Source organism: Salvelinus fontinalis, chromosome 21 (genome assembly GCF_029448725.1).
Source record: "Salvelinus fontinalis isolate EN_2023a chromosome 21, ASM2944872v1, whole genome shotgun sequence".
Taxonomy (NCBI): Eukaryota; Metazoa; Chordata; class Actinopteri; order Salmoniformes; family Salmonidae; genus Salvelinus; species Salvelinus fontinalis.
In genome coordinates, this window is record NC_074685.1 from 35,367,623 (window position 1) to 35,511,801 (window position 144,179).

At 43.5% G+C, this 144,179-nt stretch overlaps 6 protein-coding genes across 14 annotated transcripts in view; 4 read left to right on the forward strand and 2 right to left on the reverse strand.

Moving 5' to 3' along the window:
- Positions 1-3,681: 3,681 nt before the first annotated feature.
- On the forward strand, positions 3,682-14,572 carry LOC129818771 (heterogeneous nuclear ribonucleoprotein K-like). 5 transcript variants are annotated; one of them, XM_055875002.1, is made up of 16 exons: positions 3,682-3,963; positions 5,790-5,899; positions 6,208-6,305; positions 6,443-6,499; positions 9,174-9,217; positions 10,310-10,382; positions 10,510-10,617; positions 10,890-11,018; positions 11,264-11,574; positions 12,071-12,124; positions 12,585-12,627; positions 13,154-13,169; positions 13,369-13,401; positions 13,536-13,603; positions 13,834-14,080; positions 14,204-14,572. In XM_055875002.1, exons 2-15 carry the CDS (start codon positions 5,839-5,841, stop codon positions 14,035-14,037), a joined length of 1,299 nt encoding a protein of 432 aa, XP_055730977.1. In that variant the 5' UTR covers positions 3,682-3,963; positions 5,790-5,838; the 3' UTR covers positions 14,038-14,080; positions 14,204-14,572. The 5 variants fall into 5 exon arrangements, with proteins under 5 accessions (XP_055730977.1, XP_055730972.1, XP_055730976.1 ...); XM_055874997.1 differs by having other exon boundaries at positions 3,683-3,963; positions 10,504-10,617; XM_055875001.1 differs by having other exon boundaries at positions 3,683-3,963; positions 10,504-10,617; positions 12,588-12,627.
- Positions 14,573-15,008: 436 nt separating this feature from the next.
- Positions 15,009-23,726, forward strand: LOC129818770 (guanine nucleotide-binding protein G(q) subunit alpha-like). 4 transcript variants are annotated; one of them, XM_055874993.1, is made up of 9 exons: positions 15,009-16,589; positions 16,827-16,918; positions 17,094-17,276; positions 18,054-18,238; positions 19,448-19,599; positions 19,903-20,031; positions 20,301-20,430; positions 21,334-21,487; positions 22,038-23,726. In XM_055874993.1, the coding sequence occupies exons 1-9, from the start codon at positions 16,456-16,458 to the stop codon at positions 22,226-22,228; spliced, it is 1,350 nt and encodes a 449-aa protein (XP_055730968.1). In that variant the 5' UTR covers positions 15,009-16,455; the 3' UTR covers positions 22,229-23,726. The 4 variants fall into 4 exon arrangements, with proteins under 4 accessions (XP_055730968.1, XP_055730971.1, XP_055730969.1 ...); XM_055874996.1 differs by lacking the exon at positions 16,827-16,918 and having other exon boundaries at positions 15,009-16,800; XM_055874994.1 differs by lacking the exon at positions 16,827-16,918.
- A 640-nt stretch (positions 23,727-24,366) lies between these two features.
- On the forward strand, positions 24,367-40,603 carry LOC129818777 (guanine nucleotide-binding protein subunit alpha-14-like). Its single transcript, XM_055875011.1, has 7 exons — positions 24,367-24,735; positions 30,548-30,732; positions 30,873-31,027; positions 32,167-32,295; positions 32,543-32,672; positions 32,826-32,979; positions 37,769-40,603. The coding sequence occupies exons 1-7, from the start codon at positions 24,615-24,617 to the stop codon at positions 37,957-37,959; spliced, it is 1,065 nt and encodes a 354-aa protein (XP_055730986.1). The 5' UTR covers positions 24,367-24,614; the 3' UTR covers positions 37,960-40,603.
- Positions 40,604-44,418: 3,815 nt separating this feature from the next.
- Positions 44,419-56,075, forward strand: LOC129818778 (protein prune homolog 2-like). 2 transcript variants are annotated; one of them, XM_055875012.1, is made up of 11 exons: positions 44,419-44,593; positions 45,796-45,852; positions 48,031-48,240; positions 48,841-49,017; positions 49,346-49,448; positions 52,179-52,310; positions 52,523-52,609; positions 53,692-53,790; positions 53,956-53,994; positions 54,479-54,526; positions 54,766-56,075. In XM_055875012.1, the coding sequence occupies exons 2-11, from the start codon at positions 45,798-45,800 to the stop codon at positions 54,860-54,862; spliced, it is 1,047 nt and encodes a 348-aa protein (XP_055730987.1). In that variant the 5' UTR covers positions 44,419-44,593; positions 45,796-45,797; the 3' UTR covers positions 54,863-56,075. The 2 variants fall into 2 exon arrangements, with proteins under 2 accessions (XP_055730987.1, XP_055730988.1); XM_055875013.1 differs by having other exon boundaries at positions 44,420-44,593; positions 54,479-54,530; positions 54,766-54,856.
- A 207-nt stretch (positions 56,076-56,282) lies between these two features.
- On the reverse strand, positions 56,283-93,923 carry pcsk5a (proprotein convertase subtilisin/kexin type 5a). The gene is made up of 37 exons (XM_055874955.1): positions 93,222-93,923; positions 91,763-91,867; positions 91,313-91,486; positions 90,657-90,800; positions 90,259-90,335; positions 89,856-89,944; positions 88,952-89,124; positions 88,041-88,259; positions 87,583-87,683; positions 87,200-87,303; positions 86,755-86,872; positions 86,283-86,471; positions 84,392-84,528; positions 83,962-84,087; positions 83,552-83,654; positions 83,062-83,252; positions 78,645-78,729; positions 78,239-78,342; positions 77,825-77,966; positions 77,276-77,391; positions 75,624-75,726; positions 74,084-74,220; positions 73,636-73,836; positions 72,988-73,056; positions 72,825-72,867; positions 72,519-72,661; positions 71,906-72,106; positions 71,515-71,598; positions 71,100-71,298; positions 68,746-68,960; positions 64,798-65,040; positions 64,310-64,546; positions 63,393-63,570; positions 60,644-60,861; positions 58,356-58,456; positions 57,698-57,893; positions 56,283-57,404 (listed from the first exon to the last, which is right to left on the reverse strand). The coding sequence occupies exons 1-37, from the start codon at positions 93,402-93,404 to the stop codon at positions 56,971-56,973; spliced, it is 5,682 nt and encodes a 1,893-aa protein (XP_055730930.1). The 5' UTR covers positions 93,405-93,923; the 3' UTR covers positions 56,283-56,970.
- A 5,888-nt stretch (positions 93,924-99,811) lies between these two features.
- The window catches only part of LOC129818757 (proline-rich protein 36), a 45,802-nt gene continuing 1,434 nt past the window's right edge, over positions 99,812-144,179 (reverse strand). The window contains exons 2-4 of the mRNA XM_055874966.1: positions 133,940-138,013; positions 129,659-129,733; positions 99,812-100,861 (exon numbers count right to left, since the gene is read on the reverse strand). Of these exons, the coding sequence (XP_055730941.1) occupies positions 100,660-100,861; positions 129,659-129,733; positions 133,940-136,851 (3,189 nt within the window). The 5' untranslated portion in view covers positions 136,852-138,013 and the 3' untranslated portion in view covers positions 99,812-100,659. The remainder of the gene's footprint in view (positions 100,862-129,658; positions 129,734-133,939; positions 138,014-144,179) is intronic.

Here is a 144,179-nt window from a genome sequence, read left to right on the forward strand (position 1 = left end):
AGGAATGTAGTGAAGTAAAAGTTGTCAAAAACATTAAATAGTAAAGTAAAGATACCCCAAAAATCTAGTAGTACTTTCAAGCATTTTTACACCACTGATCATTGCAATGATGACCACCACATGGTGCTGTAGCTCCTGACCAATTCTGCTATTTTGTGTGTTTTTCAAGCTGATTTTAACTTTTTTTGTATATATTGTCTCAACCATAATTTCCTATGACCGAAAACAGCTTCTGGACATCAGAACAGCGGTCACCATCATCAATTTGGATGACCATTTCTACTTCAACGAGTCTACAGGTCTGGACATTCTGCAGACCATACTATTTACCAAGAATTTTAATCTATATTTTTCACAGCCGTCTATTTACCACCACAAACCGATGGTGGCACTAAGACCGCAGTCAGCAGGCTGTATAGGGCCATAAGCAAACAAGAGCATGCACATCCAGATGCTGCGTTTCTTGTGGCCGGGGATTTTAATGCAGGCAACTGAAATCCGTTTTAACTCATTTTTACCAGCATGTCACCTGTGCAACTAGTGACATTGAGGAGTTAACCACATCAGTCACCGCCTTCATTAATAAGTGCATCGATGACGTCGTCCCCTCAGTGACCGTACATGCCCCAACCAGAAGCCATGGATTACATGCAACATCTGCAATGAGCTATAAGCTAGAGCTGCTGCTTTCAAGGAGCAGGACACTAATCCGGACGCTCATAAGAAATCCTGCTCAGATCTCAGACGAGCCATCAAACAGGCAAAGTGTCAATACAGGACTAAGATCGAATCCTACTACGCCAGCTCTGATGCGCGACGAATATGGCAGGGCTTGCAAACTGTCAAGGATTACAAATGGAAACCCAGCCGTGCGAGCCTACCAGATGAGCTAAATGCCTTCTATGCATAGAGGCAAACACTGACCCATGCATGAGTGCACCAGCTGTTCCGGACGACTGTGTGATCTCACTCTCCATTGCCGATGTGAGTAACACCTTTAAACAGGTTAACATCCGCAAAGCCACGGTGGAATACCAAGACGGGTACTCAGAGCATGCGCTGACCAGCTGGCAAGTGTCTTCACTGACATTTTTAACCTATCCCTGACCCGGTCTGTAATACAAATTTGTTTCAAACAGACCACCATAGTCCCTGCCTAAATGACCTTCGACCCATAGCACTCACACTTATCTCCCTCACTAGCTTTAAGCACCAGCTGTCAGAGCAGCTCATAGATTACTGCACCTGTACATAGCCCATCTATAATTTAGCCCAAACAACTACCTCTTTACCTACTGTATTTATTTATTTTGCTCCTTTGCACCCCATTATTTCTATCTCTACTTTGCACCTTCTTCCACTGCAAACCAACCATTCCAGTGTTTTTTTACTTGCTATATTGTATTTACTTCACCACCATGGCCTTTTTATATTTTTATTTATTTATATATATATTTTGTTTGCCTTCGCCTCCCTTATCTCACCTCACTTGCTCATATTGTATATAGACTTATTTTTCACTGTATTATTGACTGTATGTTTGTTTTACTCCATGTGTAACTATGTGTTGTTGTATGTGCCGAACTGCTTTGCTTTATCTTGGCCAGGTCGCAATTGTAAATGAGAACGTGTTCTCAATTTGCCTACCTGGTTAAATAAAGGTGAAAAAAAAACAAAAAAAACCCATCTATAACCATAAAAAGACACCCCGGACCCACTGAAATTCACATCCCGTACCAACAGATGACGCAATCTTTATTGCACGCCACACTGCTCTCACCCACATGACAAAAGGAATACCCATGTAAGAATGCTGTTCATTGACTATAGCTCAGCATTCAACACCAAAGTCCCTACCAAACTCAGGGCCCTGGGACTGAACACCTCCCTCTGCAACTGGATCCTGGACTTCCTGACGGGCTGCCCCCCAGGCAGTGAGGGTAGGAAACACATCCACCACGCTGACCATTAACATGGGGTCCCCTCAGGGGTGTGTGCTTAGTCCTCTCCTGTACTCCCTGTTCACTCATGACAGCGTGGCCAAGAGCCTCAAGTTCCTGTGTCCACATCACTAAGGAATTAACGTGGTCCTCACACCCACACAGGTGTGAAGATGGCACAACAGTGCCTCTTCCCCCTCAGGGTTCTGTAAAGATTCAGCATGGGCCCTCAAATAGTTATACAGCTGCACCATTGAGAGCATCTTGGCTTGCAAGGCGCAACAGAGGGTGATGAGTACGGCCCAGTACATCACTGGGGCCGAGCTTCCCGGCCATCCAGGACCTCTATACCAGGCGGTGTCAGAGGAAGGCTCAAAATATTGTACCAGTGCATCAAGTCTGGAACCAACAGGAGCCTGAACAGCTTCTAACCCCCCATGCCATAAGACTGCTAAACAAGGCTGCTAAATAGCTAATCAAATGGCTACCCGGACTACCTGCATTAACCCTTTTTGCTCTTGCACTGACTATGCACACCACACACACACACACTTTACCCACACACACACTTACACTGACACCAACACAGACACTTTTTTTGCACTAACTGCGCACACTGGATTCTACCCACACACTCCAACATGACACCCCAACTTGGGCTCCCGAGTGGCGGAGCGGTCTAAGGCAGTGCCACTCAGTGCTAGAGGCGTCACTACAGACCCTAGTTCAATTCCAGGCTGTATCACAACTGGCCGTGATTGGGAGTCTCATAGGGCGGTCGCACAATTGGCCCAGCGTTGTTCGGGTTAGGCAGTCATTGTCAGTTAAGAACAATTTCTTATTTACTTGCCTAGTTAAATACATTTCTTTTTTAAATTGAACCTCTATTTAACTAGGCAAGTCAGTTAAGAACAAATTCTTATTTACAGTGACGGCCTACCCTGGCCAAACCCAGACGGCACTGGGCCAATTGTATGCCAACCTATGGGATTCCAAATCACGGCCAGATGTGATGCAGCCTAGATTCGAACCAGGTACTGCAGTGATGCCTCTTGTACTGCGATGCAGTGTCTTGGGACACACCCACACTTTACCCCTTCTATGTACATACTACCTCATACCCCTGCACATCAACTCGGTACAGTTACTCCCTGTACGTTTTTTTTCTTCTTCACACATTGTTATTTACTGTGGAGTTATTCCACGTGTCACTAGTTGCAGAAATCACTAAAGCTGGAGACTCTTATCTCCCTCACTAGCTTTAAGCACCAGCTGTGTACATATCCCATCTGTAAATAGCCCATCCAACACCCTCATCCCCATACTGTATTTATTTATCTTGCTCCTTTGCACCCCAATATCTCTACTTGCACATTCATCTTCTGCACATTCCAGTGTTTATTTGCTATATTGTAATTACTTCGCCACCATGGCCTATTTATTGCCTTACCTCCCTTATCCTACCTCATTTGCACATGTTGTATATAGAATTTTTCAACTGTATTATTGATTGTATGTTTGTTTATTCCATGTGTAACTCTGTGTTGTTGAATGTGTCGAACTGCTTTGCTTTATCTTGGCCAGGTCGCAGTTGCAAATGAGTACTTGTTCTCAACTAGCCTACCTGGTTAAATAAATAAAATAAATGACACATTTTTTCTGTTTAACTGCATTGTTGGAAAAGGACTCCTAAGTAAGCATTTAACTGTTAGTCTACGAAGCATGTGACCAATACAATTTGATTAGCCATAGCCTAGGCTACTAAAACATTTGAAAACGAGTGGAAAAAATTATCAGAATTAGGCTGCCTGTCTAACGCAGCCCACATTTCTCTGAAGACGTGTTGATTTTGAAAGACAGCTGATTTATCCAATCTCGGCACAATATTTTGTTATCTCGAATCTGCACTCTCCAATCAGTGAAAGAAGACAGACGCCCTATTTTGCGGCCCGACTGTAATGGGAAGATTGTTCAACCAATTTAAGGACAAAAATTGGCTGTGAAGAACACGATTTGGCTGCAGGTTTGTTTCATATTAGTTTAGCTAAAAAAAATCTAAATAGGTTAGTGGTTCGCGTTCAATTATTTGAGGCTGTTTGTTAGTTAACGTTATTTATTTTACATTTTAATCGGTCAATGGGGAATGAAATCAGTTTTGGGCTCATTTGGGGACACGCCTCGAACTGTATCGCTAATATTAGCTAGCTAGGAGTCGAGCCTAGTTAATTTAGTTCCCAAACGTTTGCGGTTACCTCCGTTGAGAAAATTGTAGCTAACGTTGTCAGTCATTCCTCAAGCTAACGTTTAGCTATGCAAAACGGCCTTAGTTTTATACTGTTGTTGGCTAACTAGTGTGAATGAGCTAGCTTGCTAACTCGCCTAGCTACATAAAGCGCATGTAACGTTACACATATGGATTTAGCCAATAATCATAACTACCTGGTTAACGTTGTCTGACACTGTATTAGCTGGTTAACAGAAACATAACAGCTGACTTCTTGACAAAAAATGCGTTATATAACGCGTTACTGTAAATATGTTTGTGCAGAAGTAGCTAACTAGCTACTATAGGCCTTCAGAGCTACCTAGTAATCGAGTTGGGTAACAAGCTAACGTTACTAGCGAGATTACTTCCAGTGTTGCCACGCATTAGGTCATTGACTGGCTAACGTTAACTAGCTCGATAAATAGCTTGTCCACATCAGTATTAAGCATACGTTAACTTGCTAATGTCATCCCTTTCTTACACATTACACCCACACAAGTAGTAACGTATCTAGCTAGTTACAATGAGGTGGCAAACTACCCCCTAAAAAAATTCGGCCGACTGTACTGTGTTAATTTAATGACCCGTTAATATTACATTTAGCTATGTCATCAAGCGGAAAACACTCGTATTAAGGGCGGTTATTTGGGATGCTTACGTTAAATTACAGTATAGTAAGTACACTTGTGTATCCTGTGGCACAGCATTAATAGGAATTAAAGTAGCCTAAAGACCGGAAGATGGCGATAGTAAGTTGTGCCATCTTACCGTCCAAATGCATTGTATGCAGCCGCCAATACATTCATATCCTCTGTGGATAAAATAAAAAACGGGGGAAAATGTGTACTTTCCTTTCCATTTCCACCACCATGCTACTGGATTGGCTAAAAGCCAATGCTGGATGTTTTCAATCACGTTCAGCCAATCGGGTTTAAACCCAGACCAGGGGTTCAGTTCATTTTAAGCAAGCCTGTTGAGTTGGCAGCGTCGCATTAGTGGAAACCAAGACTGTTCTCAAGGCAGAACTGGCTGTAACTAGATATGTTTGAGTCCGGGACAATTTTAGTTAACCCTTTTCCTAACCATAAGCTAATCGTACCAACCTGCCACTAATTCTCCTAACCTGCTCCATAAGTTTTCCCTCACCTGCTATGAAAAGTAACTTCTGCTAGTCCAAACCAGCAGACCCACCCAGAGAGTCTTGGTTTCCACTAATGATACAGCACTGCATTAGGTTAGGGGTGGAAAAAACTGACTGCTGCAACTTGATTGGCTGAACGTGATACAGAACATTCAGGATTATAATTTAGGTAGGAGGAAATCAAAGCCTATGCTGTCTGAATTGAGAATGTTGTAGGTAAGAACCGGTCCACGAGGGATACGAATGTATTGCCGGCTGCATACAATGCATTTGGACGGTAAGATGACACGACTATCGCCATCTGCCAGCCTTTGGGATATCATTTTAGTTGTAAGCAGGGGCAAGGCAACAGGTTTGATTAGTGACAGGATTGGTGAAGTCTTGTCTGACATCCTCAGTCCTCAAGAGGCATAGTCTTATTTCCATTGTTGCCTCACTACAGCAGATCCACAGAGAGGAGCCTGTTCACGTTTCACCGCTGGTGCAAGACAATGGAGACAGAAATCGAGCAGCAGGAAGAAGAGACCACGTTCAGCAACACTGACACTAACGGTAAGACATGAAGGCTATTCTGTCAGTGCATTATCAGACATATCAACTATTGGAAAAAAGCAGTGTTGTCAATCTTTACAGAAGGGACTACTGGTATAGCCGCATGCTGGCACCATGATTGCATGTCAGATGGCCATTTTTTTTTGCTGTCCAAGTCACTGCTGTTTTGGGAGCAGTTCTGCCCAGTGTTGATCCAGGAAGGGGAGTGGTAGGGGCTGAACACATGCTGGGTAGATGCTGTCGCCTGGCTGGAACATGTATAGGGCACAGTGTAGCATCAGGCTAACGCTCCAGGTTTCTCCCTCCAGGTAAACGCCCTGCCGAGGACATGGACGAGGAGCAGGCCTTTAAGCGCTCTCGCAACACAGACGAGATGGTTGAGCTGCGGGTACTGCTGCAGAGCAAAGTAAGCCTGTCAACAGAAATGGGATTTTTGACCTATTCCTTTTAAAATCAGAAATTCCTGATAGTCTGCTGAATGATAGACATGGAACAATCTGACCCATTATTCTGTCCCTAAGTAAAACCCTCGTTTCCCCTCAGAATGCTGGAGCCGTTATCGGAAAGGGTGGCAAGAATATAAAAGCCTTACGCACAGACGTGAGTATACAGAATTGGCATCATCAAATATTTTCCCCCTCGATCAGGGTATTTGCTGTAAGCTATAATTATTAGGACTGAGAATTGCTAGGGACCTCAGGATACGATATCACAATACTTGGGTGCCAATACACTATGTATTGCGATTCTCATGATTGTCACAATTCTGTGTATTGCGATTGGACATTCCAAATGTATTATTGTTCACCATGTCTGCTGCAGAGACAAGGGGGAGCATAAGGACGAGTTTTGATCACTCAGGGAAATAAAGTTGCTGGCTTACTACAAAAAGATGGAGAACAAGCTATTGGATGAAATACCAGAGTTTTGGCACAGCAGACTAGCGTGAGCTAATGCTACCTACAGTAGCAAATAAATATGTACAATGCATTCAGAAAGTATTCAGACCCCTTGACTTCCATTGTTAGATTGCAGCCTTATTCTAAAATGGATTAACCCCCCACCCCCTCAAAATAACAAAGCATTTTTTTATTTTTATTTTTTTAAATGTTGACAAATTTAAACTGAAATCACATTTATATAATTATTCAGACCCTTCAGATCAGTACTTTGTTGAAGCAACTTTAGCAGCAATTACAGCCTTACGTCTTCTTGGGTATGACACTACAAGCTTGGCACACCTGTATTGTTGTCTTGGCTGTGTGCTTAGGGTCATTGTCCTGTTGGAAGGTGAATGTTCACCCCAGTCGGAGGTGCTTAGCGCTCTGGAGCAGGTTTTCATCAAGGATCTGTCTCACAGTCCCTGCTGCTGAAAAACATCCCCACAGCATGATGCTGCCACCCCCATGCTTCACCGTAGGGATAGTGCCAGGTTTCTTCCAGGTGTGATGCCTTTCATTCAGGCCAAAGAGTTCAATATTGGTTTCATCAGACCAGAGTCTTGTTTCTCATGTTCTGAGAGTCCTTTAGGAGCCTTTTGGCAAAATCCAAGCGGGCTGCCATGTGCCTTTTACTGAGGAGTGGCTTCCGTTTGGCCACTCCACTGTAAAGGCCTGATTGGTGGAGTGCTGCAGAGATGGCTGTCCTTCTGGAAGGTTCTCCCATGTCTGGACTCTGTAGTCAGTGACCATCGGGTTTTGGGTCACCTCCCTGACCAAGGCCCTTCTCCCCCGATTGCTCAATTTGGCCGGGCGGCAAGCTCTAGGTAGAGTCTTCGTGGTTTCAAACTTCTTCCATTTAAGAATGATGGAGGCCACTGTTCTTGGGGACCTTCAATGCTGCAGAATGTTTTCGGTAGCCTTCCCCAGATCTGTGCCTCGACACAATCCTGTCTTGGCGCTCTACAGACCATTTCTTCGACCTCATGGCTTGTTTTTTTCTCTGACATGCACTGTCAACTGTGGAACATTATATAGACAGGTGTGAGCCTTTCCAAATCATGTCCAATCAATTGAATTTACCACAGGTGGACTCCAATCAAGTTGTAGAAACATCTCAAGGATGATCAATGGAAACAGGATGCACCTGAGCTCAATTCCGAGTTTCATAGCAAAGGTTCTGAATATTTATGTAAATAAGATTTCTGTTTTTTATTTTTAATACATTTGCAAAAATGTCTAAACCTGTTTTCGCTTTGTCATTATGGGTATTGTGTGTTGATTGATACATTTTAGAATAAGTGTGTAACGTAACAATGTGGAACAAGTCAAGGGTTTTGAATACTTTCTGGGTGTACTGTATATGTATAAATATCATATTGTCCAAAAATATTGCGATATGTAACTATTGATTATTTTTCTCCCATCACTAATAATTGACGTTGTATACCTAACATTTTCATAGACATTATGGTATCCAGCAACCCCATTTCTAATGACAACCCTAACGAGCCCTATTACACAAACGTGATCCCTGTATTAAATGGTTTTCCCCTGATAAAGGTAATCTCCCATCTATAGACTGACTGTCATTGTTTGACTTGATTGGTCAAATGGTGCATGTCTGAACACTTGGAGGGACAACTACAGCTTTATTTTATACAGTAGTCAGATTCTCGCTTTCCCAAATGGCACATCTATAGGTTGGCTCATGTGGACAGACATGGTTTGGCTTGATTGGACCAGATTTGGGGTCGAGGGTGGGTGGGGCATTCTCATGGTTCAGATAAAAGGAAACGATTCTCCCTACTGAACTCTGAATGTGATTTCTAATGCCCCTTACGGCCCTGAAACTATACCGGACTGTGGCGATGTCCCTACAACTGGTGTCTCAAAGCCTGAGCGGACCTATAGTCTGTTACAACCTCTATAGCCATGCAGTCCATTTAGCTAACAGTGTGTTTGTTAGAGCTCAGTCTAGTCGCCGTTGTTCTTTTTTTATTTTTTATTTTTTTTAAGCAGTATAGTGATGGAGTATAGCGTGTATTCAATTAAAATGTATTCCTTCTCCCCCTCTTCCCTCTCCTTTACTTTTTTATTTTTGGCCACCTTCCTCCGTTGCCCATGTACTGGATCGACATGCCCCTCCTGCGTTGCCCACCTTGACGTTGGCCCAACCTCCGCCCCTGAACGCCCGCCCGCCCACCTGACACCCCGGTTGGCCCCGCCCCGCCCCGCCGCCCGCCCACAAACGTGCCCCTCCTTAAACGGGCACCTTACTTGACATCATGTGATTGAATGCCCTTGCCCAATGCCAACCTCCACGGCCAATGCAGTACAATGCCAGTGTATCAGTCCCTGACAGCAGTGGCCCAGAGCGGTATGTCCCACCAGTTATTGCCTCACTGCCTGATTAGAACAGAGAAACATGTCTTTGATAACCTGCCTTCTGTTTCATTTTAACATTTTTTACATATAGAACCCCTCCCCTTCCCCTTTTATCAGGAGACGTGTATTGTTCCATTGAATCTTTCTGTCTTCTCCCCCCACATTTAGGTATTTCCATTTAATTTGGACCTTTTTTAGTCACTATAAATGAAGTCACTTGTCCCGTACAGAGGGAGATTTAAAAAATAATAATCCTCCACTTTCAGTAGTTCATATTGAACTGTTGGATGTTTCCTTGCTGTGATATTATTCGTCTTGAACTGTGGAAAGGAAAGCCAATGATATTTCTCGCTCTGTCCTTCTGGCCCATCTTGCTCCCCCCTACCCCCTGCGCCCCTCCCCCACCCCACTGTTCTCAACATCACTGTTCATGATCTGAGCGCTCAAGCTCCGCCCACTCTGTCACTCATCACTGTCGTCTCTTTTTTTTCCCCCCCTTGTGCTGCATCTCCCTGTTTGGTTTCTCTCAGGCCCCCCCATCGGTCCAGACTGCCTGCCAAACCTCTCATTCCCCCCCTCGCTCCTGTCCGCCACCTAGTGGTTACCACTCGCATCCCCCACCCCCTGCTTTCTTTATTTGTTTCTGTTCTACCCCAGACCCCCTGTCACTATGAGAAGGTGTGCCGGTGGCACGATTGTGATGGCGAGTTTATTCTATATTTTTTAAAATTGCTGCACATGATGATTTAAAAGAAGGCTTCTCTCTCCCCCCTGACTGTGGCCAGCCTTGTGCCTCACGTTGTAATCTAACGCCCTGCCAAACCTGCCCCATTCCAATCTTCCTGTCTTTCTTTGTTGAATGTGAGATAAGCGAGTGCATGTCAAGTTGCTCGTATTTCAGTCCAGTGTTGGGAAAGCCAAAAGATGTACCGTATACAGCAGTCCTCTTCTTCCTTTGCTTTTTGTTTTTTAACTCTTTGTGTGACCTTCACGTGAGTGTTAAAGTAAGTTTTATTTTACTTCTGTTTTTTATTTTCTTTCTGTTTTGCCTCATTACCTTTGGCCACATGCCATTCCCTACCAGGATCCTGAGTGTGAGTGCAGATATTGACACTATTGGAGAGATTCTGCTGAAGATCATCCCTACTCTGGAAGAGGTGAGTCCCCCGTGGCCTCCAAAGACATACAGTACATGTGTAGGTTTGTATTTTTCCTGCTCCTCAGTCGAGAGTTAAAGGCCGTATTTGACCTGACTGATCTGTACCTGTTTTTTCCTAGTACCAGCATTATAACGGGATTGATTTTGACTGCGAGCTGCGTTTGCTGATCCATCAGAGTTTGGCCGGGGGAATCATCGGGGTGAAAGGTGCCAAGATAAAGGAGTTAAGAGAGGTAAGATCCTGTTGTCTGTCGTGTGTACACCACTGGTTTCAAAATGCTGACTTGACTCAGTCTGAAATGTAGAGTGCATGTGCTTGATCAGTCCTTAATCATTGTCGTTGTTGCCCACTTGTCCTTAGATGGCTATGGGGAGTGTATTGGAAGATGAATATTATTTAATGTTCAAAGCTGAAGGGTCAAACCCATTTTGAACATTTGGCATTGTGCGGAGTCTTCCTGTGTTGCGGGTGTATTTCATGCTGAGCTTCCTCTGTCTCCACCAGAACACCCAGACCACCATCAAGCTGTTCCAGGAGTGCTGTCCTCAGTCCACTGACCGTGTGGTTCTGGTTGGAGGGAAGCCAGACCGTGTTGTTGAATGCATCAAAGTTATCCTGGACTTGGTATCTGAGGTGGGTGAGAGTTCTGAGCCGGTGACCACAACACACTTCCCCATCACCAGTGTCTAAACATGGAAACTCACTGAAAGTCAGTCACTTATACTAGAATTGTACCGATTTATCAGCAGACAATTTTTTTGTTTGTTTTACCAATTCCATTTACAACAGTTGTGGACATTGTAGTCATTTCAGAGCTACATTTCTTCACAGGGCTACATACATGTAGCATCTCAATAGTATTATCCATCTTTCTGTAGGCTCCTATCAAAGGGCGCGCCCAGCCCTATGACCCCAACTTCTACGACGAGACGTATGACTACGGCGGCTTCACCATGATTTACGAAGAGCGGGGCCGGCGGCCCATGGGGGGCTTCCCCATGCGGGGCAGGGGGGGCTTTGAACGCATGCCCCCCGTCCGCGGGGGCCGACCTATGCCCCCCACCAGACGGGACTATGACGACATGAGCCCTCGTCGGGGACCGCCCCCTCCCTTGCCAGGTAGAGGAGGGCGTGGAGGGAGCCGGGCTCGAAACCTGCCCCTCCCCCCACCACCACCCCCAAGAGGAGGGTAAGGAGCTTAGCTTCCTTTTTGTTCTTTCATTGGATTGTTTGTTTATGGCTACCTCTTTTTATCACATTCACTTACTCAGTAAAAAAATTCTAACCGTGTACCTTCCCCTGTGTGTAAGTGTCACAGCTTCCCCATTACTGTTAGTCATAGCCTAGTGGCGGCAGGGTAGCCTAGTGGTTAGAGCGTTGGACTAGTAACCGAAAGGTTACAAGTTCAAATCCCCGAGCTGACAAGGTACAAATCTGTCGTTCTGCCCCTGAACAGGCAGTTAACCCACTGTTCCTAGGCCGTCATTGAAAATAAGAATTTGTTCTTAACTGACTTGCCTAGTTAAATAAAGGTAAAATAAATAAAAAAATACATAATCTCAGGGATTTCTCCTATGTTAACGCGATCAAATGGACCCAAGTCATACTGTTAGACTAATCCTTAAAGTAATCTTTTATGACACAGTTCCACTGAGTCATGTTTCCCGTGTTGTGTTTGTTTGCAGAGGGGACCGGTTCTCCCACCAGAGTTATCACGGCAACATGGACGACAGACCAAAGTAAGTAATTTGTGTAAAAGGAAACAACTGCAGAGTGGTTAGGGTGAAACTTCTCCACTTCTCCAAATCCCCATAGTTTTTTGGAGAATGGAGCTCTCGGCTGTGGAGTTGAAAATGTTGGGTTTACTCTTCTGTTGATTTAATGGGCGTCAATATGGTTTTAACCATGGCACAGTAGCTATTCTGTCAACATGACCTCGTATCCTATAAGTGGATGACTATATGAACACCACGTCTGTATCGGTGTCCACTTATGGATACTGATTCCAAAACAAGTTGTTGTGGCTCTTCACACTCTCGGGTGGCTAAACGACAAGCCAAGAAGGACTTGTCACACTTGTGTTGTATAGACTTGTCAGCCCGTTGGTTTGGGGGACACTGTCTGTCCACTGAAGGTGGTAAACTGAACCCTCTCCATCTCATGCCATGTTAACCCTGATAACCTCCCATCTTATCTAAGCAGCGACAGGAGAGGAAGACCAGGAGACCGCTACAACAGCATGGTGAGTGACCTCAGCATTTATGTGTTTGGATAAGGGTTTAAGCATGGTAGAGCGAGTTAGTCTGTCAATTGCCTGGTGTTATAATAGTAGGCAAGTCGACACAGTTTGGATTGTCGTAGCTACTCTACTTATGGAAATGGATTGGTATTGTTTTCCTGTTCTAGTGAAAGCACTGTGGTTTGGACACTGTGGCGCTGCTCTTCAACGAGCGAGCGCACTGGTTAGGCCTCTTGTTGCCTGGCAACAGTTGTCTCCTTGGTTACCAAGGAGCAGCTGAGTACATAGTCTGGAGCTGCTAAACTAACAAATGAACTTGAGGTGAAACCAAAGCGATTTCCGGGCAGGGTTGGTAGGGTCGTACCAATAATGTACATAGTCGAAAATGAATAGGGCAGCTAAGATTCATATGCGCAAATTATGGAGCACAATCTTAAATGTAAACCAGTATTGACTTGATGTAGGTTTCAGTGTTGTAATAAGCTTCTCATTTTGTCTTTCTCTCTTCCCCATGTCCTGCTGAATACAGAGTGGTGGATATGGTGGTGAGTCTCCTCTCTTCCACATTTACTTTTGGTCACGGTAGTCTCTACCCTGTTTGAATGTCTCTTAGGTCGGGGTAAAGACCTTTCTGTCCAGTAAGCACCACCAGCTCTCCCCCTGTCCTTTGTCACCCTGTTGGTCTATGTAGTCTGTCAGCCACAATGTGACGTATTGTTATTCTTTTCCTCCATCTTTTCAAAGACAACAATTCCTCGTGGGAGCCCTTTCAGTCTGGTGAGTGCAAATGGATCACATTTGTATCATGTCTCATTTTGTTGCTTCTGTATTTTGTTGTTGTCGTTTTATAAAGGGATGACTTTCCCCACAACAGTGGATAAATTCTAAATGATATCTCTTGGTCTCTCCAGGTGGCCGAGGGTCATACAGTGACATCGGGGGTCCTGTCATCACAACACAAGTGACCATCCCCAAAGATGTGAGTAACAGATCAAATAGCAGTCCCCAAGCATAATCTTACCACCACACACACACACTTCCATAAAATATGTACTGGAGAAAAAAAGAGTTAAGATTATTTCCGATTGATCAGAAACTCCCCACATAAGCCTCTATTCATACATCTTTGAAATTGCCCCCTATACCCGGTTGTCATTGTGCCAATCACATTGTTGGGGAAAAGTAACCCTGGCTCCTCACTTGTCGTAGCTGGCCGGCTCCATCATCGGGAAGGGCGGCCAGCGGATCAAGCAGATCCGTCACGAGTCGGGAGCGTCCATCAAGATAGACGAGCCACTAGAGGGCTCAGAGGACCGCATCATCACCATCAATGGAACACAGGACCAGATCCAGAACGCCCAGTATCTACTGCAGAACAGGCACGTGCTAGCACCCTTTCCTCTTCTCCGGTGAACGCAGTATGGTGGAAACCTATTCAACTCGTCACCTATCAGTGGTAATCAAGGAAGAAGAAAAAAATAGTTGTTCATGACTAATTGAAATGAAATTGAACATAATGGACTTCTAGAAATGATTCCTGGGGTTCCTTTATTCACTTTTCCACTGTTTTGTGTTGCAGTGTGAAGCAGTACTCTGGTCGGTTCTTCTAAACAGGGAAGTGGAGTGGAGCCAAACTGCCATGCCCATTCTCTCCCTCAGAGCCAACATTCCCCTGCTTTGGGTAGATGTGCTCTCCCCCGGTCATTTAACACACTTTTAATTAGAAGAAGTTTGGAAATTCTCTCAAAGCTGTCGAATGAATCCCTGTTATTTTTTGCGCTGCTTGTTTTTTGTTTTTTTTTCTGGATTCTTGTGCTGTTCTGTACTTGGAGTAAACTCATGTGTTCTCTCTCCGCCTCCCCTGAGCCACTCCTCCCCCAGTCAGTACAGCATGCAGAATGGAATCTTGTTTTGTAAGGAACATTTTATGATTAAAAAAATAAATGTAGGTTCTTTTTGCTTATTTTTTTTTTTAACTGAAAGACTAGGTGCTGTATAAAAACTGAAATATACAGTAATCATTTCATAGGATGAATAAGTGCTAAGATTGTTTTATTTTGTTGGTAGACTGATGGGGCCAAAAGGAAAAGTACTGTTGATTTTAATTTGAGTTTAGTTTTCTACCTGATTTCAGATGTCACTACAAGCCACTCATAGGGATGGACATGATGTAACTCATGCATACATAATAATTGACATTCTGATCCATTTAGACTTGCTTTTGTGTCAGTTTGTAAGCATTTGTTATATTTTAGATGGGATCTTTGTAGACGCCAGTCAGTTTGCAAGGGGAATGTAGCCTTTCTGTCCTTTTGAGTGGCATGTTCGCTCTACCCCTGTCTGTAGTATCTGCTGGAAGTCTGAGTAATAAAATCTGTACCACCTTTTACTAAAAGTGTGGTGGAGGGCAGGCATTTTCAATTATGATATGTAGGGCTAACGCATAATTACCAATGAACTGTTTATTTGCTAGTCGAAACTTGGACATTTCCGACTTGCTGATTCTTTGAACGCTGCACGTGTATAACTACAACCAGTTAGCAAGTCTGACATTTCCTAATTCCGACTAACACTTCAATGCAGCATAAGATTAATATGAAACAATGTGACATCAAATTTAAGTTCTGTATGGTCAACATACAGTAGGCAATAACATGTAGCCTAATGAAACATTTAAGATTGGTAAAATTAGCCCATAGGCCTATTCGTAAATCCAATATATATGTAGGTAGTGGACTGCCCACCGTTTTTATTTGGCAGCTAGGTTTCCATCCAATTGGCGACAGATTTTCATGTCAATATTCTAAAATCCGCATAAAAACAATTTTCCCCACCTGAGACATTTCCATGATATTGACCTGTTGCGGATAAAAAGGCTGTGCGTGATGACGTACTGCACATAACTTTTTGCCAATGTACAGAATACAAGTTCAATGGGTTTCTCTACTGATGGTTTGCGTTGTAAACCTATTGCGAATGCGCACTTTGGTCTTGCCACATGCAAAGCGCATGTGGCAAGACCAAAGTGCGCATACATAATAGAGTTTAATCAACAGCTAGCAAATATGGTGCGGGTAGGATAGCCTACATGAGAATATTATATATATTCAAAAGGCAGCCAAGCGTCGATCTTGTCTCCAGAATAAGATGCTCGATATTTATTGGAAAGTAGCATCGATCACCGCGTGCACTTTCACCACCTTGTGAAGTTAAAACTTATCTGTAACTTAATCTGTAGCCTAAAAACAGATTTTTTTCAGAGTCGTAGTGGGAGGACCACACAACATATCGTATAACTAAGTTTACTTCGATATGATTCGTATTTCAATATTTTCGCATAAAGCCAAGGCGTTTCCATCGCCATTTCTCGCATCATTCATTTTATCGACCGTCTGGTGTGTGTTGTCGACATTTGGAAAGTTTACCGACAAATGTGTTGGTATCCGGCCTATCGTGAAATGTTTTATCAGACATACTTTACACTCGTAAAATTGTTGGATGGTAACTTGGTTATAGTAACGTGCTGGCGCGACATGCCCTCATGAGTCTTTCCCATCTAAACACGCCCTCTCCTAACGTCACATGGATCGAGGCTTGAGTGTAGTTGCGTTACGCCAGCACAACACGGCAGCAATAATGGATAGAATTGTGTCAAAATAAGAGTCCTCTACTACGAGAGACTGTCCGACCCTCCCTCACTCTAATGGGCCCACACTTTTTACATTTGGTGAAGATGATTACGATGTAGATTAGCACGATGTGGGAAAATGCAAATAAAGACTAGGATGAGTGATGAAGTTGAAGAAGAATAAAGAGGGTGGATGAAGAAAAATGTTTTACATGTACTTTTCTGTGTGGAGCACTTTTATTTGGAAGGCTCTTGCCTTTTTGCTGCTAGGTTCACATAGGTTACAGAGTAGCCTGTATTCTGTACATAATGAAATTACAAGATTGGACAAGCAAAGGTGAGAATAGAAAAAATGGAGCAAAGTTAAGCAGACTATTTTCAATGAAGACAAATTCAAACGCACCATATTGTGGCATGAGATATTTTTTTTATATTCCCGTGCAATAATGGAATTTAGTTTTTTATACATTTGTGGCGATATGGAGTTAAAGTCCGCCATATTCACTCACCACGCCCGGAGTTCAACATTTGGATGTGAAGATGTGCTGGTATTTAATTATTCATTCTTCCACAGATTGACTGCTACCCAATTTGGCTGCTACTGCATTTCTTTGGAGGACCGCAGTTTATATAAAAAGAAAACAACGTGGTCTATTTCTGCCAAAGGTTTAAAAAAAAAAAAACATCTGGGAATTGCATTTGCGTTATTATTTCGCTTGGCTTTTAATGCCTAGTCTGTACGGCACTGTACTGAAAATTCAGCCTGAGCTGAGGGAAGTATTTTTAGAAATATAAATATCTTTAAAAATTATAATTGTTTTCTTTCACTTTGGGAATATAGGTTTACCTCTTCGACCCAAAAGTAGCCAAAGTGTTTTCAAGGGAGTCATGACTTTGAACTCCGTAGGGGCCTGTTGCCTCAGCGAAGAAGGAAAGGAGGCTCGGCGGATCAACGACGAGATCGAAAGGCAGCTTCGCCGGGACAAGAAAGACTCGAACCGCGAATTCAAGCTGTTGCTTCTCGGTAAACTAATTTCTGAATCCCACTCAAAGCACTGATACGACATTGAATCATTGTTTCATTGTATGACTATCATTGTTACACGGTTAGCTCTGTTATTTCAATGTACACGCCTATAATAAACATGGCAATTTGAACTTATATTCAAATTAGATATTGCCAAGAAAACAATGTTTATTGTTGTGCATTGTTTTTTGTACTCTTTGATGTTTATATAACATGAATATGTTCACACAACCAGCTCACAACTGTCAGCTTGCTGGAAGTAAAATAAATGATAACTCAATGAAAGATGGTTGACAGCAAACGGGCCAATGTAGTTGCAACTAAGGAAGTGTTACAATTGCTACAATAAACACTAGGTTGTTTAAAATTGCAGAGGGGACACACATTTCTTAGAAATCATCAAATCTTGTCATGGATCACCACCCATTTAAATGAGTAGATCAGAAATCTATTCCAGTGACATACTGTACATACAATGCACACACAGTAGCCAAACCCTCGGACACTTTTGTATCAACATTTAATGGCCAACACAGTCCCTCTCTTCCGTAGCATGTGACGAATTGCAATTGCTTTAATCTAAATTTCACTTATTCATGAAATTGACAATATAAAGATGACACTATTATAAGCTTAAAATGTGCCTCACCTTCATCAGCAACCTCCGGCTACTGTGTGGGTTAGTGAGAAGAGAGCCACTGCACACATGAATGGTGTTTAAAAGTAGGGATTTAAAAGTGAAACAGTTAATCTCCGAGCTTTTTTTCTCCCCAGGGACTGGTGAGAGTGGGAAGAGTACCTTCATCAAGCAGATGAGGATCATCCATGGGACGGGCTACTCCGAGGACGACAAGCGAGGCTTCACCAAGCTGGTGTACCAGAACATCTTCACCGCCATGCAGACCATGGTCCATGCTATGGAAACCCTGCAGATCCCCTACAAGTGTGAAGGCAACCAGGTAACCCTTTTGTTGTTTAATCTATACCGACTTTGCCTGTTTATTGTCAACATTTGGTGTTGGTCGCCCACAAGTCTGTTGGTGAGGAGTTTTTGCACCATAATACATTTTATCGACCTGTGATTTTTTCCACACCTTGTAATCTCACCTAGAAAAACTATGAGCATTAGTCATAGCCTCTAGTCTAGAGCAGGGATATTCAACCTCGGGTCTGCGGACCACTAGGTGTCTGCGGAGGTACTGCATGAGGTCCCAAAAATAAAAACATAAAAAAGTATATTCCCCCCAAAGTTTTTATGAATATCGCTAGCAATCACATAATAAACACATTTTGAATTACATACCTACAGTATAAAATAGTCTCCTATTTTATTTCTAATGATGTTAACTTTAGTTCTCAATTCCTAATATTGAGCGAATTACATTCATTGGAGCTATTTACACTCACTGGAGTACCTGACATAGGCTGTTAAAAAGTACCCGTGAGCACCAGTCGCTGCAAAATAATGAATAACTATCTTCCAAGTCTATTCGTTTAGAAATGTTGATTAATTCTCCTTGCCATTATCATTCACCTTATGATAAGACATGAAACATATTTCTAACGTATGATGGGGGTCCCTGGGCCACCGGTTTGGCTGGAGGGGAGTGCCTGGGCAAGAAAAGGTTGAAGACCCCTCGTCTGGGGGCTTTCTTGGCAGGTCACATTGTCAGAAAAAACTCCCGACCCTAGCTGTAATGGCTAGGCCCATGTTTGTACAGACCTTTCATTTGTTTTTCGAGGCTCAGTGAGGCTTGTAGTAAGGGGTTAGGTGATGTCATTATGATATATGTAAATTTGTTTACTTTCTGCCTAGCTGATGATGTCATTAGTTACTGAGCAGGATGACAGACAAGGTCTTGTAAAAGGTACACGTCGTTGACTGTTGGCCCACACATAAAGTAGGGAATCTCCATGAGAGAGACAAATATACTTTGCTGACCTTTCTATCCCGCAAAACCTCCATATAATAATCATACAAATTCACTGCTATGTGCTGCCTGCCTCACACTAACACCCATTTAAATTCTAGATAGGTTTGGGGCCAAGCTAACACAATCCCTTGCCTGCCATTTACAAGAATGTGATCACTCAGATAAATGCCTCTCTACGTTTCTCAAGTAATGATCTCTTTCCCCTTCTCTTTGTCTTTCTCTCACCTTTTTCAGGGCCATGCAAATATTGTCATTGAAGTGGACGTGGAGAAGATCACGTTTACAAATCCGTACATTGACGCCATTAAGAGTCTATGGAATGACCCAGGGATCCAGGAATGCTATGATCGGAAGAGGGAATACCAGCTCTCAGACTCTGCCAAATAGTGAGTAAAGCAGTCACCATTACCAGCCTTTAGTCTAGATTGCCAAATAGTGACTAGATACAGAGACCAGTAAATAACCACTCCCTAACTCTTGCCAAATAGTTTCCACTGTGTCCAATACCAGTTATGTTAAGAAACATCTCATTTTCATACATAACAGGCTGTGCAGATTTAGGTAAGCAAGGAAGAGGTCCATTACGTATCTTATGACCTGTGTGTTTTTCTGAGAAGTGATATAATGAGTAACAGAACTGTAAACAGAATAATAATGATACTAACCCCATCCCTCTCATGACCTTTCAGCTACCTGAATTCACTGGACCGTATAGCTGAGTCATCTTATGTGCCGACCCAGCAGGATGTGCTCAGGGTCCGGGTCCCCACCACAGGCATCATCGAGTACCCCTTTGACCTCCAGAGTGTGGTCTTCAGGTAAGCATCCACATAGCCTACTACTGTCTCCCTGTCTGGTGAACACAAGTAATCAAGATTATCCTAGAAGATTAAACTGTTATCAGAGGCATCATTTTGATTTACTCAAATACAAATTGACATTGTTCCATGCTTTACAGTTCAGTACATAGTAATGACATTTTAATAACTCATCATAACCCATTAGAAAAAGAGTTTACTCTTTATTCTCTATACCTGCTTGTTGAGCGTTTCCCCTAAACATCATCGTGCTGTGCTGCTGTTCTCAGGATGGTGGATGTGGGTGGCCAGAGGTCCGAGAGACGGAAATGGATACACTGCTTTGAGAATGTCACCTCCATCATGTTCCTGGTGGCTCTCAGTGAATATGACCAGGTCCTGGTAGAGTCTGACAATGAGGTGAGTTTGGCCATTGCGGTTTTCAACAGTCCAAAGCATTGATGTTCTTAGAGGACATTGTATCAGTCCACGGCAGCCATGTTGGAGCCTCCATGGATAATGCTGACCAATGACATTCCGCAAAATATTGACCATTTTAAACTGTGCTAACCAACTGTACTGCTTGAACTCATGAATGGGTAGATGGACTGCTAAGAGGCAGAACCATGACATCTTACTAGAAAGTTGGCCAAACTCTCTGCCTCTTGCTATCTCTCTATGACTGGCTCTGTTCTAGTGGAGGAGAGGATCAACCGAGAAAGACAATCAACCAGTCAGTCCGAACACAGAGGCACATTGTTCCAGCGCTAATGTTTAATAAGCGCAAACCTGTTATGTGAAGATGACCCAGACCCCCCCCCCCCCCCCAGCTGATCTCCATTCATACTCATTCATAGGGTTGGAGTTGGACCTTGCCTGCTCCCAGATCTCTACTTCAGCCAACCCCTCCGATTGTTGTTGCACGACAACTCCAATAGTTGTAGGAGTTGGCTAAATGCACATACAGATCTGGGACCAGCCTACGTGTTCTCGGAGATTTTTTGTTGACGAGAATACCCTTCGCACTGTTTGAAAGTATTTTTTTGTTGTAACACACCTGCTACTTAAACTGGACTTTGACCAACTCAGGGTTTGTGCTCAGTGTTCACCTGTAGGGGGAGCCCTTCAGTCACTAATAATTATTGGAACACACTCAAAGCGTTGCACAGTATTTGCATCATGCACAATCACTGCAAAGTAATTGTCCACACTGACTGTGTAGATCAGTGGGTCCAACACACCCTTGATGGAATAAGAAAAAAAACGAGTTCAAATACCAGTAGTCTCTTTAACATTGTGTGTGTGTTCATTTTCTTTACACAGAATCGAATGGAGGAAAGCAAAGCATTGTTCAGGACAATAATAACCTACCCATGGTTTAAAGATTCCTCAATCATACTATTCTTAAATAAGATTGACTTATTGCAGGAGAAAATCTTGTTCTCACATCTGGTGGATTACTTCCCTGAATATGATGGTAAGAAGTCCTTATTTTCATGGACCTAATGACAAAATGACAAGCGCTTCATTTGCATGGACCAGCTAAATGTGATCATAAGCTACCAATGCAAAATGGATTAGCATTCAGTGATTGTATTACTGATATAGTGTATAAATAAAAACACCTGCAATAAACCCTATTAATAGCATACTCACCATAAATAAAGTATTGTATATACGATGTAGCCGTCTAACACCATTTACATGACCTTGCCCCTTATGGCCTATAATCGATCCTTGAAGGTGCAATTTGCAACCTATTTGTCCCCTGTGGCCACAGAAGGACATTCACAAACAATCATGGTTAAACCTCAAACAGCACACACACTGTTCCAGTTAAGGCAATCGGTGGGCAGTACACTTTCAAAGACCATCCTCTTCAGTCCTGTTGAGCCAATACCTTGTTCCATTAACCGGAAATGAAACAATATTTAATATGTATCGCTTTAGACCGATATAACAGTAAAAAAAAAAAAGCATCTGTCATAATTTCATGAATCATAACTAATCGTATCTCCTCCTCTCAGGACCCCAGCAGGACCCACAGGCAGGAAGAGAATTCATCTTGAAGATGTTTCTGAACCTGAATCCAGATAGCGATAAAATCATCTATTCCCACTTCACCTGTGCCACCGACACGGAGAACATTCGATTTGTCTTCGCCGCTGTCAAGGACTTCATCCTGCAGCTGAATCTAAAGGAGTACAACCTGGTTTAAAGACTCCAGCCGACAGCAGTTACAGACTTTTAATGCAATCTGCTCCAACAGCTGCAGCCAGAGACCAGGGCCCGGAGCCATAGTACAAACTTCTTCAGTACGTTGAAACCCTACTACCCACAATGGGAGTTGAAGACTGCATCTACAGAGCATTTCCATAAATGGCTGGATTATTACCAATGGAATTCAACTGCTCACTAGTGCATTTTGTTTTAAATGGGCATCTTTGATTTTGTTCACGAGGTGTGTCATGATGATGAATAATACTGTGCCTTTTTGAGGAAAGATGATTCTGGTGTACATTGAGAGTTATTAGGAACTCTTTGTAAATCATTCAAAACACATTATAACAGCGTAAACACACTTCAGATGAGAGTTAAAGTGCTTTGAAGTGCCACCTGTCTCTCTGAGGACTGTTGACCCATGGCTCTCTTGTCAGAGAATGTCTGGTTGACATTTAGATAACTGCTATGCAGCTCTACACCTTATATCCTCCAGCGGGTCACAGTCGCAGTCTATACATTGTTTACGTATTTAAATGAGTACCGTAGTCATTCTCTGGGTCAGAGGATAGAATAAACAATCATAATCATCACCTAGGACGCGTAACCTAGCATACAGGTATTATTTGCACAATTGACACATTTTGTTGTTTTTCTATTGGTGTATACATTGTAAGTGGGGCTTATGTGTTGCCAAAATAGTATTACCTCTATTGACTGAATAACCTGTACTGAAGTGTGAAATCTGAAGCTGTACCACCACATTTTTAGCTGAAATGTGTTTGACTATCAACACTTTGCAGTTGTAATACTGTACACGTCAACTACCAGTGTTTATAACATAACTATATTTGCCCCCAGAGCATCATGATACTGTTCCTCATCTAATAAGGGAATGTTATCCACTTAGACAAGGTCTATCGTTGATCCGTAACATTGCCTTTTGTCGGTCCTTTGTACTCTCCGTGGAGATGTACTGTATTGCTTTGGCACCGTTTCAGTTCAGGGACGACTTTGATTAGCATTATTGAGTCACTCTGGTTTCAAGATCATTTGTGAAAAGGGCTGAAAATGATTCCCCATATTGTGTGTGTGTCTCTCTCTCTCTCTCTCTCTCTCTATATATATATATTGCACTTTGTAAATACAAACTGGTACAGTGACTTCCTGTGTGTTCTCTTGTTTCAAGGCCCTGTAAAATGAAAAGTGTTGTAATTCTTACCTGCTGAATGAGAACGTTGGGTCCAATGACCTGCTTTGAACACAGGCGTTCATTTCTTGAATCATATTTATATATGTAATATGAGAGTACAAATAAATCCTAATCAGAGGGTACTCTGCACTATTTAATTTGTGTCAATCAATCTGTCGTTACGTGCCATTTTTAAAGTCTGTTGAAAATAAAGCATATATATTTTGCTTTTTTGCCAAATTATTTTTGGAGCAATGTACATGTTTTGAAGTTGTGATGGAATAAATCATTCCAATTTACGCAACATCTTTCTCTGTGCTTTTTTTGTGTGATGATTGCCACAGAATCTATGGCATAGAGGGAATGCCATAGATGGTGTTGGAGGATTACACTGCCACTCATTGTTTGTCATGGGTTTTAATGTCTGTCTGCCTTCTCTCCCAGCTCATCTGTGAGAGTTAATGCTCTCTAATCCTTTCAGTGATATCCATCTGGTCAAAGACAGCATGGCTGCAGGGAGAAATCTACTGCTACTGATTTAGAGAGCATATTTGCTGTTGTGGATACAATGTGGTTCACATTGACAAGGACATGAGTGTAGGCCTATAGGATGTGTGCGTGTCAGCTTCATATTATTTGCACCAAGGAGACCAGGGTGGCTGCTATCATAGTAACACTTTCCTGTAGACGTCATACTCCATAAGGGCTAGGCTACTCCTTTTATGATGTCCTTGTTTCATTGTTCAACTGGCAGGCACACACACGCCTATAAACCCAATGTGTTCCAAATAGCAACAGGGCAACCCAGCCTGTGTGGCACTGGTGAGAAACATTCCCTACTTGGCACAGAATACTTGTGACAGAGTGGCCAAATTATAAAGAAATACAACATAACTTTTGTGGGCGGGTTTAGTTTACACACTACTCCAGGTTTCGTTTACTAACCCAGACAGTATAAGCCTAATAGAGAATGTAGTTTCGGTAATTTACCTCACTGGCTTTACCTGCACCGTAGGAATGTGACCCGGTCAGACCGCTCAGCTCTTCATACAAGTAGAATGACTTCTGAATTTTGACAGGCCACCTGTTACGAGAGAGAGAGGACGTTCTCGCTCAGGGAGGTCGGTTGGAATATAAATCATTTATCCATCTACCTCACCTGAAATACAGACAGCTACAACACAGCACCAAGATGGATGAATGCTGTATGTCAGCTGAAGACTCGGAGAGACTAAGGATACACAAGGAGATTGAGAGACAGCTTCGCATGGAAAAGAAGGAATCTCACCGTGAGAAAAAGTTGTTGCTTTTAGGTGAGTCATGGCGTATGCTATCATGGATAATTGGTCATTCAGCGGGACCTACAACTTTTTGCGCTTGGTGTGCCTATTCAACTAGGCTAATTCATGTTGACCGAGTTATGACATCAAATAATTCTTATAGGAATAGCATAGATCGCGTTTCCAACAATTATTTGGATCTTGCTAATGAAAATGTGTCTTTCCTCAAGTGGTATAGCCTACCACCCTCCTCTGTGCGATGCGCGTTAGTGTAAACCTGGCTATAGATCAGGTATTCCCAAACTGGGGTACGCAATGCCGTAGGGGGTACGCCAAATAAAAATGTGATTCACTTTTTTTTTATCCCCCCAAAAGTATTTTTTTTCTTTTTTTCCTTCACATTTTCAAACAGTCCATTTATATTTTCCAACGGGGCTATACATTCGGGTGAGGTTTTTTTCTCACCTGAGTAGCCTCGCTTCACTGCCAAAAATAAAATTAAACAATCTAGTGTTCAGCAAAATAACAACACAAATACAGGTTGCCAAGTCAAATAATTAACATCCAATCACATCAACTGTTAATATCTCACGGGAATTCCACTAACGGTCCGTATGTAGCCAAAGGTTTCTTCTGCTCTTTCCGATTGTTGATCATTTTTTTTGAAAACACTCCGAGTGTTGAAAATTGATAAATGGTTAAAAAAAGTGAGGCCTGCGTCCATAGAGACACATACCAGCTCTACTGGTAGTACTACACCTGCCCCTTTCGACTACACAAGTTGTTCTGCTTCCACGAGCACATCCAATGCTAGCATCAGTAATTCTACATTTGTTGTTAGCCCAGCTAGCATGGACACTGACAGTTGTGAATCTGATGCACCCAAAGAGGTACTGCCCCCTTACCCGGGAAAGCACCGAACAACAGACATGGACGTTGGACCATCGAAGAGGCGCAAATATGATTGAAATATATTGATTTGTGGTTCACTTATATTGGGAGTAGTGCCTTTCTTCAGCCACAGTGTGTTATATGTGCATAAGTACTATCTCACAACTGATTGAAACCTTCACTCTTGCGCGGACATTTAGAAACAATCAAAGTATGCCAATTTGAAAAATAAGCCACAGGAGTTTTTTGAGTGAGAATTAAGACGACTTTCGAGTAGCAACAGATACCATTAATAAGAAATGGCTAGAAGCGTCTTCTATGGTGAGCTACCGAGTGGCTAGGACAGGCAAGCGCCATGCTATTGTGGATGATTTAATTCTTCCTGCTGCCGCGGATATGGCTGGGACCATGCTGGAGGAAATGGCCAAATAAACTATACAGACAATGACTTCATCAAACAACACTGTTTCATGACACATCAGTGACATGGCAGGAGATGTTTTGAAACAATTACTCCTTCGCATACAAGCCAGTGAATTCTATGCGTTACAGCTGGATGAGTCAACAGACATGGCGGGCCTGGCTCAGCTCCTGGTGTATGTCCGTTACGTTTATGGGGGGTTAATTAAGGAAGACATCCTCTTCTGTGAACCAGGAAAATAGGAGAGGTTATTTTAAAAGTACTGGACAGCTTTGTGACATCAAATGGACTTTGGTGGTCAAGATGTGTTGGTATCTGTACTGATGACGCAAAAGCCATGACAGGAAGACATATTGGAGTGGTAAAGCGCGTGCAAGCAGTTGCTCCCAACGCCACTTGGGTACACTGCAGCATCCACCGAGAGGCTCTTTCTGCCAAGGGAATGCCTGACAGCTTGAAAGACGTTTTGGACACTACAGTGAAAATGGTTAACTTTGTTAAAGCAAGACCACTGAACTCTCGTGTATTTTTTGCACTATGCAATGATATGGGCAGCGACCATGTAACGCTTTTACAACATACAGAAAGAAGTGCGCTGGTTATCAAGGGGCAAAGTATTGACACATTTTTTTGAATTGAGAGATGAGCTTAAAGTTTTCTTTACTGACCATAATTTTCACTTGTCTGACTGCTTGCATGATGACGAGCCAATCTGGGTGATGTTTTTTCTCGCCTGAATTATTGTTACAATTGATGAGGACAAAGGTAAGGAGTCAGGCGCAGAGAGCAAAGGTAACGGGGAAAACCACTTTTTAATGTCCAACCAGAAATACAACTGGTAACGTCAAAAAACATTGGCGTACCACTCCAACTTGAATAAAGTCCAAAACTGGAAACATAAATCCAGTCTGTGGAAAACCCCCAATGAAAAATAGCAACCTCAACATACAAACAGAGAAACAAGCCCGCACAAACATAAACGGGCTAAACGAACTTAAATAACACCACCCTAACAACCAAACAATAAACAGGTGAAATCAATTAGACAAAACCAAACGAAAAGGAAAAAGGGATCGGTGGCAGCTAGTAGACCGGCGACGACGACCGCCGAGCGCCACTCGAACAGGAAGGGAGGCCACCTTCAGTAATACTCGTTACAATTATCTGAATCTAGGATTACAGGGACTCTCCGCAACTATATTCAATGTGCGGGACAAATTTGAGGCTATGACTAAGAAGTTGTAGCTCTTCTCTGTCTGCATTACCAAGGACAACTCACAGGTCTTTCCATCATCGTATGATTTTTTTGTGTGCAAATGAACTCAAGCTTACGGACAATGTCAAATGTGATATAGCGAAGCACCTGAGTGAGTTTGGTGTGCAATTACGCAGGCACTTTCCCGAAACAGATGACACTGGATTCGTTATCCCTTTCATCCCCTGCCTCCAGTCCACTTACCAATATCTGAACAAGTGAGCCTCATCGAAATTGCAAAAAGTGGTTCTGTGAAAATTGAATTTCATCAGAAGCCACTGCCAGATTTCTGAATTGGGCTGCGCTCAGAGTATCCTGCCTTGGCAAATCGTGCTGTTAAGACACTGATGCCCTTTGCAACCACATACCTATGTGAGAGTGGATTCTCGGCCCTCACTAGCATGAAAACTAAATACAGGCACAGACTGTGTGGAAAATGATTTAAGACTGAGGCTCTCTCCAGTACATCCCAACATTGCAGAGTTATGTGCATCCTTTCAAGCACACACTTCTCATTAACCTGTGATGAGTTATTCACTATTTTTGATGAACAAATAAAGTTTTATATGTAAGATAGCTAAATAAAGAGCGAAATTATTGATTATTATTATTTGTGCCCTGGTCCTATAAGAGCTTTTTGTCACTTCGCACGAGCCGGGTTGTGACAAAAACTCACACTCATTCTTAAATGTATTGTACAGTGTGTGTGTGGCAGGCTTACAATGATGGCAACAAAATTTGATTTTGGGTCCTACATACCACTTAATCGGTCAGTAATAGCTAACTTGAAATCATGGATGAACATAACAATTTCATAGTTTGGTATGGGGGGAAATAATCCACCATATTAATGTTTATATTAATTTAACTAGGAAAGTCAGTTAAGAACAAATTCTTATGTACAATGACAGCCTAGGAACAGTGGGTTAACTGCCTTGTTCAGGGGCAGAATGACAGATTTTTACCTTGTCAGCTCAGGGATTTGATCTAGCAACCTTTCGGTTACTGGCCCAACGCTCTAACCACTAGGCTACCTGCCGCCCTAACCTGGGTAACGCTGAGCCAATTGTGTGCCGCCCTATGGGACTCCCGATCACAGCTTGTGATACAGCCCGGGATCAAACCAGGGTCTGTAGTGACGCCTCTAGCACTGAGATGCAGTGCATTAGACCGCTGTGCCACTCGGGAGCCCAAAATAATAACCTGGGTGGTTTGAGCCCTGAATGCTGATTGGCTGACAACCGTTGTATATCAGACCATTGACCAACGGTATGACAAAACATTTATTTTTACTTCTCTAATTACGTTGGTAACCAGTTTATAATAGCAATAAGGCACCTCAGGGTTTTTTGGTATATGGCCATTATACCACGGCTAAGGGCTGTATCCAGGAACTCCGTGTTGCGTAATGCATAAGAACAGCCCTTAGCCGTGGTATATTGGCCAACTTATTGCTTAAATATAGGCCTACTGTAAGGTAGCCTGCTCTATATTTGAAAGAAACAATGTAGCCTCTAAATTACCTTATTTAGAAATGATACATTTCATTCTTTAGAAATTAGTTCAATATCTAGTCAATGTATCACCTCTATGTTATAGCTACTGCTACCCTGACAGGACACGTTTTATGTCTCTCTGTTTCCATCATAGTTGTTTTCTGTAGAACCCCTAGACAGCTAAATAGGTATGAGTCACTCTAAACCCCATTCTCCACATATTTGATAAAAACCTGTTGAACCAGTGAGTAATTGAGCAGACACTCAGTACAAGGCTGCACCGTTTGCCTTGGTGATTTTCAGCCCGGAAAAAGATCAGGAATACCGTAAGTATTATTGGCAGAGTAATTACAGTCAGGCAGAATAACAGTAGGCTACATTTTTTATATTACTGTGTATCTCAGAATTATGTAGTTTTAATGTACCGGGCAAAGTGTGTGTGAATGTGTAGTCTACTGATGGTGAGTGGTCCGTATCATTCTGTCACGTTCTGACCATAGTTCTTTTGTGTTTTCTTTGTTTTAGTGTTGGTCAGGACGTGAGCTGAGTGGGCATTCTATCTTGTGTGTCTAGTTTTCCCGTTTCTGTGTTTGGCCTGATATGGTTCTCAATCAGAGGCAGGTGTTAGTCATTGTCTCTGATTGGGAACCATATTTAGGTATCCTGTTTTCTGTTGGGGTTTGTGGGTGGTTATTTTCAGTCTTTGTGTGTCTGCACCAGACAGAACTGTTTCGTTTCGTGTTATTCTCGTTTATCGTTATTTTGCTTGTTTATTTGTTTAACGTATTCTATTAAAATGGATACTTTTCACGCTGCGCCTTGGTCCTCCTCTCTTCCTCCATACGACGAACGTTACACATTCATAGAACAAGCTACTTGGAGAGTACCGATGACCAAGAAGCACCTATTAAAAGTCTCTATCCTATCATTACATGTATCTGCATTAACTGAGTCACCTGCATCTGGCTTCTTTCCACACTGGGAAAGAACATCTAGCACATTTTGACTCCCTGATCAGCAGATATGGATATGTGAGGTATGTTGACGAGTGGCAATAGTTGGTCCTGGTTTGCAGTTGAATGCAACAGTCATGAGGCTAGTTGGCCAACAAGACAATGATTATACTGTCAGAATTTCTCACAGTTAAATAATGACTAACCACACTCTCTGGACTCCACTGCGGACACTGCGTCTCAATGCAAGAGGCGTCAATGCAGTATCTGGTTTGAATCCAGGCTGCATCACATCCCGGCTGTGATTGGGAGTCCCACAGTGTGGCGCACAACTGGCCCGGTGTCGTCCGTGTTTGGCCGGGCTAGGCTGTCATTGTAAATAAGAATTTGTAATGAACTGACTTGCCTAGTTAAATAAAGGTTCAATAAAAAAAATAAAAAAAATGATTGTAATAGCTATATGAAGGCCTACTGCACTACTGCAAAAGTCAATTTACTACTTAATATAAAAAATGGATTGTTCTTAGGCTATTTTAGGACGCGTTAAGCATTACAGGACATTGAAGAAAGGTCCTGCTCAAAAGGTCATGTTAATGGCCAACAAGGCAAAGCATGCAATACATGTGGATAAAGTGGTGTTTTAAGTAACATACACCCACATGTTGCACACACATTCTCTCACACACACACACACACACACACACACACACACACACACACACGCACACGCACACGCACACGCACACGCACATGCACACATGCACACACACACACATATTGTACGCACACAAACACACACATACACAGACTAATGTCTCTCCTTTTCCAGGGACTGGTGAGAGTGGAAAGAGCACTTTCATCAAACAGATGAGGATCATCCATGGGACGGGCTACTCGGACGCAGACAAGCGAGGCTTCACCAGGCTGGTTTACCAGAACATCGTCAATGCTGTTCAGAACATGATCCAAGCCATGAAGACCCTACAGATTGATTTTAAAGATCACCAGAACATTGTAAGCAGCTTGTCAACAGATTCAATGGCAGCTTCTGTTATAAATTGGCTTGTTGGTTCACAATATCAATTTCCTGGAACACCTACTCTGTGAATGGGTTTTTATTGCCATGTCTAAAGCTGTCTGTGTGTGTGTTCTAGAGCCATGCAGACAGACTGAGCATGGTGAAGGCAGATCTAGTGACCATACTGGAGCCATGGCAGGTGGATGCCATCAGGAGACTGTGGAGCGACCAGGGAATTCAGAAGTGCTACGAGCGCAAGCGAGAGTACCAGCTCTCTGACTCTACCAAATAGTGAGATTTGTCTATAGTCTTGACCGACTTACTAAGACTAAGCTAAGGTAGACATAAATGTACACCTAACAAGTCCCAGATTTGTCATGTTTATCGATTTTCTTAGACCAAGCATATATATATAGATAGATAGATACACTACTGTTCAAAAGTTTGGGGTCACTTAGAAATGTCCTTGTTTTCCTGGCCAATAAAAATAAAATATTAAGATGGTCAAAAGAACACAGACACTGGACAGAGGAAGATTGGAAAAAGTGTTATGGACAGACTAATCTAAGTTTGAGGTGTTGGATCACAAAGAAGAACATTTGTGAGACGCAGAAAAAATGAAAAGATGCTGGAGGAGTGCTTGACACCATCTGTCAAGCATGGTGGAGGCAATGTGATGGTCTGGGGGTGCTTTGCTGGTGGTAAAGTGAGAGATTTGTAAAGGGTAAAAGGGATCTTGATGAAGGAAAGCTATCACTCCATTTTGCAACGCCATGACATACCCTGTGGACGGCGCTTAATTGGACCCAATTTCCTCCTACAACAGGACAATGACCCAAAGCACAGCTCCAAACTATGCAATAACTATTTAGGGAAGAAGCAGTCAGCTGGTATTCTGTCTATAATGGAGTGGCCGGCACAGTCACCGGATCTCAACCCTATTGAGCTGTTGTGGGAGCAGCTTGACCGTATGGTACGTGAAAGTGCCCATCAAGCCAAGAAGTGCCCATCAAGCCAATCCAACTTGTGGGAGGTGCTTCAGGAAGCAGGGGGTGAAAGCTCTTGAGATTACCTCAACAAATTTACAACTAGAATGCCAAAGGTTTGCAAGGCTGTAATTGCTGCAAATGGAGGATTCTTTGACGAAAGCAAAGTTTGAAGGACACAATTATTATTTCAATTAAAAATCATTATTTATAACATTGTCAACATCTTGACTATATTTCCTATTAATTTTGCAACTCATTTCATGGATGTTTTCATGGAAAACAAGGACATTTCTAAGTGACCCCAAACTTTTGAACGGTAGTGTATATATATAAAGATAGATAGATATTAATACGCACTCCACAATAAGTCAGGTATCTAGCTAGGGTGTTTAGCAAAGTATGTGCCATTGCCAATTCATTTTATTGTTATTTTCATGTCAGTTACCTGAGTGATCTGGACAGAATCACTGCCCCCTCATACCTCCCCACCCTGCAGGACATCCTGAGGGTCAGGGTCCCCACCACAGGCATCATAGAGTACCCCTTTGACCTCAAGACTGTCATCTTCAGGTAAATGTCCATTGGAGTAATGGTGTCAGAGCCTTGTAAATTTGGATCTGTGAAAGCTATGTCCTGTAGTTGAACCCTAGCTTCTACTTATTTAGTCATGTTAGATCAGTGATTACTTCAAGGAAGGGTGGAGGAAATGAGGAATGCAAGTATTCCCAGGTCAGCATTTCAAATGACACCCTAAAATTAGTGCCTTGTAGGGGGAATAGAGTGTAATTTGACATTTTCCCCATGTTGTCTTGATCAGGCTGGTGGATGTGGGGGGTCAAAGGTCAGAGAGGAGGAAGTGGATCCACTGTTTTGAGAGGGTCACCTCCATCATCTTCCTGGTGGCTCTCAGTGAATACGACCAGGTCCTCTATGAGAGTGCCAACGTGGTGAGGATAAACACTTTGACTTGAAGGGCCTCTTAAGTCTTACTATTCTACCACTAACAAACAGAGAAGTATTTGTATCTTCATACAACAGTAGGAGAGTGTCAAAGTTTTGCCCTTTATATGTGATGGAGTGTGGATTTCCTTTCCTTCCAGAATCGACTAGAGGAGAGCAAAGCCCTGTTTACAACCATCATCACATACCCCTGGTTCCAGGAATCCTCCATCATCCTCTTCCTAAACAAAACTGATCTTCTAGAGGAAAAGATCTACCACTCCAACCTGGCAGACTACTTCCCAGCGTTCAAAGGTTAGTACACTAGACTAGTTAGTACACTGGTTAGTTATACATTTATGTGTGTATAAGCTATAGGCTACTCCAACCTTACAGACGACTTCCCTAAGTACTATTGTTAGTCATGCCTTGATATGTGTGTAAATATCATCTATCTGTTGCATTCAGAGTTGCGGTTAATTCCATCTAAATTCCAGTGAATTGGAGTTCATTCCTATAAAAAAAATCCATATTCAATTCAAGCAACAGGAACTGGAACTTGACCCCAAATCTAACTGGATTATAGGCTACATGAAATGATTCCTAAAGCTCTAGTTTAACAAACCTAAAATGCTGACCACACCGCTCGCGCGCGTGTTGATTTTGTCCACCCACACCAGACGCCATCACGACACGCAGGTTGAAATATCAAAACAAACTCTGAACCAATTATACTAATATGGGGACAGGTCAAAACACATAAGCATTGTTTCTAGTAATCTCTCCTCCTTTAGGCTTCTTCTTATTCTTTGTACTTTATATGTATCGGATCAATATCATGCAAAATGTATTGTGAACACACAGCATGCATTTTGTATTCGTGTATCATGATCTGTACAATTAAGCACCAATCCACAAATGTAAATCACTTTCCATAAATGTAAATCACTTTCCACAAATGTAAATCACTATGCATAAACAAACACCTTTTGATTTGTATTTGTAAATCGATATATTGCATTGATTTTTTTTATAACAGCAGATATGCAGGCCATTTCCAAGGGCCTTAAGTAAAATGACTGCCATAAAGATTTGCACATAGGAGAGATATGCGCAAACATGACAGATATTGCAAACCTGCAACTCCATATTTGGAAGCGCTTAGGTCACCTGACTTTTGGCAGGGATTTGATGACAAGAAAAATACAAAAAGTTCTCACTCGTAGAAAGCGATTTGTAGTCCATGGCTAAATATTTGGTTGCTTCAAGTTGTGTTTTTATGGTGTTTTATACCTTGGAATGAACTCCAGTTCCAATGTTAGTTCATTATAGTTTCTTAAATAGAAACAAAGTATCAAAATGTAGACCTATTCCATCTTAAGTTAACTTGAACCTGTTTGCAGTCCACAAATGTTCTAAGTAATTGTATGGCTTCAATAGGGAAATATATACATAGCATTCACACTGATATAGGTGCATGGCCTAGCCTACTGTAAATTGCATTATGGTCGAGCATGGACATGCCAAATGTTGTCAATAAGCAAGATTAAATTAATTATTGAAAAGGCCTTAAAAGAGAGCAAATAATACCAATCAAATTCTAAACAAAACAAAACAACAAATACACTAAATACACTTACAGGCACCATAATTGCTCCATGTGGACATATCATATTAAAACAATGCAGACTTACTATGGAGGGTTTTACGAACATCCAAACTTCTCACAGTAGCTGGGCAAAGATCAATATAAAGAGAAAGGATGAATGTTCACTCGCCATTATATTGCTCCTAAAATATAATGCTTTATAAACATATTGAAACCATCTTACAGATCTAATTTACACTGTAAGTAGAATTGTATGCATGCCACAGATGTTCTCACCATTAAACCAGGATGGTCAATCATTCTAAAAAGTTTGGTTTTAATACAATTAAATGAAAAACTAGCAATCAGTTTTTTTTAATAAGGATCGGACCCTTTTAAAAAAAAAATCTGTGAAATGACATACCCAAATATAACTGCCCGCCACCTCAGGACCTGAAGCAAGGATATGCATATTCTTGATACCATTTGAAAGGAAACACTTTGAAGTTTGTGGAAATGTGAAATTAATGTAGGAGAATATAACACATTAGATCTGGTAAAAGATAATACAAAGAAAAAACATGCGTATATATTTCCCCCCCCCCCCCCCCCCCCCCCCCATCATCTTTGAAATGCAAGAGAAAGGCCACAATGTATTATTCCAGTTTATGCGCAATTTAGAGTTTGGCCACTAGATGGCATCAGTGTATGTGCAAAGCTTTAGACTGATCCAATGAACCATTGTATTACTGTTCAAAATGTTGTATTAAGTCTGCCCAAATGTGCCTAATTGGTTTATTGATACATTTTCAAGTACATAACTGTGCACTCTCCTCAAACAATAGCATGGTATTATTTCACTGTAATAGGTACTGTAAATTGGACAATGCAGTTAGATTAACAAGAATTTAAGCTTTCTGCCCATATCAGATATGTCTATGTCCTGGGAAATGTTCTTGTTACTTACAACGTCATGCTAATCACATTAGCTTACGTTAGCTCAACCGTCCCGCGGGGGGGACACCAACCATGTCGAGGTTAAACAACAAAAATACATCGCAAGGATAAAAAAGACACAGCGCATTGCCGTTGAACCAGCCTTCATTATAGTAGGCCTATAGGGTAAAAGTAGCCTTGAACATATGAATTGGATAATAAGCAATAGTAACCATAAAATTCACTGGTATTCACCGAGGTTCTTATCTCTCATTTCATGATGGGCATGGACACATGTATCCTACATCATGGAGGGAGTTTTACACAAGTCCAAAATAGGAGCTGAGATGCATTGCTAAAATAATGTAGGCCTGCCTACAATACATATATACAGCAGAATGTCAGCTCACTGTTTTGCTCCTCTCGAACTTGATATTTTAATAAAGATTTGGTGATTTGCTATATGGTATTTTATTAGCTTCCCCATTAGCTGTTGCAAAAGCAACAGCTACTCTTCCTGGGGTCGACACAAAACATGAAACACAATACAGAATGACATAATACAGAACATAAATAGACAAGTACAAGGACAGAACTACATAAATTAAAAAAGGCACATGTAGCCTAATATCAATGCATACACACAAACTATCTCGGTCAAATAGGGGAGAGGTGTTGTGCCTCGAGGTGTTGCTTTATCTGTTTTTTGAAACCAGGTTTTCTGTTGATTTGAGCAAAATGAGATGGAAGGAAGTTCCATGCAATAAGGGCTCTATATAATACTGTACGCTTTCTTGAATTTGTTCTGGATTTGGGGACTGTGAAAAGACCCCTGGTGGCATGTCTGGTGGGATACGTGTGTGTGTTAGAGCTGTGTGTAAGCTGACTATGCAAACAATTTTGGATTTTCAACACATGAAAGTTTCCTATAAAAATAAAGGTGATGCAGTCAGTCTCTCCTCAACTCTTAGCCAAGAGGGACTGGCACGCATAGTATTTATATCAGCCCTCTGATTACAATTAAGAGCAAAACATGCCGCTCTGTTCTGGGGCAGCTGCATCTTAACTAGGTCTTTCCTTGCAGCACTGGACCACATGACTGGACAATAATCAAGATTAGACAAAACTACAGCCTGAAGAACTTTCTTTTTGGAATGTGGTGTCAAAAAAGCAGAGCATCTCTTTATTACGGCTAGACCTCTCTCCATCTTTACAACCATTGAATCTATATGTTTTGACCATGACAGTTTACAATCTAAGGTAACGCCAAGTAATTTTGTCTCCTCAACTTGTTCAACAGCCACACCATTCATTACCAGATTCAGCTGAGGTCTAGCACTTAAGGAATGATTTGTACCAAATACAATGCTCTTAGTTTTGGAGATGTTCAAGACCAGTTTATTACTGGCAACCTATTCCAAAACAGACTGCAACTCTTTGTTAAGGGTTTCAGTGACTTCATTAGCTGTGGTTGCTGATGCGTATATGGTTGAATCATCACCATACATGGCCACACATGCTTTGTTTAATGCCAGTGGCAGGTCATTGGTAAAAAATAGAAAAGAATAGAGGGCCTAGAGAGCTGCCCTGTGGTACACCACACTTTACATGTTTGACATTAGAGAAGCTTCCATTAAAGAAAACCCTTTGAGTTCTATTAGATAGATAGCTCTGAATACACATTATATGGCAGAGGTTGCAAAGCCACAGCGATAAGTTATTTCAACTACAGGTTATGGTCAATAATATCAAAGGCTGCACTGAAATCTAACAGTATAGCTCCCACAATCTTCTTATTATCGATTTCTTTCAACCAATCATCAGTCATTTGTGTTAGTGCAGTACATGTTGAGTGCCCTTCTCTATAAGCATGCTGAAAGTCTGTTGTTAATTTGTTTACAGAAAAAGAGCATTGTATTTGGTCAAACACAATTTTTTCCAACAGTTTGCTAAGAGATGTATTTCCAAGCGGTCTAAAGAGTCAAACAGTTTATCAACAGTCTTGACTACTCGGGGATTGCATTGGGCAGGACAAAAAAACAACCTTCATTGAGAGGAGGGGAGGCTATGTTTGGTTTTTATAAAACAAAACAGGGGAAAAATATATGTTTTTTATGTTTCTAAATACGAACTATACAGGCACCAAAAGCACGTTACTGTTTTTCCATGCGCATTTGGGCAGTGTGCATCACGGCTGGGTAGACTTGGTTTCTGGTTTCAAAATGAATGCCGTAACCAACCGCGTTACAGCTAAAACCAACTTTTGGTTGGTCTTAAATATCCCTACCTGCGCTGCCTGAAATTAGCACTTCGGATCAGGTTTTTAAGGACACATCTGAAATATTTCCACCCTTTCCATCTGAGTGCAAGCGAGCTGATATAAGACAGGTCAATTATCAATCGTTGCGCAACAGTTTGAAAATAGCAGAGCACCGGCTTTAACCAAGCCAGCCAGCCAGCAACAGGTTGAAATTGCCAATGAACGTGCGTTTGACACTAATGCCGTCTTAAAGCCAGCCGAAAATAAAGCCCCTAGTGTATTTTACTTACGTTATTTATTCATACATTCCTTCTTTAAAGGTCCCCGGAAAGATGCAGAGTCTGCTAAGAAGTTCATCCTGAATATGTACAAAGAGCAGCACATGGGGCGTCACAAATTCCTGTACAACCACTTCACCTGTGCAACGGACACAGAAAACATCAGAGTTGTCTTCAAAGCAGTCAAAGACACCATCTTTAGAGAAAACATGACTAAGTACAACCTGGGTTAGGGGTTTAGTGTGATTTCAGATCTGTATATGGTGCAATAGAGTTAATTCACTTCCGGTTTACAGTTTTGGTACAGACATTTAAGTAACTGTGGTCTTGAATTATACGCTTTCTTACTATAACAAAGCCAGGGATCACAGTCATAGCACCAACAGAAGCACATCAGAACTGTTTTTATATAATCATTTCAAAAAGTTAGAATCGTAACAACTCCTGAACATCTTCCATGTTACAAGATGGAGGGTATCGGTAGACTATCCCATCTGTATGACATAACTACTGATGAGAGAAATACCCTGAGGAATGTTGTGGACCCTGCATCTCTACCTGGGGTTCCTGCCATGAAGAGGAACTAAAGGGAAAATATGCCTACAGAGAGTGCAAGCTCCTTAGTTTACATTTGTGTTGTAATGTCATGTGTGTGTTTCATATGTATGTTTCATGATTTACACTTTCCTTATTTGTAGGTCTTTTTAAAACTTTAAATTAATGATTAACTCTAGTCATTCAAAGGATTCTGGAACGGTCACTAGTTTGTTGTAGTTTTTTAATGTGTGTGTTAGCAATAAATCATTCAAATCTACCTTTTGGAGAGTTCTGTCATACTCATTTCAGACAGGACATAGAGATAGAAATAGAGAAATAACGCATGGTTTAATACAGTAATAGTTTATGATAGCCTATGTAATATAATACAGTTGAAGTCGGAAGTTTATATACACTTAGGTTGGAGTCATTAAAACTCGTTTTTCAACCACTCCACAAATTTCTTGTCAACAAACTATAACTTTGGCAAGTCGGTTAGGACATCTACTTTGTGCATGACACATTTTTGAGACCTCCACAAGTCTTGTTCATCCTTGGGAGCAATTTCCAAACGCCTGAAGGTACCACGTTCATCTGTACAAACAATAGTACGCAAGTATAAACACCATGGGACCACGCAGCCGTCATACCGCTCAGGAAGTAGACTCGTTCTGTCTCCTACAGATGAAGGCCCTTTGGTGCGAAAGGTGCAAATCAATCCCAGAATAACAGCAAAGGACCTTGTGAAGATGCTGGAGGAAACAGGTAAAACGAGTCCTATATCAACATAACCTGAAATGCCGCTCAGCAAGGAAGAAGCCACTGCTCCAAAACCGCCATAAAAAAGGCCGACCACGGTTTGCAACTGGACATGACAAAAATCGTACTTTTTGGAGAAATGTCCTTTGGTCTGATGAAACAAAAATAGAACTGTTTGTCCCTGATGACCATTGTTATGTTTGGAGGGAAAATGGGGAGGCTTGCAAGCCGAAGAACACTATCCCAACCGTGAAGCACGAGGGTGGCAGCATAATGTTGTGGGGGTGCTTTGCTGCAGGAGGGACTGGTGCACTTTTCAAAATAGATGGCATCCTCATCCCACTCATCAGTGGGTTGGGAGGAAAATTATGTGGATATATTGAAGCAACATCTCCAGACATCAGTCAGGAAGTTCATGCTTGGTCGCAAATGGGTCTTCCAAATGGACAATGAAGCATACTTCCAAAGTTGTGGCAAAATGGCTTAAGGACAACAAAGTCAAGGTATTGAAGTGGCCATTACACCAGCTCTGTCAGGAGGAGTGGGCCAAAATTCACCCAACTTATTGCGGGAAGCTTGTGGAAGGCTACCTGAAGCGTTTAGCCCAAGTTAAACAATTTAAAGGCAATGCTACCAAATACTAATTATGTGTATGTAAACCTCTGACCCACTGGGAATGTGATGAAATAAATAAAAGCTGAGATAAATCATTCTCGCTACTATTATTCTGACATTTCACAATCTTAAAATAAAGTGGTGATCATAACTGACCTAAGACAGGGAATTTTTACTAGGATTAAATGTCAGGAATTGTGAAAAACGGAGTTTAATGTATTTGGCTAAGGTGTGTGTAAACTTCCGACTTCAACTGTATATAATGGAAGGGTTATGATATTGAATATTGCCAGAGTCACCTCATTATTTGCTTTGTGAATAACCCAGATTGTGTGTTAATTAATTACTGTATACAGTACTCCCAGTTCTTTGTCTGACACTCCCTCTTTTAACCACACATGCACACACCCACTTGTGTACACACACACACACACACACACACACACACACACACACACACACACACACACACACACACACACACACACACACACACACACACACACACACACACACACACACACACACACAGGTGTGGCGGTGGCAGGATGTTGTGGCAATGAACTTTGTGCCAAACAGGTAAAGCTCCTTTCTCACCCTCTTCCCGTTTAACTGGTGAGACTGAGACCAATAACAGAGGTGAGTGACTAAGTTAAAAAACACACACCCGTCCAAAGAGGATCTCCACAGGGAAAGGTGTTCCAACTATGTAGAAGGAAGGTTTATGGTTTACTAACCAGTGTGAGCGACTATTTAATGCACAGAAAATTAGATAGTGTTACCGTGTGTTGATATTTCAGTGTTACATTTCCAGTGTTGATTCAGGTGTTAAATTAACGTTGTAAGTGTTGGTGTAAATAACCAGTGTTAAACCAAAGCCACGCCCATCATTATCATATGTATGCTATATTGAAGGCATATTTTTTTTTATTGCTGATTTCAACAACTACGTTTTTGCATGTACATTGATTGATTATGCCTCTGAAATAAACTCAGCAAAAAAAAGGACCCAGTCTTTCAAAGTTATTTCATAAAAATCCAAATAACTTCACAGATCTTCATTGTAAAGGGTTTAAACACTGTTTCCCCTGCTTGTTCAATGAACAATAAACAATTAATTAGCATGCACCTGTGGAACGGTTGTTAAGACCCTAACAGCTTACAGATGGTTGGCAATTAAGGTCACAGTTATGAAAACTTAGGACACTAAAGAGGCCTTTCTACTGACTGAAAAACACCAAAATAAAGATGCCCAGTGTCCCTGCTCATCTGCGTGAACGTGCCTTAGGCATGCTGCAAGGAGGCATGAGGACTGCAGATGTGGCCAGGGCAATAAATTGCAATGTCTGTACTGCGAGATGCCTAAGACATCTAAAGGGAGACAGACAGCGGTTCGTCCTTGCAGTGGCAGCCCACGTGTAACAACACCTGCATAGGATCGGTACATCCGAACATCACACCTGCAGGACAGGTACAGGATGGCAACAACACCTGCCCGGGTTACACCAGGAACTCACAATCCCTCCAACAGTGCTCAGACTATCCACAATAGGCTGAGAGAGGCTGGACTGAGGGCTTGTAGGCCTGTTGTAAGGTATGTCCTCACCAGACATCACCAGCAACGTTGCCTATGGGCACAAACCCACCGTCACTGGACCAGACAGGCCTGGCAAAAAGTGCTCTTCACTGACGAGTCGCGGTTTTGTCTCACCGGGGGTGATGGTCGGATTTGCGTTCATCGTCGAAGGAATGAGCATTACACAGAGGCCTGTACTCTGGAGCGGGATCGATTTAGAAGTGGAGGGTCCGTCATGGTCTGGGGCGGTGTGTCAGACTGAGCTTGTCGTCATTGCAGGCAATCTCAACGCTGTGCGTTACATGGAAGACATCCTTCTCCCTCATGTGGTACCCTTCCTGCAGGCTCATCCTGACATGACCCTCCAGCATAACAATGCCACCAGCCATACTGCTCGTTCTGTGTGTGATTTCCTGCAAGACAGGAATGTCAATGTTCTGCCATAGCTAGCGAAGAGCCCGGATCTCAATCCAATTGAGCACGCCTGGGACCTGTTGGATCGGAGGGTGAGGGCTAGGGCCATTCCCCCCAGAAATGTCCGGGAACTTGCAGGTGCCTTGGTAGAAGAGTGGGGCAACATCTCACAGCAAGAACGGGCAAATCTGGTGCAGTCCATGAGGGGGAGATTCAATGCAGTACTTAATGCAGCTGGTGGCCACACCAGATACCGACTGTTACTTTTGATTTTGACCCCCTCCCCCACTTTTTTTCAGGAACACATTATCCCATATCTGTTAGTCACATGTCTGTGGAACTTTTTCAGTTTATGTCTCAGTTGTTGTATCAGCATCCTGGAATCGCCAGCATCCCGGAGTTGCTTCTTCACTGTTGACGTTGAGACTGGTGTTTTGTGGGTACTATTTAATGAAGCTTCCAGTTGAGGACTTGTGAGGCATCTGTTTCTCAAACTAGACACTCTAATGCACTTGTCCACTTGCTCAGTTGTGCACTGGGGCCTCATACTCCACTTTCTATTCTGGTTAGAGCCAGTTTGAGCTGTTCTGTGAAGGGAGTAGTACACAGCGTTGTACGAGATCTTCAGTTTCTTTCAAATTTCTCACATGGAATAGCCTTAATTTCTCAGAACAAGAATAGACTGATGAATTTCAGAAGAAAGTCTTTGTTTCTGGCCATTTTGAGCCTGTAATCGAACCCATAAATGCTGATACTCAACTAGTCTAAATAAGGCCAGTTTTATTGCTTCTTTAATCAGGGCAACAGTTTTCAGCTGTGCTAACATACAGTGGGGCAAAAAAGTATTTAGTCAGCCACCAATTGTCCAAGTTCTCCCACTTAAAAAGATGAGAGAGGCCTGTAATTTTCATCATAGGTACACTTCAACTATGACAGACAAAACGAGAAAAAAAAATCCAGAAAATCACATAGTAGGATTTTTTATTAATTTATTTGCAAATTATGGTGGAAAATAAGTATTTGGTCAATAACAAAAGTTTATCTCAATACTTTGTTATATACTCTTTGTTGGCAATGGCAGAGGTCAAACGTTTTCTGTAAGTCTTCACAAGGTTTTCACACACTGTTGCTGGTATTTTGGCCCATTCCTCCATGCAGATCTCCTCTAGAGCAGTGATGTTTTGGGGCTGTTGCTGGGCAACACGGACTTTCAACTCCCTCCAAAGATTTTCTATGGGGTTGAGATCTGGAGACTGGCTAGGCCACTCCAGAACCTTGAAATGCTTCTTACGAAGCCACTCCTTCGTTGCCCGGGCGGTGTGTTTGGGATCATTGTCATGCTGAAAGACCCAGCCACGTTTCATCTTCAATGCCTTTGCTGATGGTAGGCTTTGTTACTTTGGTCCCAGCTCTCTGCAGGTCATTCACTAGGTCCCCCCGTGTGGTTCTGGGATTTTTGCTCAGCATTCTTGTGATCATTTTGACCCCACGGGGTGAGATCTTGCGTGGAGCCCCAGATCGAGGGAGATTATCAGTGGTCTTGTATGTCTTCCATTTCCTAATAATTGCCCCCACAGTTGATTTCTTCAAACCAAGCTGCTTACATATTGCAGATTCAGTCTTCCCAGCCTGGTGCAGGTCTAGAATTTTGTTTCTGGTGTCCTTTGAACAGCTCTTTGGTCTTGGCCATAGTGGAGTTTGGAGTGTGACTGTTTGAGGTTGTGGACAGGTGTCTTTTATACTGATAACAAGTTCAAACAGGTGCCATTAATACAGGTAACGAGTGGAGGACAGAGGAGCCTCTTAAAGAAGAAGTTACAGGTCTGTGAGAGCCAGAAATCTTGCTTGTTTGTATGTGACCAAATACTTATTTTCCACCATAATTTGCAAATAAATTCATTAAAAATCCTACAATGTGATTTTTTTGATTTTTTTTCTAATTTTGTCTGTCATAGTTGAACTGTACCTATGATGAAAATTACAGGCCTCTCTCATCTTTTTAAGTGGGAGAACTTGCACAATTGGTGACTGACGAAATACTTTTTTTGCCCCACTGTAATTGCAAAAGGGTTTCCTAATGATCAATTAGCCTTTTAAAATGATAAACTTGGATTTGTTGGATTTGTTAACACAACGTGCCATTGGAACACAGGAGTGATGGTTGCTGATAATGGGCCTCTGTACACCTATGGAGATATTCCTATGGAGTCATTTCCAGCTACAATAGTTATTTACAACATGAACAATGTCTACACTGTATTTCTGATCAATTTGATGTTATTTTAATAGACAAAAAACATGCTTTTCTTTCAAAAACAAGGACATTTCTAAGTAACCCCAAACTTATGAACGGTAGCGTATGTAAATGTAAAATTCCAGTTTTTTATTTTTAATACATTTGCTAACATTTAAAAAAAACTATTTTTGCTTTTTCATTATGGAGTATTGTGTGTCGATCGATAAAGGGGAAAAAAACTATTTAATCAATTTTAGAATAAGGATGTAAAATTGCAGGGGTCTGGATACTTTCCTAATGCACTGAATGCATTAGGATGACATTGAATGTCTTGTAAATAGTACTGGCAAGGAATTCATTGTAATTCTACTGTATTCATTAGCTTCCTTTCAACTCATTGTTTCTCATTTAGCCCTGAGGGATAATAAAACCTCTTTCAGCTGTCCAGATTTTACACATCTCCTCTCAGTTGGCCTCGAATAATAACACTCACACTCACAGCTGCACTGCCAGAGCCAGCTGCTGCACAGAGCTGTAGAAGCAGGTGATTGGCCTTATTTGGAGCTAGCCTGGGTCATGTGACCACAAAATGGTGGAAGCTGTTAGCTTTTTGTAAGCTGAGCATCTCTACCAAGAGCCTGGGAGGAAGAGAGAAAAAGTGTGAGATACAGCTGAAATACATCCATGCTCTAAGACAGAGAAGGACAGAGATTCCTGTGCCCCAGTAGTGGTGAGTAGATGGATTTAATGTGATGAAAAAGAAAGAAAAAGGAGAAGAGCGACATATTTATTTTCTAGAGACAGGAAGAGATAAGGGTGAGGGAGGGGCTGCTGTCATCAGCACTGTGGTCCTGTACTGCACTATGAGGTGGCTCAGCATCCTCCCTGGAGCAAAGCAGCTGATGCTGATCTTGTTATACCTATCGTATGCACGCGTGCGTGTCTGTGTGTGTGATTCAGCATCAGCAGTAGCTTATGTAATTCATCATCGCTGTTCAAAAATCAGCTATTCTGATCAGCGTTTTTCTTTTTGTGGTATTTGCTAATGCAATCAGATTTGTCTTCTCCCATCTGAAAAAGAAACCAGGATCATTTTAATGTGCGTGAGTGCACGTGCCGGTTGGTTTACTTACATCTGTGCCCAATCTGTGCTCGAGTAAGCGTGTGGACATTTGAGTCAGCAGATGAGAGACGGAGGAGGAGAGAGCGAGAGAGAAGGGGCTGCTGATGCTGTAACAGCCTTACCCTCTTCCCTCCCCATCCATCTCTCCACCTCCTGCTAGAATAGATGGATTATTCACAGCGGAGAGATCTGATGACCTTTATCCTCAACACTCCTCCCACTGCCCTCCCTCTGCTGTGGTCATTGAAATCATCCCGGCAGCAATGATAGAGACACAGTCCTGACAGTGTGCCTGTAGGAAATGGCTTGTGTGTGACTGTGTACTGTACAATACTGCCAACTGAGTTCACTCATTTGTTTGTGTGTGTGTGTGTGTATGAACAGACTAATACAAAACACAGTCAGGCTCTCACTGGTACGCTGTATTGAGTCCTAGATTAGGGACTGTTGTGTATGATGATTCTCCACAGCAATGTAGAGGTTGACGGACCACAGTAGGGGGAATGTGTCTGTGTAACCTGTCAAAGTTAAAATTCTATTCTTTCCTTGTGGTGCGAACCGCATGCGCGCAAACACACACACACACAGACACACAGACACACACACACACACACACACACACACACACACACACACACACACACACACACACACACACACACACACACACACACACACACACACACACACACACACACACACACACACACACACACACACACACACACCTCTCCTGTGTTTATTTGGTCTGTATTCAGTGTGTCACTGGTCTGCTATGTGTTGTCTTAATGTCCCCCTGGGTGATGAAGGGATGGACCCGGCGTGTCACAGTAAGACGACCTCCGAGGGGGCCGAGGGCAGACCAGGTGAGCCTCAATAACACCGGGAACTCCGTCTGGGAAGACGGGTTGTTATGCCATCATTACTCCGCGGCTGCCTGCAGAACTAAGCTGTCAGTTAATTAGACACACTCTCACATTCACATGCAGCACCATGATGAGGTTAGTTACTCACACAGGCATTAACTCATTCATAATACGTACACATGAGCTACTTACAGCTATAGCATGTGAAGGTCCAAATGTTTTTCATCTTTAGCACAGGTTGGTGGCTTTTAAGAGGACAACTAGCCAAAATGCCATAACCCTACACTCCATAAGAGACAGAGAGAGAAAAAGATTATATATATATATTGAGTATGGAGAGTCAGCAAATGTTAGAAGGCTCCATATATATATATATACAGTGGGGAGAAGAAGTATTTGATACACTGCCAATTTTGAAAGTTTTCCTACTTACAAAGCATGTAGAGGTCTGTAAATGTTATCATAGGTACACTTCAACTGTGAGAGACGGAATCTAGAAAATCCCATTGTATGATTTTTAAGTTATTAATTTGTATTTTATTGCATGACATAAGTATTTGATCACCTACCAACCAGTAAGAATTCCGGCTCTCACAGACCTGTTAGTTTTTCTTTAAGAAGCCCTCCTGTTCTCCACTCATTACCTGTATTAAATGCACCTGTTTGAACTCGTTACCTGTATAAAAGACACCTGTCCACACACTCAATCAAACAGACTCCAACCTCTCCACAATGGCCAAGACCAGAGAGCTGTGTAAGGACATCAGGGTTAAAATTGTAGACCTGCATAAGGCTGGGATGGGCTACAGGACAATAGGCAAGCAGCTTGGTGAGAAGGCAACAACTGTTGGCGCAATTATTAGAAAATGGAAGAAGTTCAAGATGACCGTCAATCACCCTCGGTCTGGGGCTCCATGCAAGATCTCACCTCGTGGGGCATCAATGATCATGAAGAAGGTGAGGGATCAGCCCAGAACTACACGGCAGGACCTGGTCAATGACCTGAAGAGAGCTGGGACCACAGTCTCAAAGAGAACCATTAGTAACACACTACGCCGTCATGGATTAAAGTCCTGCAGCGCACGCAAGGTCCCCCTGCTCAAGCCAGAGCATGTCCAGGCCCATCTGAAGTTTGCCAATGACCATCTGGATGATCCAGAGGAGGAATGGGAGAAGGTCATGTGGTCTGATGAGACAAAAATAGAGCTTTTTGGTCTAAACTCCACTCGCCGTGTTTGGAGGAAGAAGAAGGATGAGTACAACCCCAAGAACACCATCCCAACCGTGAAGCATGGAGGTGTAAACATCATTCTTTGGGAATGCTGTTCTGCAAAGGGGACAGGACGACTGCACCGTATTGAGGGGAGGATGGATGGGGCCATGTATTGCGAGATCTTGGCCAACAACCTCCTTCCCTCAGTAAGAGCATTGAAGATGGGTCGTGGCTGGGTCTTCCAGCATGACAACGACCCGAAACACACAGCCAGGGCAACTAAGGAGTGGCTCCGTAAGAAGCATCTCAAGGTCCTGGAGTGGCCTAGCCAGTCTCCAGACCTGAACCCAATAGAACATCTTTGGAAGGAGCTGAAAGTCCGTATTGCCCAGCGACAGCCCCAAAACCTGAAGGATCTGGAGAAGGTCTGTATGGAGGAGTGGGCCAAAATCCCTGCTGCAGTGTGTGCAAACCTGGTCAAGAACTACAGGAAACGTATGATCTCTGTAATCGCAAACAAAGGTTTCTGTACCAAATATTAAGTTCTGCTTTTCTGATGTATCAAATACTTATGTCATGCAATAAAATGCTAATTAATTATTTAAAAATCATACAATGTGATTTTCTGGATTTTTACAGACCTGTACATGCTTTGTAAGTAGGAAAACCTGCAAAATCGGCAGTGTATCAAATACTTCTTCTCCCCACTGTATAGAGCACAGGTGTCAAACTCATTCCACGGAGGGCCGAGTGTCTGCGGGTTTTCGCTCCTCCCTTGTACTTGATTGATGAATTAACATCACTAATTAGTTAGGAACTCCCCACACCTGGTTGTCTAGGGCTTTATTGAAAGGAAAAAACAAAATCCTGCAGACACTAGGGCCTCCGTGGAATGAGTTTGACACCCCTGGTATAGAGAGAGCCTTCTAACATTTCCACTGACTCCTCCCCTTCCCTCCCTCTAGCCCCTCCCAATTCGCTGCCCCTGCAGGGTGCTCCAGGTGGCCCGTCCCAGAGGAAGAAGCTCTCCGCCCCATGTATCAGCCTCTCATTGGACCAGAGCGAGGACGACGCCCTAGAGACGCCCGACGACCTTGACATTAACGTGGACGACCTGGACACGCCCGACGACGCAGATTATCTGGACTACACCGACAATGAGCTGGACTGGGAGGGTGAGTCAGTCTAGGACCTCCATACTCAACTGGCGGACCGCGCTCCGGATCTTAACCCAGAATGGGGTCAATACGGACCGCGGGTCCCGACCACCCACTTCATTTTTTACTCGGTTGGGCTTCGACCTTGGTATCATATTAACACACATAATACATGCAAAATGTGTAGAATTACGGGAAATTAGCTTTAAAATTGTATCATTTTCTCTCCGCCAACAAGAGGGGTGTGAACAATTTGGGGTCGCATTGGTTGCGAGGTGGAGGTTTATCAACTACGTTGATAAATGACCAAATCCATCCAGACCTTTGCCACATAGGACATTTGTGTCACCGGACGTTCTCAAATAGTACTTGAGTACCCCTGGTCTAGGAGTACGTCCCAAATTGACCTCTTTAGTGCACTTATTTAGGGCTATTTCAAACACAGACTAATACACAAAATAAGATATTACGCCACTTGGAAGCTGGAACCTCAATGGAAATGTTATCCCTTATACCTAATTTCTCTGTCATCATATTTTTGTTGTGTAGATTAGACATCGATTTATGGTGCATCTGGTTTTTGTAATAGCTGTGTTTCCGCCTTTTGCCCCAAACCAGAACCCCCAACAGCCAATCGCACAGCGGGGAAGGAGCCGTGCGAGCCGATTCCCACATGTAGCACGGAGGAGGAGCGTCAGGATGGGAAGCTGTGGAGGGCAGTGGTCATCGGAGAGCAGGAGCACCGCATTAACATGAAGATCATTGAGCCCTACCAGAGAGTCATCTCCCATGGAGGTACAGGACAGTTCTGGTCGTTGTTCTGCGTTTTATACCTTTCTTTTATTTCATACACCTCCTTTCTCTTGATGGCGTCTTCCATACAACATATATTTTAATCTCATAGAACGTAATAGGGCTTAATTGCAGGATAATACATTAAAACGGGCTAATCAGACACACAGTGATATACTGATGGCAGATGACAGAGAAAAACAAACGGAGAAAGGAAACAGTCAAACACTGCACCCCAGCACCAAGCCTCTCGACAGGGCGCTCTTATAAACTGTTGTGGTGTGGGTCATATGTGAATGTTTCTTTACAAGTTTTGGGCTTCCTTCATCAGGGTACTACGGAAATGGAGTGAACGCCATCATAGTGTTTGCGGCGTGTTTCCTCCCTGACAGCGACAGTGAGGACTACCATGAAGTCATGGAGCATCTCTTCCTGTGAGTTACTCCTGGAATCCTCCTCATCCTCAGAGCTCCTGACTTGAATTGATTTCCTGGTCTGAACCCTACACCTTACAAATACACCTTTCATTGAAAAGTTCTTAAAGGACATATTGCATGTATAGCTCTTAAGTCTGCCTCTATCCCCCCCAATCCCTTAACCATGTGAGACCCATCGTTGTATAAATACAACTTTTCCTAAATTGCATTCTGTACCGTTCCTAAACTAAAAAAATCATGTCAGACACTACATAGTGCATCTTCTTAGACCCAGATGCACAGTACCAGTCAAACGTTTGGACACACCTACTCATTCAAGGGTTTTTCTTTATTTTTACTATTTTCTACATTGTATATAATAATAGTGAAGACATCAAAACTATGAAATGACACATATGGAAACATGAAGTAACCAAAAAAGTGTTAAACAAATCTAAATATATTTTATATTTGAGCTTCTTCAAAGTTGCCACCCTTTGCCTTGATGACAGCTTTGCACACTTGGCATTCTCTCAACCAGCTTCACCTGGCCATAAGACTGCTAATTAGTTCATTAATGGTTACCCAGACTATCTGCACTAACTCTATGCACACTCACAAAGACTGTATAAACACTACTTATAAACTGGGTGGTTCGAGCCCTGAATGCTGATTGGCTGACAGCCATGGTATATCAGACCGTATAGCATGGGTATGACAAAATATTTATTTTTACTGTTTTTAATTATGTTGGTTACTAATTTATAATAGCAATAAGGAACCTTGAGGGTTTGTGATATATGGTCAATATATCACAGCTAAGGACTGTGTCCTAGCACTCTGTGTTGCTTCGTGCATAAGAACAGCCCTTAGCCGTGGTATATTGGCCATATACCACACCCCCCATGCTTTAATTCTTAAATACACACTCACACTCTCGCACAAAGCCCACACACATTCACATGCACTATATATGCATACGCACACAAGCACACATGCTGCTGCTGATACTCTGTTATTTATTTTACTCTTATTATTATCTATCCTAATGCCTAGTCACTTTACCTTGCCTGTATGTACATATCTACCACAAATACCTCATTCCTCTACATATTGATCTGGTAATTGTACTCCCTGTATATAGCTCCATTCTTGTGCATGTTATTCCTCATGGCACTATCTTTTTATTATAACTTTTTAAAAACTTCTTCAGGATCGATGGGTCCCCCACAGGACGGTTGAGCTAACGTAAGCTAATGCGATTAGCATGAGGTTGTAAGAAACAATAAAATCCCCCAGGACATAGACATATCTGATATTGGCAGAAAGCTTAAATTCTTGTTAATCTAACTGCACTGTCCAGTTTATAGTAGCTATTACAGTGAAATAATACCATACTATTGTTTGAGGAGAGTGCACAGTTATGAACTTGAAAAGTTATTAATAAACCAATTAGGCACATTTGGGCAGTCTAGATACAAAATTTTGAACAGAAATGCAATGGTTCAGTGGATCAGTCTGAAACTTGGCACATACACTGCAAAGTTTGATTTCTTTGTATTTTCTTTTACCAGATCTAATGTGTTATATTCTCCTACATTCATTTCACATTTCCACAAACTTCAAAGTGTTTCCTTTCAAATGGTATTAAGAATATGCATATCCTTGCTTCAGGGCCTGAGCTACGGGCAGTTAGATTTGGATATGTAATTTTAGGCGGAAACAAAAAAGGGTCCGATTTTTATTATTAACTCTGCATCGTTGGGAAGGGCTTGTAAGTAAGCATTTCACGATTAAGTCTACACCCGTTGCATGTGACAAATAACATTAGATTTGATCAGTAGCTTCTGAAACATTAGAAAACTTTCCACTCGTCTGAGACCACACTGGTCCCCTACAAAAGCATATGGTGTAAGCCATCCATGCAAGTACATAACTTTTCCCCCTTGATTTCTCTAAGATCTAGTGATTTATATAGAAAAAAGAAATTGAGAAACAAAGATTATGAGCTAGAGGTGGTTTTGTAAGTATTGCAGAAACACAACATTGGGCTTAAAGGGTTGCCAAACAGACATTGGGCCACATTCATATATTGATAGACAAGTTAGAGATTGTTTTCCTTCTAAATTCTGCAAATATGGACAACCAAATGCTTCAAGACTAACTTTGATCTCCCCTCTAAACATTAAAATAACATAAATATTATATTTTTTTTAATATATGTGTGTTTTATGAGATCAGAATACTGCCATTGATGACCATCTATTTTATGGTAAAGTAGTAAGATAGGAGGTTACCTCTCGAAATGAAGCCAGAAAGATGTTCCCCATACATAGTTGATCCTTTCAAAAAATATGTTATTGACAACAAAATAGAAACATTTGAATCGGTCGAGTTGATCTTTTTTTATTTTTTTTATGCCATTAGACAGTGTAAATGCTTTTCATCCAACACACATTTTCCTTAACATTGAAGCGCAATGTCTCCAGAAAATGTCAAATAAATAAATAATATATTATTTTCATAATCAGAGGCCTATTACATTTCTGAAGGGTAATATGTTGTTCCTCATTTGGATCTATGCCTGGGTCTCACAGGGTTAAATGGCAATAAGGGTCTAATCTAACCCATGTAGCGCAATCATTCACCATTATGCTCTTCGCTTTACCTTTTACCTGTACACGTTTTAAATCATACACTAGGTTCATGATTGACGTGTGCCTCCCCTACTGTATATCCTGCCTTCAGGTATGTGATCAGCACGTTGGAGCTGATGGTGGCGGAAGACTATATGATTATCTACTTGAACGGAGCCACGCCCCACAGGAGGATGCCTGGACTGGGTTGGCTCAAGAAGTGTTACCAGATGATTGACAGGAGGTCATTTAACATACGGTTGATTTATGGATGAGTTGATGGATTTTTTTTTTGTATGGAAAAAGTGTAAGGGGGGGATAGTCAGGCCCACTGGATAATATGTGAAAGGATTTACGTGTACTTATTTCCCATGTGGTCAACTGTAATAACATCGTAGCATGCCACATCACACAAATGTACTCAACATAAGAATGTTGATGAATGTTTGGTTTCAGGCTCAGGAAGAATTTGAAATCCTTCATCATCGTCCACCCGTCCTGGTTTATACGGACCATACTAGCCCTAACTCGGCCCTTCATCAGGTAAACACACACATGAATTACTCTGTTCTAAGTAAAGAAATCTCGGGGGCATATTTCATTACACAGGGATTGAAATGTAGCATACATGACCGTAATTTATTGTTGATCAGTCTCTCACATCTCTGTGGAGAATTTTTGGCCCACTCTTGCATGCAGAACTGCTTTGACTCAATAACATTTGTGGGGTTTCAAGCATGAACTGCTCGTTTCAAGTCCTGCCACAACATCTCAATTGGGATTAGGTCTGGACTTTGACGAGGCCATTCCGAAACTTCAAATTTGTTGCTTTAAAAAAATAAATCATGTAGACCTGATTGTGTGTTTTGAATCATCGTCTTGCTGCATGACTTCAGCTTCAGATAACCGACGGATGGCCTGGGTCCCATTATGCCTGTCGGAAACCAAACACTGCATTCCACAGTAAGAACCTTATACCAATGGTCAAGCATGGTGGTGGTAGTGTGATGGGTTGGGGATGCTTTGCTGTCTCAGGACCTGGACGACTTGCCTTAATAGATCAGAGAATTCTACAGGAGAATGTCAGGCCATCCGTCTGTGAGCTGAAGCTGAATGACCCAAAACACACAATTAAGTCGACACGAAACCGCTTTTTTGTTGTTGTTGGAAAGGCCTAGTCAAAGTCCAGACCTAATCCCAATTGAGATGTTGTGGCAGGACGTGAAACGAGCAGTTCATGCTTGAAAATCCACACGCGTCGCTGAGTTAAAGCAGTTCTGCCTGGAAGAGCGGGCCATAAGTCCTCCACAGCGACCTGAGAGACTGATCAACAGCTACAGGAAGCATGTGGTTGGAGTCATTGCAGCTAAAGATGGCACAACCAGTCAGTTTAAGGGGGCAATTACTTATTTCACACAAGGGCATTGGGTGTTGCATAACTTTGTTTATGAAATAACTGAAGGATGTAATTGTTGGGTTATTTGTTTACTCAGGTTCCCTTCATCAGAATAATAGGTTTTGGTTGAAGATCTGATAACATTCAGTATCAGAAATATGTGAAAGTAGAGAAAATTAGAAAGGGGGCAAATACTTTTTCACAGCGATGTATATCTGTTTTGTCACAGCACCAAGTTCAGCAATAAGATCAAGTATGTGAACAGCCTGGCTGAGCTGCAGGAACTCATCCCCATGGAACACGTCCACATCCCAGAGTGCATCATTAGGTGAGCCCAGTCCACACATCCCCCCACTCCCTTTCATCCTCCTCTCCCCTCCTCGCCTTCCATTCCCTTCCTCTCCTCCTCTTCCATATCATTCCATTTCCCCTCCTCTCCTGTGACCTGTAACTACCTCTCGATTTATCTTCTGTTGTCAACTCTCATCCCCAGTCTTGACGAGGAGCTGAAGGAAGCAGCGGTGAGCTCAACGTAAGCATAGATTTTGTCCCGCATTACTATATGGCTGCAGAAACAGAAACGATGTATCCAGACTTCTGCTTTCTCTTAGCCAGACTCCCATTTATCAAATGATCCTGTTTGAGATCAGAAATGCTTTTATGTTGGATGAGAGCCTACTCCACTGCTGCGGGTTTGCTCTGACCACTTTCATAATGCAATTATATGAAAATGTGATAAATGTACCTCGCAACGCATTTGTCATCCACATCAACAAACCGTAGATTACGACCATATGATTAATAATGGTGATATATCACAGATGGTAAATGAGACAATTCTGAGAACACGATGTAGAATTCCAATGAGAAACATACTCATTTGACCATATTTGGCTCTGCCTTCCTGACAAAAGACACATACATACCATCAATTCAATATGTAGCCCATGACATATTTACCACTGCACCCTAGATTCCCGTGTGACGTTTATTCTTTCTCTTCCTTTCTTCTGCAGAGTGAGCAGTTTCCTCCAGGGAGCCGAGCCGACGCCGGGGAGACCTGAGTGAGTAAGTAAGACCACTAAAGCTACTTGTTTAAGTGCAGTCTGAAGAGAGATGGCCTTGTCTGGCTCGTCTGTCCTTCATATAAACATTCTAACAGTGCATCCCATACGGCATCCTATTCAATATATAGTACACTACCAGGACCTGATCAAAAGTAGGGCACTATAAAGGGGAATAGGGTGCCACGTGGGACGCATCCTCTAACATTAATGTTTCCTTGGCTTCTCTTCCTCTGCAGAGCCGATAAAACCAACGCGAACAACTCCTGGACAAAGTGGCATTCAACAACAGTGGAAATGAATGCTCGTCTCGAAATGAAATGTCACATGGTTTGAAAACTCATGACTGTTTTGTATGCTGGATGCAGTAAGACAGATGTACCGTACGGTATATTCCTGTGTGTTTGTGCGACGTGGAGTCGACAGTGAAGACACTCCACATTCCCTGTTAGCCCTCAGACGTAGATCCTATGAAGACCACTGTAGAATCCATCTCCAACACCTCTGACAGACCAGAGATTAGCATGTGGGGTTTCTTAATCCTGGTTTTTGGGACCCACATGTTGCACTGTTTTGTTTCTTCCCAGCACTAACATACCTGGTAGCACACCATGGTCTTGATGATGAGTTGAATAATCAGGTGTGTTAGTGCTGGGTTGGAACAAAAATGTGCACTCATGTAGGTTGCCCAGGACCAGTATTAATAATCCCCACGATGAGACTACTGGGATACTTGACAGTAAATCCACAGTACCATGATAGTTTGTGAAGAACATAATTATGATGTGGTCACTCACAGTGCAGTACACACGTCCATTCTTAGCGTCAACGTTTTAATGCTGTACTTTGGTAATAATGCATGAGAAGCGGTGAAGCACTAATATTGTCCATCTTGGATTTAGACGAGTCATTATGTCCTTGAGACAACATCACATCAATGACGGTACGTCAAAATCAATCTCACATATCTATGACATGCTAAAATCCAGTCCCCTTAGGAAACGACCAAGTGACGCGTCTCATCGATCTTTTTTTAGATCTGAAAATCATTTGGATCTTGATGAGAGTGTTTGACAGATAAACCCCTAGATGTTTTCACTTTGAATCAATCTGACGTACAGTGGATGACAAGAGTAACCACGGAAATATAGTGAATTATATTTGTGTGTAACTAAGTGAATGTGTGAAAACAAGCCATCAGCACATTGTGAAGAGCATGTCTTTTCAGATGACTGGTCCTGTGAGAGTCGAACGTGATGTGTGTGTGTGTGTCCTGTCAGTGTGTTTCCGTCAGACATCCTACACGTTCACCATCTAGGGCTCTTGTCTCTGCACCAAACAGGATATGACCTCAGAGGAGGACAGAGAGAGAAGCGAGGTTCTCTGTAAAGCACAATATCGCGTACTGTGTGTGTCAGTGTGTGTGCGTGTATCAACGCATGCTTCCTCATAGATTCTCGATGGCTCTTTGACCCAGGGCTCTTCTACATTGTGTGTCAAATGTGTTATATGATGAGACACTATATCAATAAATACAACTTTACTCCGAGCATTGCTCCTGTGCTTATCCTCACGTTCCATCTATCCATCTATGCCATTGACCTTTCTACCACAACACCAGGGTCGTATTCATTAGGGCATGCAATGAAAATGAGCGTTTCTTATTGAATAAGTACAGGTTGTCCCTCCCGGTTTTCTTTCCTTTGTTGCCGTACGAACACGACCCATGTGTCTCTATTAGTGTTATCACAAATCATTTCTTCAAATTCAATTCAACTTTATTTGAATAACAACACAATATTTTCTAATCAAAAGTCAATGACTGCAAACTAATTATACAAAGACAAGTGGCAAAACCATAACTCTGAAAGTGTTAGGACTCCACTCCATCAGCGTTACAGCTTGATTTCAATTTAAAGGCAATGTTCCCGAGGTAGCAGACGGCATTCAGGGTAAATTCTGCATATGTCGGCTCAATCGGAAATGACCTTAACATTTATTTTGTGCAATCTGTAACGCTTCATCGGTTCCAGACTGAATAGACGCCCGTATTAAACTTCAAAACCACCACAATAACAAAGAGGAGTAACACCATTTTGAAACCGATTTGACGACAAATAGGATATTGTTTAACAGGGTTCATGGTTGAAGCCACACACAAAATAAACCAAAGACACAACAAAATAAAATATACATTTCCCATAAATGTTCAAAATAACTGGTCTTTGACTAGAACATACAGTTTTGTGAATGAACAGCATTTGTTTTAAACACCCCTCAGTATGAAATGGCTATTCATTCTTGTTTTAAGTGAATATCAAAGGAGGACAAATAAAATGGATGCAAACCCTGAGGGAAAGATCTAGTCAGAGAGAGAAAATAAAGGAGGTAGAGAGAAAAAGGAAGAAAGAGGTAGAACTGTAGAAAAAACGTAAAATCACTCATCAGCGAAATGTATAGCTCTCATCATCGTACTCCAGCTCATCGTCATTATCATTCCCTGGCTGTCCGTACCTGAACTTCCTGTAGACCGTTCCATCCTGACCCATGTACACAATGTCCTCATCTTCGTCCTCATCTTCCTCATCCTTATCCCCGCAGCGCTCGGAGAGTTCCACCAACTGGGCCTCGCGGAAATGCCCGCTGGAACTTGCGGATGTCGTATTATGACGCCCGCCACCCAGCTTCTCGTAGCCACGGGGGGCCGTGATGGGGTCGGGGAGGGAGGGGCTCTTGGAGCGGGAGCGTCGGATGAGGAAGACTACGGTACCCAGGCCCAGCAGCAGTAGGATGGAGGTGGTGATGAAGAGCACCATGTTCCCGGTTGACTCCTCTTCGTCATTGCGGAAGGCCAGGTTAGTGCTGAGGACGCACTCCCCTGTAGACCGGAGAGAAAGACAACAGACGTGTGATAGGGTGAATACATGAACATGATACTTGTTACTATAAAGTCATTCCAGACCTGGGTTTAAATAAAATCGTTCAAATCCTTTTAGTGTTGGCTGGATTGCCAGGTGGGTGAGGTTTGCACTTTTCTATCTGTTCGACAGCACCAGGTAAGTTCAATCAAGCACAGCTAAAGTACTTTGAATGTTATAGTATTTGAACTGTGGTCTGCTTCATTCTAAGGGGTATGCTGGTCTGTATATTGGAACAGAACCCTGAGCCCACCTCTTGTCTCAGTGCAGTTGCAGCATTCCTGCTGCTGCTGCGGCGCTGTGGAATCTCCCTCTACTGGCAGGTCGTTCTGACAGCAGAGCAGACAGCGCCCCCCGGCTGTGAGGATGGCATGGGCAGGACAAATGGTGCAGTTGTATGGACCAGGTCCACTACAGTCCAGACAGGAACCGTCACAGTCCTCACAATCCTGGGCAGAAGACCACAAGTGGACAGGCTGTCACACAAACAGGGTCAAAAGTATTTTCCTTGATTCCTCGACAAAGGAACAGGGGGTGAGTCTCAATTCTCAATCCTTGTGTCCTCTCTCCCTGCCTCCTCCTCAGAATGGTTCTCCCCTTGGACCTTCTCCAATGCGTTTTGAGGAGTCAAGGAGAGAAGACGTGAGGAATCAGCACGCAGGCCCCACCTCTAACGGTAACGAGGTACCGTTCTCCAGCCAAACAACACTAACAACTATCGATCAAACAAGTTTAAGTTAATCAGTCATTTAACACCGCACTCATTTCTGTATTGACATCAGGACGTATGTAACTTTATTTGTGACTCATTGACATCAGGGAGTGTGTCAAGCCTGACATGTGTGACTAACATGAAGCACAGTATACAGTACAGAGATGGTGAGTGGTGAGTAATGGGTATTAGTGGTTACCTGTAGCACGGGGTATTGACCCATGTTGCAGTGGGACTCACACATTCCGTCTGACAGCGTGTAGCCCATGTGACACAAGTCACACGCCTGAGATCCTTTTCCTGGAAATATGGGACAATTACATTGTTGGGCACTTAGACTGTAGCGTAGATGGCATGACATTCAAGTGCATTGATTTTCTTTCCTGTTGGATTTCGTTAGTCAATTTAAAGACACAACTCAGCTAACGTTCTGAAAACCATGTTCCTGAGAGCTTGGTGAGTGTGTGGTTGTCTTATGGTTATTTTGCCTACAACCTTCCCACAACTTTCTGGGAATGATGCCGTATAGATGCTTGGCTTTGGAACATTCTCAACACGTTTGACCAAAACTTGACAAAAACAAAAATGTTCTTGGTATTTCATTACTTTAACAGATTTTTCTTAAAAGTTCAAACACGGTTACGTTTAATGTCAATTTTGGTCATGTTCTAAGAACATTATCCAAATGGTTTGACACTAGGGAATGTTGTCAAATAGTTCAGAGAATGTTCATTCTTCGGAGGGAATTTCAATCTTTCTAGATAACGTTTTCTACAGGGTTCCTCATGGTTCTATTTAAAGTCATGTTCTCAGAACGTTCAGAGATTTTTAAGAAACAACTTTCTTCTGTGGGAATTTCCAGCCATGCCACACAAATCAGTATTCAACGTCCATCCATGTCTGAAGATGTCGGGAGATGACGTGGAAACTGGCCACTAGGGGCATTAGTGAACTCTGTTACTTTCAAGTAGATTATGGTTTTGCTAGGGCGTTATGGACAGGGATGGCAGTAAGCATCTGCCTTTGGTTCCAAAGGTTGCATGTTCAAATCCTGTGATAGAAAGTTGTTTTTGAGATTGGTGTTTCAAGCCTATCCCAAACGTTAACCCTTACCTTAACCATTCAGAATGAATGCCTAGCCTTAAGATTTTGGAGTAAATGCCTAAACTTAACCCTAACCTTAAAACATTTGGAGTTAATGCCTAAACATCTGTCTCTGGTAACAAAGATTGCATGTTTGAATCAAGTGATACAAAGTTGTTTTTTTAGATTTTTGGTTTAAGCCTATCCCAAACCTTAACCCTTACCTTAACCATTCAGAGTTAATGTCTAAACCTAACCTTAAAAACACTTCGAAATTTGACGTTTGGCACAACTTCCAAATGTGAAGAATGTGAACTCGGAGACTGTGAGAGCTTGTTGGGAATTTCAGTACTTTAGCATAATGTTTTCTGCAGGTTTCCTCATGGTTCTATTTAAAGTCATGTTCCCATAAAAAAAATACAAGAAAACATTAGTAAGATTCAAAGATCACTTTAAGAATGATATTTAAAATAATATTAGTTCTCAGCATCAACCAAATTCTTAAGGAGCGCTTGTTTCCTTTGAAATGGGGTCTATTTGAACAGACAAAAATTAACTGCTTTGAATGAGTTAAAAAAAATACATGGCATGCTCGCGCCATCCTGGTGGTGCAGTTGACTAATTCCATGGAAACAGAACAGAAGATCAAAAGTTTGAATTTCACTGACACTGTGCCACAGTGAGAGAGAAAAAAATGTGTTTGCATGATTAATGCCTAAGCAAATACATTTTCATGTGTCCTATCTGTGCTTGGAGGTTAAAACAATTAACCCAAACTAAGCTAACAGTGTTATTGAAACGTTCTCAGAACTTTATTCAATTACCTTCAAATCACCTATAATTTCCATTCTCCGAACATAAAAAAAAACATCCCAGGAAAGGCTTTGGGAACCATAGTGAAACATTCTCAGAACCTCCCTGCGACCTAAAAATGTACGTTCCCAAAACAGGGAAAAATGTTCACTTCCGTTCTCAGAACGTTTTGTTTTACTGGTCAGGAAACTTTTGGCTTTGTTCCCAGAACTAATGGGAAACCAAAAACGTACGTTCCCACAACTTCTAAGGAATCAAATGTGCTAGCTGGGAAATCTGTCTCGTTGTTCTCTGTTTTAGGAATAGGTCGATATTCAATCACTTGTGAATGCCAAAAACAGATCGATGTACTTTCCCCAGACCAGATTAAGGCTAATTCTGGACTAAAATGCATGCTCAATGAAAAAGCTCCATAGAAAGTGCCTTTCAGTCCTGGAATAGGCTTAATCTGGGTCCAGGTCCGGGAAACAGCCCCTTCATGATTATGGTAAGAAGTATTGACTGGGTTCCAAAGTATCTTATGTGATCCAACTGTGAAAAAAAAGAAACTAAGACAGAGACACATACACACAGGTCTCTCATCCTCCCTACCTGAGCAGGTTCTGCAGCTCGAGTGACAGGGCTCACAGGTGTGGTGCTGTCTGTCCTGATAGTGTCCCTGGGGACAGCTGGAGTGACAGTGTCCCTGTTTCCTCAGGTAGAGCAGTCCATCTGCACAGTTCAGACAGCCATCCGCCCTGCCCCCGGAACACTCACCGCAGCTCGGGTCACACCTCTCACACGTCCTCGAGGTCATGTTTCCATAGTGACTGCGAGACAGTGCAAGTCAGACAGGGACACCCATCATGGACGGTCTGTGTAGGTGTGTAGGGATGTGGGGATGTTTATAGGTGTGTGTGTGTGTTTGTGTGAGACTGACTATTTATTGGTGTGTATATGTGGATGTCTGTCACTGTTTCTAGGTGTCTGTGTGGGAGATGTGTTTTTTTCAGACAATCACGGTACCAATATTTGCTTCTAATACACCAGATGTATGTCCTTGAACCATTTATTTTAAAATCCCACACAGTAGGAATTTAGTTGCTAATGGCAGCCTGCAGTACCCTGGTCCGACTTCAATTTGAGTTAATCAATGAGAAGTGGCAGCACTGAGCTGTCCGGCAAGGTTACTTCCTGGAGTAGCTCAAACTGTGCATGTTATGTCTCCATGGGGCACCATCTTAACTGACTTCACTTGGCTTCAATGCACTATTCAGTCTTCACATATGAAAGTATTCAGACCCCTTTTTCCACATTTTGTTACGTTACAGCATTATTCTAAAATGTATTAAATAAATGTTTCCCCTCATCAATCTAGACACAATATACCATAATGACAAAGTGAAAACAAGTTTTTTTTTTTTTTTTTTTTTTTTTTTTTTTAAAAATGTATTAAAAATAAAAACAAATACTTTATTTGAGCTCAGGAGTATCCTGTTTCCATTGATCATCCTTGAGATGTTTCTACAACTTGATTGGAGTCCACCTGTGGTAAATTCAATTGATTGGCACACATCTGTCTATATAAAGTCCGACAGCTGACAGTTCATATCAGAGCAAAAACCTAAGCCATGAGTTCGAAAGAATTCAGAGACAGGATTGTGTCGAGGCACAGATCTGAGGAAGGGTACCAAAACATGTCTGCTGCATTGAAGGTCCTGAAGAACACAGTGGCCTCCATCATTCATAAATGTAAGAAGTTTGGAACCACCAAAACTCTTCCTGGAGCTGGCCGCCCGGCCACACTGAGCAATCGAGGGAGAAGGGCCTTGGTCAGGGAGGTGACCAAGAACCCGATGGTCACTCTGACAGAGCGCCAGAGTTCCTCTGTGGAGATGGGAGAACCTTCCAGGACAACCATCTCTGCACCACTCCACCAATCAGGCCTTGATGGTAGAGTGACCAGACGGAAGCCACTCCTCAGTAAAAGACCCGCCTTTTTGGAGTTTTCCAAAAGGCACCTAAAGGGCTCTCAGACCATGAGAAACAAGATTCTCTGGTCTGATGAAACCAAAATTGAACTCTTTGGCCTGAATGCCAAGCGTCACGTCTGGAGGAAACCTGGCATCATCCCTACGGTGAAGCATGGTGGTGGCAGCATCATGCTGTGGGGATGTTTTTCAGCAGCAGGGACTGGGAGACTAGTCAGGATCGAGGGAAAGATGAACGGAACAAAGTACAGAGAGATCCTTGATAAAAAATCTGCTCCAGAGTGCTCAGGACCTCAGACTGGGGGCAAAGACCACGACCGTAAGCACACAGCCAAGACAACACAGGAGTGACTTCGGGACAAGTCTCTGAATGTCCTTGAATGGCCCAGCCAGAGCCCAAACTTAAAACCGATCTAACATCTCTGGAGAGACCTGAAAATAGCTGTGCAGCAAAACTCCCCATCCAATCAAATTTGAGACAATCTGCAGAGAAGAATGGGAGAAACTCCCCAAATAGAGATGTGCCAAGATTTTAGCGTCACACCCAAGAGACTCGAGGCTGTAATCGCTGCCAAAAGTGCTTCAACAAAGTACTGAGTAAAGGGTCTCAATACTTATGTAAATGTGTTATTTCAGTTTTATATTTTTAAAACATTTCTAAAAACCTGTTTTTGCTTTGTCATTATGAGGTATTGTGTGTAAATTGATGAGGGGAAAAAATAATATTTAATACATTTTTAGAATAATGCTGTAACGTAACAAAATGTGGAAAAGGTCAAGGGGTCTGAATACTTTGCGAATGCACTGTCAGTGGTGTGTCCCAATGCTTGTAGGTGTGTGTTTGGGAAACGTCACAGCAATAAATATCAGTTTTTACCATTTGTGCGCTTTTTGTAGCCTCTTGGAGATATTTAAACAGGGCATCAATTGAACAGCACATTAAATGTAACCGTCTCAATCACTCCTGCTCAAATACTATCTGGTCTAATTAGCATTTATCAGGCCCTATGAAAGGCCATTTCAATCTCAGTCGTGAGCTCCATTGTTATTCAATGGACTGTACCTGTTGTCTGAGGACTCAATATATTCCACAGCACAGAAGACACAACACAACAAGACGGATGGTCTGCCCAGACTCCATCGGTCCGATGGATGATGATTATACAACACTAAAACGTTGTGTTTGTGAATTGCTGTGCATGAGCCACATATACTGGAGTTAATGTTAACTGTTCATAAATTATAGAACTATCATAAATAATATCAGTTGTTTTGCATCAAATAAAATGGATCAAATAACTAAGCAACCATATCATAACATTATCTTCCAAAGTCAAAGTGACAGCTAAATAACAACACTATCATTAAACCTTGGTTGGCAGGTGTCCACACACTCCTTGCCCTCTCTGAATAGGTGGTCCTTGCAGCTGAGACACTCGTGGCTGTGTCTGCCCATGCAGGTGAGACAGGCTGGGTGGCATCCTTCACATCTCTGGCTTGAGTCCTCTTGGTAGAACCCGGTAGGACAGAAGTCCATACAGGTACCATCTGCGCGCACGCACGCACGCACACACACACACACACACACACGCACACACGCACACACACACACACACACACACACACACACACACACACACACACACACACACACACACACACACACACACACACACACACACACACACACACACACACACACACACACACACACACAAAATGGTGGCTCAGGCTAAATTAACAATTTCCAATCACGACGGCTGGCGTGGAGAAGTGTCTGTTTGCTAAATTTGCTACTCATGAATTAAACATCTAAACCAGAGGTGTCAAACACAGGGTCTAATCTGGCCGGCGGGTGGTTTGGGAAAAAAATAGGGAGGGGGGGAAACTAACTCAATATACTTTAAAAAGACTAAAACCAAATCGAAACTGTGTAGAAATGATAATGGGCCTATATTCAAACAGTTTCTTGACTGCCCAGCTCGTTAATAATTACTAGACAGTCGGGGAGCATTAACAATTCCAAGAACGATGGATAGAAGACCATTTTTAGCAAATTTTGACGGCAAGGAAATATAACACATTATCACTGTGGCCCTTCGGACCCCAATGAAAAACGAATGTGGCCACCACGGCAAAATGAGTTCGTCACCCCTGTTCTAAACCAAAAACTACTTTCAGTGTTTTTTCTCTTCTCTTCTATTCTTAGCATTGCACTTAGCATTGTCTTATCTACAGCGTAACACTGTATGATCAAGGATTGAGGAATGAGAATGACTCCACTCACTCAGTATAAAATGGTTCTGGTTGCAGCTCAGACAGTGGCTCTTGCCCGGCCCGTTGCACTGCTGGCAGTACTTGTGGCATGGGTGGCATTCTCCATCCTGGTCAGTGTAGTGGCGGGGGGTGCACCTGTTAACCAGGGGGTCACACTGCCCGTCGGTGGCCAGTCTCTGACCCTCTCTGCAGCTGGAGCAGGAGCCAGCGTGGGGCCCCGAGCACGTAAGACAGGAGCCATCACAGTCTGGAAAAAGTTGACACAGTGAAACGAGATATCACACAGAAACCAGATACGTCACAGCACTGGGTTGCATGGAATCTAGATGACCTAGTCAGGAGTCTAGATGACCTATAGTACACTGGAGAAGTGCATACTTTTCCCCTTATGGTTGGCTTTCTTTATTTGGTGGGTCACATTAAACTTTCAAAGGGTTTCAGGGGATCTCAGTCCTAAAATGCTTGGGAACCACTGTGTCAAGATCCAAGCCTCCTCACCTTTGCACTGCCCAGTCCTGCTGTCCCTGTAGGTGTGGGAGGGGCAGTTTGGCAGACAGGCTCCGTTGTGCAGGGTTGCCTCTGGGTCTGCACAGGAGTCACAGTCGTCCCCATCCGGACCGTCACACTGGTCACAGTCAGGGTGACAGCGGACACACACGTCCTGCTCAGAGTCCTGGAAGAACTTCTCGGGACAGTCCGTCACACAGCGGCCCTCGTAGAGGAAGTGGTACTCCTCACAGCCTGGGAAGGAGGTGAGGGAAGGAGGAAGAGAGAGAAAGGAGACTGATGGATTAAGATAGGGAATTTCTTGTTCCCTGTCTGGCTACCTATTGATTTTTATATTTATTTTTCTCTCTTTGCCCTTTATCTGGATAACGTATGTGACATCAACAGAGAGGTATATTTTCTGGGTGATTTAAATATTGACTGGCATTCATCAAGCTGCAACTTGTGTCTGCAACCTGGTCCAGGTTATCAGTCAACCTACCAGGGTAGTGACAAACAGCACAGGAATTAAATCATCAACATGTATTGATCACATCGTTACTAATGCTGCAGAAATGTGCTTTAAAGCAGTATCCAAATCCATTGGATGTAGTGATCACAATATAGTAGCCATATCTAGGAAAACCAAAGTTCCAAAAGCTGGATAGTGTATAAGAGGTCATAGAAGACGTTTTGTAGTGATACCTATGTTGTTGATGGTGTGTAATCCGGAGCAACCAGACACTGCACTTGACACATTTATGAAATTGCTTATTGAAGTTACTAATAAGTTTGCACCCATTAAGAAAATGGCTAAAAACCTTTAAATCCCCTTGGATTGATGAGGAATTTAAAAATGTTATGGTTGAGAGGGATGAGGCAAAAGGAATGGCAAACTGGCAACACTGGGGCCCCACAAGGCTGCGTTCTGAGCCCTCTCCTGTACTCCCTGTTCACCCACGACTGCGTGGACATGCACGCCTCCAACTCAATCATCAAGTTTGCAGACGACACTACAGTGGTAGGCTTGATTACCAACAACGACGAGACGGCCCTCGGAGTGTGGTGTCAGGAAAATAACCTCACACTCAACGTCAACAAAACAAAGGAGATGATCGTGGACTTCAGGAAAATGCAGAGGGAGCACCCCCCTATCCACATCAATAGGACAGTAGTGGAGAGGGTAGTAAGTTTTAAGTTACTCGGCGTACACATCACGGACAAACTGAATTGGTCCACCCACACAGACAGTGTGGTGAAGAAGGCGCAGCAGCGCCTCTTCAACCTCAGGAGGCTGAAGAAATTCGGCTTGTCACCAAAAGCACTCACAAACTTTTACAGATGCACAATTGAGAGCATCCTGTCGGGCTGTATCACCACCTGGTACGACAACTGCTCTGCCCACAACCGTAAGGCTCTCCAGAGGGTAGTGAGGTCTGCACAACGCATCACCGGGGGCAAACTATTTGCCCTCCAGGACACCTACACCACCCGATGTCACAGGAAGGCCATAAAGATCATTAAGGACAACAACCACCCGAGCCACTGCCAGTTCACCCCGCTATCATCCAGAAGGCAAGGTCAGTACAGGTGCATCAAAGCAGGGTCCGAGAGACTGAAAAACAGCTTCTATCTCAAGGCCATCAGACTGTTAAACAGTCACCACTAACATTGAGTGGCTGCTGTCAACATACTGACTCAACTCCAGCCACTTTAACAATGTCAAAATGTATTCAAAAAATGTATCACTAGCCACTTTCAACAATGCCACTTCATATAATGTTTACATACCCTACATTACACATCTCATATGTATATACTGTAATCTATACCATCTACTGCATCTTGCCATCTCGATGTAATACATGTATCACTAGCCACTTTAAACAATGCCACTTTTATATGTTTACATACCCTACATTACTCATCTCATATGTATATACTGTACTCGATACCATCTACTGCATCTTGCCTATGCCGTTCTGTACCATCACTCATTCATATATTTTTATGTACATATTTATCATTCCTTTACACTTGTGTGTATAAGGTAGTTGTTGTGAAATTGTTAGGTTAGATTACTCATTGGTTATTACTGCATTGTCGGAACTAGAAGCACAAGCATTTCACTACACTCGCATTAACATCTGCTAACCATGTGTATGTGACAAATAAAATTTGATTTGATTTGAAATAAGTCTGGCTGCACAATCGATTGGCAAACGTACTGCAAATTGAGAAATCATGTGACTAAACTGAATAAAAAGAAGAAACTATACCATGAACCAAAGATACATGATATAAAGAATGATAGTAAAAAGCTTTGGAGCACCTTAAATTAAATTTGGGGCAAAAAGGCAAACTCAACTCCATTTCATCATTCATTCATCACAAAACCCACTGATAGGCATTTACTATTTACTAGGCATTTACTAGGCATTTACTTTGAATTGGCAAGATTAGCAAACTTAGGCATGGCATGCCAGCAACAAACGCTGACACTACACATCTAAGTATAACTGATCAAATTATGAAAGACAAGCATTTAAAATTCTGTAAAATGAGTGTGTAAGAGGTGGAAAAAATTTCAGCACGCTTATAGGGACAGACATTCAAAATCACGGCACTTACACAAATTACTGATGATTGGCTGAGAGAAATTGATGATAAAAAGATTGTAGGAGCTGTTTTGTTAGACTTCAGTGCGGCTTTTGATATTATCGATCATAGTCTGCTGATGGAAAAACGTATGTGTTATGGCTTTACACCCCCTGCTATATTGTGGATAAAGAGTTACTTGTCTAACAGAACACAGAGGGTGTTCTTGAATGGAAGCCTCTCCAACAAAATCCAGGTAGAATCAGGAATTCCCCAGGGCAGCTGCCTAGGCCCCTTACTTTTTTCAATCTTTACTAATGACATGCCACTGGCCTTGAGTAAAGCTAGTGTGTCTATGTATGCGGACGACAACACTATACACGTCAGCTACTGCAGTGAGTGAAATCACTACAACCCAAAGAGCAGCAGTTAGTTTCAGAATGGGAGGCAATAATAAGTTAATACTAAAACTAAAAGCATTGTATTTGGGACAAATCATTCACTAAACCCTAAACCTCAACTAAATCTTGTAATAAATAATGTGGAAATTTAGCAATTTGAGGTGACTAAAGTGCTTGGAGTAACCCTGGATTGTAAACTGTCCTGGTCAAGTCTGTCCATAATAAAGAGCTGCTCTGCCTTTTTAACAACACATCGGCAAGGCAGGTCCTACGGGCTCTAGTTTTGTCACATCTGGACTACTGTTCAATCGTGTGGTCAGGTGCCACAAAGAGGGACCTCGAAAAATTGGCTCAGAACAGGGCAGCACGACTGGCCATTAAATGTACACGGAGAGCTAATATTAACAATATGTATGCAAATATGCATGTAAGTGGAGGAGAGATTGACTTCATCACTACTTGTTTTTGTAAGAAGTGTTGACATGCTGAATGCACCGAGCTGTCTGTTTAAACTACTAGCACACAGCTCAGACACCCCATGCATACCCCACAAGACATGCTACCAGAGGTCTCTTCACAGTCCCCAAGTCAAGAACAGACTATGGGAGGCGTACAGTACTACATAGAGCCATGGCTACATGGAACTCTATCCCACATCAGGTAACTGATGCAAGCAGTAGAATCAGATTTTTTAAAAACAGATAGAAGAGACACACATACACATTATAAGACGCGCTCTACACCCACGTACACATAGACTGTAGATATGAGATAGTAGAGTAGTGGCCTGAGGGAGCACACTTAATATGTTGTGAAAAGGGTCATGAAATGTAATGTCATGTAATATTTTAAATTATATATAACTGCCTTAATGTTGCTGGACGCCAGGAAGAGTAGACGTGTAATTTATTTGTAATAAATACAAATATGCCATCACTACTCTTGTTTGTGTGTGTCTCACCTGTGCACTCGCTGTTGGGGCTACACTCCTGGCAGGCTGTGGGACAGTGCTGACACTCCCCGTCTCTGAGCGTGTGTGCAGGGGGGCAGGCCTCCACACACTTGTGTTTGTACAGAAGGAAGGGCTCCACACAGCTCAGACAGTGGGTGGCATTTTTCTCACAGGAGGCACAGCCTGTCGCACAGCCGCGACACACCTGGCCCACTGCATACCCACTACAGTACACAGTGGGAGAGCACAGCAGATAGGACGTTAAGTTGCACACTTACGGGATCATTCTCTACCCTTCTCCCCAATGTGTGCACCCGTTCACTCCCTCTCGTGGAATGGCGTTGGAAGTATGGTGTAAATTGCCTAGACCAATCCAACGCTTCTAAATCCACAAGGGGGAGTGAGCAATTGGAGTCAATCCACAACATTGTGACGGAGAAGAGCATCTCTGGGAAAGCTGTCATTACAACTGAGAGGGTTTGAGTAGGTACAGTAGAGTTCAGCCGGCACTCCAGTTCTGTAAAATGAAAGGTATATACGCCATTTAGATAAAGAGGTGAATACATCAACATGCCATACAATATATCATCATTTTCCACAGCACTGATGTGTGTGGAGAGGAGCAATGAATCATGATCAAAATTGTGTATGAGCCCTGGGTTGGAACAGAACACCTGCAGACCCTGGGAGTTTCTAAGAGCAGGATTAAAGATGAAAAAAATGTTATATTACAGCCTTATTCTAAAATCAATCTACACATAATACCCCATAATGACAATGTGAAAACAGGTTTTTAGAAATGTTTGTAAAATGAAAACACTTATATAAAGTATTCAGGCCCTTTGCTATGAGACTCGAAATTGAACTCAGGTGCATCCGGTTTCCATTGATCACCCTTGAAATGTTTCTCCAACTTGATTGGAGTCCACCTGTGGTAAATGCAATTGATTGGCACACATCTGTCTATAGGGGTTGAAGGAATTGTCTGTAGAGCTCTGAGACAGGATTGTGTCGAGGCACATATCTGGGGAAGGGTACCAAAACATTTCTGCAGCATTGAAGGTCCCCCAAGTACACAGTGGCCTCCATTATTCTTAATTGGAAGACGTTTGGAACCACCAAGACTCCCCAAACTGAGCAATCGGGGGAGAAGGGCCTTGGTCAGGGAGGTGACCAAGAACCTGACGGTCACTGCCACAGCGCCAGAGTTCCTCTGTGCAGAAGGACAAACGTCTCTGCAGCACTCCACCAATCAGGCCTTTATGGTAGAGTGGCCAGACGGAAGCCACTCCTCAGTAAAAGGCACATGACAGCCCGCTTGGAGTTTGCAAAAAGACACCTAAAAGGGCTCTCAGACCATAAGAACCAAGATTGAACTCTTTGGCCTCAATGCCAAGTGTCAGGACAGGAGGAAACCTGGCACCATGCCTACGGTTTTCATGTTCTTTCTTCAAGAGGGGTGTTATAGTGCACCGGGCGACGCAAAATGAACTCGCCCATTGTCAGACTCTGGTTACCGGTCTGTATACACGCTCGGCTGCCTAGAACGGCTGCCTAGTTGAACAGCTAGGTATCCAAGACGTGCAGTACTTGCATGATCATTGAGAAGCAAAATAGCAGTTCGTAGGGCCTCTGCATGGTTAAGACACAGACAGTTATTTTTGCCCCAAACGCAAAACTCTAGCAGGAAGTTGCATGCAGCTGTCTAGACAGCGTATCAAACACCAGCAAGACACAGACACGAAGTCGAAGCAGCGATATAATGTTCATTTGTCATCATCATTGCAAGCATTGGCTAAGCAGGAGGCAGACAGGCAGTTTAAGTAGTAGTGCTCTTTTTTTCAGGAACTCTGTCTGGTGGCTACGATAGGGCAGCAACTATAAAGACTACCCATCATCCTCACACAAAACACTGATTGGTTTTGCTCCAACGCAACGTGTCGGGACTGTGTGCTGCTTGTGCAACGGCAATATCCGTTACAACGGACAGGACGAGGTTGTATAGCCTTCATAATACGTATGCTTGGGAACGTTCGTTCATCGCGCCGCAGGTTTTTTATTCCCGCTGTTCAGAAATACGAGGCAGAGACAGAGGCTACGTGATCACGGTTCAGAAGGGTTAAGAGAGAAACATGAAGGGAGCGGTCGAGTGTGAGCAGTAGTTACATAGTGTGCGTAAAATAACGCATGCGCAGAACGTGATCCAGTTTCCCGGAAGAGCGGGAACGAGGGCAAAAGCTCCGTATTCGCAGCCACAGACTACATAAAAATGGTATCCACGAGTTCATCTGACGAAGTAGATCAAGGGCCTCTTTGCCTAAATCCCGCGCTATCACCTTTACCATACTCATATGAACTCTGACCTCTGGCATTGACGAACACACTGTCCGTCTTGCAGGTAGAGCGGGGCCTTGCGTACCACCTGACAGCGGGTGCAGCGATGCTCGTCCGCACACTGCGCACACCCCCGAGGACACGGCTCGCACACACCGCTCAGCTGGCTGGCGAACGAGCTCGCTGGGCACTTCAACACACACACCTGCTCTGCTGACAGGAACCGCCCTGGGAGGAGCACAGGAAGGATACGGTCAGAACAGACACAGACACAGACGCAGGCACGCACACTGTCACGGTCTGCAATCGGGACCAGAACTGAACCAGTGGGATGTGCTCATCGTTCTCTTTTTCGCAGGGTTTAAGGTGACCTCACTGGAAACAGACGGGCACACACTACACACATTCTGACAAATTGACAGGCAGAAATATCGTCAGGCAGACCTTTCACACAGGTTTTACACTGGCTCTTCTCCTCTCCTGAACATGAGTCACAGGAGGCATGGCAGGCCTCACACTCCCCTTCATCTGCAGGGAAGAACACGAGAAAACACCAAACAAGTCAATATCATACAGTACCAGGGGATTTATTCTCATAATAATCATAGCCTACAACTAAAGTTGTTGGGATTAAAAAGTTACATTTTCGAAATGGCTTTCCTGCAGCGAGGTGCAATGTTAATGTAACAAACTCCCTCACAGGGTAAAGTGAAGTGCCAAGGTCATTAGCACTCATCTAACAATAACTTGTGTAATGAAATACATTTCTGAAGTACGCCCTAACAGTGTGGTAACATCCATCTATTTCTCGGTAAATTGATCCTTTAAATCTCACCAGTGAGGAAGGTCTTAACAGGGCAGGAATCCTGTGTAGAGACACACTCCCCCTCTTCCCGGCTCTTCCCCTCCTCACACGACACACAGTCGTCACTGTCGGGACCGCTGCATGTCACACAGTCAGAGTGACACTCTTCACACTCCTGGGTGTCTTCGTCTCCGTAGAAACCGTCCGGACACTCCGGCACACACTTCCCCTCTGGGTGGAACAGAGCACACTTTAAAACATGTCAAGCACACACACACACACACACACACACACACACACACACACAAACAAGCACACACACGCAAGCACACACACACGCACACACAAACAAACAAGCACACAAACCCCAACACACACACACACACACACACACACACACACACACACACACACACACACACACACACACACACACAAACAAGCACACACACGCAAGCACACACACACGCACACACAAACAAACAAGCACACAAACCCCAACACACACACACACACACACACACACACACACACACACACACACACACACACACACACACACACACACACACACACACACACACACACACACACACACACACACACACACACACACACACAGTTGCACCGACCCAACCCTTACCTGATAAGAAGAGGTCGGTTTCACACCAGTAGCACTCATGTTCGTCACAGCTGACGCACTTTTCATCACACGGCACACAGGTCATCTCCTCCTCTACGCTGAACGTCTTCGCTGGGCAGTTCTTGTAGCAGCCATCTTGGAATCTAAACTCAATGCAAGAAGTTGGTTTGTTGTCGTCTTCCTCTACTGTCACCCATTCATTTACATATCACACACGGAGATATTGACAATTGAGGTGATATTCCATAATATAAGATGGGTTTCGTTAAGATTAAAACAAGATTTTTTATTCCTTGCTCTACTTACTTGTAAAAGCCGTCAGTGCAGGATAGGCAATGCCTGGGGTTATCTGACGAATACAGAAAAAACACACTCAGACATCTTCTCATCCTATTTCTCTCCCCATGGCCCTCGCCAACCGCGTTCAAACTGTTAGATAGATAGGGTTCACATGGGTAGACTAACTTACACAGTACACACTTCTTACAGCCTTCCTCACAGGCCATACAGTCATCATACTCTGGATCCTCCACCTCACCTGCAGAGGGAGAGAGGGGCAGAGACAGAAAGACAGACAGAGAGAGGGGCAGAGACAGAAAGACAGATAGAGAGAGGGGCAGAGACAGAAAGACAGATAGAGAGAGGCGCAGAGACAGAAAGACAGACAGAGAGAGGGGCAGAGACAGAAAGACAGACAGAGAGAGGGGCAGAGACAGAAAGACAGATAGAGAGAGGCGCAGAGACAGAAAGACAGACCGATAGAGGGGCAGAGACAGAAAGACAGACAGAGAGAGGGGCAGAGACAGAAAGACAGACAGAGAGAGGGGCAGAGACAGAAAGACAGACAGAGAGAGGGGCAGAGACAGAAAGACAGATAGAGAGAGGGGCAGAGACAGAAAGACAGACAGATAGAGGGGAGCCAGACAAAAAGAGCGAGAGAGAGAGAAAGAGCGAGTCAGAGAGAGAGAGAGAGATGGGGCGGGAAAGGGGAATTACAATTCTCTATGGAGACAGAAATACTTCAAAGACTTTTCTTCTTCATGTTCATACCTGTAGCGACAGGTATTACATAAGAACGCAACATCAAACAGAACAACATTCTGGCTATGTCTGTCACCTTCTCCACACTCCAGTCGGGTGCAGACTCCATCAGTGGTGTAGTAGGAGGAGTTACAGCGCAGGCAGTGTGTGGCGGAGGAGCAGAGCTTGCAGTTGTCGGGGCAGGCCTCGCAGCTCTTCTCCTGCGTATGGTAATGTCCTTCCGGACAAGCGTCGACACAACCCCCCTTGTACAGGTAGCGGTCCATGTTGAATTTGTCTGAGGGAAACGGATATGGATGGATGGACAAGCATATGGATGGATGGACAGGCATATGGATGGATGGACAGGCAGGCAGGCAGACAGACGCACAATCGTTACACACACACAAAACCCACTATTAAGTCTATTACTGTAAAACATCGTTTTTTTAGTGGTATAAGTGCAATGTGTTTGTTGTCCCAGAGCCAGAGCACGTGTCCACTGGACTGTGTCAGTTAGATCGACAGGTGTCCCTTCCCCTCACCGGTGTCACAGCTGGTGCAGTTGGCAGGCCCTCCATCCAGGCACATGGCACAGGTGTGGTCACACAGGTGGCACTGCCCACCTGACTGGTACTTCCCCCGGGCACACTGAGTCACACAGCAACCCTGATCCAGAGACCTGAGACAATGAGACAACAGCACCTAACTATTAAACTACACTTGCTTCCGGCGGTACACGCTAGCGGTACTTGTACACTTCCAGTCATTGCGCTAACACTAGTAAGCATTGGCTCGCGAAACTACCTCCAACTTGCTTCAAACTGCACGCAGAGACATGAAAATGGTATCCAACACGAGTCCATCTGACTCTGAATAAGTAGAAAAACTGCTTAATGGACAGATTCTCGCACTATCCATTTAAAAAAGGTACAACCTGAAACTTTCATTGCCTGTAAAAAGAGCTGGCTCTTCTTTTTTTCCCTCTAGGCTAATTCTGTTGTTGAATTGCCTTGTGTTACCAAAAGGGAATGTCAAGTTACCAGAATGCACCTTTTATATGTACAAATAAGTGTCTCAGACAGGATGACACAGGGAGAGAGCATTTTATAACTGTACAGTATGTCACCTGAATCAACCTCTTTGTTATGACATCTGTAAGTCTGCTCCAGTATATCTATATATTTCTCAGACTATAGACACATCTAAAGGGGCACAACTGATACAATCCTAACCATAGATTAAAGGGATACTTTGGGATTTGGCAACAAAGCCCTTTATCAACTATGGCCCCTCTTGGTTATTCTATGGCGAAGACTTTCAGCTGTGAGCCTTCTAGGTGAGTCGATGGTTAGGACTGTATCAACTATGGCCCCTCTAGGTAAGTCTAATGTCAGGACTGTATCAACTATTAGCCATCTAGGTAGTTTTGTGAGCCATTGCTAACTAGCGTTAGCGCAATGTCAATGACTGGAAGTCTATGGGTATCTGCTAGCATGATACCTCTAACTTCCTTCATACTGGACGCAGTGACATAAAAATGGTATGCACGAGTTAATCTACTGTAACTCTGGGGAAGTATATAAAGGGAGTCATTGCCAAAATCCCAAAGTTCCCCTCTAAAGACATGAGGCGGTGGAGGAGATGCCGTTCATTTTCAATGCAGCTAGACGGGGGCGGAATTCTATCCAGGTGGAGCGATCGGCGGTGCTCATGCATGTGAAAGCCACACAGCCAAGGCGGAGAAAATAAGAATCTGCTCCATTATGGGGAAATCTGCTCCGCCCCATCTCTTGCTGTATGGAAATCCCTTTACCTAGAGGGGTCACAGCTGTTACAGTCCTCACCAGACTCACCTAGAGGGGCCATAGTTGATTCAGTCCTCACCATAGACTTAACTAGAAGGCACACAGCTGCTACAGTTCTCACCATAGACTCACCTAGAGAGGTCATAGTTGATCCAGTCCTCACCATAGCCTTACATAGACACCATAGACTTACCTAGAAGGCTCACAGCTGATACAGTCCTCCCCATAGACTTACCTAGAGGGGCCATAGTTGATACAGTCCTCCCCATAGACTTACCTAGAGGGGCCACAGCTGATACATTCCTCGGACTTTGGGCCTGTACACTTCAGACATGTGGCGTCACATGCATGGCACTTCCCATGGCTATCCTGGTACTCTCCTGCATGCAAAACACAAAGACAACATTTTACATTTACATTGCTCTAATTCAATGTAATTACCCTGTAATATTTTAATACAGAAGGTAAGTATTCAGATGTACCTAGCAACTGCAGATGAGGCATATACAACTATATTTTATTTGTAATGAAAGGAAACTGATCAGACTACGTTTAATTAGTTATATGTATAGTTACTTTGTAATAATAATATAACGTGTGACCTACACTAACACAGTAGCTATACGATTCACGATCTGAATAGACCAGGGGTGAAAGTAGAATTAATTATTCGCTGTAAGTGCTGTTATTGTGAAGTGGAAACATCTAGGAGCAACAATGGCTCACCCGCAAAGTGGTAGGCCGCACAAGCTCATAGAACAAGACTGCTGAGTGCTGAAGTGCGTAGAGTGTAAAAATCGTCTGTCCTCGGTTGCAACACTCACTACCGAGTTCCATACTGCCTCTGGAAGCAACATCAGCACAAGTACTGTTCTTCGGGAGCTTCATGAAATGGGTTTCCATGGCTGAGCAGCTGCACACAAGCCTAAGATCACCATGCACAATGCTAAGCGTCGGCTGGAGTGGTGTAAAGCTCGTCACCATTGGACTGGAGCAGTGAAAACATTCTGTGGAGTGATGAATCATGCTTCACCATCTGGCAGTCCAACGCACGAATCAGGGTTTGGCGGACGCCAGTAGAACGCTAGTCCACTTAGTTCCAGTGGAAGGAAATCTTAACGCTATAGCATACAATGACATTCTAGATGATTCTGTGCTTAAAACATTGTGGCAACAGTTTGGGGAAGGCCCTTTCCTGTTTGCGCATGGCAATGCCCCCGTGCACAAAGCGAGGTCCATACAGACATGGGTTGTCGAGATCGGTGTGAAAGAACTTGACTGGCTTACACAGAGCCCTGACTTCAACCCCATCGAACACCTTTGGGATGAATTGGAACGCCGACTGCGAGCCAGGCCTAATCGCAGCAATGTTCCAACATCTAGTTGAAAGCCTTCCCAGAAGAGTGGATGCTGTTACTGTATAACAGCAAAGGGGGGACCAACTCCATATTAATGCCCATGATTTTGGAATGAGATGTTCGTCGAGCACGTGTCCACATACTTTTGGTCATGTAGTGTATTTCCAGCCTCCTAACAGTGGTGAATGGAAAGAGACATCTCTTACACAAAACGCCAAAGTGTAACGACATTTGGAATTGATGCATCCACTGCTGTCCGTGCGCGTCTCGGTGTGGGCCACTCATCTCTGCCTTGGCAAAATGTCTGTGTTCTCGTGGAGCCACATCGCATTTTGGAGCGTAGGCTACACAACACATTTTCATGTCCATTCGCTCATTTTTCATGCCTCTGACATGCAGTAATGATAAGAGGTGGTGTAATAGCCTACAGTTTACTTGAAATTCTGTTTTAATAAATGTGATAGGCTCACGTTTTAAGGTATGGTGTACCGGACCGCCTTACTTTCACCCCTGGAATAGACACTGGGTTGTACGAGTGAGTTTAAGGAGAGTGATTGGTTGGTTGACTGACCATCACCACAGATGGTGCTGATCATACACACTTTGTCCATAAGACTGTGTCCACCAGCACAGCTGCTGCAGTTCCCCTTCCCCGCTCCCACACAGGTGAGACAGCTGGAATCACACCTGAGGAGGTACCAGCAGACTGACTGAGATTACATAAACACACACATGTGCACAGAAATAGACAGACACAAACACACAATAAAACACACAGAGCAGCAGGTAGCCTTGCAGTTAGAGCGTTGGGCTAGTAACCGAAAGGTCACTAGTTCGAATCCCCAAGGTGCAAAAATGGTCAATGTGCACATGAGGAAGGCACAACCTTAATTGCTCTCGGGTCACCTTGGAAAATGGCTGTGACCCCACTCTCAGGGGGAGTTGGAATATGCAACAACAAAAAAAACGCACTGACAATTCACACGTGTGTATTAACACACGCATGTGTAAAATAGGACAAATAAGCACCAAGACAATTATTATTCTACACATGTTGGAATGAGGCCAGCCATAATAATAATGAACAATCCACCTACACCAAGACACAGAGCTCACTCACCTCCTGCATATCCTGGGTCCATCACTAGTTTTCTGTGGGCTGCTCTCCGTGGCATAGAAGCCAGGACTACAGGAGGAAACACACCTCCACTCCTCCATCAGGTACCCATCAGCACACTGGTTACACGCCTCAATGCCCGCACCTGTGATAGCAGGCAGGTGCACACATACAAACACACTGTAAGCCATCTAAACACCTGCACCTGGAGACAACATGTGCACTGGAAACACATAAATTGTCTCTCTCGTGACATTATCGCTTCAGGTAGATGGTGACGCTGATTATTAGCTCCATGATTAGTACTGTATTTGTTTTACTTTTTTATATAGATATAAATATATACATATATAAATATATATATATGGCTTAGGGTCCTGTTCGGTTTGGTGTGATCCAAGTCACCCCTCCCTTTACCTGCACAGGTGGCACAGGCCTCGTGGCAGGGCTCGCAGGTGCTCTCCTGTTCGTTGTGGTAACTTCCTAGTCCACAGCTCCTCTGGCAGCGGTTCCCCAACAGACTGGAGGGGGGGGGGGGGGGGGGGGGGGGGGTAGATAGATAGCGAGATAGAGAGAGACTCACCATTATCTGGGCTCTGTGTTCCGACTCAGAGCACACACTCATTGAGAAGTTTCATCTGATAACTCTCAACACTGCAAAATACAAGAAATATTATAATAGGAGTTTGTTTTGTTGCAATAGATTTAGAATGTGTGTGTGTGTGCGAATTAGTATTCTCTGTGGCGGAGATGGAGAATCACTGTGTACAGAGAAGAAATGCATGAGTTGGTAATTCGGGCGTCATCAGAGGGATTGGTTCACCTTGTGCCTGGTTTGCATTTCGTGCAGATGTTCGCCGAGGTGCATCTCAAACAATTTTCACTGCACTTCCTGCACATATTTCCATCTGTGGGGAAAACAACAATACAAGCATTCATACCTGCCAAATATAATTCCACTCCAGTTGAAGTAAAAGCATTGTTCATTAAGCACATATTCAGTAGAGACATCGGCTTGGTTTTTAAAACAATACAGCATAATATGCTTAAAACCCTTTACACTTGAGGGAATTGGCCTATATGGATCGGGCTAAATTGAAATGTTTCTTACATAAGAAATATGAAAAGCATGTGCATAACAATCTTAGCAATTGAAATGGAACAGTTTGGAGACGATGGGAACATTATTAGACCAAAGGTGAGGACACAACAGTTCACCTGACAAGTCTGAATCACTGTTGATTTTATTTGTAGTTTACATTTACTGTACTTTGCCACATTTGTTGATAAAATCTGAAAATATTCTGCATATCTTCAGTAACACGAGAAGAATATTCCTGGAAAATGTGGAACATAAAACAAATAAATGACAAGGGTTTAAAGTGAGAGGTCAAACTGCTGTCTCCAGGTGGCCACACACACACATCTCCAAAGTGTGCACAGTTCCTAAGCAATTTCTATGCAATTATATGATTCAAAGAAGAGTCTTCAACTATAAGGTGCTTTATTGAGCTCTCCTAGCTGTAGAGCAAGTACACTTGTAGTTGTTTTGGTTGGAACACAATCCTCCATCACAGCCATCACACAATCCAAAAATGGTCCATTATAAATCCCAATCTGGCTCAGGTGGGCATCATTTGAAGGCTTGTTCTATTGCCAACATGACTAGGTAAGTTAGAAAATACCATATTGCAGCGTTAGGCTTTCAAAATGCAATTCAGGGAAACAGATCATCATTTTGATGTGCATAGAAAGGAATAAAGAGTCCATTCAGTTGCGTGATGCAGCAAATTTTCATAACAACAGACGAAAATAGTCGCATTCGGTTCAGAACAACCCAGGGTATAACAACGATATGATATGGAAATGTGAAGTGCACATTTTGATTCACGGGTGTTTGGCTTGCTTGTATGACATCAAAGCAGTATTTATTATAATCCTCAACGTCTCATCTTTCAAAATACATAAAGTCCTCTTAAATGTACAGAATTTCCCTCACTCAAACAACAAAACATTTGCAAACGCTTTGCCCAAACAGCGGGAGGGATGGGGGCAACTTCTTGTCATGCGAGATGGGTGGAGTAATAAAGGCCTAGTTCACACATTTTATGGAATTTTTTACATTTTAAAATTATTTTATATTTGATTTTGATACAGTGGGAAGAACAAGTATTTGATACACTGCCGATTTTGCAGGTTTTCCTACTTACAAAGCATGTAGAGGTCTGTCATTTTTTTTATCATAGGTACACTTCAACTGTGAGAGACAGAATCTAAAACAAAAATCCAGAAAATCACATTGTATGATTTTTAAGTAATTCATTTGCATTTTATTGCATGACATAAGTATTTGATACATCAGAAAAGCAGAACTTAATATTTGTTACAGAAACCTTTGTTTGCAATTACAGACATCATACGTTTCCTGTAGTTCTTGACCAGGTTTGCACACACTGCAGCAGGGATTTTGGCCCACTCCTCCATACAGACCTTCTCCAGATTCAGGTTTTGGGGCTGTCGCTGGGCAATACGGACTTTCAGCTCCCTCCAAAGATGTTCTATTGGGTTCAGGTCTGGAGACTGGCTAGGCCACTCCAGGACCTTGAGATGCTTCTTACGGAGCCACTCCTTAGTTGCCCTGGCTGTGTGTTTCGGGTCGTTGTCATGCTGGAAGACCCAGCCACGACCCATCTTCAATGCTCTTACTGAGGGAAGGAGGTTGTTGGCCAAGATCTCGCGATACATGGCCCCAGCCATCCTCCCCTCAATACGGTGCAGTCGTCCTGTCTCCTTTGTAGAAAAACATCCCCAAAGAATGATGTTTCCACCTCCATGCTTCACGGTTGGGATGGTGTTCTTGGGGTTGTACTCATCCTTCTTCTTCCTCCAAACACGGCGAGTGGAGTTTACACCAAAAAGCTCTATTTTTGTCTCATAAGACCACATGACCTTCTCCCATTCCTCCTCTGGATCATCTAGATGGTCATTGGCAAACTTCAGACGGGCCTGGACATGCGCTGGCTTGAGCAGGGGGACCTTGCGTGCGCTGTAGGATTTTAATCCATGACGGCATAGTGTGTTACTAATGATTTTCTTTGAGACTGTGGTCCCAGCTCTCTTCAGGTCATTGACCAGGTCCTGCCGTGTAGTTCTGGGCTGATCCCTCACCTTCCTCATGATCATTGATGCCCCACGAGGTGAGATCGAGGGTGATTGACCGTCATCTTGAACTTCTTCCATTTTCGAATAATTGCGCCAACAGTTGTTGCCTTCTCACCAAGCTGCTTGCCTATTGTCCTGTAGCCCATCCCAGCCTTATGCAGGTCTACAATTTTAACCCTGATGTCCTTACACAGCTCTCTGGTCTTGGCCATTGTGGAGAGGTTGGAGTCTGTTTGATTGAGTGTGTGGACAGGTGTCTTTTATACAGGTAACGAGTTCAAACAGGTGCAGTTAATACAGGTAATGAGTGGAGAACAGGAGGGCTTCTTAAAGAATACTTCAAATACTTCAGTTCTCCCCACTGTACATCAGAGGATTCTGCAGCACCCTCAGCACCCCTGCTTCCTGCAGCTATGCGCATGCGGGTACGAAGGCTACCCTGTTGAATGTTAATGTTAAGTGGATGGCCGTGTTAAACATTTCCTCACGAGTTATAAAGCTCAGATAGATAAATAGTAAATAACAAAATAAATATATATGTTTTTTTGCATGCACTTTTTGCACCAGTATGCAATGCTATAGTAAATAGTATGAGAAATAGTACAATGTAGATTTCACAAAACAAAATACTCCACAATGCAAATAACCCTTTCACTGTACTGTTTACACCTTCTGTATCCTGTGCATGTGACAAATAAACTTAGATTTTATTTAATATGGTGTGTGTTTACCAGATACGGTAATGTGAAGAACAACATGACCTGCACTAAAGTCAAATTTGGATATAAGTTTAGGCCAACGAGACAGTGTCCAAGTTCAAAAATTCTCAGTTAGAATGCTCTGCTTTTATTTCGTCACACTCACAACCGTAAGCCCTTTCTGTAATTAGCTCGTCATTAACTTGTGAGTTTATTTTCCTGTAATAATAAATACAAATTAGATCAAGTTAAGACATTGTTAGCTATATGATATGGTCATTATTTTAACTGGCTAGCCAGCTAACTTAACGTTAGCTAGCTAATAAGCTAGAAACAAACCAAAACATTGTTTAGAAAGTTGCTTTTAGTTGCCTAGTTTGCCATATACTAAATACATTTTTAAACGGATGGGTTTATTGGTGTTAAAATACACCAGCTATTTTATTTTGGACCACCAGGTTTCTGATGCAGTCTGTAGTTGTTGTGTTTATGCGTTCTCATAACGACAACAACAAATGTTATATCACTGTGACAACTGTCTACAGACATGTCGATAGATGTAGTATAAACCAGCCTTTAGTCTTGAAATCTTTGGTTGTTTAGTACACTACCGTACTCACTCTGTTTAGCACATGGCCTCACATGTGACTCCTTAAAGGGATGGGTGGGGCTAAGGCTTAAGAGGGTGTGAACGATGCTGAATGGGTGTAGACAAACAAGAGCTCTCCAGTAGGTGTACCAAAGAATTCAAGGGTCATTTTCTCAAAAGTGAGGTTACAAGTTAATCAACTTTCAAAGCAGAATTACTTTCCACTTGTTCCATAACTGTAGTGTATAATATACCATTTTCTAGCTCCGAGTCTATACTTTTATCCAATGTAAAAAACGAACTGGTTGGTCACATATACTCACCATCAACTTTACAATTGGCATGCTGTAAGATTTCAGCTGCCTTATTACTGCAATTATTTTTTATAATTAGTGGTCAGGGAAAATCCGCCAAATTTCCCGGTGCACTGCTCTAATTCCTTGTTTTCTCCTTCCCCCTGTGAACGTACCACAGAGTTGGCTTGCAAGTCTAACGATTTGTCACGACATCACCTTACATCCACTATAAAGTGTGTCCCTCTGTGATGAACACAAAGTGGTTTTGTTTCGCATCTTCAAATTGTGTTCAAGTTTTTAAAATGTAATTCGATATAGATCGATGTGTGTCGTAGAATGATGATGAATGCCTCACAACGTAGGGGGCAAATCCTGAATTGCATCCTATTCCCTATACAGTGCACTATTTTGGACCACAATTCTATGAGAATCTAGCCATAAGTAGCGCACTACTTAGGCATTAGGGTGTCATTTGGAACACACCCAGGGACATACCGTGGTCCAAGTAATAATTGTCACTACAGCTTGCCGTGCAACTATTGGTTCCCTCGGTCAGGTGGTGTCCAGCACGACATGTAGTACACTGGTCACTGCGGCTGCCCGTGCAGATTTCACAGGAAGAGAAACACTTCTTACAGCGACGCCGGTCGCCCCAGAATCCCACAGGGCACACAGACACACATGTCCTGTAAGAGAGAAAGCACATGCCTTGTTGGTTGGAGGATGTTGTTTAGTGCAACACTAGGATTGTCTCCACATGGGACACATACTAAATGTATGTGTTAACTGTGTGTCCGACAGAGTTCAAAGCTGGAAAGCCGGAGGGCTACTGTGAGAAACATCTGTGACTCGATAACAGCCAATTAAATGAGGTTCGTAAATATGTAATAACGGGCCGCCGGACTATTGCTATTTAAAGCGCGAGTGGGAGACCTAGTGCAACGTCCCTGAATCCAACCTATACATTTAGAGTGAATAGTCTGACCTGGTGTTGTTCTTGAACTTGAGGAAGAGGTGTAGACATGTGACACACTGCTGGGGGCCTGGTCCCTCACAGCCATCCTCACTGCACTCTGGGTCACATTGGCCTGGAAGGAACGAAACAAAACTGAATTTCTCATCATGCATTTTCATAGCCTGGAATAATTCATTTGACAAAGCAAGATAGTCAGAATAGGGAAAGCATCTCTTACAAACACAAAAAGTGGTGGAACCCTTAAGACTTGGTGAAGCCTGAAGACTTAGCTTCGACGGAGGCTACTAGTTAAACAAATGGAGCTCTGATACAGGCTACAATTAGTAGTTCGATTCCGGTGTCTAAGCTATAAAAGGGTGTGATAATTGTATGTCGTCTTGTTCCAAAGCTGCTCTGTGACTGCGGGGAAAGTGACTCACCGTTGTATTCCTCAGTGAGGTCACCACCGTCAGTTGGCAGCTCTGCCGAGCGGGCTTGCTCACGCCGCATGGAGTATGGTTGCTCTGAGGTGCCATAAAGCACTAGAGACCACTCTCTCAATTCCCCTGTAAATTAATGGAGAGGAAGAAAAAACGACATGTTATCAGGTTTTTCCTCACTACATTACATTTACATTTAAGTCATTTAGCAGACGCTCTTATCCAGAGCGACATACAAATTGGTGCATTCACCTTATGACATCACACTACATGACTTGACCAGAATCAACTAGGTCCAAGCTTTTCCGGGCCAGGTCACGTGATCAGAAAAAATAAAAATACATCTGGACTCTACTCATGCGTAACAGTATCTGATATCTGCTGTAATTCTTGTGGTATTGAATGATGGTAGAAGTATAGCATGGCAAACCTGTTTCGCTGTTGTCCCTTTGTTGAGAGGGAGTATCCAGGACCTCCAGACTCCACTCTCCTGATGCCTTCTCCCCCCAGCAGTGAGTAGTCATGAACTCCCAGCTCTGGAAGCCCTCAGTGGAGTGGTCAAGAGGCCTGGACCAAAATACGACCACGGTATAATAAACTCAGCAAAAAAACAAACGTCCTCTCACTGTCAACTGCGTTTCTTTTCAGCAAACTTAACATGTGTAAATATTTGTTTGAACATAGCAAGATTCAACAACTGAGACATAAACTGAACAAGTTCCACAGACATGTGACTAAAATCAATGGAATAATGTGTCCCTGAACAAAGGAGGGGTGGGTCAAAATCAAAAGTAACAGTCAGTATCTGGTGTGGCCACCAGCTGCATTAAGTACTGCAGTGCATCTCCTCCTCATGGACTGCACCAGATTTGCCAGTTCTTGCTGTGAGATGTTATCCCACTCTTCCACTAAGGCACCTGCAAGTTCCCGGACATTTCTGGGGAGAATGGCCCTCACCCTCACCCTCCGATCCAACAGGTCCCAGACGTGCTCAATGGGATTGAGATCAGGGCTCTTCGCTGTCCATGGCAGAACACTAACATTCCTGTCTTGCAGGAAATCACGCACAGAACGAGCAGTATGGCTGGTGGCATTGGCATGCTGGAATGTCATGTCAGGATGAGCCTGCAGGAAGGGTACCACATGAGGGAGGAGGATGTCTTCCCTGTAACGCACAGCGTTGAGATTGCCTGCAATGACAACAAGCTCAGTCCGATGATGCCCCAGACCATGACGGACCCTCCACCTCCAAATCGATCCCGCCCCAGAGTACAGGCCTCGGTAAAACGCTCATTCCTTCGATGTTAAACGCGAATCCAACCATCACCCCTGGTGAGACAAAACCGCGACTCGTCAGTGAAGAGCACTTTCTGACAGTGCTGTCTGGTCCAGCGACAGAGGGTTTGTGCCCATAGGCGACGTTGTTGCCGGTGATGTCTGGCGAGGACCTGCCTTACAACAGGCCTACAAGCCCTCAGTCCAGCCTCTCTCAGCCTATTGCGGATAGTCTGAGCACTGATGGAGAGATTGTAACTCGGACAGTTGTTGTTGCCATGCTGTACCTGTCCCGCAGGTGTGATGTTTGGATGTACCGATCCTGTGCAGGTGTTGTTACACGTGGTCTACCACTGCGAGGACGATAAGCTGTCCGTCCTGTCTCCCTGTAGTGCTGTCTTAGGCGCCTCACAGTACGGACATTGCAATTTATTGCCCTGGCCACATCTGCAGTCCTCATGCCTCCTTGCAGCATGCCTAAGGCACGTTCACACAGATGAGCAGGTGAGCATCTTTCTTTTGGTGTTTTTCAGAGTCAGTAGAAAGGCCTCTTTAGTGTCCTAAGCTTTCATAACTACGACCTTAATTCCCTGTACGCTGTTAGTGTCTTAACGACCGTTCCACAGGTGCATGTTCATTAATGGTTCATTGAACAAGCATGGGAAACAGTGTTTAAATGATTTTCCAATAAAGATCTGTAAAGTTTTGGGAATTTTTATGAGTTATCTTTGAAAGACATTGACCACTATGACCAGGACCACAACACAACCATGGTGTAATATAAGGCAAATGTGACCCGGACCAAAATACAACAGGAGAGAGCCATGTTACACTGTTATTGTTATGAGTGGGTGAAGCGACCAATCCCACTTGTATCGAGTACTACAGCACAACACCCTTTTCACACTATCATGCCAACCTGAACCGTACTTTGTTCCTTTTCCCATTGTCCTTTTCACAGCTCCAGGAACTATGGTGGATGCCCAACCAGGCCAGCGCAATACAGTTCATCTTGTCTTGGCTCACAAGTGTGAAAAGGGACTTACCTGTTTGCCAGTAGCTCTGACTTGGTCCCAGCGGGTGACGTGAGTGTGATGGAGAGGTCACCTCTGGGACTGTGGGTGATGGTGACACGGATGACTACATGTTCCAGATACACAATGTGCTGCAGGGGATGATGGGAGCAGCCGGTAGACTCATACACAGACCTCAGCACAAGGCCTGGAGGAATGGTTCTGTTATATGAGTGAGGTAGAGAGCGAGAGAGACAGAGAGAGACAGAGACAGAGAGACAGACAGAGAGAGGGGACAGGGGAGTGGAAGAGAGGGAGAGGGGTGAAAGAGAATGTGGGAGAGAGTGAGAGAGAAGGACAGAGATACAGAGAAAGTACGAGCGTAACACAGAAAAATTGTGAGGGAATTCCCATGCTGATGGATTCTCTGTGGAGATGGATAGATGGATATGCTTCAAAGGGAATAGAGGATTGTGTCCATGGTGGGAAGCAGTCAGTCAAGTACCTGCTTTCTTGGGTGGGAGCCTCTTCACACACATGCTGGGAGGGGACCAGTCTCCATCGCTCAGCCTCCTTCACCATGCTCTCTGCATCCACCAGCCCAAAGCCATACAGGTGACTCACTGCCAATTCATCATTTAATGAATGAATGGACAGAAGGAATAACAAATACACTAACAAAGAAATAAATGAATGGATCAATGACTTAAGTAAGCAATCAATGAAGTAATTAGTCGGTCAATCTAGATAGGAATGTCTTAAATGTGGTTGTTTGTCATTTGTTGTGTAGTGGTACATAGATAATTGTTCCCTCGTATGTGTTTTTGAATGTCAATAGAAATGATTAGAAATTAAGGAAAGCCCTTTTAGTTTTCTGTAGCCAAGCGTTAAATAAACACAAACTCATTTGTGGACAGGGTATGGGGAGAAAATTCAATCAAATCAGATACCCTGGTATCCAGCTCCGTTGGTGTGCCAGTCAGGGGAGGTCAGGTGACTGGCCTGTGACGTTCTGACAATAATGTGCTGCACGTCCCTCCAAGTCAGCAGTGGGCTGGATCAGAGTCCCACAGACACAAGTTAACAACACTGTACAGCATATTATCTTAGTAATACTACAAAAAAACATTCTCAATAGCTTAGAACTAGGGCCAGGAGTTTTTCTTGACCACGTGACCTGACAAGGAAGAATTTGCAGTCCAAGTTTTAGCCTTTAACTAGGGCCCAGAGTTGTTCCTGGTCAGGTCGTGTGGTCAAGAAAACCTCCTTGTTACCTATAATATTATCATTAGATTTAGATATCGGTGATGATATCTCTAGGAAAGTAGGTTACTTGGCCTCCAGGGCGAGTGCGATGACCCCTGCTGCCATTGGAGCGGAGACTGAGGTCCCAGAATGCTCCTTGCTACAGCCTTGTTTCAGGTCCAATGTTACCTGCCAGATAGAAAGTCTTGTTGTGTGACTACAAAATGGTAGAGTAGACGTGCTATTATGCCTTATAAACATCATACGGGGCTTTAAAGATACACTTTGTAACTTTCAGGTCATTTAACTTCCCCTGTGACAACTACAAACACATTCTGTCAAGAAGCAAAATAAAGAAAACGAATGGATATATTCGCCACATCCTTTCATTTCGCAAACAGGTGAAAAGAGCAGAAGTGGCTGCACATTTAACACCTTTTAAATCACTGTCATATGCAGCTATTGTATCAAATCAAATAATGAAGTCAAATCGACATTTACTCGTCACGTATAGCCGGGTTGGGGCCGATATGCAGCTTGACTCACCATCTTGGCTCCCTGTCTGTCGGTGGAGAAGGAGCTGTAGGTGGAGGCCAGTGTCGAGGGGCAAGGCTCCAGGTAGTCGGGCCTGGCCCCGCTATGGGTGGTGCTGCTGATGGAGATGGTGTAGATGCTGTTGGTGTAGCCGTCACAGGAGCAGTGATCCCTGCTCCGCCCACCGTTACCCGACGCCCACACGAAGATGGAGCCACGCCCCTTCCTTCCCTGGGGGGAGTTCACGGGATTAGTCGTTTTGGTCAAATTACCTTCATCAAGGTTTTATAGGATTTGGATTCTAGACACTGATCTAAGGTTGTTCTAAGGTTGTTCTTGTGTATTCCCCTCACCGTTTAGATTAGGGGGGTGCAAACTGATCCTAGATCTAAGGGCACCCTTCTCCCCTGTGATTAATGCCAAGCGTGAAGAGCCACTAATGATTCATATTTGTATGTTATTTACATATTGATATGAAGATAAAGATAAGCACTAGAAGTAAACATACAGCCTGAGGCCAAACACTGACAAACACACACGCACACACTGACACACACTGACAGACATACACAGCTTTATTTCTGTGAAATTTCAGGACTTTTTGTGGAGCAAAATTGTTTGACCATTGAAAATCCTCTTTTCCCTAACCCCGACCCTAACCCTAAATGTAACCCTAACCACAGAAACCTAATCCTTAAACTTAAAATAGCAGTTGAACAAATTCAGGACACGGAAAAAAAGTCCTGACTTTTCTAAATAAAGTCATTGTTTTTCTACCTTGTCAGGACATTCTGCTGTATTGACATTGGGGCCCTGATAAGGTAGGGAAACAAGTATACGCACATGCACACACACAGTGGAGAATACACTTTTTGACTGTACTGATGCAGAGAAGTTAGACAGACACACAGACACACACTCACAGTGCGTATGCCGTTGTCTAATGCGAGGCGAGCCAGAGGGCCAGGTCCTTCCACAGTCCTCCCATCATCCTCCGGCCCCCAGCTGGCAGAGTAAATATCAATGTGCTGCTGCCTGAAGCTCAGGGATTGGGCCTCTACTATGTCCGTCACATCTCCGTCCAGCATACGAATGCCTGCAGATACGGGAGTGGGATGGACCTTCATAATCTTAGTATTCACTACATAGGATGGATCACCCATAGGAATAGACCGACTAGAATGAGATCATATTTTTATGGGACCGCCTGACTTAGAGGAGACCTTCAGCACCATACAGTATGTATGCATCTTAAATATACAATATACCTTCTATTTAACATTTTAAAACTGAACTTGAACTGAATATACAGTATTTGTCCATATTTAATGTGCTGGCACCAAGGAGATATATATTTTTTTAAATAACACCCTTTTCTCCACAATATCGATCTTGTCTTATTTCTGCAACTCCCCAACCGGCTCGGTAGGCGAAGGTCAAGTCATGGGTCCTCCAAAACATGCCCGGCCTAACCGCGCTTCTTAACACCTGCCCGCTTAACCTGGAAGCCAGGCGCACCAATGTGTCGGAGGAAACACTATTCAACTGATGACTGAAGTCAGCATGCAGGCAGCCGGCCTGCCACAAGGAGTCGCTAGAGTGCGATGAGCCAAGTATAGCCCCCCCGGCCAAACCCTCCCCTAACACGTATGACGCTGGGCCAATTGTGGGCCGCCCTATGGGACTCCCGATCACGGCCGGTTGTGATACCGCCCGTGATCGAACCCGGGTCTGTAGTATCGCCTCTAGCTTAGACTGCTGCGCCACTCGGGAGTCCTCTACATTTCATGTTTTATAAACGTGACTAATAAAGAACTCAAAACTCACCACCTATCCGAGCATTGAAGGAGATTCCAACAGTGCACTGAGAGTTATTTGCTGCCGCGGCAACCATCCCAGCACATTTTGTCCCATGGCTTACCAGAAAGAAAAGGGAATGTATACCACATTAGCTTAGTTGCATATGTATGAGGAGACAGGCTATATGTACAACAACAAACTCCCAAAGAATAGACACATTCAAACAAGTGAATATGCATATTCATATATTATGAACATAATATATGAGTGTAATTGTGGGAAAAAATGTAAGTTGCTTCATAAAATGGGCTAAGATTCTACAAAAAGCTGCAATAGGTAGGGACTTGAGTTTTTCCTGACCACATCAACTTACCACAAAAAACCCACAGCCCCAGCTATGAGCAATATGCATATTGAAAATAAGAATAACCTGTTGTCATTGCTGGAGTCGTATCTGGGCGTGGGGTCATCATCATTCCCATTGAAATCATAGCTGGCAAAGGGGTCCTAAGATACAGTGACACATAAAAAACAAAAGTCAGTAGCTAATTGGCCTTTAGTGTCTTCCAGTCTAGTCTGGTCTGGCCTACACTCCACCAGTCAGAGCCTATTGACTCACAAATCAACTAGGCGTGTCTGAACACTAAAGCGGACAAGACGTTTAGCCCGTATTTTAATACTCTGCGTTGACCTTTAAAAGCTCCGGGCCAAGAGCTTTGACTGCATATTGTCTCAGCTCTGGACTTTTACATTCGGGACATATGCCAAATTGCTTTTAATAAATGTCCTTGTGAAGTCTTCAGAAGAGACGGTTCCCGAGGCACTTACATAATTTGGCCTGAGATCAGGATGCTCTCTCTCGATGCCGTCATCCAAGATGGACACCACCACTCCCTTCCCTGTGTGTCCTCTCCTCCAGGCCTCCTCGATGTTCATGTAGGAAGGACAGCCCTGGGAGGCCTCACTGCAGTGCTGTTGATGGGGGAGGGGGGATCAGTACATGTCATGTTTACTTGTTTATTTGGATCATTAGCTGTTACTCTAGTAATAGTTATAACTACAAGGTGTCCTCGCAAAGCACAATACAAAACAATGGAGCAATGTGCATGTTGGCAGTTGGCAGTTGATAAAATAACTTAATCATATGAACAATAAAAGCATTTCTCAGGCTGATGCTGTGAAGCTTGTAATAAGTTATGTATATGTTTAGCGTCATGTGGGTAATGCACAGACACCTGTAGCATGTTGTAAATGTATGTTTGACCCTGTTTAAATATACCTTTTAAACTCATCCTTCCTTCCTTCCTTCCTTGAGGTAATTATTGATCTGTTTCGCTTACATTGCTCTCATCAATCATGTCATGTCATGTCAGATTAGTGGGTACCTCAAGGTAAGAGAAAGGACGCATTTTAAAAGTGTTGGAACGCGGCCATTACTGTATGTCTGCAGTGCAGTTGTGCCCTCTCAGCTGAGAGATACTCACAATGTACCACAAGCTGCACCACTGGGGGTCATTGAAAACCATTGTCTGGGTCTGGTTAGGTTGGACGGGGCCTGGGTGAATGTGTTTCGTCCGAACGTCAATGGAGTAGATGTGACTGGCTCTGGAGTTCCTCTTGGTCCTCCAATGCACCACCTGCTGCTGCACCCACTCCACCTGCAGAGGAATGGAGTGTAGGCTACTCACGGTAGTATGGCATGCACACTTTAGACCGTACAAGGTGGTGTTTTACATGTTTGCCGAGTCTGCTGAATCCCGTACAGGTAAATGGTCAAATTATATTCATATAGTCAATTGAGTATGTCTTTGTGTGTGCGCGTGACTGCTTGCTTGTGTGTTTGCTCGTTCATGTGTGTGTACAGCATGTCATGCAGCTATTCAATTATATAGGAGGGTATCAATAACACCTCCAATGGGATCTAGTTACTCTACCTTGGTCTCCTTGGCGATGAGGTCGGAAAAGTCTTTGTTGGACAACGTGGACCGCTCCACCGTCCCACTGTGGCGGAAACTATAAAAGTTGTTCAAGTCTCCAATCTGCGAAAAGTAGGAAACACATCTTAAAAAATTTAACTACGCAAGCCAGTTAAGAACCAATTCTTATTTACAATGACGGCCTACCGGGGAACAGTGGGTTAACTGCCGTGTTCAGGGGCAGAACAACAGATTTTTACCTTTGTCAGCTCAGGGATTCGATCCAGCAACCTTTTAGTTACTGGCCCAACGCTCTAAACACTACGCTACCTGCCGTGTATAATCGTGTATATGTATCCTAACGAGATCTGCCGCTTTTTCAACTGTGTCCCCATGTCTAAATGGCTGATAAATAATGAAGCTGTCATTGACATCAGTCATTGAGAAGGTTACTTTACACCTCTACTAGACTTTCAGGCCAGGGCAACCTGAACCCCAGGTACCGAGCCATGGGCCGGGCTATACCCTGTGGGTACACTCCTTTCTGACACCCAGGTTTATCATAATACCACCATTACGTATGTGTGCCTGGACCTGAACAGAATGGAACCTAGGCTAGGCTACACAAAACAGACCATGTTTCCATCAGGGCGCTAATAGAGGGAAGGACAAAACAGTGAGACTAGTGCTTTGGCTATTCTATCTAGGACCACACTGCTGTTGTTATCCATGAGTGGAAATGATGACTCCTTGGTCCCAATTCAAACTATCATTAATCGACCTACTGAGTTGTGAGGTGACTGAACTCAATCTCTCCTTGAACCAGGGTGGCAAATTGTAGCGTGAGCCTTCCTTTCAGCTCTGAAAAGATGTAGGCCTGGGTCATATGAAAATAGGGCTTTTGGCCTGAATCTTCTGATAAGGAAGATAGTCTGATGTGGGTGCTCACTACAAGGTCAATGACTTGGCTAATTTGATATGGGGGCCACATGACTGTTTGAAGTCTCAGAAACGAATCTGATGTCTGCCCCAGCCAAACAACCGTGAATGATTCAGATCCAATCCAGCATTTCATGCAAAAAACCTGTCATTCACATGGGATAGAAAACGTCTTTCATCCAAAATAGGCGTACTTTAAAGGAAACAGCTAATAAAAATAGACATAGGCTATGTATCAAAAAGCTGGGTCGCTGGACAAATTTGACACAGGTAATGATGGCGCACGAGTAAAGTTAGATGTCATGTGTAGGCCGAAGAATAGCGGACTAAACTAAACGGTGAACTTAATTCTGTCACCAGGAGTTTAGTCCGTTAGCCAAAGAGAAGGTTAGTGGGCCTTGGCTATAGACCGGTGTAACGTTTTTCCCCATATTTGCATTGCAGTGGAATCATGAATGCTAACTTTGTCTCTGCAAAGTAAACATTAGGCTACAGTAGAAAAGTATAATGATCATATGCAACTTTGAGGAGAATTTACCTGACCCAAATTGTGAAATCCATATTTCTCCGCTATACTGTCTGCAGAGGCGGGTGCCCCATTTATCCTGATCGCCCAGTCATTTGTGTATATTATCGTTTGACAGAGTGGCATGAGACTCCCCATCCAAACAAACGCGAAAATAGCCACCATTCCGGTTGAAAGAGGTAAATTCCGTGTCATTTCGCTCAAAAGTTTTTACAAAAGTTTTCTCTCGGACTCCTTTCACCGTCTGAAGCGCCTTCACATAGCGAGGAAGTTGTCATTTACTAAGATAGACCTATGTTCGAAAAAATGAGAATATTATCGGTGAATGACTGCGTTCAAAACGTGTCCTGCAGAAAATGTAATTTCCCTGTTGAAATCTACCAGTGAGGACCAACTTCATTTAGAATGCAGACTAGCTTAGATATCAGATTGCCATCTTCAATGACCCCGTAGTATCTCCTTTCAGTCACTCGTTGGTGACACAAATCAAATAGGCCTATTATTGGTCAAACTATGTTTACAAAGTGATTTGATTGACAAAAATGATATCATTTACAAATGCTTGATGCATCATTAGTAATAGCCTAGTCTATAAAGGATTTACTGACTGAGACATGTTGCCTGTATACTTTCATTTCAATTACTCCCTGAGAAGTGTTATGATTAGGCCTAGACTATTTTGTGTGGCAGATGAGTAGCCTTCTTAGTGAGGAGTTGACACCACTGTCCTTGGGAGGTTTTTAACAATGTAATTATGTCAGACTCAGAGTTCCTAATTAGATTGACAATCCCTCCTATTCATTTAGGATCACTTCAAGACCTGGGCCTGCAGATTTATTGCAAAGTATTTACTGGGATCTACACATCGGTGGCATATGGATCTTTGACGTACACTTTTGAGGTATGAAATCATCTGATATACAATGAATAATATTCCATTTAACTATCTGTTATCCATTGAAAACACCATTTGTGTTTACAATACCTTGACCTGACACCCTCTGAATGACCATTAGATTCACTAGCACAATGAAGTCTCAATCCATTCCTAAAATGTGATAATGTTTGAAATGTTTTTCTGATAGAATATTGAACAAAAATATAAACGCAACATGTAAAGTGTTGGTCCCTTGTTTCATGAGCTTAAATAAAAGATCCCAGAAATGTTCCATATGCATAAAAAGCTAATTTCTCTCCAATTTTGTGAACAAATTTGTTTACATCCCTGTTTAGTGAGCATTTCTCCTTTGCCAAGATAATCCATCCACCTGACAGGTGTGGCATATCAAGAAGCTGGTTAAACAGCACGTTTATTACACAGGTTCACCTTGTGCTGGGGACAATAAAAGGTCACTCTAAAGTGTGCAGTTTTGTCACAGAGGGAGAGTGCAGTTGGCATGCTTGACTGAATGTCCACCAGAGCTGTTGCCAGATAATTTAATGTTAATTGCTCTACCATAAGCCGCCTCATTTGAGAAAATTTGGCAGTATGTCCAACCGGCCTCATAACCGTAGACCACGTGCAACCGCGCCAGCCCACATCGGGTTTTCTTCACCTGCACGATCATCTGAGACCAGCCACCTGGACAGATGATGAAACTGTGGGTTTGCACAACTGAATAATTTCTGCACAAACTGTTTTTTATTTTTATTTAACCTTTATTTAACTAGGTAAGTCAGTTAAGAACAAATTCTTATTTACAATGACAGCATTCCCTGGCCAAACCCGGACAACACTGGGCCAATTGTGCACCGCCCTATGGGACTCCCAATCACGGCCGGATGCGATGCAGCCTGGAAACCGTCTCAGGGAAGCTTATCTGCGTGCTTGTCTACCTCACCAGGGTCTTGACCTGACTACAGTTCAGCGTCGTAACCGACTTCAGTGGGCAAATGCTCACCTTTGATGGCCACTGGCACGCTGGAGAAGTGTGTTCTTCACGGATGAATCCCAGTTTCAACTGTACTGGGCAGATGGTAAACAGCGTGTCTGGCGTTGTGTTGGCGAGTGGTTTGCTGTTGTCAACATTGTGAATAGAGTGCCCTATGGTGGCGGTGGGGGTATGGGCAGGCATAAGCTACGGACAACAAACACAATTTCATTTTATCGGTGGCAATTTGTATGGACAGAGATCCTGAGGCCCATTGTCGTGCCATTCATCAGCCGCCATTACCTCATGTTTCAGCATGATAATACACGACACGGCCCCATGTCGCAAGGATCTGTACACAATTCCTGGAAGCTAAAAATGTCCCAGTTCTTCCATGGCCTGCATACTCACCAGACATGTCACCTATTGAGCATGTTTGGAATGCTCTGGATCGACATGTAAGACACTGTGTTCCAGTTCCCACCAATATCCAGCAACTTGGCACAGCCATTGAAGAGGAGTGGGACAACATTCCACAGGCCACAATCAACAGCCTGATCCACTCTATCAACTCTTGCTGCATGAGGCAAATGGTGATCACACCAGATACTGACTGGTTTTCTGATCCACTTATTATTATTTTTTTTATAATTGTGTACCCCTTATTCTCAATTTCATGATATCCAAATCGTAGTTAGTCTTGTCCCATCGCTGCAACTCCCATATGGGGACTCGGGAGAGGCGAAGGTCGAGAGCCATGTGTCCTCCGAAACACGACTCTGGCAAAGCCACACTGCTTCTTGACACACTGCTCGCTTAACTCGGAAGCCAGCCTCAACGTGTAGGAGGAAACGCCGTCCAGCTGGCGACCGAAGTCAGCGTCCATGCGCAAGGGCCGAATGAATTTATTTTCAATATGACTTAACTCAGTAAAATCTTAGAAATTGTTGCATGTTGCGTTTATATTTTGTTCCGTGTATATTCTTTCACCATCGAGCCATTGCAAGTTTGTCGAATTATTTATTATTGATATGAATCATTCATTATACTTCTACATCATGTAGGCAGCGTGTTGTAATAGTTGTAATAGAATTCCCTTTATTCAGTTAAATGTATTCCTTTTGAATTGCACATTTTAATAAAAGGGTCGGTGATGCAATGTGAACATGGTCTTTATTATCTAGTATTTCACTTTGGAAAGAAAACAAACTGGATGAAAGCTGAAGAAAACAAAGAAAAAGCACCTCTCGGCAAACAGTCACAGGACTTTGAAGTTATCTAACATGTCCTTGGAGAGACTGACTTTGATGTTCCAAAAAATTAAGCTCAAACAAACTGCAAATTCCCCTGGAAATAATTGTCAAACTGGATTCTTGAGCACCTAGACTACCCCGCGGGTAGCTAAGGCATCAGCCCTCCTACCTATTTATTTGGTGTTAAAATGTTTTTCTTTAATACTAACTCTTAATGCACCTCTAGAGTACAGGTCCCAAGGGGGTAGTTGTTCAATGCAAAAGCAAACAAACATCTTGAAGGTCTGACAGTCTGAAAGTCTTTAGTTTTGTTTTCAGCATTTGTCGCTTATTATTCTAACCTTAGAATTGTTCAATTGTTTGAACGCGTTCCAAGGGACTTTCTTTGTCTGAGATTGCATTTTCGGTCTGCTGTTTTACCAGCAATAACAGGTCTTACTGAAAGAAATTGGGTTAGCCCTCATTTTGAATACATCCCCTTCCCCTTTATGCAGTCTAATAAACAGGCTATAGACCAGGTTGCTTTACCTACACAACCCTCTAATTAAACTAACTAGCTACTGTGACAAGTGGCTGCAGGGCTAGGCCTATGATTAGGACAGTTATTCATTACTCTTCACAGCACAATAAATATCTCACCCCCATTTTCCTCCTGATAATGGAAGCCAGAAAAATCACTGTATACCCCCCCCCCCCCCCCCCCCCGCCTCTTTAACTGGGCTTTATTTACATACAGTGATCAATGCCCTGGTCTTTCTTCACTGTGGTGATGTCGGGGGTGGCGGGGGAGAATTTAGCTCATATTTTATTAAACCAATCTGCGCCTGAATTGACTCAAACTTGGCAGGTCCTTAATTCATTATTCACTGTTCCCCTGTGACATAGCCACTGCAGCGGCACTACACATGTAGATGGCACTCCGATAAGTACGGCGGTTCTGCCTTTGAAATCCCTCAATATGACTTTGTGCCAGCCGAGCTACGAGATGTGCAGAGGCAATGTTTAACTCCCTGCAGTCAAGAAAAGTTTATTTTCCATTTCCACTGTGTTTGTGTGTGTTTTGTGTTTGTGTGTGTGTATATGTGTGTGTGTGTGCTCAAATCTAGCATGAAATCCCATTTTCTTCTGCAAACTATTCAATATATAATGTTTTCCCTCTCCATTGTTGGCAATACAGGGTCCTCATCTTTCAGCTTAATGAGAAAAATCTTTGTGCAGAATTACAGCTTAGCGATGTATTTAATCAAACCACTAGTGAGGAAATAATAAAAGACATCTCGCTTGCTCCGCATCATTTTGTGGACGTTTGGCAAACAATACTTTGTATAGCTGTCTAAGTGGATGGTACTGTTCCTCTAACAGTTTTTATCACATTGGCTGTACAGTAGAAGGACCGTATTTGTTGTCATCTGATAAGAAAGAGAGACATCATTTCTCTATTCTTTAACAGCTTAGGCTAATGACTCATAATAGCGTTCATCTTCAGCACGTACAAGGGCAGACATGGATTTCATGCACTTTTGTTGATGCCTCGGGTTAGAATTTGTCAGTGAAGCCTATTAGCTGCATTGCATTGGATTGCGTTGCGTTGCGTTGGCCAACTTTGACCCCGGCATCGCTTTGAAGTGCCTCGAAACAGACATTGTGTTCATCCATTTGAACCCATCACTCCTGCTTCTCAGCCACTGTAATGCTACACTCTGACATCTGTCTTTAGACTCACACCGACAAAGCAGAGCTGAATTGATGTGAGAGGGGAGCTGCTTTTGTGAATCACCCTTTATCTGTTCTGCAGCACTGACAAAATGTGTTACCTTTACCGTTTTCCAGTCCAACCTGGCTGTGTATTTATTTGTATGTATTCCGAGCCAGTCTTCCTCTCTTCCCCTTTGTTCCTTCCTCCCAGGCAGACCTCAGATCTTCTTTTCTGTTCTGTAATCCCTGCTCTGTCATCAGGATTACAGCTCACTGCTGTACAGGATTAATGACTGACAACTCTACACTCCTCACACAGAGCCAAGGAAGGGAGATTGGGAAAGGCCTCTGGATGTGTGGGTGAGAAACAACTGTGTTGCTCTGGGGGGGAGATAATGTAATATCATCTGGGAGAAGCACTATACATTTGGGGTGTGTATGTTGGAGGGGTTGTGTGTGTGTGTGGGAGGGGGATTGTGCGCGTGTGTGTGTTTATATTTTTTAGGACTGTGATACTTGCACAGCAAAAAGCACTTCCACTTATATACCTCATTGGAGCACAACAGGATGCAGGGTTCAGTTGGTGAGCCGCGGGCCTCTATTGAACTGCATTAGGCTGTGTGATGCAATGTCCCAGAGTGTGTGTGTGTGTGTGTGTGCGAGAGAGAGAGAGAGAGAGACTTTGTTACTCTGTGTGTGTGTGTGTGAGGATCCATGTCCGGGTGCTCAGCAGCAAGAACTTGGCAGTGCTTGCTCTCTAAATGTTCAACCAAGTGTCCTATCTATCGACACACGAGGGCATGTTGCTTGAAACCTGTTCAGAGTGGCAGCCTGAAACAGTTAGGCTGTTGGGTTGTGTCTGTGAATCCTTGAAATATCAATTCTGTATCTGCAACATCTGCCACACTACATCTGTTCCCAAACGAAACACTCTGTTCTCCTTCCTTCAGACAACACTGTCTTGTCTGTACTGGGGAACTGTGAGAAAAAAATAAGGCTAGGTAGCTGAGTGGTTAGAGCATTGGGCCAGTAACTGAAAGGTTGCTGGATCAAATCCCTGAGCTGACAAGGTAAAAATCTGTCATTCTGCCTCTGAGCAAGGCAGTTAACCCACTGTTTCCCGTGTGCTGTGGATGTTGATTAAAGCAGCCCCCCACCTCTCTGATTCAGAGGTTAAATGCAGAAGACTCATTTCAGTTGAAGGCATTCAGTTGTACAACTGACTATGTATCCCCCTTTCCCAATCAATTGCATAAGATTTTGAAGAAAACAAAGTGACTGTTGTTGTCAAACGTTTGTGTAGACTTTTGACACAAGTATGTGTCACGATGAGAAGACCATCACTAACGAGGAATCTGCTGTGTTTTTGGTTGTTTGCAGTCGTCAAGCAGCTGAGGCTTAATTTTGTGAGACGAGCCCCGGAGCGTACAGGACAAGTGGGTCTGCAAAGCCATCTGGGGGACCATGATGCACTGCTTCTGCATCTTCTTGTGTTGGGTTGCATAATGTTTCGGGTCCTGCATCGCTTGAGGTCAACAGGCGTTTCATCCCAATCGATGTATTTGCATGCAGAAAAGTTGTTCGTTGAAACACCATTGTGTCACGACCACAGTCTTACTAAAGATTAAGTGATTATTCACTCATAATATATAATATATGCCACCCAGCGCATACTTTTCCAGAGCGACTTGCAATAAAGTAAGTACTAGTGCTATAGGTGCTATATACTTGTGTTCATCCTGTTAAAAATCAATGAGAGCATAAATTACATAAAGCAAACAAATTGTGGTAAAATAGTTTATAGACCAGTAATCCGTATCTCAAATATAGCAATTCAAGCAGTAGAACACTCTGTTTTATGTACACTTTAATCTTTTTTTTTTTACCCTCACTTTTTCTTGTGGTGCATTTCTCAGCCCGACTGTATGTGTGTGTAGTTTTTGAATGATCTATTCTCTTAAAAGTTTTAAAGGAAGGTCATCATAATAATTGATTGGCTGAAACATCTCTGGATATAAAAGCTGGTGTTCTGACCCTCATTTGTCCATTAGTGATGAGGATGGATCCTTCCTCTCTTCTCCCTGTACACTCATTCTTTTCCTCTCGTTTTTTCACTCCCTAGCCTTTTACACTTAGTCACTTCCTTATCCTTTCTTTTCTCCTTACCTTTTCTTTTCATCTTCTACACTTTCATTTCTATAATTGCCCCTACCAGGTAGGTGAAGTTTTCAGAAGGCCTCAGCACATTTTACAGTGCATCCCTCCCCGCACGAACAACTGATCTCAGGTGCTGAAGAGGCATTTCGGTGCAACTACTACACATGCATGTTCCACTCTCCACTCTATACAGTTCAAACACGTCAGGATCAAAACAGATTCCATTCATCACCACACTAGGGGTCTTCCAGGTCCTTTAACTGCCTTCATACCTCTTTAATAGCTCTTTTATACCTCACTTTTTTTTCATTTTCCCTCGTTTGCTGCTTCTTCTAACACTTGTTTTGAGCGTCCGTTGTATTTTTCTCTCTCCTTCCATATCGGGACTCCACACACTACCACTCAGTCCTCCGCAGTCTTTAGAAGGAGTGTCCTAATTCATTATGTCCTTCCCTACTCTTCCCCTTTTCAAATTCACAAGAACCAAAAGCACTTCTTCCGGCTCTTCTTGCCGCTGTGAGGGGGGCGTGCCGGTGTCACCGGCAGGGGTGAGTCCTGGCGGTGTGGCGTGGTGGGCTGGGGGGTCACAGCTGCTAGGGGGGAGCCCTCTGGAGGGTCTCCTACCCTCCACGTGCGCGTTACTGCCCCCTCCTGCAGCCGGAAGTCATGCTCCACACTGCAGAGAAGAGACACAGAAGGATTAAGTCACAAATACCCGCCTCTCACTATCATGTCAACCTGAACTGTACCATACTGGCTTGGATATTTTCTTTTCACATTGGGTGCGTTCATAAATCCACTCTTGCAATCTACTCCGATATTACTGCACTCTGGTTTGAGAGTCCCACAGCTCAGAATAATTGATGCATGTACAAACAAAAGTTGTTATGACAGGTTTCAGTAAACATTAAAAAAACTCAATTCAATTCTTGCCAGTAAAACAGTTAAAGTCACTGGTCCTCTAGATAACATGAAAACAGTCGAACCAGCTCTGCTAAGGTAAGTCAAATGTTCAGAGTAAAGTCTTCTCTCATTTACTGTATGTCTGGATGTAGCTACCAAGCTAGCCAGCTTTAGCCAGTTAGGTGCTTGACTGCCATTGTGAGATCAGAATGCCAGGATAAACCCTACTCTTCACCCAGAGCGTCCAGCGTGTGGTCTGACCGCTCTGAGAGTGAAACGCTCCGAATTTATGAACAGACAAGCGGACAATGCTCTGAGTCTATGAACAGTCCAGAGCGCACTCTGGAGGCAATTTACGAACACACCCATTGTCCTTTCCTGCTTGGTTCCAACAACTATGGTGGATGAGTAAGCAAGTCAGCACAGTACAGCCTGGCTCGGCTTGGTTCAGCTTGGCTCCATAGTGTGAATAAACCAAAAGAGGGGTAGAAAAATCAAGGGAAAAAGGAAGAAAAAGAAAGGCAGCAAAGATGCTGCTTCGGTGGTGACTGTATAGCTTTAGGGCCTAGTATGTAGGAGTAGAGTCAGGTTTAAACTCTGATGCACCCCCTCCACAGTCTATAAGCTATTCAGGTGAGGCATTAATAAATAAACACATCGTAGACAAAGAAAAGCCTATAAGGATCATATTTACCTGCAGCTACACGTTCAGTAAACTGAATTGTGCCTCCCCCTGCAAGCATATCTTTCTATTTTTTTACTTTGCTGCTTGCTGTTCTTTCTGATTATGCAGTGAGTGTCCTAGTTAGGTGGAGTTTCATCACAGCATCACTCCTCCCTCTTTCAGTGGGAGGAGAGAGCGAGAGCGAATGAGTGGGATAGAGAGATGCAGAGGGCGAGACTTGACACAACAGCAGGACCCTGAGCTTCAACAGCAGAACAATGAGATGTATCAGGAGCTTCATATTCTTCTCAATTCATACTAGACATCCGGCTTAGCCTCCCACACATACACACACACATAGCCGCTCGCTCACCAGCCACTTCAGTTATTCAAACGCACAAAAACACTCTCAGGAATTGAGGCACTCAGACAGACACAGGCAGGTAGAGTAATGGACAAAAGGCAGGCAACAGTACAGACGGAGTATCTCAAAGAGGATTTCATCCATCCCCACTGTATACTACTGTAGTACAGAAGGTGGGGAAAAGTCACTTCAAAACCAAACCTCTTTTCGCTCTAGAATGTAAAGAGTCTATCCATGGAAGCTTAGGGGACTGCTGTGTGACTGACTGCTAAAGCTTCAGATAAAAACACAGACCAACTCCAGCAGCGCTTAAATAGTGGCGAGACAGCCTCAAACACTAGCTGAGTAGCCTACTCCCTCTGCCCCATCCCAACACACACACACACAAACATGCCCCCCCCTCTGTACACGCCACCACTATCCCAAGACAGCACACCACCAGAGTTCCCCAGTGAGATGTCCTATGTTCCTGCTGAGTTCCTCTTTATGTAAATGAAAAGCCCAAGCCCCAGCGTGATCAACGCTCGACAGGCACTGGAGGGAGCTGTCCGCCCTCAACCTTAATTATCTCAGCTAGCATCGAGCATCAAGAAGCCTACTTAGTGACTACTGTGCTGTGGCACCAAACACAACACACACACGTGTGCACACACATACACAAACACCGTGCATGCAAACATACACAAGAGCATAGACACACGCGCTGTGCATGCAAGCACACACACACACACACACACACACACGCACACACACACACACACACACACACACACACACACACACACACACACACACACACACACACACACACACACACACACACACACACACACACACACACACACACACACACACACACACACACACACACACACACACTCCTATCCCTTTGAAGGGCTGCTGTGCCACTGATGTGCTGTCATAAAAGATGCGTTAACCCTCAAGCTACAGACTGGGGTTAATTTGACACCAGAGGCATAATTTTGATCTTAGCCCAAATGTGGTTTATTCAATTCTTACTTATTTTTCATGACTGTCTATCAACTTGTTCTTAACAAATCTAAATGATTGTTTTGTGTGGACTTAGTTTAGTGAGTCCTTTTGGGTAATTTTGACCCCGGACAAAAACACACAATTTCGGCCTATAGTAATTTGATAGATTCCAAAAGATATGATAGTAATTTATGTTTTTTTATGGAAACATAATTACAAGTTATCCATATACAACCAAAAGGTGGAGGGGGACCAGTATCAGTGATTGTGATCAGATAGACAACTCATCTGCAGAGATATCTGCAGAGATACTGTGCCTTGCAAAAATCACCCTTGGCATTTTTCCTATTTTGTTGCATTACAACCTGTAATTTAAATGGATTTTTATTTTGGATTTCATGTAATGGACATACACAAAATAGTCCAAATTGGTGAAGTGAAATGAAAAAAATTACTTTTTTCAAAAAATTCAAAAAAATGTAAAATGGAAAAGTGGTGCGTGCATATGTGTCACGGCTGTCTTCGTCCTCCTCATCTGACGAGGAGAGGCGAGAAGGATCGGAGGACCAATACGCAGCGAGGTAAGTGTTCGTCATTATTTAATGAAAGAAACTGAACACTACAAAAACAACAAAGTGACAACCGTGAAGCTAAATAACAATAGTGCTGACACAAACACTACACATAAACAATCACCCACAACCCACAATACAAAACAGGCTACCTAAATATGGTTCCCAATCAGAGACAACGCAAAACACCTGCCTATGATTGAGAACCATATCAGGCCAAACACATAGAAATAGACAAACCAGACATATAACATAGAATGCCCACTCAGATCACACCCTGACCAAACAAAACATAAAACATACAAAGCAAACTATGGTCAGGGTGTGACAATATGTATTCACCCCCTTTGCTATGAAGCCCCTAAATAAGATCTCGTGCAACCAATTACCTTCAGAAGTCACATAATTAGTTAAAAAAAGTCCACCTGTGTGCAATCTAAGTGTCACGTGATCTATCACATGATCTCAGTATACATACACCTGTTCTGAAAGGCCCCAGAGTCTGCAACACGACTAAGCAAGGGACACCACCAAGCAAGCAGCACCATGAAGACCAAGGAGCTCTCCAAACAGGCCAGGCACAAAGTTGTGGAGAAGTACAGAACAGAGTTGGGTTATAAAAAACAATCTGAAACTTTGAACATCCCACGGAGCACCATTAAATCCACTATTAAAAAATGGAAAGAATATGGCACCACAACGAACCTGCCAAGAGGGGGCCACCCACCAAAACCCACGTACCAGGCAAGGAGGGCATTAATCAGAGGCAACAAAGAGACCAAAGATGACCCCAAAGGAGCTGCAAAGCTCCACAGCGGAGATTGGAGTATCTGTCCATAGGACCAGTTTAAGCCGTACACTCCACAGAGCTGGGCTTTATGGAGGAGTGGTCAGAAAAAATACATTGCTTAAAGAAAGAAATAAGCAAACACGTTTGGTGTTCGCCAAAAGGCATGTGGGAGACTCCCCAAACATATGGAAGAAGGTACTCTGGTAAGATGAGACTAAAATTGAGCTTTTTGGCCATCAAGGAAAACGCTATGTCTGGCGCAAACCCAACACCTCTCATCACCCGAGAAGATCATCCCCATAGTGAAGCATGATGGTGGCAGCATCATGCTGTAGGGATGTTTTTCATCGGCAGGGACTGGGAAACTGGTCAGAATTGAAGGAATGATCTATGGCGCTACATACAGGGAAATTCTTGAGGGAAACCTGTTTCAGTCTTCAAGAGATTTGAGACTGGGAAGGAGGTTCACCTTCCAGCAGGACAACGACCCTAAGCATACTGCTAAAGCAACACTCGAGGGGTTTAAAAGGAAACATTGAAATGTCTTGGACTGGTCTCGTTTAAGCCCAGACCTCAATCCAATTAAGATCCTGTGGTATGACTTAAAAATTGCTGTACACCAGTGGAAGCCATCCAACTTGAAGGAGCTGGAGCAGTTTTGCCTTGAAGAATGAGCATACATCCCACTGGCTAGATGTGCCAAGCTTATAGAGACATACCCCAAGAGACTTGCAGCTGTAATTGCGGCAAAAGGTGTCTCTACAAAGTATCGACTTTGGGGGGGGGGGCTCAAGTTTTCAGTTTTTTTGTCTTATTTATTTTTAGTCTTGTTTGTTTCACAATAAATAATATTTTGCATCTTCAAAGTGGTAGGCATGTTGTGTAAATCAAATGATACAAACCCCCCAAAAATCTATTTTAATTCCAGGTTGTAAGGTAACAAAATAGGAAAAATGCCAAGGGGGTGAATACTTTTGCAAGCCACTCTATATAGCGCCCCATGTACTCACCTAAGATTGTACTTTGCTATACCACGTACAGTATCTTACGACTTTGTAAAAAATAACTAAATGACCTTATTTATGTGCACATACAAATCTACTGATGGTATACAAAGTCTGCCAATTGTAATAAATAATTGATTGTCCTGCAATACACTCCGAATCTACACATATTCTCTGAAAAGTATTCTACGGCAAATCCAGGTTTCTCTGGTCATAATATTAAAGGGCGACTGCACTTCCTGATTTGGCCTTGTTTTTCATCAATGCTCAGCGGCCATGACTGAAGGCAAACAAGAGTTGTCTTGAATGCCCTGTCTTGACTCAGCTCAGCTGTGCTACAACACAATATTCTATAACTGGCTAGTTTTGTCTCGTCTCATCTCTCCTTATGTCCGCTGTTAGATCTTTCCCGGGGGACAAATCCCAGAACTACTAATATCTCTACAACAGGTGTAGGCTACATGTGGACATTGCACAAATGAGTGTAGCTTGAGTGTAGATACATTTAACAACGACAATCAATGAGTGTGTTCAGGTTACAATGAAGTAAATGTTATGCTGTAAATATCATATTGATGTGCTTATACAGCCTAGACTTAGCTAACAAATAATAATAAGTTGTGTGTAGAAGTTTGAAGAGTACAACTTCAGGTGTCTAACCAGAACTAGAATGGCATTCTATTTGTCCATTTGGAAAAATCTAAGGATTTGTCTGTCTAACCACACACTGACATGCACAGCTCTCTGGGTGAGGCTCTGTCTCCAGTGGGCGAGGAAGTCCCTTCCATTTATGTAATGTATTACAGGTTATGGGCAGGTGCAGTCAGGTGGCAGGAGGATTGGAGTGCATGACACTCCATCCTGGATATGACAGAGTTTTGCCATAGAGATAGATAGAGGACTCATCTTTGTACCTGTGCCATTAAAGTGCCTGTGACAGCATGGGCAGCACCATTGAGGCTATCTCCAATAAGAAGTAATCAGTTTTCTTCTTCACGATTGGCTGATCCCTCCCGATGACCCAGTGGGACATGACTCTAACCGGGTCACCAGGAGGGATCAGCCAATGAAGTTGGAAGTCCCATCCAGTTGACTACATTATAATGGTGGAATCCCTGTTGAAAATGTTTTCTTAAACGGAAGCGAACGGAACAAAACAGGGATAAACATGCCTGAATTTGTCCAATAGAAACTCTTGTTTGCAACTGTTGGACTAAAGATTACACCCTAGATCAGGTAGATGCAGGCGAGTGTGCAAGGCGGTATTGGATGTGTCACTGTCTGTCACCTTGATTACTCAAATGTTTCTCTCGATCTGTGCACCTACGTTGTAAACTTTCATTCATAGATTAGGTTGTAGCAACCTCATGATGGGTACAGGGAAAATTAAAGTTTCATGTAGTATCCTAAACCTATCGATGTTACATTGAGCTGGGTGAATGGAATATGAATGACAGTCATTCAATATGCTGTAATAGCAATAAGGCCATGCTCATAAAAAATAATCTGCGTCCCACATTTTAAACGGCACCGACCGTCACTGAGCTATATACAGGGAGTACCAGTTCCCAGTGGGCAGGTTTGGGGAGTAACGGATTACATGTTATCCGTTACATTGTAAGGGATTACAAAAAACGTTACCAGCAAAAATATTGTAATCAGATCACCGATACTTTTGAAAAACTAGATTAATTCGAGGATTACTTTTAAATTCTGAAAGGATGTTTGCAAAAAAAAATCTTTCACACTTTTCTGTTTTCTCAATGACATTCAAATGAGCATTGAAAAAAGGCGCAAGTTTTAGTTTGTTCCACCTGAGTGAGTCTGACCACAAGTCAGAGACCACTATGATGACACACCAAATGTGTTCGATGGATCGCGGGAAAAGAGCAGGAATAGGCTTTTTTAGGCTACAGTCCAAGCTATGTCTTCCAATGGTGTGACTGCTGTCGGCATCCAAAGATTATCTAACTTTAATAAACGCTTGGAGGTAAGGATGACAGCAGTGGTGTGGTCTACGGCGATACGGATATAACTTATTATTGATATCTACATAGCACATTGATGTGAATCACACTGCTGCTCTCTCATTTTGGTTGTTGTGGATGGCTGTTCACAAATCTAAATGTGTATTTGAACCCAATAATGGTTGCATTCAAGAAGTTTAAACTGCCTATCGATCATTGTTTTTGAAACCAGTGGACAGCCAGTGAAAAATGTGCTCTTGCAACAGTTGCATAGTGCAGATAAAAGCCTATGGAATAAAAGTGGGGCTTTTATTGCTCAATCTAAATCATTTAGATAAAAAAAAAATCCATAGGCCTAATGGACATGCTCAAACTCGCACACTTTTGATAGACTTAAAGGGGCAATCTGTAGTTGTTACATCCATTTTTTGATTTGTAAATTATACATACAGTACCAGTCAAAAGTTTGGACACACCTACTCATTCAAGGGTTTTTCTTCATCAAAACTATGAAATTACATATAAGGAATAATGTAGTAACCAAAAAATAGTAAAACAAATCAAAATATATTTTAGATTTTAGATTCTTGAAAGTAGCCAACCTTTGCCTTGATGACAGCTTTGCCCACTCTTGGCAAAGCATGCAATTCCATGAGCGCAGCATTTATTTTTCAACTCGAATCAATGAGCCCAATCAGTCCTCCATGACAACAAAATCATAAACAACAGAGTAGGGCTGGCTAATAAGTCCTTAGTTTTGGGGTCATTCTCAGGTTAAACAATTTGGCTAATCTATACTTCCATATTTCCAAGTCCTATTCTTGAAGATCAAGGGGTATAACATTTATTGGAATGACTGGAATTCTGATAGACTTCTAATGTAAAGATATCATTTAACAGTATTATTATATGTAGTAGAAAGCAATGGGTTAGAAGAAGCCTACATAACCAACCCATAAAGTAACATTTAACATCCATATATGGCCAGCTATGTAAACTTGAACATTGATTTATCCAGCAATAGATGTTGTTCAATTGGTAACATACATTTTTGTCTTCTTCTAATGCCACTTAAGGGGAAAGTCATCTAAAAGTAATAGAATGTAATCAGATTACGTTACTGAGTTTGGGTAATCCAAAAGTTACGTTCCTGATTACAATGTTGGACAGGTAACTTGTAACTATATCAGATTACATTTAGAAAGTAACCTACCCAACCCTGCCAGTGGGGAACCGTGAGGGCCTTCAGAGAAGGATTTACAGTTGAAGTCGGAAGTTTACATAGACCTTAGTCAAATACATTTAAACTCAGCTTTTCACAATTCCTGACATTTAATCCTAGTAAAAATTCCCTGTTTTAGGTCAGTTAGGATCACCACTTTATTATAAGAATGTGAAGTGTCAGAATAATAGTAGGGAAAATGATTTATTTCAGCTTTTATTTCTTTCATCACATTCCCAGTGGGTCAGAAGTTCACATACACTCAATTAGTATTTGGTAGCATTGTCTCTAAATTGTTTAACTTGGGTCAAACGCTTCGGGTAGCCTTCCACAAGCTTCCCACAATAAGTTGGGTGAATTTTGGCCCATTCCTCCTGACAGAGCTGGCGTAACTGAGTCAGGTTCGTAGGCCTTCTTGCTCGCACATGCTTTTTCAGTTCTGCCCACAAATGTTCTATGGGATTGAGGTCAGGGCTTTGGGATGGCCACTCCAATACCTTGACTTTGTTGTCCTTTAAGTCATTTTGCCACAACTTTGGAAGTATGTTTGGGGTCATTGTCCCTTTGGAAGGCTAATTTGCAAGCAAGCTTTAACTTCCTGACTGATGTCTTGAGATGTTGCTTCAATATATCTACATAATTTTCCTCCCTCATGATGCCATCTATTTTTTGAAGTGCACCAGTCCCTCCTGCAGCAAAGCACCCCCACAACATGATGCTGCCATCCCCGTGCTTCACGGTTGGGATGGTGTTCTTCGGCTTGCAAGCCTCCCCCTTTTCCTCCAAACATAACGATGGTCATCATGGCCAAACAGTTCTATTTTTGTTTCATCAGACCAGAGGACATTTCTCCAAAATGTACAATCTTTGTCCCCATGTGCAGTTGCAAACCGTAGTCTGGCTTTTTATAGCGGTTTTGGAGCAGTGGCTTCTTCCTTGCTGAGCGGCCTTTCAGGTTATGTCGATATCAGACTCGTTTTACTGTGGATATAGATACTTTTGTACCTGTTTCCTCCAGCATCTTCACAGGGTCCTTTGGTGTTGTTCTGGGATTGATCTGCACTTTTTGCACCAAAGTACGTTCATCTCTAGGAGACAGAACGCGTCTCCTTCCTGAGCGGTATGATGGCTGCGTGGTCCCATGGTGTTTATACTTGCATACTATTGTTTGTGCAGATGAACATTGTACCTTCAGGCGTTTGGAAATTGCTCCCAAGGATGAACCAGACTTGTGGAGGTCTACCATTTTTTTATGAGGTCTTGGCTGATTTCTTTAGATTTTCCCATGATGTCAAGGAAAGAGGCACTGAGTTTCAAGGTAGGCCTTGAAATACATCCACAGGTACATCTCCAATTGACTCAAATGATGTCAATTAGCCTATCAGAAGCTTCTAAAGCCATGACATCATTTTCTGGAATTTTCCAAGCTGTTTAAAGGCACAGTCAACTTAGAATTGTGATACAGTGAGTTATAAGTGATATAATCTGTCTGTAAACAATTGTTGGAAAAATTACTTGTGTGATGCACGAAGTAGATGTCCTAACCGACTTTCCATAACTATAGTTTGTTAACAAGAAATTTGTGGAGTGGTTGAAAAACGAGTTTTAATATTTCCAACCTAAGTGTATGTAAACTTTAACTGTATATAAAAAAATATATTTTCTAAATAACATTTAGTTTACATTTCTATTTCATCTTTACAATCATTTTAATGATATTTTGATTTAATCTCTTCGGTTTGTGTTGGAAAGAGAAGGGTTAATGTCCAATCAGGTTTTTTTCTCTTGTGGTCTCTGGATAGAAAAACCTAGCTAGCTTAGCCATTGGTTAGCCCTCCAGAAGCTGGACAGAAGGCCTTTACCATTTAATTGTATAAAATCAGAATTGTGCAGTGACATTGGAATGAACCAATCACATTTTGACTTGCAATGGATGGAACCATTCAAAACAAGTCATGTGTGAGAGCACAAGAGCAAATAATCAGTGGTGCAAGCAGTAGTTTTCCCACGCTAATGCTTGTAATGTTAGCTAGCTTGTGTTGTGGTAGTGTGACAATGGTGACAGTGGCTTCCGCAGCTGTTATTAACTTCAACGTGGATGTTGTTGATAATATTTTAATATCACCCTTTTTAAGATTAACTTTCAAACTTCTTTCAAACAAATTATCGTCATTTGGTGAGTGACACTGTTTTTTTTTATGCAGCTTGCTTGCTAGCTAATTCTTTATTTTTAAATGTTTTATTTCACCTTTATTTAACCAGTTAGGCCAGTTGAGAACAAGTTCTCATTTTCAACTGTGACCTGGCCAAGATAAAGCAAAGCAGTGCGACAAAAACAACAACACAGAGTTACACATAAACAAACGTACAGTCAATAACACAATAGAATTTATTTTTTAAAATCTATGTACAGTGTGTGCAAATGTAGAAGAGTAGGGAGGTAGGCAATAAATATACCATAGAGGCGAAATAATTACAGTGGTCTTTGAAAGTAATGACTGTGTGACGTTGTTGAATTTAAACTTTAGATCACTGGTTAGTGTGATGAACGTAATAAAATATATTTGCAATCGGAAGTAATATATCTTTATTTCATTTTGGAAATTAAATGGTTGTGTCACGTTTTAGGGAAGACCCAAATGCAGACAGTGTCGAGGTACAGAATGGCAGGCAGTCTCAGGGTCAGGGCAGGCAGAGGTCAATAATCCAGTGTGGTGTGACAAGGTACAGAACGGCAGGCAGGGTCAGGGTCAGGGTCAGGGCAGGCAGAGGTCAATAATCTAGTGTGGTGTGACAAGGTACAGAACGGCAGGCAGGGTCAGGGCAGGCAGAATGGTCAAAACTGGGAAAACTAGAAAACAGGATCTAGAAACAGATAGGAGCAAGGGGAAAACTGCTCGTAGGCTTGACGAACAAAATGAACTGGCAACAGACAAACAGACAACACAGGTATAAATACAATGGGGATAATGGGGAAGATGGGTGACACCTGGAGGGGGGTGGAGACAAGCACAAAGACAGGTGAAACAGATCAGGGTGTGACAGGTTGTGCTTTTGTATTGTTATGATTTCATGGGGCCGACTGGAGTGAATGGACTGCTTATTCTTTAACATTAATTTAATGCTGTGTGTGACTGCTGTCGCCTGTCTATCAGCCGTGTCAATGTGTTCCACCAAAATTGCTTTGAATCCCAGAGCCGGCAAGGTGGAAAATAATTGCTGTTCTCCAATTGAGCAAGGCAGTTAACCCCCAACAGCTGCTTCCTGGGTGCCGATAATGTCGATTAAGGCAGCCCCCCTCACCTCTGATTCAGAGGGGTTGGGTTAAATGCAGAAGATACAGTTTGGTTGAATGAATTAAATTGTGCAACTGACTAGGTACCCCCTTTTCCCCTGGTGTGATAGTGGTGTTAGGCTACCATAGGTTGTGTAAACAGTGTGATTTGTTTTTCTGGTCGCATTATGTTATACATGTGTCCCTGTCGGTTCTGTCTCTGTGTGTGCGGCAACCCGGCAACCAGGCCTGTTTGATTAATTCATGATGTCTTCAAAATGCATTGCTCCTCACTAGAACTAGAATGGTCTATCACATCCTCACACGGTCTCACTTATCATTGCTATGCGGATGACACTCAACTACTTTTCTCCTGCCTGGCAGATATCTCAGCTTGGATGTCGGCCCACCACCTAAAGCGCAACCTCGACAAGACGTAGCAGCTCTTCATGACCTTACCTCAACTCGCTGTTGACTGGGCTCCCCGCTTGTGCCATCAAACCCCTGCAACTTATCCAGAGCACTGCAGCCTGCCTGTTGTTCAACCTTCCCAAATTCTCCCATCTCACCCCGTGCCTCCGCACAGTCCACTGGCTTCCTGTCGAAGCTCGCATCTACTACAAAACCATGGTACTTGCATACGGAGCAGCAAGAGGTACTGCTCCTTCATACCTTCAGGCTCTGCCTAAACTCTACACCCCAAACTGAGTACTCCGTTCTGCCACCTCTGGTCTCTTGTCCCTCACACCCCGACAGGAGGTCAGCTCCAGCTCTGCCCAGTCCAAGCTCTTCTCTGTCCTGGCATCCCAATGGTGGAACCTGCTACCCCCTGAAGCTAGGACAGCAGAGTCCCTGCCCATTGTCTGAAAACATCTGAAACCCTACCTCTTGAAAGAGTATCTTAAATAATCCCACAGCACCCCCCACGCACTCCCTCCTCACCCCTGTTAGTCCAAAACTGATGCTCTGGTAACGTTTGAAACACCTGATATAGAGGTCCTGGATAGCAGGGAGCTTGGCCCCAGTGATGCACTGGGCTGTCCGCACCACCCTCTGTAGCGCTTTGCGGTTGAAGGTGGTGCATTTACCATACAAAGTGCTGAAGCAGCCAGTCAAGATGCTCTCGATGGCGCAGCTGTAGAACTTTTTGAGGATCCGAGAGCCCATGCCAAATCTTTTCAGGCGCTGTCGTGCCCTCTTCACAACTGTGTATATGGACCATGTTAAGTCGTTAGTGATTTGGATGCCAAGGAACTTGAAGCTCTCGACCCGCTCCACTACAGCTCCGTCGATGTGGATGGAGGCGTGCTCTTTCCTCTTCCTTCTGTAGTCCACAATCAGCTACTTGGTCTTACTGACGTTGAGGTTGTTGTCCTTGCACCACACTGCCAAGTCTCTGACCTCCTGTCTCATCGCTTCGGTGATCAGGCCTACCACCGTCTTGTCGTCAGCAAACTTGAGGATGGTGTTGGAGTCGTGCGCGGCCACACAGTTGTGGTGAACAGGGAGTACAGGAGGGGACGAAGCACGCACCCCTTAGGTGCCCCCGTGTTGAGGGTCAGTGTGGAGGAGATGTTGTTGTCTACCGTCACCACCTGGGGTGGCCCGTCAGGAAGTCCAGGATCCAGTTGCAAAGGGAGGACCCGAGCTTGGTGATGAGCTTGGAGGATAGTTATTTCCCCTCTTGTCCAAGTGGGAGAGGGCAGTGTGAAGTGCAATTGAAATTGCGTCATCTGTGGATCTGTTGGGGCGGAATTGGAATTGTAGTGGGTCCAGGGTGTCTGCAATGATGGTGTTGATGTGTGTTATGACCAGCCTTTCAAAGCAATTCATAATTACGGCTGTGAGTGCTGCAGGCCGACAGTCATTTAGGCAGGTTACCTTGGGAACAGGGACTATGGTGGTCTGCTTAGTATATGTAGGTATTACAGACTGGGTCTGGGAGAGGTTGAAAATGTCAGTGAAGACACTTGCCAGCTGGTCAGCGCATGCTCTGAGTACACATCCTAGTAATCCATCTGGCCCTGCGGCCTTGTGAATGCTAACATGTTTAAAGGTTTTATTGGCTACGGAGAGCGTGATCACACATTCGTCCGGAACAGCTGGTGCCCTCATGCATAGTTCAGTGTTGCTAGTCTCGAAGCACGCATAGAAGGTATTTAGCTTGTCTGGGCTTGCATCACTGGACAGCTCCCGGCCGGGTTTCCCTTTGTAATCCATGGTAGTTTGCAAGCCCTTGGTAAACTCTGATTTACCAACCAATAATACACAACGTCTTCTTGTGTCTCCACCAGATGGAAACTACAAGTGTAATGGCTGCGCTAAATGCACTGGCACTTACAAATGTAGATCATTCAAACACCCCCAAGCAAGGAAACAGATCCAAATCAAAGGTGTTATCACATGCTCCACTAAGTCAGTTAGTTATCTGATAACTTCTCCTTGGTAAAAATTATGTGGGCAAAACTAAGCGTGAGGAGAGGGTGACCGTGACAATTTATTGTTAAAACGAGAGGCCATCTGGATTTTTTATTTCAAGACCCTTGCTCCCTTCGGTCTAAACTTAAAGTTTGATCCGAAGCCATTCTTGTGATTATTGTGTTTCTGCTATCCATTGTAAATAATGTTTCTAGGCCTGTGTAGCCAAATTGTATCTATGATCGTATGTTATCCATTCATGCTTTTTTATATGTTCTATTTATATCTGTAAATCAACCAAGTCACAGCCGGCCCTGATTACGGACACCTTTGTGTGTCCTTTCAAACTATATAAACTAGTGACCCGCAGTGTTTGTCAATATACCCTGAAGAAGAAAGCTTGGATATTGAAACATTGGTTATAAAATTATTGCATCTGAGCTCCTGGAGTGTGCGGCTCTCCTTCTCTTTTCAAGTTTGCAAGCCCTGCCACATCCGACGAGTATCAGAGCCGGTGTAGTAGGATTCGATCTTAGTCCTGTATTGACACTTTACCTGTTTGATGATTCAAAAGCGGGCGTAGCAGTATTTCGTATAAGCGTCCGGATTAGTGTCCCGCTCATTGAAAGTGGCAGCTCTAGCCTTTAGCTCAATGCGGATGTTGCACAAAATCCATGGCTTCTGGTTGGGATATGTACGTACGGTCACCGTGGAAACAGCGTCGTCAATCCACTTATTAATGAAGCCGGTGACTGATGTGTTAAACCCCAGAACATATTCCAGTCTGTGCTAGCGAAACAGTCCTGTAGCTTAGGATCCGCTTCATTGGACCACTTCCGTATTGAGCACGTCAATGGTACTTCCTGTTTGAGTTTTTGCTTGTAAGCAGGAATTAGGAGGATAGCGTTACATGCTGACCACACCGCTCGCATCGCTTGTGCAAGCGTTACAAAATAAATGTACACATACATGTTATTCAATCATTGCACCCACACTGCTCGTGTGAGCATCTGCGTAGAAGCGCGCTAAAATAGAACTTGGTTCTATATGTGACGCTCAACACGCTGCGAGTCCTGCCTCTCAAATCTCCTCATAGTTTTTTTGGAGCATATACCCACGTGGGTGATTGAAAGATGAAGTGAGGTCCACACTCGGTTGTAGTAATGCACCATAAAGTTGGTTGCCAACCGCCATATCAAGTTCAAAGAAGAAAAAGATGCCTGAAAGAAGGAGGAGAGATGACGAGAAACTAATTTGGTTTACCATTTTATCTGTGGATTAATTGTCGGAGTAGAGGACCTTGTGCATTTCAGGTAAAATAACAACCCAATGTTTATATCCCAGGACAAATTTGCTAGCAACAGCAAGCTAGCTAGCTAAATTACCATAAATGTTTAATGCTTTTCGACCTGTCCCCAAATTAATATAATTGGTTCAGAGTTTGTTTTGATATATCAACCTGCGTGTCCGGACCGCGTCTAGTGTGGGGGGACAAAATCAACTTGCGCGCCATGGTGCACGCAGACGCATGCGCGTGTGTGGTCTGGTCAGCATGTTATGATCCGATTTGCAAAATGGAGGGTGTGGGGAGAGCTTTGTATGCATCTCTGTGTGTGGAGTATAGGTGACGTAGAGTAGAAATTAAGTAAAAAGGATTTCAGTTTTCCTGCATTAAAGTCCCCGGCCACTAGGAGCGCTGCCTCTGGGAGAGCATTTTCTTGTTTGCTTATGGCCCTATACAGCTCGTTCAGTGTGGTCTTAGTGCCAGCATTGGTTTGTGGTGGTAAATAGACAACTACAAAAAATATAGATGAAAACTCTCTTGGCAAAAAGTGTGATCTGGAGTTTGTCATGAGGTATTCTACCTCAGGCAAGCAGAACCTTGAGACTTTCTTAATAGTAGAGATTGCGAACCAGTTGTTGTTAACAAAGAGACACACCCCCTCCCCTGAGATTCCCTGACGCAACCATTCTGTGCTGCCAATGTATAGAAAAAACTGCTAGATTTATATTTACCTTATTCAGCCACGACTTTGAGAAACGTAGGATATTACAATTCTTCAGATCACATTGATAGGATAGTCTCAAACGGAGCTCATCCAGTTTATTCTCCAGTGATTGCACGTTAGCCAATAGAACGGAGGTTAGAGGCAATTTATACACTCTCCGACGTAGTCTCGTCAGGTATCCAGCACGCCAGCCTCTATAGCACCACCTCCTCCTTCTTCGATTGGGGATTGGGGCCTGGTCCGCAATAATCATTATGTCTTTCGCCTCCGACTCATTGAAGTAGAAGTTCTCGTCCTAATGGAGGTTAGTGACTTAACTGTTCTGATGTCTAGAAGCTCTTTTCTGACGTAGGAAACGATGGCAGAAACATAATGTACAAAAAAGTCAGGATCAGCGCCAAAAAAAGACACCAAATTGCACAATTGGTCAGGAACCGTAATTCCCTCCGGTGTCATTATAACTAGTCATAAATAGCTATGACCATATAGAAAAAAATCGAAATGACCTAAGATACACGCTTAGTTTCACACAAAACAGCTCATAAAAGTATGTCAGTAGTATGAATACTTGGTAGAACTGTAATACAGAAACCAGCTACCCTATGAAGATACACATATTGCTATACTGGTGTGAATTGTTCTAAAAATTGTTATTCTACTGGAAATGTTATACCAGCATTCCTGTAATATCCTCTAATATTCTATATGTGCAACTTGTTGTGATATTTTGGGAGCTATACCATTTAGTTTTGAAGTGACATAGAATATTTTGGCATGCTTTTTGAAGCATGCTCCCATAGCCCCTATACCACTCCTATTATTTCACTAACTAATGCTGGCTGTGCGGTTAATAAAGAAAACAAATACATATTTTTTGGTCAATGTCTTCCAGGATCACTTTTGTGGCCTGCTGGAGCACATTTGTGGCCTGCTGGAGATCATTTTGCAAGGCTCTGGCAGTGCTCCTCCTGCTCAAAGGCGGAGGTAGCGGTCCTGCTGCTGGGTTGTTGCCCTCCTACGGCCTCCTCCACGTCTCCTGATGTACTGGCCTGTCTCCTGGTAGCGCCTCCATGCTCTGGACACTACGCTGACAGACACAGCAAACCTTCTTGCCACAGCTCGCATTGATGTGCCATCCTGGATGAGCTGCACTACCTGAGCCACTTGTGTGGGTTGTAGACTCCGTCTCATACTACCACTAGAGTGAGAGCACAGCCAGCATTCAAAAGTGACCAAAACATCAGCCAGGAAGCATAGGAACTGAGAAGTGGTCTCCTTTATTGAGGGTGTCTTGCTAATTGCCTTTAATTTCCACCTTTTGTCTATCCATTTGCACAACAGCATGTGACATTTATTGTCAATCAGTGTTGCTTCCTAAGTGGACAGTTTTATTTCACAGAAGTGTGATTGACTTGGAGTTACATTGTGTTGTTTAAGTGTTCCCTTTATTTTTTTGAGCAGTGTATAAGATGTTATCATATACTGTAAGGCAATATTTGACGGTTTTCTGATTTTTTCTTGATTCTCTTGAAGGGGGATTTGAGGTGAATACAGCCACAGCCTGAGAGACCTTTAGGGACTGGAGATAGACTCAAAGAGACCCCCCCCCCACCCCAAAAATGGGAATGTTCCTCAATACTGAAAAGGTTTTTAGCAGCAAACCATTCCATTCCTACTGGGTGGCCTGACCTTGCTCTGAAAATGTTTCTATCCTCAGAGACTTTTACTTAAAAAAAATGTTTTTGTTTGTTTCCACAGCTGGGTAGTACTGTATGTTGAAACAAAACAGATAAGGTAGCGAGTAGTGACCTTGCTCAAGGGCAACACAACAGCGTATCCCACCAGGGACTTGAATCAGCAACTTTCTGGTCACAACCACACTAGTTCTCCTAACCCCAAGGTCTTACGGTATACTGTAAACACAAGAACACAATTATATTAAGGGAAAACCAAGGTGAATGTCAGATCATCTGGGATGAAACATTATTCTGTCCTAAGAAAATGTGCTCTGGTGGATTGGATAGCAAAATGGCATCAGCATTTCCCCTTTATAATCACAGATCACTACATTTATTTCAGTGTTTACCTGTATTTTACAGTGCCTTCAGAAAGTATTCATACCCCTTGACTTATTCCAAATTTAATAAAAACACAATACCCCATAATGACAAAGTGAAAACATGTTTTTAGATATGTTTGCACATTTATTGAAAAATAAATACAAAAATATCTCATTTACATAAGTGTTCACACCCCTGAGTCAATACTTTGTGGAAGTAGCGATTACAGCTGTGAGTTTTCCTGGGTAAGTCTTGGATTGTGCAACATTTGCCCATAATTATTTTCAAAATTATTCAAGCTTTGTCAAATTGTTTGTTGATCATTGCTAGACAACCATTTTCAGGTCTTGCCATAGATTTTCAAGCAGATTTAAGTAAAAACTGTAACTCAGCCATTCAAGAACATTCACTGTTTTCTTGGAAGCAACTCCACTGTAGATTTGGCCTTGTGTTTTAGGTGAACTCATCTCCAAGTCTCTGGTGGAAAGCAAACTGAACCAGGTTTTCCTCTACGATTTTGCCTGTACTTAGCTCCATTCTGTACATTTTTTTTATCCTGAAAAACTCTGCAGTCCTAAACGATTACAAGCATACCCATAACATGATGCAGCCACCACTGCTTGACAATATGGATAGTGGTACTCAGTAATGTATTGGATTTGCCTCAAACATACTTATTGACACAATACATTTCAGCTTTTCATTTTTGATAAGGACAAAAAGTGAATTGCTTTGCCACATTTTTTGCAGTATTATTTTAGTGCCTTGTTGCAAACAGGATGCATGGTTTGGGATATTTGTATTCCGTACAGGCTTCATTCTTTTTACTGTCAATTAGTTAAGTTATGTGGAGTAACTACAATGTTGTTGATCCATCCTCTGTTTTCTCCTGTCACAGCCATTAAACTCTGTAACTGTTTTAATGTCCCCATCTGCCTCATGGTGAAAAATCCCTGAGCGGTTTCCTTCCTCTCCGGAAACTGAATTCTTTGCGAGGCATTGGAAAACCTCCCTGGTCTTTGTGGTTGAATCTGTGTTTGAAATTCACTGCTCAACTCAGGCAGCTTACTGATAATTGTATGTGTGGGGTACAGAGATGAGGCAGTCATAAAAAAATCATTCAAACACTATTATTGCACACAGAGTAAGTCCATGAAACGTTTTATGTGACTTGTTTAAGCAATTTATTTTGTCCTGAACGTATTTAGGCTTGCCACAACAAAGGGGTTGAATACTTATTGACACAAGACATTTCAGCTTTTCATTTTTGATGAATTTGTAAAAAAATTGAAAAAACATTCATCCACTTTGACATTATGGGGTATTGTATGTAGGCCAGTGTAAAACAAAATCTAAATCGAATCAATTTTAAGGTCTGGCTGTAACACAACAAAATGTGGAAAAAGTAAAGGGGTGTGAATACTTTCTGAAGGCACTGTATATATTGGAGATGAAATTAAAGATGGTAAAATTACAGAGGCCATAAAGTTTTATACTCACCATCTGTGCTTGGTGATAGGGGGCATCGTGTAGGCAATTGTTTGACTCAGGTGGGAGATTCCCCATGTTTCAAGGCATACATTTGATATTATATTCATATTTAGGAGTAGCTAGCAGTTACAGTACAGCAGGGGATGGCCATCTCTTATTGTCTTATTACGGCATTTGCCAAACAAGTGAGAGGAGAATTTCTTACAAATTTACCAGCAACAAAATACTGTATCTTTGTAGTTCTCTCCAAGGTACCCAAACTTAATATGCTAAAATAACATTTAATTTAATTTTAGTGAGAAACTAAACTGAACAGTCAATCTATTCAGAAAAACAATGTGCTAGTGGTTCAGGGGCTTCAACTCTCCCTCTGTCTCTCCCTCTGTCTCTCTCCCTCTGTCCCTCTCCCTCTGTCCCTCTCCCTCTCTCCCTCTGTCCCTCTCTCCCTCTCCCTCTGTCCCTCTCCCTCTGTCTCTCTGTTCCCCCCCGCCCCCTCTCCAACTCTCCTGGCCTGTCTCCTTCTCCTCCTCCATCCCGCGCTTTCTCTCTCTGTCTGTCTGTTGTTTTGTGTTGTTGTTGTTGTTTTACTAAAGGAGAGCGCATCCGCAGGGTTGCAATCTTGTCGGTTGTTATCCTTTTTGTTCAGACTCTCCAACAGTATGTTATCAAGTGCTGCTGGACAACAGTGGCATTAGATATGACCTTTCAAACTGCACATTTAGTAAGTAGAACTAAGACAAAGGGGGGGGGGGCTGCACTTTCAGTCTACAGCTTTAAGTCAGCAGCATCATGGGATTCTCCTAACATACTAAAGCACACACATGCGGTGGAATAGATGCAAGATGCCCTTGTGCATGTCTGATACTAACTGCTGCGCTGCTGAGCTATTGACTGATAGCTGCTGGAGCGGAAGAGCCTGATGGATGGATGAATGAGTGGAAGAAAGGAGGGATGGGTGGATGGATACAGAGGATATTTCAGGGGGAGAGGTGTGACAGATACTTCACTGGTGGAATAGAGGGATGGGTAAGAGAGAGAGAGGTAAATATCACTTAGGATCTCTCATTCTGTCTCTCCTATTCACTCACAGATGAACACACTCATAGCTACCATGTTGAGCTTCCTTTTTTTTGTTAGTTTTTTTTGTTACCTTTTTACATTTTCAGAGTGTGAAGGTTAAGATGATCCCAAGGGAAGAGGCAGACATAGGGTTGAGGAAAGGGGGGGTGGAGTTGAGCGGTGTGCAGAGATGCAGAAAATGGGGAACAGGTTGAGAGGAATGAGCAGGAACACACTTAATTCTCCACAACATTTGACATCCTCGGGCGACTGACAGTGGACGGCAGTCACCGACAGCTGAGAGGCACATCAATGTGACCACAGTGTTTTTAAAATGGTGCTTTGTAGAAGGGATGGAAGAGAGGAAGAATGCTGAGAACTAGGTAGGCTACAGTCCCAAAGGGGCAATATTGATTTGTAAAAGGAAGAGTGAAATGAAATCACACTTTAATAATTTACCTAAAGCAATCAGACCTATTCGTACTATATTTAGACTTCAGCTTCTTTTCAGCATCTAATACCTCTCCCAGACTCTCACCACCATACAAACACTTTTAGACGGCTGAAGCAAGCACACAAAATCTATTTTTAGTTATTGAATTGTTCACCAAAATTCTTGGTAACATTTCCAGACATGTATGTACATTAGAAGGGAATAAATCTGTATTGAGCTTACATGATTTGTTTAACTTTATTTGACTAGTAGAGCCATGCTTCTCATATTGCATCCAAAAAGCCTATTCATCCTCTTATATTAAGATATTAGCTATTTCCTATAGAGGCGGCAGATTGGGGATTGTGCTAATGTAAGCGGTTTAGCTAGGCTAAATTAGCTGTGGGTGTAATATGAGTGTGATTTAGTATTTATATGACACAGCCACATTATGCAGTTTATCCCTGTTCTGTACGCCACTCTTGATTTTCCCCTCGCTTCACTGTTTCAAAGACATGATGGCATGCATGACAAGGATGGATACCATCTGGCCTCACTATTGGCATGAGCAGTATCTGTGATTATTGCCAAAGACAGCATAAACAACCCAGCTAGCACACAACGTTCTGAGAACCATACCTCACTATTGGCATGAGCAGTATCTGTGATTATTGCCAAAGACAACATAAACAACCGAGCTAACACACAGCGTTCTGAGAACCATAGGTTTCTTAGAGCTTGGTGAGAGCGTTGTCCTATGGTTATTTTGCTAACAACCTTCCCACAATGTTCTGGGAATGGTGCAAGGATACCCAGCTAGCACATAACATTCTCAGAACCATGTGTTTCTTAGGTGAGAATTTCAGTACTTCAGCATAACATTTCCTACATGTTTCCTAATGGTTCTTTTTAAAGTAATGTTCTCAGAACATTAATAAAACTGTCCATAAAAACCACATGAAAACATTAGTAACATTCCAAGAACGTTCTAAAAATGTTATTTAAAAACATTTAATTTCAGTTGTCAGCGTCAACAAAACTCTCTCTATCTTCTATCTTGTAGTGTGTTTAGGGGTTGTGGCCCCGCCCACTCATTGGCCACACCTGATCCTAATGAGAGCTTGTTTCCTTTGAAATGGGGTCTGTTTGAATAGACAAAAAATGAACAGCTTTGTATAAGTAACTAAAACATTTTTTTATTTAACCTTTATTTATCCTGGTTTGGATCAAATCTATTTTTCAAGAGAAACCTGGTCCAACCAAGACAGCAACAGGGGGAACAATGTTTGAGACAAATATCAGACATCCTGTAAGAACTTAGACATAGACACACCACCTGGTGGCGCAGTGGACTCATTTCATGGATAGAGAACAGAAGTTCATAGATTTGAATTTCACTGACGCCATGCCAGAGTTAATGCATGATTAATGCCTAAGCAAATTCATTTCCATGTGTCCTATCTGTGCTTGGAGTTCAAAAACAGTTAACTCAAGCTAAGCTAGCATTGTTATTAAAAGTCTTATTGAAACATGTTCTCAGAGTGTTTTTAATTACCTTCAGAACAAATGAAATTTTCACTTCCGTTCTCAGAATGTTTAAAAGAAAATCTATGTTCCCAGAACCAATTGTTCCCAGAACCAATGGGAAAACCAAAAACGTACATTCCCACAACTTCCAAAGAACCAAATGTGCTAGCTGGGAAGGGCTCTAAATCTCACTCACTCTCTCTCCCTCTCTCTCTCCCCCTCAGTGAACAGACTTGCACCACCCACACTCACACACCCACACCCACACAAATAACACACACACGCACAAAGGAGCATAACCACTTTCAGAAATAAACGCATGCACTCACATACATGCACAACAATGCAATTCTACAATGAAATACACCATTATATTAATGTGATTATGGATCCTTGGTTTAACGCAAGAACAACATGTGCCATTATATTATGTCACAGTGTGCGTTATTGTATGCTATTAAGTTCAATTGAAGGTGTCTGTAGATGCTGTAACTCAATTATAATGCGTTGCGTATCTCGGTGTGTGAAGAGCCAGATCATGCTGGCTGAGCATTATATCCCTGTGTTATTCATCTGAATGGGAAGTGAACCTACAGTGTTTATCCACCTCTTCCCTGTGAGCTGCCTGTTGCTTCATGACCTGGATGCCTCCGAAGGAAAGATGGATTACATTAGGAGCACAGCGCACCGCCGACTCTGCCCTTTACACACACGCATGTGCGCGTGCACGCCCGCAAACACACACACATGGGTGCGCACACACACACACGCACGCATACATACGCACACCATCTACTCCATTAGCAGCTTCATCCACAGGCTGCTAACTCAGACACACTGGGTCGGAAATCCCTGACAGGGTAGTTAGCGAAAGGTCAGTGGGAAGAATCTGACAAATCCCTTTTTAGAAAAACCTGATGCCTACACATCTAGTTCTGCAGAATGCCCACCACCAGTCTATCAGTTAGAGCTTTACTCTCTGCCTTTCTGGTCTTGTCTTTCTTCCTCTAGCTCTCCCTTGTTTCGCACGCGCCCACGCGCACACACACAAACATTCTCTCTCTCATTTGTAGGAGCCTAATGTGATTTCCTATTCTGCCACGACTTTTCACTACCGTTTACCATCATTTCAGGCACCGTCATTGTTGTCAATGTTTAATGAATGACTTTAGGCTTGGCAACGGGTGAGAAGACTTCCTCCCAGAGATGTAGTCACACATAAAGTTCATCTTGGTCAGTAAATGTCTGTGAGGTTGGTTAAATGCATAACCTACGAGACTAGAGGATGACGGGTATAGTGTTTTAGGCTGCTGTATTGTAAAGCAGGTTTTGATTTGTCAGGGCCTAGGGAAATATTTGATTCTAATTCATTCCGATATCAAGGTGAAAAACAAACCGATAAGTAACCCATCCACACAGTACCCATTCCTCTCACCTCCTGTAGTCTCCCTTCAGCTATCCTCCCTTCCCCTCATCTCTTCTCTACCCTACTCCTCTCCCCTTCCCCCCTCTCCTTTACTCTCGCTTCCTCTCCTCTTCTTTCCCCTCTCCTCTCTTCCCCTTCCCCTCCCTCTGAGTATGCACCGAGCTTTCCCCCATCATCCCTCATCCCTCTTTAGTTGTGAAATGTATATTCCACGGAGCAGATAGGCGGGAGGGGAAAGTGACACAGCCAACCTAATAAAGGAGGCGGCCATCCCTGATGTCTATGAAAGACCATATTTCTCAGGATCAATCCGCTACAATACCCAGCTGTCACATCCTATGGGCAATCCGCCTTAACAGAGAAACATTTCATGTGGTTGCCAAGCCCTGCTCAGACTCAGGCTCCGCACAGAGGAAGTGAGGGAGATGGCAACAAGAGACGTGAACTCAAAACACGGGAACCATAGTAGCACTCTGGGTCTCTGGTGTTCTGCAGCCAGCCAGAAGCACATTATGGAGGTCATAAGATGAGTGAAAGAGGCCTCTGGCACCACAGCTGATGTCCCTAAAGGCACTCTTGAGTGACAGAAGGAGATGCAGTGCTTTGTTTCTACTAGATTCTACACTTAGCAGTGCTCTCACACCACGCACACACACACTCACACACTGCATTTTAATTACAGCACAGGAACTGGCAAGGAACCGAGACCTTGATGCTTTGAGTGAGTCGTGTCCTTTTAAAAATTCATTTAATTCAGTAAAAGTCTATCAATTCCTGTCATTCCTCTAAGGTTTTTAAACATGCAGAGAGCGTAGAGCGCTCAGTCACAAGGACAGCTCAGTCCAGCCCTCTGGCTCCGATCCTTCACACACCGACCAGACGGGTCCTGAGGAGAGAGGTTTTTACCTCTATTATTACTTTTTAAAATCTTTTAACGTGTTGATGAATATTTAATGCAGATGAATATTTCACTGCGGCACACGGCAGTCAGGAGTTGAGAAAAGAGATGCAGAGAAAGAGAGAGAGGGGAGTGAGAGAGAGAGTGAAAGAGACATTGAGATGCAAGAAGAGTCCACCTCTTCTTCCACCAACATGCAGTCTCGCTACTCCTCTCTGCCCCACCCAGCTCTCCTCTCCTCTGGTGCATTATCAGTCAGAGGACAGAACAGTACAGTGTCGGAGAGCCGAGTAATGTCACCCAGGGTTGTATCAGTGGAGTCCTGCTGCGGAAAGCGCTGAGTCATGATGTGTGTTGAGTCATGATGTGTGTGTGCAGTGTAGGAGAGCGATGAGTTGGTAGGCGCTGTCAGGGGATGTTTATCTCAAACCAATGAGATGGATCATTACGAGTCCACCCTCACTCCAGTGACTCTACCCTCCCCCCCCCCCCCCCCCCCCCCCCCATCGCCCCACGGGCCCAGCCGAGACTGCTATTCTCTTCCGCAGTCGCAATACACTCTACACTTCAAGGGTGTGACGGGTTCGTCGACGAGCTTCAAAACTTTGGAGACGTATTCGAGGTCAAAGGTTCACACGGGACTAAAGGAGGCTCAGACAGAGGACGATCTACGAACCTGAATGAAAGCCATTGCTATCACACAGTGCATGAGCTGATAACAGCCAGCAAAGCAAGAGGAGGAGAAAAAAAACCTCAGCAGCCATTCTATAGCGCTTATCTGCAGTTCACTGAGTACGATATGAAGGATTGTCCTCGCAAACCATAGCTAAGACTCTTAGCAGCTACTCACAGGAAATCGAAACTCACTCCAAAGAGTGGCTTCATTTTTTTCTCTCAACATTAAACAAATTAATCCTAGTCTAGGGCCCTATCGGCTTCCACAAGAAAGGTGCATCATTAAACAATATCTTGTGAGGAGGAGACAGAGGTTTGGTCAGTGATGTGATTAGGCTGATGTCCCCAAACCCTGTAGGGAACGAAGCACAAGAGTTCGCTGTTATAACTCAAGCTTTGTTCCATAAATATGCCATTAGCAAAATGCATAATAGGGAGGACTTTTAGATTCCAAACTCTACTCACTAATTAACACTCCTGCACGCCTCACAATGATATTCACATATTAATATGCAGTTAATGCGCCACGGGTGCTGGATAAATAATATCAGATACGAGCGTTCCTGTACTTTTACAGATACCAAATTTAGAGGAAATACATTGGAAACAAATGTAGCATTTACTTGTTTAACATTTGTTAGCTAGCTAACAAGTTAGAAACGAACCAAAACATCGTTTAGAAAGTTGCTTTTAGTTGCCTGGTTTGCTAGATTGACACAGTGCCTTCGGAAAGTATTCAGACCCCTCGACTTTTTCCATATTGTGTTAGGGTGCAGCAGCCTTATTCTAAAATGGATTAAATATTTTTTTCCCTCGTCAATCTACACACAATACCCCATAATGACAAAGCAACAACAGTTTTTTAGAATTTTTTTGGCACATTTTTTACTCAGTACTTTGTTGAAGCACCTTTGACAGCCTCAAGTCTTCTTGGGAATGACACTACATGCTTAGCACACCTGTATTTGCGGAGTTTCTCACATTCCTCTCTGCAGATCCTCTCAAGCTCTGTCAGGTTCAATGGGGAGCGTTGCTGCACAGCTATTTTCAGGTCTCTCCAGAGATGTTCGATCGGGTTCAAGTCCGGGCTCTGGCTGGGCCACTCAAGGACATTCAGAGACTTGTCCCGAAGCCACTCCTACGTTGTCTTGGCTGTGTGCTTAGGATCATTGACCTGTTGTAAGGTGAACCTTCGTGCCCAGTCTGAGGTCCTGAGCGCTATGGAGCAGGTTTCCATCAAGGATCCCTCTGTACTTCGCTCCGTTCATCTTTCCCTCGATCCTGACTAGTCTACCTGTCCATGCCGCTGAAAAACATCCCCACAGCATGATGCTGCCACCACCATGATTCACCGTAGTGATGGTGCCAGGTTTCCTCCAGACGTGACACTTGGCATTTAGGCCAAAACGTTCAATCTTGGTATCATCAGACCAGAGAATCTTGTTTCTCATGGTCGGAGAGTCTTTAGGTGCCTTTTGGCAAACTCCAAGCGGGCTGTCATGTGCCTTTTAATGAGGAGTGGCTTCCGTCTGGCCACTCTACCATAAAGGCCTGTTTGGTGGAGTGCTGCAGAGATGGTTGTCCCTCTGGAAGGTTCTGCCATCTCCACAGAGGAACTAGAGCACTATCAGAGTGACCATCGGGTTCTTGGTCACTTCCCTGTATGGCATTGACTATGACGGACGGAGCTGTAACGTTAGAACATCAACCAGTGAAATATTGCAGAGGCACTACATTACTGAGGATAATGAAATACAACCTAGATATACAGTACATCGTAGAGCTGCAATAATATTTGGGATAGATTGTACAATATGAGGGGATTAATTGGCACAAAGGAGCATATACAGAAGAGTGGGACAGAGGGTGGAGCTGGTCTTCAACGGGTTGAATGAACAAGTTGGTAGCCATGACCATATGCTTTAACTTGAAATAAAAATATATGCATGAACTTGAAATGAAAACGACTTTCTGACAAAATGTAGACAATCTGAAAATGTAGCTAGCTAGACTTTCTTACCCTTATACATGGATGGACGCTTCTCCCTCTGTCACAGAATTCCATGACTAGGATACAGTAGTATGTTATGTTCTGTCACTGTAAAATGTAAAACATTATGGTCCAGTTTCCGGGACATAGATTAAGCCATGTGTTCTATTGCGCATGCTTTGCGTCCAGGACTAAGGTTTGATTGTGGGAAGTCTGTGGTGCTGGGGGTTAATATAATAACACAGCCAGTCATAAAAACAGAGAATTAAAAAAGATATTGACGTTCAAAATCAATAAACATCAAACACACACCAACCTATTTACACGGATCTGAACTTAACTGAAACACTGAGATGAAAGGTAAAAAAATATATATTGATATTCAATCAGAATAAGAAGAACAAGAACCTGTGAGTCTTTCGTGTCTTTTATCTCTACTTCCTTTCTCACCTCTCTTTTTTGACACCTCTTTCCATCCACTGCCAGACCATTCTCAACTAAGCTTCAAAGGAATTGCCTGCTCACTAAAGCCTGTGAAATCCACGTCAAGCTCAGCAGAGGCCTTGACGGGACACTATGATGACACGTGTTCCTTTGACCAGAAAACAATACTAGTGTGTGTAACGGTAACATTAAGTAGTATAGAGACACACCAGACCCACCCGCGTTACCTAGATCACATGGTGAGGATAATATGCCTGTCTAAACTCTCCATGACTTATCTCATATTCTCCCTCTTTCTCTCTACACTCTCTCTCTCTTTCTACACTCTCTCTCTTTCTAAACTCTCTCTCGCAGGCAGACTTTTCTCGCTCACTTCATCTCATCTCACTATACTGCCGGTCTCTGGGTTTCCTTTTTTGTGTGTGTCTCTTGGCTTTTCTCTCTCTCTCTCTCTCTCTCCCACTCTGTCTCTCCCTACCTTCCTCTCTTTTCCTCTCTCGCTCTGTTTTGCTTAGATTTCAGTAGGGACCTGACAGGCCACCTTCACCGTTTTCTCTGTCTCTCACTTTCTTTCCCTCCTTCTCTCCGCTCTCCCTCCACTGCTCTCCTGTCTTTCGTACTCCCCCTTGTTCTCATGATTTTGACATTTACAACTAAGAGACATGGGTTTCCATTTCATGGTAATCCTCCAGTGCTCACCCGCCTATTATACATCTTACTGTAAACTGTGAAATCCTGTTTGTTAATTGACTGATTTCAATTCACATTTCCAACAGCCACGGGGTGATTAAGCAGTATTTGTGACTTTTCGTGTATGTGTGTGTGTGTGTGTGCGCCCGTGCGTGTGTGTTTACATATCCGTGTGTGTGTGTGCGTGCCTCTATCTCTTTAAGAGTCGTCTGCATTTTTGTTCATGTGTCCGTGTATGTGTGTGAGTGTGGAATGCCTGCCTTCACCAATCCCCCTCACTGGGCTCAGTGAACAAACCTGCTGCAGCATTATTCACACCTAAGACTTGAAAGCGTCGGATGACTAGCCTATATCCTAAATGTTGCGATAATCTTGCTCTGCACAGAGACTGCCTCATGGATGTTGTAATCCTGCCGAGCCATAAAACTGACTGAATCGCAAATAGGGACGAGATTTGAAGTGACAGTGAACCAACCGCGTGTTACTGTAGAATAGGATGCCCACATTCGGCTTTTACAGTAATACATAGGCACTCATATGCACACACATGCACACACACACTCAAAACACACATGCATACACTTTCAACCCCTGCCTTACCTGTATATGATGCAGGCACAGTCTCTGCACGTGCCACAGTTCTCTATGTCCTGACCCGTCCGGTAGGAGTGTCTCCTGGAGGGGAAAACACAGATGACATCATCAACAGGGGACCATTACAGCTGCCACCTTGGCTTGAGTCACAGCGTCAGGAGAGGGGATGTGTGTGTGCGTGTGCGTGTGTGTGTGTGTGTGTGTGTGCGTGTGTGTGTGTGTGTATGCATCCATGGTGTGTGTGTGAGAGAGAAAGGGACTGGAAATAAGCCGGATCTCAGTCTTATCGTCCCTGGCTAGGTTTCATCACTTCATCTGAGAAGTAGCTAGCTCTATTTTTATCATGATGAAGTGTTGCCTCAGTCCCATGATTCTCCTCCTGCTAACTCCTCATCCAGAAACCCACTCCTGATCATATCTTTTGAATGATTTTACCCCAACCGACTCCCCGACGGCTACGTAAAGCATGACTTTATCTTCAGGGGAAAATTCTGTTTATGAGGTAAAAGTCAAGTCTGAATTCCTTACATGTAGACCCATCTCAGAACAAGAGACCTTATGAGAGAAGAATGCATGCTTCTATAGGCTTTAAAGACCATTAGAAACATCATTGATTTGAAAGATAGGTCAACCCTGTGATATACACCCAGGGGCAAAACTGGTTGCTGTGACGACAGGATGACGTCTTTTACCAGTGTTGTAGTCGAGTCACTAAACCTTGAGTCTGAGTCGAGTCCCAAGTCTCCTGTGCTCAAGTCGAGTCACGAGTCCCTATGGCTAAAGTCCGAGTCCAGGTCCGAGTCACAAATGGTCAAGTCACGAGTCGGTCTTATGTCATTTTTTTCTAGTCGCCACCAGATGGCAGTATATTGCCACTCCCTCATGAAAAAAAACAACTAATTTACTATTCATCACTACCTCACAAGTTCTACTCAATACCTGTGTTTCACTACTTATTTACTACATAAATGAATGGTAAGTCAGGCTCTCAGCTACATTTTTGTAATTGCCGACTGATATTTGTGTAGGTGTTTTATTGCAGAGTGAAAACTAAAGAAGACTTGTCAGAACCTGGCTATTAGATGCAGGGGGAAAGTCTGAGGGTAGAGCGAGCCATTCAAAGACAGGCTACTTTTCTATACTCAAGCAGAGAGAGAGAGACACACATAGCTAGACTGTAGTTTTACTATTAAACTCAATACTAATATTGTTTTCAATTTCGTGAAGCACTTTGTGTTTCTTAACCAGGCAAAGCTAAATAGTAGGCTGGTGACTGGTGGTTGCGGAGAAGCAAGAGAGTAGCTTGCACGATTTGTAGCCTGCTACGATCGGAGACGGAGCCGGAGAGGAGCTTGGCTGCCTGTCTGCTCACAATAATCGCTTGCTCCCCTGCAGCTTAGCAGCTGATGTAGGCTGCATGTGTCTAGTGTGCATCCTTCCCACTGCTAGAGAACAGAACTTCTCGCACCCAGTGCTGCTAATACTTTGCTTATCGTAGGAGACTATCCAGTCCGAGTCACCAATGGTCGAGAAAGCGAGTCCGAGTCCAAGTCACCAACGGTCGAGTCCAAGTTGAGGCAAAAGTCATGAACTTGGTCCTGGACTCGAGTACTCCAACACTGTCTTTTACTACGTCCTTTTGACGTCATGGTCAGGTTGTATACTGTTTGTATAATAAAGAAGATTTGTTAACGTCTTTTTAGCAACCAGATAAATACGTCTTTACCTGATCGCAATCTGGTTACAAGCCAAGGATGACAATCAAAATATGACTTCCTTCCCCCAACGTTTGATCTTGGTAGGAAAAATACATCTTTACCTGGTTGTAACAGAGACCATCTGGTTATATGACGTATTTTCAACCACTTGTCATATAATGCAACGTTTCCCGGTTTATAAATATGGCTCTGAGTACAGTCATATGTCATCCCACCCAAGCGTTCATATTAGCAACCACATTACATTGGTGATTACACCGTTCATGATTACAGACTTTCTCTCCATAGACCACATGCATGTCTACTCCTCTCCTGGAGTTTTCCTAACCTCCTCTGATCTAACATGTTGGTATGATAACGATGGTGGAGAAATCCGTAAGCAGCTTAGAAACGTGGGAAGTAGATTAATTAAAGTGCTGATGGGAATCATAAAGGGTTTACACTAAGAGCCTGCGCCGCAACTAAAACCAACGCCTGCACTCGCATTACCTCATCATCAGCACTGATCGCTATCGCTACTCGCCAACATGAGGAAATGATGGAGAAATTAGGTGTAACTCATCCCACAGAAAAATATTCTACGTATTTATTTATCGTTTGACGTTTCGGACATTTGGGTGGGAAAATGGAAAGAGTTTTGAGTTGTTGTTGACGTGTTGGATCTCTCATCTGTCTTTCATCTGGCATATCCTCCTCATACCCTCCCCCCTTCTCCTCTCCTCCTCATTTTCACCAAATGCACATTTCATTATGTCTGCACTGCACAGCCAGGTTGCCAAAGTATTTACAGCGTCACAAGGCTGGACTGGCCTACAAATAGATAGGTGGAGGAACGGGAATGCTCAAACAAAACAAATGTCCATCTGTAATATGAAGAACACAACATGAGTGATATCTAGCAAGGAGTGAGATCTACCAACAATAAACCTCAATACGATTCCAGAATGAGAAAGAACATGTTATCGTGTCAATATGATCACTTTGTATTGTCTGGGGCTGATGCATTTTCGCAATGGACAAATTCTTTGCACAAACGGTTACCTCTCGAAGCAGAGCTATGACAACTTACGTGTGACATTTACTTTCCAGGCCTTTGGTGTTTCTGTGCTCCAAGGCATTCATTCCTTTATTCTTAATCCAACTTTCTAACTGTTTTCTAATGCCAGCAGCATCCTAGCCTGCGTCCCACTGCTGGCTTGCCTCTGAAGCTATCTTTTAGATGGGACGATAAACGGGTGTCCTGACTCTCTGTGGTCACTAAAGATCCCATGGCACTTATCGCAAGAGTAGGGGTGTTAGCCCTGGTGTCCTGGCTAAATTCCCGATCTGGCCCTCATACAATCATGGCCACCTAATCATCCCCAATTTCCAATAGGCTCATTCATCCCCTGTAATTATTCCCCAGGTTGTTGCTGTAAATGAGAATGTGTTTTCACTCAACTTACCTGGTAAAATAAGTGAAATACACTGAACAAAAATCTTTACGCAACATGTAAAGTGTTGGTGCCATGTTTCATGAGCTGAAATAAAAAGTCCCAGAATTGTTCCATACGCACAAAAAGCCTAATTCTCTCAAATTTTGTGCACAAATTTGCCAAGATAATCCATCCAGCTGACAGGTGTGGAATATCAAGAAGCTGATTAAACAGCATGATTATTACACAGGTGCACCTTGTGCTGGGGACAATAAAAGGCCCCTCTAAAATGTGCAGTTTTGTCACACAACACAATGCCACAGATGTCTCAAGTTTTGAGGGAGTGTGCAGTTGGCATGCTGACTGCAGGAATGTCCACCAGAGCTGTTGCCAGACAATTTAATGTTAATTTCTCTACCATAAGCCGCCTCCAACATCATTTTAGAGAATCTGGCAGTACGTCCAACTGGCCTCAACCGCAGACCACTTGTATGGTGTTGTGTGGGCGAATGGTTTGCTGATGTCAATGTTGTAAACAGAGTGCCCCATGGTAGTGGTGGGGTTATAGTATGGGCAGGCATAAGCTGCGGACAACGAACACAATTGCATTTTATCGATGGCAATTTGAATGCACAGAAATTCAGTGATGAGATCCTGAGGCCCATTGTGAGGCCCATTTTTTTAAGGTATCTGTGACTAACAGATGCATTTCTGTATTCCCAGTCATGGGAAATCCTTAGATTAGGGCCTAATTAATTTATTTCAAATGATTGATTTCCTATATCAACTGTAACTCAGTAAAATCTTTGAAATTGTTGCATGTTACGTTCAAATCTTTGTTCAGTGTAAATAAAATTGAAATAATTCCACTAATCAATCCCTTAGTTTTCAATTTTTTCTCTCCTCTTTTTTCAAAGTAACCAATTTAATAAGAAATGTATTCTCAAAATTCAAGTAGTCGTATTTTTTATTTATATATCTTTTTTTAAATAATCCCAGCAGGTATTATGAATATGGTCCTGAGTTTTTCATGGTCATCAGCCTTTAATTAACATTTTCAGGAAATATTCAGAGCTGAATGCCGAATATGTGTTGGCACAACAATGTATTATTGTAGTTGACTGTAATTGTATGGCTCAGTGGGACTCACTCACCCGTCTCTCTCTGCCTCCTTCTTCTCCAGGTCCTGTATGACGTCCAACAGGACCTTGATGGTGTTCTGGCTAGTCTCCAGGACCCCCTCCATGCTGTGCAGCTGGGTCTGCAGGCTCCGGATGTCGTGCAGGGGCCCGTTGGGGCCCATCAGTTTCTCTGCTACCCAGGTCGGATCCAGTTTACTCCTGGCCCCCGACACCAGCCCCCCCAGGATCTCCTGCACCTGCCTCAGGGTGTCAGCCTGGGTGGAGGTCAGGGGCCCAACCGTGGGGCCCCCTCCAGTACCAGAGCAGCCACGGGCCCCGGACAGGCACTGGCCAGGGGGGAGAGCTTGCTGGCTGTTTGGGGTGTTGGTTCCAGAGCAGAGCATTTTATGGAGGGCCCCAAGCTGAGCCCCTAGCTGAGCCTGAGCCTGGCCCAGGCAGGTGGGTCTGGAGATGGCCTTGGTGGGCGAGGAGCCCTGGTCTACCTGGTTCCCTTCCAGTGGGTTCGCCAAGGGTGTTTGAGCTCTGTGTTTCAGAGAGCTGGCTCGAGGACAGGGCAGGGGTGACCCTGATCTTCCTGACCTCTCCTTCTCACTCGCCCGCCTGAGCAGGGGCGCCTGGCAGGCCGAGCCTGGGGTGCAACTCACCCCCTCTTTGCGTGGGGTGTACGGGGGAGGGGGCGGGGGTGGTGGTGGAAGTATCCTCCTCTCCCCCCTAAACTCCCACTCTATCACCCTCTTGTCCTGAGTGCTGCAGTGTTGGGCCTGAGGTGGGGGGGTGTAGGGGGGCGCAGGGCGAAACGTGGAAGCGTAGAGGGGCACAGTTTTTATTGGAGTTGCACAAGATGGCGCTGTTGGAAGTGTATGGTAGGATTTTACCATTGGAGGCGGGGAGTTGCAGCTTTTTACAATGGGAGAGGGAGAGGAGCAGTATTTTATTTGAATGTGGGCGGAGTAGGAAGGTACTACTGGAGGTTGGGAGGAGCAGGGTGGTACGGTCTGACATGGGGGGTTCCCAGGTGGTATGGTCTGAATTAAGGAGATGTAGGGAGGGGCAGTTTGGGCTGGGGGGTGGCATGATGTCACAGTTGGAGGTGGAGATATGAGTTGATTTAAGGAAGAGCAGGATAGGGCAGTTTGTGTTAGGATGGTGCAAGGGGCTATATTTGGAGTTGGTGTTGGGATGGGGCAAGTTGGGGCAGTGGAGGGGGCTAGAACAGGAGTTGGTTTTGGGTCATGGCAATTAGGGGCTGTATAGGGGGCTATCGTTGGAGTTGGTGGTGCGGTGGGACAATTTGGATTTGAGGCTGTGGTTGTAGCTGTGGCGGTGCATGTTGGTTTGGGTGGGACAGTTTCAGTTTGTGTAGCGAGAGGTGGAGTGGTTTGAGCTTTAGATGGAAGAACAGTTGGAGGAAGCACAGATTTTTTCGGGGGATATGTACAGATGGACCGGGGTGAGGCGCAAGGCAGAACCACCAGTGGTGGTGTTTCACAATATGGATGGGTGGAGGTTGGCACAGTTTTAGGTACGGAAGCATAGAGAGGCACAGTCTGAGTTTTGGGGGTGGAGGGTTCCACAGTCGAGGGAGGTGGGGAGGCGCAGTGCTGCACGGTGGGAGGAGGCGGGGAGGCACAGAGACTGTCAGTTTGTGTTTGGGTGGTGCAGGGCTGTACAGTTAAGGGAGGTGGGGAGGCGCAGTGCTGCACGGTGGGAGGAGGCGGGGAGGCACAGAGACTGTCAGTTTGTGTTTGGGTGGTGCAGGGCTGTACAGTTAAGGGAGGTGGGGAGGTGCAGGGCTGCACTGTTGAGGGAGGTGGGGAGGTGCAGGGCTGCACAGTTGAGGGAGGTGGGGAGTTAGGAGGGGAGACACAGGGACTGTCTGTCTGTGTGGGAGTGGTACAGTAGGACACCTCCCTCCCCGGGTCACTGATACCACGTTTCATGCGCCATCTCCTCCTCACTTGGGACAGAGCTGCACTCCCCTGGCGTTTAGACCCCTCCCTCCCACAGGTCACAGAACCGCAGTAGCAAGGCTCTGCTGTGTGCCGAAGCCAAACTGGGGGAGGGGAAGAAGAAGAGTCATGCCTGGAAGAGTCCATGTGATTGCCAACAGCAGGGGAGCTAGCGTTAGCCTCTGCGTTAGCCTTGCTAGTCCTGAGGCACTGGGGTTGGTCCACCAATCCCTGTTTAGCCTTAGACCCAGGGCCGTTTCCATCTATAGATGCAGGTTCTGAAATGTGGTTGCGGGTAGTGTAGTACTCATCCTTTTTATCGTCCTGTTCGTCATCCCCATTCACCCCCACTGAGTCCCCCACATTTCGGTTGCGCGTGCTGACGGCCGAGGGCGCCGGAGGCTTGGGCTTCTTGAGGCAGGAGGAGGTTGGGAGGGCCATGCTGGCGCACTGCCTCTGGGAGAGAGGTAGTGTGAGGGAGCAAGGCCGTGGGGGCGATGGTGGTGCCCAGCAACGGCGCGTGGGCCCCGGGGTGAGCGGGTGAGGGGGTGCCCGAGCCAAAAACGCTGCCACTACCTCAATAGTATCTGCCATATCTCCTCGGACAGCCCCAACCACCGAGGCCTGGTTGGAGGACACCTCGACCCCCATTGACCTCTCTGTTAGCCATCCCTGGGGGGCCATGGGGCTCATGGGGGTGTTCTTCCGCAGGGGGTGGGGGCTGTCACGCTCAGCGGCAGACCTCTCGGGGCCCTTGGATCCAGCGCCAGTGGTCCCGCCGACAACGCCATCCTCCAGGTCTTTGAAGCGCACCTGGTGGGTGCGGTTGCGGCGGCGCTTGAGGCGGCTCTCGATGTCCGGCGAGTCGCGGTTGAGCAGCACGGAGCGCACAGTCATGGCGCCAGGCGGCTTGTCGGCGGTCTTGCTGTTGGTGTATTGGCCAATGAGCAAGTGATTCGGCTCTTTGCTCACCATGTCTCCTGTGGCGTCTTGTTCTTCCCCCCGACATCCACAGTCCCTGCAGGCCGTTTGACGTGATAAAATCCTCTGTCAGAGAGTAGGGAGTAATTCTATTCTATCTCAATGCAATTTGTCTGTTGACAATTCGTTTCTTCTCTATGACAATGACAATGGGATACATGTAATGTCACATTTGTTGAGCTGGAGTTCCATCACCAAGCAGATCTCTGGAGACAGCTGTAGCTTGTTGGTTTGAGTGCTCATAGAGGTGATTTGAGATAACTGTCACACTGCAGTGCCGTCCGTCCCGCCATCCCCCTTCTGCAGCACTCCATAGGACTGGTCCTTTCTCAGGTGTGTGTGTGTGTGTGTGTGTGTGTGTGTGTGTGTGTGTGTGTGTGTGTGTGTGTGTGTGTGTGTGTGTGTGTGTGTGTGTGTGTGTGTGTGTGTGTGTGTGTGTGTGTGTGTGTGTGTGTGTGTGTGTAGGTCTGTACTTTGCTCAGACTATGGATAGAGAGAACTGTATTCTGAGCTTTAACGTCATAAAGTAAGACTTCAGGGTGAACCGGATTCTCATAGTCCTCAGAACTTAATTTACTTATAATTTTCGTCCACTCAGCTTCCTGATTTCCTAATAAAGAGCAGGTCTATATAGCCGCATGAAAAGTATAATAATGTCAGCACATTAAACATGGGAGCAAGTGCCAACTTAAAGTATGCCTCATACAAAATCTACATCTAAAAGAGGACATGTTATTTCACATTAAATAAGTCAGAAGACCCAGAAGAGAGAGGTGAGCGTGAGAACAGGGCACACAGTTATGTTGCATGACTCCTGGATGCACTCAGCTCCAACGTACCTCTAATAACATCCCAGGAGATGGAATCGTGACAGGGGCACTGTATCTACCGGCGAATAGGCACAGCTCCTCTGAATACACCTTATCCATCCTTCCCATCCCCCGAATATACAGGCTGGCCCTTCCTGTCCGCTTAGCATTGTCCCAGGGGGCTGGAGGAAGAATGGATCGGTAAGATGTGGGACAGCACTGTGTGACTCCCCATAATGGTCTATCTTCCTCTCTCACATTATCTCCTTCTCTCTCTCTCTTCCAGTACCTCTTCTCAGTGACTCATCTTCCACTCATTGTGCAGGATAACAGAATAGCCCGGGTTCCTGAGGTGACCAGAAAGAGAGAGAGAGGAGAGAGAGAGAGAGAATTAGTCATATTGTTGTCATCCCATTTCCCGTGGAAGATAATGAAATGGACCTCATAAGAATGAAGTTCATAATAACCCTTTGTTATTGTTGCTAAAAATGCACAAGAGCAGGGTCAACAGAGAAACGCACCAAGTGTGAGTGAAGGGGAGATTATGTGTCTTTAAGATAAGTCATGAAAAGGAGAGAAAGACCGAATGAGGGAGCATTGACAGAGAGAGGGAGAGAGTGTGTTTGCTTGTGAGAGAAACAGAACAACACAGATAGACAGAAGAGCAAAAATAATAGACATACAGACAGACATATACTTTCAGTGATTGACAAGTGTCCTGCCGTAACAAGATGCTTTGTGACAAGAGGCAGGCCTGTGGTCTGACAGTCTCTCTGTGGAGCCAGAGACAATTAGTGTTGCCTCACAGCTCAGAGGTTATTTAGGGAATAGGGACCCCAGGGGCCATCACTGTTATTTACGTTCCTTTTTTTTCAGATCTTGTTTCTTTTTATAAAAGAGGAACATCTTTGTCACAGCCGTCAACCTTTTAAAAACATGATTATTAGGATTAATTATAATTACAGTCACGCTCAACAGGCCCGGGGAGGGGATGGGGAAGGAACCATGGGCTCCTGCACAGATGTGAATCAGTTAGTGGATGTGTAAACCACAGGATTTCATCCTTGTTTTACATCCATGTTATCACTGCAGTGTGGATCTGTGTACCGGTGATCTGCTTAAATGTGACTCACTGAGGAGCGTGTATCAGACTTGCTAATGATGATACCTCTTCATTGCTGCTTTGAAACACAATGTAGTGGGGACACAGTCATTCGCTTGAATTAGAATGATTTTGTTGTTATAGTTATCGTGCTAGATGTGAATGAAACTTTATACACGGAATCAGAATATAAACATAACATGAAAAGTGTTGTTTCATGAGCTGAAATAAAAGATACCCGAAATTTTGCAAACGCACAAAAGTTTATTTCTCTCAAATGTTGTGCACACATTTTGTTGACATCCCTGTTAGTGAGCATTTCTCATTTGCCAAGATAATCCATTCAGCTGACAGGTGTGGCATATCAAGAAGCTGATTAAACAGCATGATTACTACAAAGGTGCACCTTATGGTGGGGATAATAAAACACCACTCTAAAATGTGCAGTTTTGTCACACAACACAATGCCACATGTCTCAATTTTTGAGGGAGCATGCAATTGGCATGCTGGCTACAGGAATGTCCACCAGAACTGTTGCCAGAAAATAAAATGTTCAATCTTCTACAATAAGCCGCCTCCAACGTCGTTTTAGAGAATTTGGCAGAGCGTCCAACCGGCCTCACAACCGCAGACCAGGACCTCCACATCTGGCTTCTTCACCTGCGGGATCGTCTGAGACCAGCCCCCCGGACAGCTTTTGAAACTGTGGGTTTTTGCAGAACTGAAGAATTTCTGCACAAACTGTCAGAAACCGCCTCAGGGTAGCTCATCTGCGTGTTCGTCATCCTCACCAGGGTCTTGACCTGACTTCAGTTCACCTTTTGATGGCCACTGGCACACTGGAGAAGTGTGCTCTTCATGGATGAATCCCGGTTTCAACTGTACCGGGCAGATGGCGGACAGCGTGTATGGCGTCGTGTGGGCGAACAGTTTGCTGATGTCAACGTTGTTCAATTAAATGCTTTGGCAACAGCTCTGGTGGACACTCCTGCTGTCAGCATGCCTATTGCAATCAACAGCCTGATCAACTCTATGCGAAGGAGATGTGTCACGCTGCATGAGGCAAATGGTGTTCACACCAGATACTGACTGGTTTTCTGATCCACGCCCCTACCTTTTTTTTTAGGTATCTGTGACCAACAGATGCATATCTGTATTCCCAGTCATGTGAAATCGATAGATTAGGGCCTAATGAATTTATTTAAAATGTCTGATTTCCTTATATGAACAGTAACGCAGTAAAATATTTGAAATATTTGATTTCTATTTTTTGATCAGTGCAAATAATTAGCGATCACTGCAGCATTGAAACCATGTAGTGGACAGACAGTCATTCACTTGAATTAGAATGATGTTTGTTGTAATAGTTATTGTGCTGTAGCTCAGATAGTCAAGCATGGCACTTGTAAAACCAGGATAGTGGGTTTGATTCCCGGGACCATCCATAAGTTAAAAAAATATTAATTGAAATGCAGAAGTCAGTTTGGATAGAAGTGTCTGCTAAATGACATATTATATATTATCGTGCTAGATGTGGACGGGCCTTTATGAATGATACAGGATCCTGAATACTGTAATTCAGTCGTGTCTATAATACAGCTGTATTTTCTCCCTCTTTGTGGTCAGAATTTGATCGACACTATTTCTTAACGTTGACGGTCATCCTGCCCGTTTCTCCTTCTCCACTTCCAAACTAAATTTCTCTCTCTCTTTTCTCAATCTTCCCCATGAAGAGTGTTTCCCATTCACCCTTCACCCTGACAGATTTCCCAAGTTCCACTCGTTGCAGGACCATTACCCTCCACTCATTCTCCTCCATGTCAACCCAATTCCACCCCTCCCTATCTTTCTTTCATTTACCACCCCTTCCTTTTCCCCCTTTTTTTAAACTCCCATCCCGTCTCCAACCCTCTTTCTCCTATCCTCTTTCTCTCCCATTATCCTCCTCTTTTCTCTCTCTCTCTCTCTGCACCCTCTGTCTTCCCACCCCCTCTCTCTCTCCCTCCATCTCTCCCTTTCTCTCCTCCCACTCAGTCTGCAAACTGCCCTGAGATCAAGATTTACGCTGACAGTTTAATGAATCCAGTGCCTCTTAATGCTCGGCACACTCTTGGGGCTGAGGCCCAGCCTTTCCTCATGTGACATTTCCATGTTAAGCTTTATTGGCAGACAACAGATGAATCAGTAGGCAGGAGAAGTGAAGGTGTGCAATGGAATAACGTCATGTTTGATCTCTGTGCTTACTAAGCCATGTTGACATTGAGAGACCAATGATACATATATACAGGATATCAATTGGAGATGGAGGCTAAGTCTTGTGTTATATATGACATATTTGATTTCTCGTGATGTTGACAACTTATGCCAATAAAGCACCTTGGAGTTGTGCGCTCTGTGTGTGTGTTTGTGTGTGTGTTTGTTGAGGGGGAGGTAGGCAGAGTGCTGCAGATTGAATTGTTATGTAAAGGCGTGTCAGATCGTATTGTCTGGGCATGGCTAACTTTATCCGACATGACTGTGTACACGCACAGCCACCGACAGGGGAAGGGGGAGAGGGTTGGGTGGAGGTAGGTAGGTAGACATGGATGGATATATTTAGAGAGAGGGAGAGAAAGAGGAGGCAGGAGGGAGGGAAGAACCCCCTCGCAAGGGAGGAGAGAAAATGTGATGGCTAGAGTTCAGTGAAGTGGTAGATCAGGAACATCAGCGTATCAGGGCATTAAAGTACCTGGAGAGGACCTAAGAAAAGGTATATGATCAGTTATTGGTCCTGGGAGCAAGGGGAGAGAGTGAAGAGATACCTGCACAGCCAAGGGGATTGGATTTATAGAGCGGTGAGCTGTCTGAACAATATATACAGCAAGGCACAAAGCAATAGTGATGGTTTATCCTGTGGTTATATTTCTGTGGGCAGGCAGAACAGAGGTAATAGCGGTGTGTTTAATGTTGTGCGAGAGAGAGAAAGGGAGAGAGTGCAATTCAGTACACACCTCCTAGGAGCAGCCTCTAGGTAGGTGCACATTGCATTATGTCTGTTCATGACTGTAATTTGTGAAGTAGATTAAGGTTCTCGCTACAGAAGTTTCTCGTGGGAAAATATTTCATTAAGTTTTATAATGACCCAGGAAACACAGGTTTACAAACACGCACACGCACCCGCACACACACACACATCAGCCCATCGAGAATAGATGAAATATATTCCGTAAATCCTTCGGTAGATGTAGTTGGGACTGTGTGTAACACATATAAGAGGTGGTACAGTGAACAAGACTAAAAAAGACTCCAGGCTAGAGCTGAGCCCAACCTTCTAATAAGTAAGCTGACGGGACATGTCCCTATACGCATATAGTTCACATAACATATTGTTCTGTGAATGGCTTTCACAGGTGCCAGGTCACATTACAATAGACATCTACAGCTGGACAGCCATCGGCTACAGCAACATAACAGGTTAAGGATGTATACTTTGAGGCTACAGCATGGTATGTTAGATGTTGTGAAAGATTGCTGAGAATTTCACTCTTTTGGATCATAATATATATATATATATATTTTTTTCCATGTTTTTTCTTTTTGCAACTGCCTGGAAAGAGCTTTGAGGATCTATAGGCTATAAATAAAATATATATTTCATCATTATTTGACCAAATAATAAGACAATTAATGACCAGCAAATTGAATCAGCTGGTTTGCTCGTTAGTGCATTCGTGCTTATTAGCATATTACTTCGTAGTTGGCTAGGTTACAGCTAATCCTGCAGCTAGCTAGCTAATGTTACCGCTAGCATATTAAACCAAGGTCTTCAGTGCACCACTAAACTATGTTGGATTCCGGAGAAAAAGCCTGGGTATTACCTCCGTGAGGCTGAGTGAGTCTTCAGGTTTAAGGCAAGGTTATTCATAACTCCAGGCTATCTCAATTTTCAACAAACTACCTCCTAGTTAGCCGCTAGCCGGATTACTCACAACTTTTCCAATGAGTGTCCTAAATGATTGTTCCGTCGGTGCTATCTTGACCCAAATCCACTACCGGAGAAGGATGTAGGACAGCAGCTTGCTCTCTTAGGTCAGTGAGAAGTGCCAGTGATACCACATTACCATCTTCAGGAAGCTAATTCAAGGGGATCAACAATATGAGACGGTTAACAGAAAATTGGATTTTGTTAATGTACTTTTAGCAACCTGAAAAATACGTCTTTATCTGGTTGTAATCTGTCATCTCGATGCTATCATGAAAAAAACATGTTTTTATCTGGGAGCAACAGAGACTGTTTAGTTGTAATCTCGTTTTTTAACGTCTTCTCAACAACAACAAAAAAAAGTGTACAACCTGAATATAATGTCATTATGGCCTCGTGCCAAATTTGACCCACTGGATCAGTCCGGTTTTCTACTGATAAGTCTCCCAAGTAGGAAAATTAAAGATGTAAAGTCACATTTTGTGACCCATGCCAGGTGGTTGCGCTGGCGTGGTTTCAAAGGCCTGAATAGCATGGGGACAGGTGATGGGTCTACACTGTCTAGGCCATGGCTCACTATGTACATACACTCCCTAGGGGGTCCTTCTGTGGGCTGGCAAGCTGTTGTGCTGCAATGTCCCTGTCTGGACCAATGTCCCAAGAGCACATCACTGTATTTCAGTAATAGGAAAGCTCATCCTGGTTACATTTAAGACACCTGGACAATACAGTTGGACATCAGACCATCGCTTTAATCGAACCCTTATTTTACCAAGTAAGTTGATTTAGAACACACCACATCCTCAAAACGAAGGGGGGATGTGTACCCGGGGAGAAAGAAAGCCTGAGTGTGAAAGAGATGGAGAGTGAAGGGATGGGGGAAGTGGATGAAGCGAGATATCTAAACGAAGAAACAGGGAGGTAGAGATAGACAGAGATGGTGATATGGCGGAAACAGCAAGGTCACATTTCTGGCACGGAGCCTAAAGTGGCCCCTAGAAATGCACAGTGATGAGATGAGAGTGAGAGGGAAAAGATAGGGAGCAGAATGACAGACAGCGCTGACAGCAGTGTTTCTACAAAGAGGAAGCAAGGGGGTAAGAGTGTAGGGTCGTGTATTTGGGTGTGTGCGTGCGCGAACGAGCTTGTTCACGTCTGAGTGAGTGCGAGTATGATATTGTTAACATGAAGAAGAAAAAACATCTGTGTAACCTATGAACTCCATTTAACATATGGGCGCAATGACAACACACGCTGTAAAAAAAAAAAGAAGTCACATACAGTACACACACCAAGGCATGCATCGCATGATACACACAGTGTACACTCGTGCTCTCATCTCATCCATACACTCCAGCCATTACCACAAGCCCGTTCTCCCCAATTAAGGTGCCACCAACCTCATGTGACATACACCCCCTCCCCACACTCTTACTCGTGTAAAATATG

Bases quoted from the DNA above. Each gene is read 5' to 3' on its own strand.
- LOC129818771 (XM_055874997.1), top strand. From the start codon at position 5,839: ATGGAGACAGAAATCGAGCAGCAGGAAGAAGAGACCACGTTCAGCAAC. The intron at 10,618-10,889 runs GTAAGATCCTGT...TGTCTCCACCAG, and splicing joins AGATAAAGGAGTTAAGAGAG to AACACCCAGACCACCATCAA. The intron at 11,019-11,263 runs GTGGGTGAGAGT...ATCTTTCTGTAG, and splicing joins TCCTGGACTTGGTATCTGAG to GCTCCTATCAAAGGGCGCGC.
- LOC129818770 (XM_055874993.1), top strand. From the start codon at position 16,456: ATGTTTTACATGTACTTTTCTGTGTGGAGCACTTTTATTTGGAAGGCT. The intron at 20,032-20,300 runs GTAAGCATCCAC...TGCTGTTCTCAG, and splicing joins CTCCAGAGTGTGGTCTTCAG to GATGGTGGATGTGGGTGGCC. The intron at 21,488-22,037 runs GTAAGAAGTCCT...TCCTCCTCTCAG, and splicing joins TTACTTCCCTGAATATGATG to GACCCCAGCAGGACCCACAG.
- LOC129818777 (XM_055875011.1), top strand. From the start codon at position 24,615: ATGGATGAATGCTGTATGTCAGCTGAAGACTCGGAGAGACTAAGGATA. The intron at 30,733-30,872 runs GTAAGCAGCTTG...TGTGTGTTCTAG, and splicing joins TTAAAGATCACCAGAACATT to AGCCATGCAGACAGACTGAG. The intron at 31,028-32,166 runs GTGAGATTTGTC...TTTTCATGTCAG, and splicing joins CTCTCTGACTCTACCAAATA to TTACCTGAGTGATCTGGACA.
- LOC129818778 (XM_055875012.1), top strand. From the start codon at position 45,798: ATGGACCCGGCGTGTCACAGTAAGACGACCTCCGAGGGGGCCGAGGGC. The intron at 48,241-48,840 runs GTGAGTCAGTCT...GCCCCAAACCAG, and splicing joins CAATGAGCTGGACTGGGAGG to AACCCCCAACAGCCAATCGC. The intron at 49,449-52,178 runs GTGAGTTACTCC...TCCTGCCTTCAG, and splicing joins GTCATGGAGCATCTCTTCCT to GTATGTGATCAGCACGTTGG.
- pcsk5a (XM_055874955.1), bottom strand. From the start codon at position 93,404: ATGACACGGAATTTACCTCTTTCAACCGGAATGGTGGCTATTTTCGCG. The intron at 83,655-83,961 runs GTGAGTCACTTT...CGTTCCTTCCAG, and splicing joins CCTCACTGAGGAATACAACG to GCCAATGTGACCCAGAGTGC. The intron at 58,457-60,643 runs GTAGGGAGGATG...CCATATTTCCAG, and splicing joins GAGCTGCAGAACCTGCTCAG to GAAAAGGATCTCAGGCGTGT.